The sequence below is a fragment of the Centruroides vittatus genome, unplaced genomic scaffold (assembly GCF_030686945.1).
Source record: "Centruroides vittatus isolate TY-2023 unplaced genomic scaffold, ASM3068694v2 contig_3271, whole genome shotgun sequence".
Lineage (NCBI taxonomy): Eukaryota > Metazoa > Arthropoda > Arachnida > Scorpiones > Buthidae > Centruroides > Centruroides vittatus.
This window is the reverse complement of record NW_027122102.1, coordinates 72,589-216,767: the sequence shown is the minus strand read 5'-3', so window position 1 is coordinate 216,767 and position 144,179 is coordinate 72,589. Positions and strand designations below refer to the sequence as shown.

The window sequence follows — 144,179 nt, the reverse complement described above, 5'->3', positions numbered from 1 at the left end:
TATTGAAGTCGTAATATCACTATAAAAGTGTTAAAAGCACATAAAATCATATTAAAATATGTACCTTTACAGTAAATGTTAATATAATCATCATAAATCCTTGAGAACGAAACATGGAAACTTCTGTGTTGTCTTATTTAGCGGTTTTCCACCGTAGTTTTGACTTATGTCGTAACTACACAAGTAAATTCGACTTACGTCACCTCTCCTAGAACCAATTACCAACGTAAGGCGAGGTATACCTGTATATAAAGTAATCAAAATACTTTATATATTACTTTTGTGGCTGTTATAACAGGGAAAGTATGGTGATCCAGCAAAAAATGACTCCCCCAGACCTTTACATTTTTGGTCTCGGAATCTTGAAATGTTTAGAAATGCAAAAACAAAATAGGGGTTTTTTCTGTATGTTTGAGTGTGTGTGTGGCACAATTTTGTTCAGCCTATTTGAAGCTTAATAACTACTGTGTTTTTTGTCAGAAATTTTGCAGGGAGGTTTGTTTATTAGGGGAATTGATGTTGTTAAATTTTGGTGGTTAAAGATTGAGGTGGAGGGAGATAATGGGGATCGTGTGTATCTCCAGTAGGATCGGACTTAATGAAGATTTTACTTGTTATTACTATTTACAATTTTTTTATAATACCCATCCCTACCCTGAAAATTAAGCTTATTGCCATTTTATAATAGTTAAAAATGTAAAAAGTTTTTTAATGAAATATTATAACAAATGGCACCACCAAAATTTTAAATGTTGCCAGGAAAGTTGAGCAACTCACTGCTGGTTTAGTTTTTGTTGTTACAAATAAGAGTTTTATGATACAGTGAAACCTTGGATTTCAAATGCCTTGCTTTTTGAACAATTCAGTCTATGAATAAAATTTTGAACTTTTCCTTCCTGGTTATCAAACAAGCTACTCAGCAGAGCTGGCCACCTATGGTCAACTTTCTATATTTCCTATGTTAAGAAAGTCGACAGCCTGACCAGTCAATGACAGAATACCAAGTCAGAAGTTTGTGGTGCTGAGATCCTCATGCATTATGATATGAATCACCAATTATGTTGCTATTTAAATTATGCTTCAATGCACATGTGGGAAAGATACTATTTCTATTTTTTGGTACACTCTGCAGTTGAATTTAAATCAAATTAATTAGTAAAAACTATGTTAATTGACATTTATGTAATATAAATGGCATTCTATAGATTCTCACCTAAATGCAAAATTTCCAGCAAAACCTCCAAATTCAATATTCGGATGCTTTCGGCCACTAGTGGCAAGAGCCCACTCAAATTGTATGCAGCTCTCAGATACTAACAATGAGCTAGAATGACTGAAACATATTGCATCCACGCATGGGTACAGCCACTCATTTATCAACAATATAATGTCCACATATCAGGCCAAGTCGATCAATGCCAATATGAACGTTGGCATTGGGTAGTCCTAAGCTACAAACCATCCCTCCATCACATATATAGGAGGATTGCTAAGGATTTAAACATACTCATAGCATACAAAAGAAAACCCACCGTGTTCCGCCTTTTGTCTAATGCGAAAGATGACACCGAGGACGCAAGAGTACCTGGAGTTTACTGCATCCCACCACAGGATGCTAGGTTCAACAGGACACTAACGTACATTGGTTCCATATACAGATCAATACAAGCCTGGTATGCCAGGAATTTCTTTCTTATGGGGCGAGGCTACCCTAATACACATGGTATTCGACAGACAACATATATAAGAAAGAGCATTAGAGGCCACAGAAATCTATGGGGCTGACATAAGAAGAGCATCAACACGGATTACATTTCCATACCAAATGCATGGAAATATTATTTACTCTTAAAGAAATATATGTTGTTTATGATACGTCACAACAGTTTGAACTGATTTAATTAAAAAAAATTTTTTTTTAATTACGTGTAGAGTCTGGTTACATTCTATAAATAACAGTTATTTCGATTGGCATTTTTGAAGAAGGCCGATAAAGAAGTGGCCGAATATGTTCGAATATTGAATTTGGGGGTTTTGCTGGAAATTCCAACAAATCTGTGCCAAAGGATAGCTACTTTAATAATTGTCAGTAGTAACATTCCTTTTTTTTTTCTATTGGCATACCTAATCTTTTCACAATATCATCAGCCTTGTTTGATTTTTGGTAGGGCCCTTGCACCTGTTTCCCAGAATAAATTTTGAAATTAGGAATATAAAAAATGTTGGCATCACAAAGTGCATATATTTTTTATGCTGTGTTTTGAAGAATTAGAAATGTACTGCACAAAATTGCAGCATTCTCTGAAAGGATGAAGTATCTTGTCAATTGTGACAAATTTACTATACTAACACTGTAACTGGTTAGACAATTCTTGACAAATTCTTCATGAAATTCACTAATTGGCACAAGCTTATCAGTTGCTTTTTGTTTTTCCTTAGTATCCAAGTTGTCAAATTGAAGGACACAGCAAAAACTGAAAACATTTGTAACTAAAAAGTTCCCATAAAATAATCATTTCTGTATCATCCAAAGACCAGGTTCCCTATTCTGAGTAGTATCGTTAAGCTAACGAATACGATAAAAACCAGTTCCTATCGGAACCACGTGATTTGCGTTTAATCAACTGTGAAAATGCTATTCCGAGCCATATGTTTTGTTTTCGGTGCCAATAGCCACGTGCGATAACTAAGCTTTTGTTATCGGTCACTCTCGAGCTGCCATTAGGAACGTAACGAAAGTGAAAACAACATGGCGTCTTTTCGGGTAAGAATGATTTTACGGTACTTCACGAGCAATTGAAGAGAGGGGACAGCAGTAACACCGATTAAATTTAATACTCTTTCTTCAACTTCAGTTAATTTTTGATTAACTGAAGGCCCATCTCCTGTTTGAAACGTTGATTTTTTTTTTATTTTTTTTGTGAGGCTTTACTTTTAATGTTTGCTTTCCAGTCACTCCATGTCTATGCAAATAATATTTACATTTAATAAGATGTATTGCATTTGACATTTAATCATAATACTAATTCTAATTTGGTTATAAGGTTTATAGAAGTAGAACTTGTGGCAAAATTAAGTTTGTCATTTTATTCTTAATGAATGAATTAAAAATACATTAATTACATGAAGTTATATAGAAATATACAAAGAAACTTAGACAGACTTTGTATAATTGTAAAATGTTAGCATTATGTAATAATAGAAATCTTTATTTTGTAAATTTTATCTAAGTTTAATGTCAGCTTTAATTCATTAGTTTTAGTATAAAAAAATACATTCTATATACGTAACTTAACAGTAAACTATACACTATACATAAATGACTATCTATCACATAAATTATAATTTTTAAAAACAAATATTTGCTTAACGGATGGGCTGACAAAATAGACCCAGTAATAGACCCAGACATTTTAAAACAAAACAAAACTATATCACTAGCGCTAGTACACGACAATGCTAAGAGCACATGCTTCGCTTAGAAAATGGCAGGTTGCAGTCACGTGACAAAATACAATGTTAACTAAACTGTGATTGGTTAAAGCGTAATAGCTATCGATAGCATGGAACCCAGACGCATCTCGACCGACTACCTGTAGCGAAACCCACTTAACGTGAAGCACAGAATAGCGATTTATCTAAGGTTCTTTAACTGCCTTTTGCTAAGGGGACTTATTGAATGTCCTGTGTATCACTCTCATTCAGTTATCGAAAAAGTTCAGAATAGGTCCCCAGATCTCTCAACAATTAGTGTGACTACCTTTTTTTATATGAATCAAATATAATTCTCCAAAAAAGGCTTTTATTTCTCTTTTAGTTATATCTTTTCAATCTGTCTTCAGTACTTGATATCAGCCTTTATTTTTTGAATATATCTATTGGTATTATTCATGCTTTCACCAATCATTCAATCAGTGATAAACAAATAGAATGTGTCTTCTTAACTTTTGTTTTGGCAGTAGCTTTTGGCCCTGGAAGTATTTTCAAAATGGTTTTTACCTTTGTTTTACCGGAAAAGAAAGATTTATTTATTTATTTACAGAGTTTCTTTGTCTTTTCGTATGAAAAAATGATAATTCTCTTTTTCTTTCTGTCCTCTTTCATTCTTGTCTAATACAAATAAGTCATTGATATCCTTGGCCAATTGTTCAGAGTCACTGTCACAATTGTCTACTTCTTCAATCACCTGCTCTTTTGACTTAGCTTCACTGTCATAATTTGTGTTTTTTGCTCTTCTCTTTCTTCAATCCAACTCTTCCTGAGTCAAAGCTTTATGAGACCTAAAAATATCACAAAAATATAAATGTCCCGAAGACTGCTTGATATATTTTCAAAGGAATATAGTTCTAAAAACTTATTAAGTCCTGTGATATAATTAAATTAAAATATTTGTGCAAAAAATTGAATAAAAAAAGCTACTGTTGCAAATATATTTAAAAAATAAATGAGAGAGTAAATGAAAATTATACTTACATGGCAGGGCATGTAACGTCAAGTACACTGCAGAAGTGATACGACTATTTGAAGCTCATTAACAAGTAAATGGTTAAAGAAAGACTGTTTGAACCATATATGATTACATCTAATGTGAGTAAAGAATACTCAAGTGCACTTCTGCAACACCTGTGTACATCTTAAAAATAACTTTATCTATATTGTACAGCAAAATGCTGCAGGTGCACCCATCGAAGGGTTTTAATAAACACATGCTGCATTTCGTACTTAATTTAGTTTATTAAAATTTACTTAGTATTCATTAATTTCATTAATATTTTGGAATTAAGTGCATTTTTCTTACAGATAAGTTTAAGATTTTTCAGCTCCTAGTAAAATCAAATGGAGGTAACTGGATTTGTTGGATTTGGAGATATACAAGATATATTCTTGAAGAAAAATAAAAAAATCAAATCTTGTGGTGGTTCAATTATTTATGAAATAAATACCAAAAGAGAATTCTTACCTGGTAAATATAATTTGAGTACGTTGCACGATTCAAAAGTGAAAATAGTTCATCATGAAAACATTTCCCCAGAGAAGATAGATGAATATTTAATGAAATCCGATATTGGAAATAATTTCAAAGTACCAAATTATATGAATAGATATGATTGGATGCATGTAAGAAACTGGGGATTTCCCATAGGTTTATTTTCTGATGACGAATCTTCAACTGATGATGATTCTTCAACTGATGATGATTATTCATCAATTGAAGATCCTGACTCATCATTTGACTCTATTGCTAGTACATCAGACCAGGAGTTATCTGATGATTTCTATTACAATATGGATGGATTGAAGAGATTTCTAAAATGTTACACACAGTTTTACAAAGATGATGGAGTTTCGTTTAGCAAAAGACGATTCGAATATTGTTTCTTTGTCAATGAAGAAAATCTCTCAGACAAATTTTACATAGAAGAGGAAAAATTAATAAAAATAAATGATAAAAAAGTTATCGGTTACATTTTCAAGATTGTGGATGATGACGACTGGAACTTTGGTTGTCTTTTTCAAGACAAATCTGGCAAGTATTTTGCCATGGTGTTGCAAGCAATGTATACAAGAAGGATAAAGGAAGAAGATGAAAATATTGAACATATCTGTGAGAATGAAAATTTTGAAGTTAATTTTGATGATTTTCGTATTTAATTGAAATGTCCAATAAATTTGTTTCCAATGACATTATCTAATTACATATACTGTTAAATGCTATGTACCTTTTTCACATAAAGTTTTTAACAAGCTGAAGATATTTTTATTGGACAGCTTTAACATTACATTTGTAACTAATAAAGTTTGACTGCATTAAAGGATTAATGGAATTATAACGTAATTGTATATTCATTGGAATTAAGCACAAATTTGCTACAGAGAACTTATCATACAGGAACACTTTTCTTGATGGAAAAGGTAGATTTTATTTTCTATTTTTTATAAAAGGAAATGCATTTTAGGCCATATGCCCTCTTTAGTCCTTACTACATATACAGTAGAGCATCGATTAACCGACCGCGTTCTAGTGGGCAAATTCAAACGTCCGCTAGTGATGCGGCGCTACAATATTTGGTTATGTCTTGGCTACTTTAATATTATTTTTGTTAAATTTTTGCATGTTTTAGCTGGCAGTACTGGCTTGATCATGAAAGGGAGGCCAGTATTTAAACCGGGCCTAATACACTATACTAATAATGTATTTTTTCATACTTTTCAGTTATCCGACTTTTCAATTATTCGACCTACCCCAGTCCCCAATTAAGTCGGATAATCAATGCTCTGCTGTAATGATAAAATTATATAAGAAAGAAATTAAAGAACATATTTAATAGTTATTTATTTTTAAATATGCATACAACTCATAAAAAAACAAAAAATTACTTGTAATATAACTAATGGTGACAGCTGGATTAACTAAGTGTTAAAAACATAGGGTAAAACTAGTAAAACTGAAAGAAATTTAAAAAATAAATAAATTGGTAAAATGACTAAATACTAATAAAAAGCAATAAAAGGGTATATCTGTAAAATTAAAAAACCTTACTAAAAATATAGAAAAAATTGACAAATAAAAGGAGTAAAAACTTTAAAACCAATAAAAACTAGCTAAAAAACAAGGCAAAAAATGCTTTTCTACTATTATCAGGGAGAATGATTGTTATACAGTACAGTGAATAAAAGAGGAAGGAAGAACATCTTAAAATGGACTCTCCTTGTTTTTGTAGTAATTGTTGCCAGATCTCACTGATGACAATGCCAGTGTTTAAATTCATTCTGTTATTTTCATTTATTTTAATTTTTTAGATGTTCAAAACGTTTTCTTTTTTAAAGAATTTTTATGCTGTTGAGTGAGATCTCACAACTGGCATGATTGCAGTGTGTGGCAACTGCTGAGTTAATGTAATTAATTATACTTCATAGCTCGTATATGCTCTCTTAGTCTGATTTTTGACATTCTTTCAGTCTCATGTACATAATATACTGGTTGACAAGTACAAGTGAAAATATAAACCAAATTATTATTTAACATTACATTTATTTTTCTGCAAAATATGAAACTATGAGCACTATGTTTTGGCTTTATGGAGAACTTATCACACTACGTTGTCAAAGTGATCACACACAAGTAGGTAGACACAGGTTTATTATGACAACAGTATGCATTTTGGACAAATGACCTGTCAACCTTCAGCTATATTTGTTACAATTTGGTGAACATACAGGCATCTACAAAATTCCAAGTGGTTTTTTTTGTTACGGACATTTTGGTTTCAAATTAAAATAGTACAAAATTACATTTTTATACATACATAGAAGAAACATTCTATTTTGTTGCTGATGCATTGATGCCTTCATTTTCAGAATTTTCAGTTGTTCAATTATGTTTTCCATACAAATAGCAATCTGAGGTTAAAATTTTTGCTAATGAAATTAATTGTGAAGTTAAGTACTATGGTAAACAAACACAATACAAAGTTATAATCAAGATTACAGATACAAAAATGAGAGCTGTTTTAAGTAAGGTTACATAAGTTTTAGCAGACAGTTAGCTCATACAATGTTCTCTACTATAGAAGCAATGCCATTATAGGGTGGTATCTGGTATTGGTGATATAAGTATCACCTGCTGGCTAATAGGTTTCAGATGGTATCTAGTACTCGTGTGTTTTTGTTTATTCTTACATTATGGATATCATGGATCCATGATAACATAATATCCATAATATCACTGTTTGAAAAAATCTAGCAACAAGTTAAATTTAATTTTAATTAATTAATTTCAGTTTTTGGTGCAAAAGCCAGAGTTTTAATTATTTTATTCTTGCAATTATATTCTTTAAATTATATTCTTACAATTATTATAATAATTGCAAGAATATAATTTAAAAGTATATTTTTCAAGACTTCCATATTTAAAACTTTTTCGTATCTCCAAAAATTCATTTTTCCAATCAGTGGCAAATATTGGGTTGTTCGGAAAGTTCGTAGCGATTTTTAAGAGAAATAAAAGAAATTGTTTTAATACTAAAAATATACTTTTATTCCATTATGTATGCGCCATTGTTTTTAATGACGTGTTGCCATCTATGGGGCAGCTTCATGATACCCTCTTCGTAGAACTTTCCAGTTTTTTCCGCGAAAAACTGATCCACGTGGTTTTTGCAAGCTTCCAAAGTATCAAAGTTTTTATCATGAAGGGAATTTTGTAGAGAACGGAACAAATGGTAGTCTGACGGGGCAAGGTCGGGTGAGTAAGGGGGGTGGGGTAAAACATCCCAGCCTAGTTCCAATAATTTTTGGCGTGTTCGTAAAGACGTGTGAGGTCTGGCATTATCTTGGTGAAACACAATGCCTTTTCTATTGGCCAGTTGCGGACGTTTTTCTTTAATTGCCATGTTCAGCTTATCCAATTGGGAACAATACTTATCAGAATCAATTGTTTGATTCTGTGGAAGCAGCTCATAGTACAGGATTCCTTTCCAATCCCACCAGACAGTGAGCATGACCTTCTTTGGATGAAGACCGGCCTTTGGAGTTTTTAATGGTGATTCATTTTTCTTACTCCACGATCGTTTTCGGCTGATGTTGTTATAAATGATCCACTTTTCATCACCTGTCACTAAACGCTTCAGAAAAGGGTCATTTTCATTTCGTCTTTCAAGAGAATCACAAATGGAGATGCGATCCAGTAAGTTTTTTTCCGTTAAGTCGTGAGGTATCCAAATGTCATAACGATTCACGTATCCGAGCTTCTTTAGACGTTGAAATACAGTACTGTTTGATGACTTCACTATGTCTGCAATCTCTCGAGTTGTGTAATGAGGGTTTTCATCCAATAATGCTTTGATTTGGTCCTCTTCAATAACAGGAGGTCTTCCTGAGCGAGGAGCATCTTCAAGGCTGAAATTACCCGTTTTAAATTTTGCAAACCACTTTCGAACAGTTGATTCTGATACAGCACTCCCACCATAAACATCACATATCTTTTTTGCTGTTTGTACAGCATTTTTGCGTTTACGAAAAAAGAAAAGAAACAAGTGTCGATAATGCACGTTGTTCGCATCCATTTTTGCAATGAGCCAAATTAAACGCTATTTGAATAATCTTAACGGTTTTTTTGTAACGGACGCGTCTCAAGGTCATTTATCGTAATATTCATTGGTTTGTACAATTCTAATCATTTTTGCGTCAATCGGTGTCTCAACTGTTGGCTATCAAAAATCGCTACGAACTTTCCGAACAACCCAATACTTTTCATCAGCAGAAAAGTTCCACATGTTCACAATTTGTAAAACCAGAAAAATTTTCAGCAAGGACTTCACTGCTGACTCAATATTTGTTGGATTTTCTGCTTTTTTTCAGTAATTTACCCACTATGAACTAAACTTAAGATATGAAAGTTAATTTAAAATCAAAAAAATTAAATATAACAGTAAAATTATACTATTTTTGTTTCATAAATAAAACAGAATGAAGTCATATGATTAAAAAAGTTCCTCTGCAGCAAGTTTAGAAATTACAGTTGAATATAAAATTGGTTTTGATATAAACAACTTCATTTTAAATGGAGTATAAGTCCCTCTCCCAGCTGTGCTCACTCCCACTATCCATCATTTTAAATGCAGTTGTGTGTGAGGGAAGGGATAGCGGTTGTGCGTGAACACCAAAAATGGTGATGCAGTGTGGCATTTTGGCAGCGAAACTTTGAATGGAGAAGAGTTAGGATGTTGAAATTTGTGTCGATTTGTACAGAACTACAGGATCTACAATATTATTTAGCAATAATAACTGATAAAATAGAACTTGTAAAATTTTAAGCCAATAACTGTGTGGGTTGAAGAAAATTTTCGTAATGTCAAAAAAATTTCAATGGAATCAGAAAAGCCCAAAATGACTAATGGTGAACAATGCAGATTGTATAGAGTGTAAGGAATCGAGCGCGTCAACTTTGATGCAAATATTTCAAGTGTGTTGCAGTCCAAATCGATAGATATGGACTTGGAATGTGATTACCGCCAAGACCGTTTGTTTACATCTTATCCTTCCTCTAATAACACAAAGACAGATTCATGCCTTAAACAATTGCAATTGTGTCCCGTACACAACCCTCCCAATTTTTTTGACCCACAAACATCTGATTAATTAAAGTCAGGTTTTCAAAAACACTATTGACAATGATCTGCTTTTCCACCAAAATTTCACCACTCCCACTATAAGTTTCAGGGAGAAGTGGGAACATACGTGATGACCTTGAATGGGTCTGTGTTGGATGAAGGAAAAATAGCACATGATAAGAGATTTCTCTCTTGCACAGGGTACATGATTTCTTCTGTTTAAACTGTTTTGAATTTCCTGCCTCCTCGCTTTAATAAAATTAGATTTTATGATTCAAGTTTTTTTCTCATTTCAATAAAATTTACAAATTAAATTAAATTAAATCATGAATTTTTTTATGATATAGAAATGATGTAGCCAATTGCATAATCAATTTTATGTAATTGTATACAAATGGGCTTAAACTTGGCTGAATATTACATAATGGAAAGAGGAGATGCATAGATGTTAATAAATCAGAGAATAATGTCATAATTGGTCATGAAAAGTCTGGGAATCACAGATGGAATTACCTGTACAGACCCTGAATATTGTAAAACAAAAGATAAATTCCTTCATATTAGTGAGAGAGTACTGTATTGCCAAAGAAAATTATTTCATATGCATTTACAGTAAAACCTAGGCATATCTGAAAAATGACTATCTACAAAACAAAAACCTGAAATAAAAAATAAATTTTGGAATAGAATAATTTTCTATTTTAAAATACAGTAGACCCCCCTATAACACGGTAGATACGTTCCAGGTTATATGAATCTGTTGTACGAGTCACTTAAATACATGAGCCAATCACAGCCTGGACGTGTGCAATTTAGGGGGCTATGGCTGTTTGAAAGGTTTTCTTCCATAAAATTAATCGATTTTAGACTAATTTGACTCAACATTTCCAAATCACATATAATTTTTGGGAATAATCCATATAAAGTATGCTATAAACAAAAAATTGTAGGATTACTTACCGAGTGCGCACCATTCAAAGACGTCATTGCTTAAGCTTGTTTTCATCGCAGAGCAGCTCGTTGAACGGCTGACGCATGTTTCCTGATCAGCAAATTTTTCGCAGAAAAATAACTTAACTTTGGAGACATCATTAATAATAAAATAATTTTTATGGCCATTGAATAACAAATGGTTTTTAGTAGGTCCAGTACTCGTTTAAATGCAACGGTTTGTACAATATCTGCTATTAGTCCAGATTCGACCAGTCCTGTCGCGACACGAGTCGGTGATGACATTTTACTGTGTTATACGAGTCTCTTTTAGTGTGTTATATGAACCCGATTGCAATTTTTTCGCCATGTTATATGAACCCATGTTATAGGGAGGGTTTGCTATATATTGTAATAGGCTGTATGCTTGTCTAGCGCAGATGTGGAAGATTTTTTTTTTTTTTTTTTTTTTAATACTAGTTGTATAACAATTGTAATACTATGGAATTTTTGATGTAATTCAACTGGTCCTTCTGTGATAAGCCCTCTGGTGGTTTTTTTGGTCGCATTTTTTCTGAAATTTTTCAAAAAATTCAAATTCTCCTATTTCTTCAAGCTGCGAAAAATGCAATAAAGAACGTTTTTGTTGCGCGCCGAGTTTACTCAGAAAAAAAGTCGAAAAAGTGCCAGCTTCTAACAGAATCCACGCGACTATTCGGGTAGGAAAAAAACATGCTCACGATAATCACTATCATCAATCATGACCATCGCAAGCATCTTTTTCGCTATCAATTCTTTTCTCTCAATAATTTTTTATTTCAAGAAAAAGATCGATTCTAGCCCGATTTTGAAGCGAGATGTCGCAACTGATTATTAAACTCAGCGAAGTCTCATTATACTCTGCGAGAAATCACGTCGCACACGAGAAATGACAGTGGCAAAAATTTCCAAAATTAATTTCGTGAATACAAATTGTGCTAATTGTACAATTTTTGTTTCTTGCGTAAGAATTTCATTTGGGTATTGTCACAAATGCATTTTTTAATGAAATTTCAAGAATATTTTTAGTTATAAATAAACGAATTTGTGCATTTGACGTCATGTCGTAAATTGCTGAAATTTTGATGGGCCACCCATTATTTTTTTGATTGCTTCATTTTATGCACAGAACATTTATATCTAAACTATCAGCAAAGAATTTTGATGGATTGAATAATAATTTGAGCAATGTCAATTTTTATATTAGGTGATCAAGTTAAGCCTAACACATGACTATATCACACAAAAAATTAAAAATAAAATTCATGTGTAAAAATGTAAAGAAGATATCTTACAACATTCTTATGAGTAAAACAAAATAAAAACTTTGTCAATTTGTGAGATAAGCAGAGGGTCAGGGGAAACCTCGCTGACCACTTACGTTGCACGGGTTGGTAAAACCCGACCTCGTTGTCGTTGGATGGCTAGGAGGGCAAAAAGTGAGTGGGGAGGTGTGTCGGTAAGTCAACAGGCGTCCTTACTTTGACAGGAGACAGGTTTGACAAATAACAATAAAGGTTTATTAACTAACAAAAGTGAACATACAATAAAATACACATAAAATAAAGATATACAGATAATTACTGCTAACATGCGGATAATATATGCTTAGTGCTAACCGCGAGCTAACCAATACAGTGTAGTGGGAGAGAGTTTACAAAGTCAATATACCTTGATAGGTGGTCCGATGACCGTATGCGACGACCTCCTGGACTATGGAAGCCGGAATCAGTCTTATGTCCGGGTGATATAATGGTCCGATGACTGTATGCGACGACCTCCTGGACTATGGAAGCTGGAATCAGTCTTATGTCCGGGACTGGAGACACTGGATTCAGACCTTCCTGGATGATCGCGCTCTTTCCAGAGTCAATCAGGTTTTTATACAATCGTTGTTGGCACTGAGCCAGTCTATTAGTCAATGTTTGATGACTAATTTGCTGACTCGCGATGACTGGGACTTTTGTTTTCTCTTTTTGATCTGATCCCGATGCTTTGGATTTTTGGTTTCTCTTTCTGATCGGATCGGATCTTTCTGCGGGCTCACATAGTTGATTTACAACTCAGAAAGAAGCATTTGAAAATAGGGTCATAAAACAATTAACATTTATTGCCTTCACAGTAGGGGGTAAATCAGGTCTATTGACAAATTTTCTCGCATAGTTCGAAATTTCTACTGACTTCACTTGAATGAGTCATATTTCTTTCCCATTTACAAACAAACCAGATGGCAATTGGTGAAACATGAGATAAATTACAGCGAGTTGAAATTTGATATGTTTATTTTTTGCGTTTTTCGTATCAAATTACATTAAATTCGACACAAATAAAGTATTTATGTCAATATAAAAATATTTTACACTGTTTAAAAGTAGAAAAAATAATGAAAACAAAGATGTAATAATAATTTTTGAAACAAAGCCAAAAATTTTACAATTTTAAGAAAAAAATGGAGTCTGTTGGACTCCTGGCGATCAATAGTCGATCGAAAAATCACGTGACTGCAGAAGGATTATTATTATTATTATTGTAATTTTTGGCTGAATCATGGTTGACTGTTTGGTGACAAGATTTTTATCATTTTACTTTCCCTGATATTATGTATATGTAACAAGAGAAGTATTGGAATTGTGTCAGATCAGACCCTCTGAGTTTTTTGCAAATCTCCACATTTTGAGACCTCCTGAATCCAAAAATGTAAAAAATAAAAAAAAACGGTGAAAATATTCCATGGGTGTGTGTGTGTGTGTGTTGGCGTCTATTTCTCTTAATGTCTCCGGATGGAGTAAAGTTTGAAAGTTGGTTTGGTGGCTTGTACACGAGGTGGTCATTGATGCTATTTAATTTTGGTGGTTAAAGGTCAAGGGATGGAGAGATAAAGGGGATCGTGTGTATGTACATATGATTGTTATTCACAGTAATTTTTGTCTATTCATGTTGTTAGTTTATGGAAAGAATTTATTGATAATGCTAAATAATCATATTTATTAATTGTACTATATTTTATAATGATCATTGGCTGTTTTTAAATAATTATTGCAAATGATTAATTTACTAGACTCTGAATGGAATTCAGATTTTATTGAATTTTAATAGTAAGGATTAGTGCTTACAAAAGAAAATATTATTTCAGTAATATTTCATATAAATCATTTTTAGTTATGAAAAGTAAATTTTAAATACTGTAATAATTGCAAACAGCATAATAATTATTTTAAAATATACATAAAACTAAATATAAATACTTTTTTACAGAATTTATGGGAAACAGTTTGCTGTTCTAAAAATCACTCAGCTTAATCATCAAAGCATATGGAGAACATTTTCTAAAAATATGATAAACAATGTTATTTTAACTTTTCCAAGAAAAGTTACTAATTTTTTTTTCATATGTAATAAGTTGTGTGTTGAAGCAACAATGAGTCAAGATAAAAAGACAAGCATTCTTTTACCACCTGAATCTGTTAGAGGAATGAAGCAATTAAATCGTGATGCTTTCAGAAAAACTGTAGAAGTTCCTTGTTTATCTGTTCCAAAAGAGAGTGCATTAAAAATTCTTAAAATAGTGAAACCATATATTTTAAAATTGTTTAACTTTAAGAGTTTGCATGAAACAAACTGTGAAAATATGAAGTTTATATATATTAATCCTGACTTGATTAAATGTTTTAATGATTTTAAAGATATTGAAAGAACTAAATTGTTAGAAAATAAAATAAAAGAAGAAAATTTAACTTGGAAGAAACTAGATATTGGTTATGAAAATTGGAAACCTGATATTATTCTCAAAGCAATATTGCCTCCTGATCTTCATGTGACATCTTATAGTATAATTGGTCATATTTTACATTTAAATCTAAAAGAACCAGTGCTTGAATACAAAAATTTAATTGGAGAAGTCTTTTTGGATAAACTTCGGAATGTTAAAACAGTAATTAACAAAACCAACAGCATAGATTCTACGTTTAGATTCTTCACAATGGAAATTCTTAGTGGTGAAAATAATATGAATGTTTGCGTTAAAGAAAATGGTTGTATTTATAAATTTGATTTCTCAAAAGTTTATTGGAATCCTAGACTTTGTACAGAACATGAACGAATTATTTCAAAATTGGAATTTGGAAATTTCTTGTTTGATGTTTTTGCTGGTGTTGGTCCATTCGCAATACCTGCTGCAAAAAAAAAGTGTGAAGTATTTGCAAATGATCTTAATGTTCATAGTTTTGAATGGCTTAAAATTAATGTAATAGCTAATAAAGTAGATTCTTGGATAAAAACATATAATATGGATGGAAGAAATTTTATTCATGAGGTAATTAAACCAAAAATAAAAGAAATTTGGAAAAATAATAAATCATCAAAAATACATATTGTGATGAATCTTCCAGCTAGTGCAGCTGAATTTTTAAATGAGTTTACAGGACTCTATAGTGATTTACCAGATGAAGAATATGGTGAAATGCCTTTTATCCATTGTTATTGCTTTATTAAAGATGCTGATAATTACAAAGAAGCAGCAAAACAAAGAATAGAATTTTATTTACAATATCAGTTGAAAACTGATGTAGAAGTGACTTTTGTGAGAAATGTATCTCCAAATAAAGAAATGATGAGAGTATCATTTAAGTTGCCTAAAGAAGTCACATCACAAAGTAAAGATGATGAGCCAGCACAAAAGAAAATGTGTTTTTCAGAAAAATTACAAGAATAAATTTTTTGTTTTTAAAATAAATAAATTGGTTAAATTGTATTGATTTATTTGAAATTATTCTGTTTTTATTAAAAAATAAATCTATAGTTTTGTATAAAGCCAAATGGTTGCTGGATTAAATATATAGCTATTGGGCTTAGGGATGTTTATACATGCTTTGTGTACTAAAATTCTGTAAAAAAAGTATTCTGTAAAGTATTTTGTTACTAAAATCTGATCACATTAATTTCTTAATTATTGTATTTATTATACCTATAAAATAAGTTATATATTTTTTATAATAAATTATAATTTCAATAATTTTCACTTCAAAAAATGTAAAAACATGTTTAATCATGAAGAACTGTTTATTAAAATTTTAATAATTCTCGCTCATATTCTTCTTAAGCAAATAAATTGCTCAGATTAAAAATTTACCACATTTTTTATATTTTGAGATAAATAGTTTTTTTTAAATAGTTTATACTTTAAACATTTTTTTTACTAAAGGATTTAAATCTTAATGAATGGAGCAAAAAACTTGATATTAATTATTCTCTTAACCTGCTTTTATTATTTAATATATTGTTTGCTTAAAATATTGATCTTGATGAACCATAATTCAATCACTGATGTAGTCTTTAAAAGTTATAATACTGAAAATACTTGAGTTTATAAATGCCATGAAACTATCATTTTAGAATGCTTCTTTTAATAGTTTGATTTAACGGATCAGTTTCTAATCTTTTAATGAGAAATGAGGGTTTTTGTTTTCAAGATTAAAAATATTTAGCTTTAATAATAAATTCAATGTAAATGCCACAAAATTTTATTTACTTGTAATTTAATAAATCTGGAATCAATGAATTACCAAAAACATCAAAATTAATAGACTTACTAATATTTATAGTTTAAAAAGTGATTTATTGTAAACATTTGCTAGCCAAACAGATATTTGAAGCTAAAATCAGAGGGGAAAAACAAAGGGACATCCTAGATAAAGGTGTATTGATAGAATTTAACTTTACTTGAGGCTAAAAACTTGTCTGTCAATAGAAGAGTTTGGAGAAAAGTAGTGGTGGTATAAAAGTTTTATTTTTCTTGATCTGGGTATCAGCAGGATTGGCTGATGGTGATAATTTGTTTAATTTTTCTGTAAGGCATTTTATGTAAGCTACACTTGCATAATCCATTTATAATACAGATATAATTCATTTTCTAAAAACAGGTTTAGATAGTTTTTAAAAAATTGGATATAGCCACAAATTATTAAACCAATACAATCTTTATTTAAACATAAAATAATAATGAATAAAAGTCTGAAAAATTTAGAAATTGATAAATTTTATTACTAGTATGTACAGTTTGAGATTTCATATATGGTGAATTTTACATTCTTAAATTGAAAAATAATTCATATGGGAAAATAATTTTCTTAAAAATGAGATACAGTACTTAGATCTTCTATCAAATCAATGTTCAGAATCAAAAATTTAAGTTTCATTTCTGTGTAAAACATGTTGAAATGTCCAGTTTGTCCAACTAACATAAATACAGTAGAGCATCGTTTATCCGAAAACTGATCAACGAAAAGCTTTCCAGTCAGACTGTGTCGTAATGAATCAAATGTTTTTGATACTAGATTAACTTCTAAAGTATAATTTTTATACTTTTCAATATATTTATTTTGTTTGTACAAAATAAAGAAATAATTTTTACAATAACCACGATTATTATTATAAAAATTTTCATAAGCTTAAAATTGACAAAAATTTAACACGAAGCGACACGTAACAGAGAAAAATTTCAACATGGGATAGGTTAATATATTTTTTTGTACATAATCAGTTATCTGAACAACCCATCCCCAATTGATTCGGATAAATGACACTCTACTGTGCAATATATAATGTTAATGTTTTTGATTAATTTTTTAAATATTACAATCTTTATGCCTTCATTTGGTTTATCAGTTTTTAAGATGTGTTAAATATTTTATCACTTACTGAAAAACCTTATTGACAAACATAAGTAATTTCATACTTTACACCTGTAAAACTACTATAATTATATCAGTGCAGATACATAGGATAGATTAATCTCTTTGTTTATTGCTATAAAAGAAAAATATTTTTAAAGTGTTATGTTAATGTAATTACGTAATAATAATAAATGTAATAAATAAACTATGTAATGTAAAATTCAACAATCATTTCCGATCTCATACAAGATTGCATAAGGTCAACAACATTCTAAATTGGAATGCACAGAACCAATTTCAAAACTTTTCTAAATAATTGGAACAAAAAATACAAAGATGTAAAATATAAATTATATATGTAAAGATTTGGTGACATTTTTAGGATGTATAGAAGCTTTAGAAATATACAAGTCTGACCTGACAGGCAGTTGTTTTAACTTTAAGGATGGAAAAAGCATCTCATATGCTTGGCAGTGCTTTTATGAAAAACTGGGAAATACTGCCATGGATTAGATATTATTATTTAATATTTTATGTATATTTATATCTTTTAATTTTCAACATCTTAAAAATGCCACTGAATCTTTGCGTATAATTTATATTTTACATCTTTGTATTTTTTGTTCCAATTATTATTTTCCTTGTCAATATCAGTATTTCATTTTTTATTACAAAAACATATATACAAATGCTTTTTGAAAATAATTTTTAAATTCTGGGAATTGTTTAAAAATTATTTTCAAAAAGCATTTGTATATATGTTTAATATGCATATATGTATAATAACAGTTTTTAATAATAAAATTATATATACAGTCAAACCTGTTTTTATGCGGGGATAGGGACCGCATTAAAAAAAAACGCATTAAAAAAAAATCTCACGAAACTTCACGAATGGCTGTAAATAATAGTTTTCGCAACACAATTAAAAAAATAATTTTTTTATGCGGTCAACAGGGACCGCATAAAAAAAGTCTCACATAGAAAATAACTCAAAACCGTACGAAATAGAATTTATTGACAACAGATGTCAGCACTTGACTGCATCGTCTGGTCTATCGTCTGTTTTACATATTTTTGTCCAGGTGGTGTTTTGTTGACTTAAAAAGTAAATTATTTCATTTTTCGCATATTCATGCAATAATATTACTATAATAAGTGCATTTATGCTATAATAAGTTTATTTAGCTATAATAAGTCAACGTGAGACATGACGAATCGCACGAGACTAGTCGCCAACTATACCGCACAAATTAAAAATTCGCATTAAAAAAATCGCACAAATAAAAATCGCACATAAAAAGAGCGCATATATGTATAATAACAGTTTTTATATAAAATTATATATATATATAATTTTTTTTAATTTTTGGCTTTTAGCATTCAAACATTTCTTTTAATTTCTCAAATTTTCTCATACAGATAATAAATTAATTTGCAAACATGTAAATTATAAAAAAAACTGTAGTTTATTAGTTATTACTTTTATCGTTTTGATATAACATTGTTCAAATTATTTTTGATGCATTTCTTATTATACTGTTTTTCTTCTATTGTGTTAATATTTTATAGACGAGATACTGTACAGTAGATTGATGAATTGTGCAAAAAATTTAACTGCCATACATTATCGAAAAACATTGTTGAAACATTAAGAATGTATTAAAAATATAGTTAATTCAGTTTTTCTCAAAGTGTATTGGTTCAATTCATTGTAATTAATAAAAACCTTAAATTTGAAATGAATATTAATTTATGTTGTTTAATTTAATTGTATTTAAAAACTTATTGCTGCTTTAATAAAGTTAATTCTATAATCTATAAAATGTACAAAATAATAATATCAAAATTGAATTAAATGAATTTGCATTTAACGTTCAGATAACAATGGGTTTTAATTTGAATCTATTTCTGCCTAAAGTTTTTCTAAAAGTTACATTTATGGATTATCAAGATATTAGCATTTAGATTTTAAAACATATTCATCTGTAAAAAAGAAATTTGTACAATAATACTTGTATATAGAAGAAATTATTTTTATGAATCCTGTTTTTGTTTTGTTTTATAAAATTCATCTCTATTAAAAAAGTTAAGCTTTTTGCCATTTTATTATAATAACTAGCTGTTACCTGTGACTTTGCCCGCATGGATTTTGCAAGCAAATGCCATTTATATTCAGTATTTCAACAATTATTGTAATTGTTATAGAACACCTACTGCTGAGAATCAAACAAACTGTTTTCAATTTGATAAATTTTCTGGAACGTTTACAATCGTTCTATAATCAAACCAATATGCAATAACAAATTCGAATTTAAAACAGTACAAACATTTGGTTAAAAAAATCAAAATATATAAAAATATTTATAACAATGTCTGAAATGTTATCAATTTAATATACCTAAGTACTCAATAAAGACTAAACATAGTTGAAAATGAAAAATTGCATCTATAGTAGTACAGTAGAAGCTGTTCTTCCAGTTAAGCCTTAATGCTCTCCCTCTCCTCATGGTTGAATTTCGGAAAATCCCTTCTTAGTGCACATTTCCATGACGTACCCTAACTCAGTGTTCCGCAACCTTTTTCTGCTTGCAGCACACCCATGATTCAACACGGCACACCAAAATGTTATTCCCATCAAAAATATAGAATATGATACTATTGATAGAATTATATAATGCCACTAACCTATTATTGTTATTATTAGACAGACATCAACATCTGCGAGCAAATTTATTTTACATATAATTTCTTAGAATACATAAAAAAATGTGGCTTATAATAAAGAATAAACAAACACCATCTTATTTCATCAGTGCTGTGGCAGAGAATAAAATACAAGCATAAGAAACACAACAACTGTGATAAAAATATATAAATAAAACTTGAAATTAACAGAATATGTAATAGTTCACGTCACACCTTTCACCATATGACAGCACACCAGTTGCGGAACACCGTCCTAACTGTACCAAATTTTACCTCTAGGTTCAGCAGTTTGCTCTGGGCGATGACGAATCAATTAGTCAAGTAAATTTTATATATTTAGATATAAAAGTTATTTCTAAACAAAAGCTTATAACAGATGGTGCCATAGAGAATTTAAATTTTGTGCTTAATATATCTTAGAGTTTTTCACTGAGAAAGTTATGCAACTCATTGCTAGATTTTTTTAAATTTAGACTTTTAGCTCTTAAGAGAAGGCGCAGGTCACCATGACCTGCACTGATTCTATTTTACATTGCCAAATTGTTAATACAGTAGAGAACCGAAAATCGGAATCAATTGGGGACTGGGGTTGTTCAGATTAGTGATTTGTTCCGATTACCGATTATGTATGAATAAATATATTAACCTGTCCGATGTTCAAATTTTTCTCCATTGCGTGTTGCTTCGTGTTGAATTTTTGCCGATTTTAAGCCTAACGAAAATTTTTATAATAATAATCGAGGCTATTGTATCGTTAAAAATTATTTCTGCATTTTGTACAAACAAAATAAATATATTGAAGAATATAAAAACATGAAAGTTATACTTTAGAAGTAAATTTAGTATCCAAAACGTTTGATTCGGCACAACACAGTTTGACTGAAAATCGTTCCGATTACCGGTGGTTCTGATTAACGAGTCTCTACTGTAGTTACATTCAGCCAGCATGACTCACAGTAGCTTCCCAACTTGCTTCTCTCTGCAGGAACATATAGTCATTATTCAGTTTGATTGATCACACTGAGAGAAATCTTCCTTTGAGGGTCACTATGACCCACTGCCATCTTCATCATTTCATGGAAATGGCATGGAAAAACTTTTATTTTTTTTTAATCACAAAGTGAAATGCTTTTTCTGTTTTTTTAATCATGTCTTTATGAGCATTTTTCATTTCATCTTTTTTAAGACATTCGTTTTTTTGACATTCTTGTTGAAATTGTACTAAAATTTAACATGTAATTTCAAATGGTGCTCAGAAGTAAAATGAAGTTGCAAAAGTAAAATACATATAAACATAGTTTGTAGCTTTTTATCAAGTTTACTCAGTGTTTTTGAGTAGTTGTATTTCATATTTATAAAATTACTTAACAGAGTGATAATTAATATCTAACAGGCAAAAGCAGAATAAGGTTAAAATGTTTTTATAAAAAAAAAATAATAATAGTTTGCAGGTCATGGTCACCCACCAAGATCCCAATATATTGTCATTGGTTTATGGCCTCTCCTAGATTATTGTCTGGAAGTTCTTGAGTAGGATTATATGAAATGCAACACATTCTAGAACATCCTTCACGTTTCTATTAGGATTAGATCAGAAGAGTTGACTTGTTCTGTTTATTATAAATTTTCACCATTAAACTATAGAGCACATATGTTAATAAAATGTGCTCTCTTTCATTATCATCTATGAAAATAGAGGAATAGTTAGTAGTGGTTTTAAGCACAGTCTATAACCATGGTCATGCCATTATGTTGTAAAATCAGTAGTATGCCACTTTCTGCCATGTTTGATTGTATTTAGTCCATTTTTCTCTTATCATGCTTTATTAAAAAAGGATTGCATTTGTTTTTCCAGAACAGCAAAAAGAATTATTAATTACAAGACTTTATGAATTATTTTTGTGATTATTTCCTACTGTTTTATTTTGTAGAATAAATGTCAGAATAAAAAATTATTAAAAATAAAAAAATGGCAAAAACTTAACAATAATTAAACAAAATAACAAAACATTATTCTGCACTGACTGGCATGCTCCATTAATACAAGTGTCAATTAACAAAACAAAACAGCAAACAAATAATTATCATTTTTAAACAAAGTAAAAACATTATTTTAAAATAAAGTAACTCAAATGGTATATTACTTAAATGGGGCAGATGTAATATCATTTTATAATCAAGCTTAAATGAGACTACAAGCTGGAGACTAGTGATGGGTTCATATCTAGTAATCGGAGACAAAGAATTTTGGCTGATTACTGTATATCTCGGCGGATAAGACAATAGTTGAACCATAAAAAATAGTCCCGAAAATCTGGGGTCGTCTTATAGGACAGATACAAAAAAAATTAGATTGAAATTTATATAAATTAAAGCCATTATAAAAAGACAGACAAACCGAAATTATTTACTAGAAGAGAGTAGGGTATGTGCACAAAATAGAATAGCCCATAGAATGTTTTTGTAAATAGTCAAGGTCATTACCCGAATGCCCGAATTAGTGCAAATGTTTGCAATAATCGCCAGATGCAAGAAAATAAAATTTGTTCATTTGAAAAATTACAAATAGGACATAATTCCATATACGCTATACTGTATTATTATTCAGATAATGATTGTTGATCTAAACTAAATTCATAGGCCGTTGATAGTTTGGGGGTCGTATTATAGGACACATATATGCTAAAACTATAAAACTTCGACCAAAATTTATACATTGTCTTATCTGAATTACCATATTCTCATTGTCTTATTGTCTTACCATATATCTCGGCAGATTTACCATATATCTCGGCGGATAAGACAGTCATCTTATCCGCCGAGATATATGGTAAATCTTTTTAAAAAATTTATTGGTAATACATTTCAGATTGTGAATCATTCAGTATAGGCCCCACATAGGTTCAGAATTCCTCACTAAATGAGCTTAAGAATGTCTATTATAGAAAGGAGTTTGTTAAATGAAACTTGTCACAATGATATAAAATAAATGAGGTAAGTCTAGATCAAGAATCAAACGTGTTGGAACTAGGAGGTTGAATTTTGATTCTGACTCTCATAGAACTGATAAAATTTGGGAAAAACCAGGGAATAATAATCAATAAATCAGACGAATATTTTGTAACCGTTGGGTCTGTCTCAGTATCCATCAGACCTATGTACGAATTTCCGTCTCTCTTCCATCCTGACTTGGGTTCACAACTTGGCAACCTCACATCTTATAACAGGAAATGTCTTTCCTATTACTCTAAAGAGTAATAGTTCATGTTAGAGTAACGGGAGCACTCTCTTTTCGGAATTAATTTTTTCGTCCTTTTTCCATTTTATACCTCAATTAATGTATTATTACTCAATAAACATACTCACTAAGGGTTGTATGTAGTTTGAGAATTTTTTGCTGATGAATTGCTCTCACATCTGTCCATGCAAGAATCTAATTGCATTTCACATGTGTTTCTGTTTGATGATTCAGTTACTAAAAAATAAAAAAAAAGACTGTACTATAGATTACCACCTATGGAATTTCGGGACTTTGAGTATATATTTGAACTCTGGACTGAGACAAGTTCAACGGTATCCTACTTTTGGACTGGAGACGAAAAATAAGAAAGTTATCATATTTACAATTTCTTTCCGTTCACAATGCATTCTACACCATTTTAGTTTTCCAATAGGTGCGTTTGACTGTTCGTGCTCCCAACGGATCTCCCGGAGGGGAGCCGCTGAGTGTTTAATGTCACTAGTTATTGATTCGCAGTAGTTCTGCGGCAAGCGACACAGATTGGGAGTTGTGTCACTTGCCATTATAATGGCATAAAATGCATTGTAACGGCAAGCAACGCTACTCCTGGGGCCTTAGTCTTGAGTTTTTTGTGTTACAACTCCCAACGTGTTGAATGTGTCACGTGGTACCATCTCACACACTGACGTCAAATCGGTAGTCTCGAGTTATAACTCCCGTGCTTTCCCATCTCACCATGTGAGTTGCTACTCACGTTGAGTCGAGCATGTGAGATCGCTACACGAAAGTGAAAATGACTGACGAATATGCTGTTCTGATCGCAATCGAAGCATTAGAAAGAGCTGAAAGACATTATATAAGAAGGCAAAGAATTTTTCGACCAATTATTTAATATAATTTATATTATTATTATTATTTTTAATAATACAGTAATATAAATTATTAAGAGTCTTCTCTGCATCCATTTAATGTTCACTGATCAAAACTTTATAGTAGTTTGTATAATTTTAAGTATTATAACCTTTTTATATTAATATCAACTGAACAGGAACTATTCCGATAGTCTGAAATGCATTTTGATTATTTCATATTAATTTTTCATCTAATCGAGTTTTAATGTACAGTACACCCTTTTGTTTTATTAAATGTATAGTACTACATTGATACCTGAATATGTGCGCTTATTATCACTGGTGTGATAAGTTCTTATTATATACCCCACATTAGTAGGTATTTAATTAATTTAATTAAATCAAGGGCTAAAACAATTCTTTGTAATAATTGAGCCGTTTATAGGACAAATCGAAAACTCCATTTGTAAATCCTTAATATAATCGTCATTATTTTCAAATTTTTCACGTAACTAATTTTATATATCGTTATATTAAAGCTATGTTTTAATATAACGATATATAAAAATATATTCTGCAATGTTTATTTAAATTGAAAGTTTAAAGGGAATTTTAAAAAATAATTTATATTATCAATTTTTATTCTTTTTGTTTTGTGGAGTTAATCGATTTGGCAAGTGAGCTGCTCAATTCACGTCAATTTGTTTACAACTTGTTACAGTTAAGTTGATTGGTTGAATCATTATAGTCGCAAACCCAGATGGATTGTAAATAATCCCATTGTGCTTAACGACACACGTAAACATGTGAATATGACCTACGTCTGCTCGCCTTTCAAGTTCACTCGAAGGGTCTAACTCGAGACTACCAATTATGTGAGTCATAGTAACACGAATGAGTTCAATGATGTCAGTTCGAGTACAACACGAAAAACTCGAGACTAAGGGCCCTGATCGTGATAGCTGGACACTTAATCCAAGATTTTGAGGATTTACATCCTTGAATATCAAATCCGCTGTAAAAAAATAGAAGACTTAGTGATTCACCCTTTCTGTTCATAACCTAGGTGATGTTTCTCGTGTATTCCGAAGCTGCACTATCACATGGCTGAAGCAGCGACAAGGTGGGCGAGCACCACAGGTGCCGACTACCAAGGAGACACTGCTTCTCACAGCCAAAGCAGCGAGCAAAGCGAGCCGTGAAGCTGCAGCTCCCCATAAGCTTAAACTTATACTTACACTCCAGGCAAATCCTGTTTGAACCACCAATGTATCCAACCTCATAATTCACTGTAGGTCCAGTTATCGATGGTTTTGAGGTAGATGATTTTAAACACGATAGGCATAGCGGTGAGAGCAACACGACTCCCTATCATTGCGCAATCGCTGGAAAAAGTATGATAACTTTCTTATTTTTTGTCTCCAGTCCAAAAGTAGGGTATTGTTGAACTCGTCTCGGTCCCGAGTTCAGATATATACTCAAAGTCCCGAGATTCCATAGCTGGTAATCTATAAAATCATGGGAAAGTTTACCTTTTGTATCAATATGTGGCAATGATTTAGATTTGATTGCTGCTTTTCATGATGATGATAATTCATTTAGTAGGTAATTTTGTAAGAGAGCATATTATGAAATTCAGTGAGAATAGTTTAAGGAGTAAATTCCCACATCCCACAGGAATCTCAACATTACCATCTATTGTGTGCTTAAATGTTTTCAAAAACCTATCAAAATAAAAGTTGCATATACTTCATTTTGTTGTTAATTTTAGATCAAATTGCAGTATGTGATGATTCTATAGATTTACTTGCTTAATCTTTGGCTTTAAAAAAAATCCATTTTTTTAGGTTTTTCATTACCTTTTTATACAGTGTAGCCTGACTTGCAACCAGATACTGCACAAAACATCTTGGCATTATTCTCAATTTCAACTAAAATAAAATATGGATTTACATTATTTGTAGTTTCACATAGAAATATTGTACTTAACCTAGTAATCTGTTCCTCAGTTAAATTACTGTGAAAAATTTAGCAATGAGTTGCTTAACTTTCCCAACAACATTTATTAATAAAACTGTGTGTATGGTGCCATCTGTTACGATATTTTAATATTAAAGACTTTTTAATATATTTTTTTAATTATTATAAAATGTCAAAAAGCTTAACTGTGAAGGTAGGGATGGATTTTATAAAAAATTGTAAATGCTAATAACAAGTAAAATCATCAAGTCTGACCTTACTCAAGTTATAATACATGACCTCCCTTTATTGCCCCTTAACCTTCAATCACCAAAATTTAATACCATCAATCCCCCTAATCAACCTCCCCTCTGCCAAATTTCAGAAAACTTTTGACAAAAAGCACAAAAGTTATTAAGCTTCAAAAAGGATGAACAAAATTGTGCAAACATACAGGAAAAAAAACCCAACTTCTTTTGCATTTCTTGACATTTTAAGGTCCTGAGTCCAAAAATGTAAAAGTCTGGGAGGGGTCATTTTTTGCCAGATCACCATACTTTCCCTCTGTTATATATATAACAGAGGGAAAGTATGGTGATCTGGGAAAGTAAAAATTACTGTGAAAAAATGGCATGAAACCATGCTAAAAACAGATTTAAAAAAATCTATTTTTTCCACATATATGAAACAAAAATTGGGTGATGTGTGATTGGAGTGCTGCTGGCTGCAAAAAGTGACATCTTAACAATTTTAGTAAAGTGAACAAAGGGAGTGGCATGACCTTATGGTTATCTATAGATCATGGGTTTAAGTGTTAATATGTGCATGTCAGTACATCTATTGGACATAGTCTTCTAAGTCACACAACTTAGAAATATATCGTTCTAATGATATCCTATATATATATATATCATTTGATTATTGTCATTAAACTTAGGATGTTGAATTTACATCTCTGTATGACATTTAATAATTTCAACAAATATTGACTTGTTAGCTAATTTGTAGGCCTAATCTGATTGAATTTGTCTCTGTCAAAACTCCTATCTATTAAATTTCTAATATAAAATTGATACAAGTGTGAGTATATTCATGATTCTAGAGGGCTTAGTTTTATTTAGCTCTTTTTATCTTGCCAATTACATTCATCTTCAAATCATAATAATTATTATATTTTAGTAGATTTTAATACAGTGATGCCTCATATTTCAAACTTAATTCATTTAGGAGGCTGTTTAAACTCTGAATTGTTTGAATTCCAAATCAATTTTCCCCATTAGAAATAATGAAAAGTGAATTAATCCATTCACAGACCCTAAACAGTATCCATTTTGATGAATTTTTACAATTTGTTGATGAAAAATGAGTTAATTTTCAGATGTTTGACATTTCTATTTTGTAAAAATATTTTATCCTACGTTTTAACTTTTAATAAATGATGTAGGCAAAAATTAATCTCCAGAATTTTTCCTCGAAGTGATGATTTTTGAACATCTGATTTTAAATTAACATTATTTGACTTACATATAAATTTACTTCAATAGTTCTAATAATTTAACTGAATAAATATTAGAATAATTTTTTTAGAATTGTTTTTTCAGCTTAAAGAAATTTTTTTGATAAGACTTACATTGGACTTTAATTGGCATTTTATTATATTATTATTATTTTCCTTCTAGATGGTTTTATTGCCACTTGTATCATATTGAATAATTGTTATGTTGTAATTATACTAATGCATTGTTTATAAAAGATCTAACTTTGTTGACAAGCTTTATTATAATCAACATATGTGAAAGTTCTCATTAAAAATAAATTATATAATAGAAATTAAATAATAAATCAAGAATAAAATTTTTGTCATTAAGATTTTATTTATTTATTGTAGCAGTATTAAATTTTCACATTCATCGTCAAAAATAACAAAATGGCAAAAGGAGGAAAATCATCAAAGAAAATTAGTTCTCTTTCAAAAAATGTATTCTCTGTTCCAAAAAATCGAATTAGGAAGGCAAAAGAAAAGAAGAGTAAACCTGTTACTACTAATTTAAAATGGGTAAATTAATTTATCATATTTATAATTTTTTTGTATTTTAAATTTATAGATTTAATATTATGTTTCCTTGATTCTAAAATATGTTTTTTTTTTACCCATTTTTACTTCTCCAAGTTTTACAATTGACACATTTGTATTCACAGCAGTGGCGTAGCGTAGTGGGGGCGGCAGGGGTGGCCCGCCCCGGGCAGCACTTATAGGGGGCGGCAAAATTTCACAATAAATAATAATATCTTGTAAAAATACCTAAATAAAGGGGCGGCGAAATTTTCCTCCGCCCCGGGCGGATGACACCCACGCTACGCCGCTGATTCACAGTCGAAAACAATAATCAGAAGTTATAAGTAGATCACATCATAGTATATATTATACATTGATAGCAGATGCTTTTGAATATACCACTGAACAGTCATATTAGTTCAGTTGAATTTTACTGCTAATAAGCATTTAATTTAAATTCCTTTTTAATGATTAAAATGTCTTTGAGATGATGAAGTTGTCCAGTATTATAGAAAAAGTTATTATATATGCAGAAGAGTAAGAAAATAGAACTGCCTAATATTACCTATTTCAATGCATTGTTATTAACTGTTACTCTACTAAAACTTAATAAAATTGATTATAGAATTTTAAAATTTTCCTTCCATAAAAAAATCTCAAAACTCAGTAGTTATAATACTGAAAAACATTTAAATGTATTTAATGATGATAAAGTGTATACTAAAAATTTTACAATCTTTATGAGCACAAAATATTTTGTGGCATCAAACATAAGGTATACATTAGTGTTGCACTGAATATTAAGCATTATTTGATATTCAGGTATGTTTGGCCACAGAGTATTACTAAATATATGTATTGGACTGAATACTTCTTCAAAGCTGAAGTATTTGGCTGAATAATGTCATTTAACTTAGGGGAGCGAGTAAAAAAAGAAGGGAAAAAATAAAAAGAGCAAAAATAACATTTAAAATTTCAGATATTTAAAAATATTGTTATTTATTCCTTTCTGAAACAAATACACCTCTAATAAATAATCTTGAGTGAGTACTATTTATTAACAATCATAATTCAAGACTTATAAATTGAAATGAAGAAATATTAATGCTTCTGCCTTCATAGAAAGTAAGCAATTTTTTTGTTGTTGCCATAACTATTTCCAGCTTTGTTGAACTTACAGTATGTTCAACAAAGCTATGGCTACCAAAAGCAATTGACCTTAATGACAAGATTTATTTTTTTACTTTTCATTATAATAATAATTTTTTTGAATAGCATTCATCCTTCCATCCCCTTTTAACAGCATTAATAAACCTTGTATGTATTTCAAACAGTACTCCATCAAATTATCTGTAATATATTTCAGAAGGATTATTACTAAGGGCTGGACTTATATATGAATTTAAAATCATAGTATATGTGCATATATGTGTACATTAAAATGCCTAAAATATGGATTATGCGTGTTAAAAGCACCAGTAATATACACAAAAATTTATAGGTTGAAATGCGTATGTACAGTACCTTATCTACAAACAAATCTTATTAATGTCTATTATGTCAGTTTTAAGTGGGAGGGTATAAACACATGACAGTAGATCAGTAGATGACACCTCACAAATTAGATGTGTTTGTGTGACAGATGAAACAACTCATTAACAGCACATAAAAAAACTTCAATAAAGTTAGTCTTGAAAAATTTTGTATGAAATTTGTATACAGAATAATAATAATTATTATTCAAGAAAAACAAATTTTAGATATTAATTAGTAATAAATAACTATGAGCTTACTAGCCTTATTATTACGATTACAGATTTATCATAAACCATTCTGATTTCCTTCATTAATGCATGATGTCCCGGAATGCATTTTGGCTTATTCAACAGCCATCTTCAGCCAGATTACATATATACTTTCACCAACATAGTATTATAATTAAAATACATATAAAAGGATCTAATAAATGAAAATATAATGTACTGTACATATAAACCAACATTTATATTACTATATGAATAACCATGTACAACACTATAACAATAATTATAAAAAACATTCATAAAAATTAATGTTAAATTACTAGACACCGTAACAGTGTGTATGAGGTATAGAATTAACTTTAAGTACAGCTATGGTGTCTAGTTAACGTCGATTATAATTATAATACCATGTTGTCAAAAGTATATATGTAGCCCAGCTGAGGAGGACTGTTGAATAAGCCAAAATACATTCTGGGACATCATACATTAATGAACGAAAATCAGAAAGGTGTATGATGAATCTGTAATAATAATAATAAGGCTAGTTGGCTCATAATTATTTACTATTACAGCGATACTTGGTTTTCATCGATAATCTGTCCGAAAACAATCGGTGAAATCTGAAACCGACGAAAACCAAGGCAATTATTTCCATATGAATCAATGTAAATCCAATTAATTCGTTCTAGACACTCAATACATACATACCAGTGGCGTGCCGTGACATTTGATGACAGGGAAGCTGTGTTTCTGTAAGAAGCCGACTTCCAGGGGTAATCAGTTAATTGCGCGTCAGTGATGGTCTAGGGCAGTGGTTCTTAACCTTTTTATACTTGCCGCCCACCAAATATTTCATAATTTTTTTGTGACCCCCATTTTTTAATAATAATTTATATTTGATAATTTGATAAATTATCTATAATAAATTGATTTTTTTATTATTGCTTTATTTTTTATATAATAAATGTAAATCATAACTTTATTATTTCATTATCTATTTAAATAACATTCAAACTCCACAATTAAACATGAAAACTCATTAATTTTTAACAGAAAATAAAATAAGAAACATGTCGATAAATCGATCCAATGTCGATGCTAAAACTAAACTAAAACTAAAACGCCCACTTGTGGTAAGGATTTTGCATAACTTTTGCAAAAATATTTAAATTTTCAAAGCCTACTATTTTTCCTAATTATTTTTAAAATTCCAAGCATTAATAGTTTCTTAAAATTGCTTTGGAATAAAAGAAGTAAATACTGCGGTGTAAGTAGCATATTTACATTTATTTCTTCTGTACTAACAAAGTTGTATGTAGGAAGAAATACAAAATAAATAAATAAAAACTAAATAGGAAAACTTTATCTTTCTTATTTCACTTTTCAATACGATATTCGGATTATACATCAATTTTCTTTTTATTATATTCTGAAGGAAATTTTGCATAATTTGGCGGCCCCGGCAAACTTCTTATGGACCCCCAGGGGCCGCGGCCCCCTGTTAAGAATCACTGGTCTAGGGTCCATTCGTATTCATTTGTTCGATAAGCCAGTAAAAACTGTAGACTTCTCTAAATGTATTTTTAATATCACAATTACATTCTGAATCGCTAGCCACGATATAAGGGCTAAAATTAAAAATAAATTATAAAAACTTACTCGGTGAAATAAAATGTGCGATGGATATACATACCTGGTACAATGTATTGTTCGATTGTATTAATATACTTTTAAAGAAAATTATAATTAAAATATAGCTTTGTAAAGAAACGTACATAAAAATAACATAAAATATTCTTTACTTTTTAAATCTTAAAACAATCCACTTAGTCAAATATCTTGATACGAGTAGCTAATGGATGGAACTAGTGACGGTCCAGGTAGGTGTGTAGTGAGTGTGTGCGTGCCAAATCCCGAGGGTGCCGATACCGGTCAATGTCAAATGCCTCTTTTGTCGCATCACTAGTATATCTCAAAGGACGCCACAGGGCTGTTGTAAATTTTAAACGTTTCTCACCGTAGCTGTAAAAATCTAACTATGTTAAACTTAATAGTCATTCGTTTTCTAACTAATTCGTTTTAATACCAGGTGTACACGGAAATCAGTTTCCCACTGTACTGAGCGAGTGATTGGTTCTGTTAAGCTTTTGTTGAAGTAAAATTCTGGCTCTTTCAACAGGGTTTTATTTATGTCCCCATTCCCTAATCTCTTAATTATTTAGTCACTTCTTAAGTAGAAATAAGTCGAAACCAGTTACTTTGTACCTGAATATCTGTAGTCTTGGGAAAACAGTGGAAAGACAAATTTTTATGACAACGGATATATAAATCGTAAATTTAAGGAAAATAAATTCTAGAGCTTTTTTTTTGTACCATTGTATGTACTGTACGTCTCATTCATTAAATTTGGTTGTAAATGATGCTGCCAAAGTAACAGTTAATTTTTAACACTACTAGAATTGTACACGTTTTTTCTGCATCCCCTTACAGATGGGACGTACTAAATCGTAATATCACCGGTTTAACATTGAAATCCGTAAGTAATATAAGATGGGAGAGCGGAATAAACGCAGAATAAATATATGAAATATTTTAATGGATTTTTTTAAACTCCTGTCAACTATACAGAACTATCATAAAAACATGCCAGTAAACTCCTATCGGTTGGGTTGTTATAAATCTAGTCTAGGGTGGGCAACCCTTTTTATAACATGGGCCAGAATAAATTTTACGTTTTTTTCCGCGCCGTAGTAGTAAATTGACGCCTTCTTGTGACTCGTAATTTTTTTAGTCTGCAAATATGAAATAAATAAATAAAAAGTTAATTACTACATTTATTTTTTTATCGTTTTCGAAAATTACAAAGAATTGGAAAAATAACTAATTAATAGATTATTAAATTGGAAAAATAACTATTAAAGATCTCGCGGGCCGGATAGAAACTTTTCGCCAGCCGTAGCTGGCCCGCGGGTTGCCCGCCGTTGATCTAGTCTGCTCATGATTCACATAATCGGGCGAGGGTGGCCGAATATCTAACAGGCGGCTAACAGCCCAGAACCGCTCCGGGATATAAAGTCGCGTACTCTTTACGCGTGTGTCGCTTCTATCAGCTAAACCATGACGTTGGTGCTCTGTAAAGCGCATGCGCCAATGCCTATAATCTGGCTGCTTGGAAGTTGACAGGCAGGTGGCTAACAGCTCAGAACCGGTCCGGGTTATAAAGTTGGACTCCGTACGCGTGTGTCGCTTCTACCAGCTAAACCGGGTGAGGTTGGTGCTCTGTAAACCGCATGTGCTAATGCATATATAATCTGGCTGATTAGAAACTGACCCGGTTTCGACATTCCTTCCGCCACCGAATTATTCGAATATACAATAGCAATCTTATTGTTTTTTTTTCACATGTAGTATAGAAATTTGTAAAAGATACATAATGCAGTTATAATAAAATATTCATTTTAATTAATTCAAAGTACGTTAAAATATGAAAATTTATATTTTATAAAATACAAGGGAAGGTCATTGGAAGGTGGAATCGGCGCTTCCATCGCTTCCAATGACGGCACGCCACTGATACATACCAAAAACATATTTTATAGAGAATTAATATAGCATTAAATACTAAAAACAATAAGAAATTAATATAAGACTAATTAGAATAAAGATAAAAGCAATGGAATTGTTTGGCTAGACACATGGGGTTAATGTCTTGTCTTGTAGAAGGTAGTTGGACATGAACCTCTAGTCTATATCGCCCTGTGGTGAAGTGTGACGTAATTGTCATGTAATAGTAGTTGTATGCGTTTATGATGGTCATATCGTGGGGAATAATGCCTTCCAGGAGGTCTGTTTAAGGCTAGCTGGCCCCTATTCAGGTGATACAGACGTGGAGAAAACCCAGAAAACTTCACGTGGCCAGCCCGTCCTGATGATGCATGAACCCACAATCGAACTCCCAGTGTTCAGGGAACAGAACCATTGGCCAGTGGTGGGCCATAGTGGAGTAATGCTCACACAACAAGAAATTACGCCATACTGAGTCTGAAAACGTGTGGGTTGCCCGTTGTTTTTGAAAACTTAGCAGTGAGGTCACTTGAGCACGCCGATGAAATCTAAGACAAATTTTTTGTGAAAAATTCAACGAAAACCGAAACCGATGATAACTGAAGTCAACAAAAACTGAGGTATTACTGTAATTAATAGATAATAACGGGTTAGGAATTTATATCGAGAAATTTTAGATAGTGCATAATAATAAGTTACTTTTAATGGTATAGAGGAGGATTCTAGTGAAGACTGAAATGCATCCCACAAATAAGTCCTAATTTCTTGATGTAATATCAATTAGTTTGCTCCATTACAGTTTATTAAGCCTCATATATTCTCTACCAATTGGTTATTTAAGAAAATTATTTAATTTAGTATTTAATGTATTTAATCCAACCCCATCCTTGCCTTTGGCACTCAGCATCAATTTTTTTTATTACATTCTGGTTAAAAAATAAATAAAAAATTAGGTAACTTTTGTAGATATAGATAATGTTTTATACTGAAATATGAAATAATTGAGGTGGAGCATAACAGGGCCTCTTCTATGTGGCTTACAGTATTGTGTTCATTCTCAAAATTTGATCGATTGATTTTGATAAAACTTTGCCATTTTCCATTTATTGCAATCAGGAATCCAAAAATGCTATTAAAAATGGAGGTTCATGACTTTGTGTTCAAGATACAAGGTTGTAGCAAAAGTGCATGTGACAAAGCAATATGATGTGAATTGCACTACTTTGTTAGGTAATGTCCCAAGTTCTTATTTTCTGGTCCTTTACTTGTCCTGAGATTTTGAGAAAAAGTGATCTTTTTCCCTGGATATAATTAATTATTTTTAAGATATGAAATAAATCTTTTTCATTTTTTAAGTAATTTAATACATCCTGTAAATTCCAAAATGATAATATTAATAATGCTGTATAAAATATGTATTAAAAATTACCTTTGAAATAAGTAGAAATTTTTACAACTAGAAAAAGTTTAAAGTTTGTTGGAAACTGCTTACAAAAAAAAATGCCTTTGAATCGAGTTGAAAATTTAAAGAGAAAAATGAACTTAGATCAAACTTCTAACTTAAAAAGTATTTTTGTTTTTTAAATAAAACATAATACAAAATATTATTGTAAATTTTTAAAATAAGATTTTAAAAAGCAAAGATGGTCAATACTTCAATCACTCAATCTGGTTCTGGTTCTTATTTTAATAATGAAAAGTCCTGCTACTGAGAATGCCCTTTCTGATTCAATTGATGTGGGTGGAATCATCTTTAATGCATTTAAGAGAAGACAGATGTTATGTGTTTTTTCACCTGTAGCCTCAAAGATTTCTAGTTTGTTTTTGAGATGCATTTCAGTACTTCTTTTGCTGTCTAGTATTCTTAATTTGCCTACCTTGGCTGCTTTAATAGTGGCATCAGGCGTGTAGCCCAATAATTTGGCAGTTCATTTGGTTATAATAATCAGGTTTATGAAGAAAATCTTCATACTTGCATACTTCAAACTCTTTTGTATCTTTGCCCAATTTGCACGACCTGGCATAATGCAGTTATTGAAGCTACTGGGCATGGTTAAAAATTAGTCCTGCCATAAATAGGCTACATATTGAACATTAACAATCTGTTACATGCCATAACAAGCAAAAATTTAAAAAACTAATAAGCAGGCTTAAAATTAATAAATACAAATGTATTCTGACAGTTTATGAGTTAATTATACTTTCTATTTGCAAAATTTCCTCAATCTTAATACAAAATAAGAAAAAAGTGAACTTTTAAGAAATTTGTGAGATTTCTCAGGTTAAAAAACAGCTGAATCCCATAGGAGATACCCATCCCAAGATCACTAGCATGTCTTCTATGTGCTTATTAAATTTAATACGAGATGGTGTCTGACTCCATCGTTTTAAATAATTTTTTTATATGTGTATTGTAATGTTGACAAGTGTCACCATATATTCTGTTTCTTGTACATCATTCAACTGATAAGGGCCAATAAGGCCGAAATGCATTTTGGTTAAGTTAATTAAATAGGTTAGGTGTGTAGTAAGCCTGTTTGTTAGTCATATAACTAAGTAGTTTTTTGTGATGAAAAACATCTTTGTGAACAAGGATTTTTTTAAATATAATAATTCTTTTAGTATTTCTAGTTATAGCAAATTTTATACTTTCAGAATTGTATCAGAAATCACAGTGTGAATTGACAATTTGTGAATTTTTCATTTTTTGATTCTGCTCTGTGGACACTAAAAGAATCTTTAATGTGTCCATTATGGGTTTAGCCAGGTTCACATTGGGATCTGATACAGACTTAACTCCAAATCCTTTGTAACAACAAGCTGATGCCTCAACTGTCAGATTGACTATCAGATTGTATTTGAAATTAAAAAGTTTTTAAATTAGCAGCCTTGAACAAACAGCTGATGTATGAAATAATAGTAGCACTAATAATTATATGCCTCTCTCTAGATCAGCGTTTTTCAACCTTTTTTGGCTCGCGGACCGATAAAATTTGTGAAAAAGATTTTGCGGACCGGTGGTGTTTTAACAAAACACTTTACTATATATTAAAGAATTACTACAGAAGTAAATTATAAAATTATTATTATCATTTATACATCATAAAATTTTCATTTATTAAATTATCATTATTTTTTTGAATAAGAAAGTTTTTAACGCAGAACAATAAAAATTTTCCGCGGACTGGTGGTTGAGAAATGCTGCTCTACAGTGGCGTGCCGTCATTGGAAGCGATGGAAGCGCCGATTCCACCTTCCAATGACCTTCCCTTAAATTTTATAAAATATAAATTTTCATATTTTAACGTACTTTGAATTAATTAAAATTAATATTTTATTATAACTGCATTATGTATCTTTTACAAATTTCTATACTACATGTGAAAAAAAAACGATAAGATTGCTATTGTATATTCGAATAATTCGGTGGCGGAAGGAATGTCGAAACCGGGTCAGTCTCCAATCAGCCAGATTATATAGGCATTAGCACATGCGGTTTACAGTGCACCAACCTCACCCGGTTTAGCTGGTAGAAGCGACACACTCGTAAAGAGTACAGCTTTATATCCCGGAGCGGTTGTGGGCTGTTAGCCACCTGCCTGTCAACTTCCAAGCAGCCAGATTATAGGCATTGGCGCATGCGCTTTACAGAGCACCAACCTCACCCAGTTTAGCTGGTAGAAGCAACACACACGTAAAGCTTCAAATTTTATATCCCGGACCGGTTGTGGGCTGTTAGCCGCCTGCCTGCTAGATATTCGGCCGCCCTCGCCCGATTATGTGAATCACGAGTAGACTAGATCAACGGCGGACAACCCCCGGCCCGCGGGCCAGCTACGGCTGGTGAAAAGTTTCTATCCGGCCCGCGAGATCTTTAATAGATTATTAAATTGGAAAAATAACTAATTAATAGTTATTTTTCCAATTCTTTGTAATTTTCGAAAATGATAAGAGAAATAAATGTAGTAATTAACTTTTTATTTATTTATTTCATATTTGCAGACTAAAAAAATTACGAGTCACAAGAAGGCGTCAATTAACTACTACGGCGCGGAAAAAAACGTAAAATTTATTCTGGCCCATGCTATAAAAAGGGTTGCCCACCCTAGACTAGATTTATAACAACCCAACCGATAGGAGTTTACTGGCACGTTTTTATGATAGTTCTGTATAGTTGACAGGAGTTTAAAAAAACTCCATTAAAATGTTTGATATATTTATTCTGCGTTTATTCTGCTCTCCCATCTTATATTACTTACGGATTTCAATGTTAAACCGGTGATATTACGATTTAGTATGTCCCATCTGTAAGGGGATGCAGAAAAAACGTGTACAATTTTAGTACAGTGTTAAAAATTAACTGTTACTTTGGCAGCATCATTTACAACCAAATTTAATGAATGAGACATACAATGGTACAAAAAAAAAGCTCTAGAATTTATTTTCCTTAAATTTACGATTTATATATCCGTTGTCATAAAAATTTGTCTTTCCACTGTTTTCCCAAGACTACAGATATTCAGGTACAAAGTAACTGGTTTCGACTTATTTCTACTTAAGAAGTGACTAAATAATTAAGAGATTAGGGAATGGGGACATAAATAAAACCCTGTTGAAAGAGCCAGAATTTTACTTCAACAAAAGCTTAACAGAACCAATCACTCGCTCAGTACAGTGGGAAACTGATTTCCGTGTACACCTGGTATTAAAACGAATTAGTTAGATTTTTACAGCTACGGTGAGAAACGTTTAAAATTTACAACAGCCCTGTGGCGTCCTTTAAGATATACTAGTGATGCGACAAAAGAGGCATTTGACATTGACCGGTATCGGCACCCTCGGGATTTGGCACGCACACACTCACTACACACCTACCTGGACCGTCACTAGTTCCATCCATTAGCTACTCGTATCAAGATATTTGACTAAGTGGATTGTTTTAAGATTTAAAAAGTAAAGAATATTTTATGTTATTTTTATGTACGTTTCTTTACAAAGCTATATTTTAATTATAATTTTCTTTAAAAGTATATATAATACAATCGAACAATACATTGTACCAGGTATGTATATCCACCGCACATTTTATTTCACCGAGTAAGTTTTTATAATTTATTTTTAATTTTAGCCCTTATATCGTGGCTAGCGATTCAGAATGTAATTGTGATATTAAAAATACATTTAGAGAAGTCTACAGTTTTTACTGGCTTATCGAACAAATGAATACGAATGGACCCTAGACCAGTGATTCTTAACAGGGGGGCCGCGGCCCCTGGGGGTCCATAAGAAGTTTGCCGGGGGCCGCCAAATTATGCAAAATTTCCTTCAGAATATAATAAAAAGAAAATTGATGTATAATCCGAATATCGTATTGAAAAGTGAAATAAGAAAGATAAAGTTTTCCTATTTAGTTTTTATTTATTTATTTTGTATTTCTTCCTACATACAACTTTGTTAGTACAGAAGAAATAAATGCAAATATGCTACTTACACCGCAGTATTTACTTCTTTTATTCCAAAGCAATTTTAAGAAACTATTAATGCTTGGAATTTTAAAAATAATTAGGAAAAATAGTAGGCTTTGAAAATTTAAATATTTTTGCAAAAGTTATGCAAAATCCTTACGACAAGTGGGCGTTTTAGTTTTAGTTTAGTTTTAGCATCGACATTGGATCGATTTATCGACATGTTTCTTATTTTATTTTCTGTTAAAAATTAATGAGTTTTCATGTTTAATTGTGAAGTTTGAATGTTATTTAAATAGATAATGAAATAATAAAGTTATGATTTACATTTATTATATAAAAAATAAAGCAATAATAAAAAAATCAATTTATTATAGATAAATTATCAAATATAAATTATTATTAAAAAATGGGGGTCACAAAAAAATTATGAAATATTTGGTGGGCGGCGAGTATAAAAAGGTTAAGAACCACCGCCCTAGACCATCACTGACGCGCAATTAACTGATTGCCCCTGGAAGTCGGCTTCTTACAGAAACACAGCTTCCCTGTCATAAAATGTCACCGGCACGCCACTGCTGCTCTAGATAGCTGTTGTTTATTGCCAAAAGAAATCTGTAATTTTTAATTGTACTGCATATGTAATCAAAACTTCCATAAATTCCTGAATTGTGTCATAGCATTCCAATATTCTGTCTGGCATATCCTTTCATTTTATAAAAATTCATATCATGTTGACTGCACCAAAAATGATAATCTCAACTTTATTTAACTCTATAGTATTAGACAGAGACAAGATTAACTTTTTCAATAATTGTACAGTAATGACACTACACTACAAACTAAACTTACAGTTATGACTAAAATTCATGTTGCAATTATGATACAAATCCATGATAAAAGTCAAAGCAATACCATTGTTAACAGAAGATAACTAATTTATATATTTACAGATTTTGTTATAATGATCACATTCTTGTGTAAAGGACTGAAAGTATATTATATAAAACTGAAATTTTTGTTTTAGTAATATTTATTATACTGAAAAATTTTTACATTAAAGATGCATAATAAATTACTGGGGGATTGGAAATAAATGTATTATGCTGATAATTTCATTGTACTAGCATTTGTTCTTACACTTGCTAAAATTTTGAATAATTAAATCTTATATAAATTTAACTTATATATTAGGTTATCTTGTTAACCTATTAAAATATTATAACATTTCTGATATTTATTGTGATTAAAATAAAAAGCAGGAATACTAAATATCGACTAAAATAAAATAAGATGAACATTAAGGTGTGGACACAGACACTTGGCATAGTGTTTAAGAACTAACAACAACTACCAACGCGGTTTCAAAATACGTCAAACACTAAATTTTTTTTTTTTTTTTTTTTGAGATTTATATGAATTTGATAATTTAAACATTCAAAATTAATTGTACTGAATATTAATTAGTTTTCTTTAATTACTGTTTTTTTTATTATTATAAACTACTTATATACCTGAATTTTACATTATGGAGTAAAAATTTTCATTTGCTTTTTCAAGTTATAATCAATAATAATTAAATCACTTCTCTAAAATTTTAAACATGCTCTATGAAATATTTTAGTATATAAGATTATAAATAAGCAAAATCTCTCTTAATTTAATTTAAAAATTATTGTAAAACTGATATTTTTGAATTGAATTAACTTAAATTTTTTTGATAATATACTTTAGATAAATCTAAAGTGATTTAATTCTAAATATTAAGCTTCTTTTTATTTAATTTGAGGTAATATTTACATAATAAACATTTTATTTAGAAGAACTATCAATGTTCCAGCAGGATTTCCTGTTATCTTTTTTTTTTCTGATTTATTTTTATAAATATTAACAGTAGAAAACTGTTTAGATAAAATATCTTAAATCATATTTTATAATTATTTATACAAACATTTCAGTTTATGAATTCTATAATGCATTTATAAAACTATTTTGTAAATTTTAAATAAAGATAAATATGAAAGTTTTTAAGATTTTATTTTTAAATTATTTCTAATATTATTTGATTTAATAACTGACTTTATTAGAATATAATGGAATCAAAGAACTAAAAATAGAGAAATCAGAATATAAATATCATTTTGAAGCAAAACAGTTTCATTATTTTGATAAATTTCATTGTTGTAAACTAAAATAAACCAAATAAAAATAATATTGAGACTTTTGAAAATCCTAGTTTTAATAGAACTATTAAAAATAAGTGCTCATATCAAGATATTTTTTTGTTTATATTACTACACAAATAATAAATCCACAAACTCAATTTTTAAATCAGGTTTGCAGATTTAAACCAATTTGACTAGAGATGGATTTAAGTCCGCCTGTAGAGAAATTACTTTATATAATTGTTAAATTAGTCTTATTATAATCTAATAATATGGCAGATGATTTGGCATACTCTTTTAATGAAAATACTTTAAAATTGGTAATAAGATACAGAATTGACAGTTTAATTTGTATAAAAATTTTTAAAGGTTTTTTTTTTTAAATTTATTATCTAGTTTTTGGGTGTAAATTTAAAAATTTACATTTCACTATTAATGTATCGGCACAACCTTTGTAAAAAAAAAAGGTAAAGCTGTAAAAAAATCAATAATACAGTAGAGCGTCGATAAGTGGAACCAATTGGGGACTGGTCCTTCCAGTTAATGATTTGTTCCAGTTTCCGACTTTGTACAAAAAAATACATTAACCTGTCCGATGTTCAAATTTTTCTCCGTTGCGTATCGCTTCCTGTTGAATTTTTCTCCGTTGCGTGTCGCTTTGTGTTGAATTTTCGTCGATTTTAAGCCTAACGAAAATTTTTATAATCATCGAGGCTATCGTATCGTTAAAAATTATTTCTGCATTTTGTACAAACAAAATAAATATATTAAAGAATATAAAAAACATGAGAATTATACTTTAGAAGTAAATTTAGTATCAAAAACATTCGATTCAGCACGACACAGTCCGACTGAAAATCGTTCCACTTTCCGGCCATTCCACTTACCGACGTTCCACTTATCGACGCTCTACTGTAGTCTAAGCTGGAACTTATCCAATGTAAGAAGACACTAGACACACCTTATATACAATACTTTTCCAGCAACTAAATTTAGTCAAAATTGATTTAAATTTGTCTGTGAACTGATGAAGGCTTATCAATCAAGCCAAAAATATTTGTTTTGATTAAGTTTAGTTGCTGGAAAAGTGTGTAAGGTGTGTCTAGTGTCTTATGCTGTAAAAAAAAAATGTTCAGGTTAAGTTATTTTGATTTTTAATCTTTACAAATATTTTGAAATTCTGTATATTATCAAATTTCATTCATTTTCAGAGTAACAAATTAACAACATCATTTTTATATTTCATGTTAAACTGATCTTCAACATATATTAAAATACACTAATACCCCAAGTTATGTAACATGCAACTTTCACAGTTACATAAAATGTAAATTTCAAAAATTGGGAAAAAAATCTGAATAGAGTAACATGTAATTTTACAAAGAATTATTCTATTTCAAACATTTATTCAATTATTCTCTTTTTCTCTCTCTCTTCCTTTCTTTCTTTTGCACTGTACCAATTTATTACTTCCTTGCTCTGCTAATCCCTTACTTTTCTGTCAAATTGTAAGCACATACGCAAGTGCACAGGGCACTCTTTCTTGTAAACAAATCTTTTATACAAATAATATATGTACAGTACACATATAATAATATATACAGTATTGAGTTATTAATCATATAGTTACACTTAAGCAATTTACAAATTCAACTTACATAAAATTTGAGTTATGTAAAGGTCTACAGTCTGCATTACTTATGTAACTTGGGGTATTACTGTATACATATTATGGGTATAGAACTGTAAGCAACTGTGACACAATAATTTTCAGAAAATGAGATTTGAAAATTGGACCAACCAAAAATATGCTATTTTATGTATTTTTTTTTTTTTTTAAATATATTCTGCTGTCACATATCTGCTTTTGATTTCAAGTAGAACATGTTGAATATAATAGGAATACTCTATTTCAGTTATTAAACAAACAGCCAAATTCCTTTATCAGGTTGTTAAGGCTAAGTAATTTGGCAGGAGGTATGCAGTTAGCCTTCTAGATAAATGTAATAATTATAAATAAATTACATTTAACAAGAAATGGCAGCCTAACCATCTATCTCCTGCCAAATTATTTAGTAATTATTTAGCCTTAATAATCCAATAAAGGAACCTGGTTATTTGTTTGATATTTGAGGTAATTAATGGGTTGGTTAAATTTATTATACAGTGGAACCCCGGTTAACAAACTTAATCCATTCCGTGAGTCCGCTCGTTAACCAAATCAATTTTTCTTATATAAATTAATGCAAATACAATTAATCCATTCTAATCATCGGTATTTTTGTAATTTTATTTGTAAAATGGGGTTTTTTCTATGAATATATAGGAAAACATAGTATCTATCATTACAGCAACAAATATGTAAACTTTATTTAATAAAGTTGCATTGTATATACCTTCGTTTCTACGGAGCTTAATGCTTGGAAGGGGAATCCTCTTCATAAAAATATCGGGTAGATCTGCATTGGGAGATTCTTCGAGTCTAGGTCTCTTTTGATAAGGAACAAGAAAGTGGTCTACAGTTGATTGTCTTACTTTTTCAATCAAAATTTTTCTAAAATGCGATATTGCAGTGTCGTTCATTAAATTAGACAAAGAAGAAAACAATCGGGAAGTGAGGAATGGGATGCAGGAGCAATCAAAAAGTGAGATTCAAGGAAGAAATACTATAAAAACCCCAAATCTCAAGGTCAAAACGCAGTTCTCCTAGAAATTCTACAGCGAATAATCCGTGTCATCTTCATCTGGATTAAGCCTGAAGTCGTGCCGGCTAAAATTTGTGTTGTGTCTCGCTGACTGCTCCAGTCACTGCAGCTCCATCACCTACAATCGCTTCTGTGACCGAGCAAACCCATCTCGTCCGCTGCAGGGGCTACGACTGATCAGCTTGCACTATCGTAGGATCAGTGATATGCCGCTCCTCATTGCCGAGAGAAAATACTGTAGATAAACCATTTCCAACTACCTGAAATATGTAAGCATCTCCCCGTTCTAACTAATGATTTTCACTGTAAAATACTTGTCATCTTTGTCACCTCCACCACCACCACCGCCAATGTACGAATGGACCCTAGACCATCACTGATGCACTATTAACTGATTTCCCCTAAAAGTTGGCAAGCTTACAAATTTGCCACAAAAAGCCATTAAGTTCGTTATCCGAGACAAAATTTTTGCAAAATAAAAGTTCGTTAACCGAGGCGTTCGTTAACTGGGGTTCCACTGTATATAAATGCTCTATTATTGAAAACTGCAAAATTTAGAATTAGTCACTTATGGTTCTATACGTAATGGACTAAGTGATTAATATGGGCATTATAATAAATTTTATGTTATTTATCATAATTTATCACATTGACTGGTCAATATGAATACTGCTATCATTTGTCAGGCAAAGTGATCTCGATAATGATACTTTGAGAAGTGATCATCTGACAAAATATTGCATTTTTTTTATACCATATACCAAAATGACATTCAAAATGTTTCCTTTAAATTGATTTTTTATGATGAAATTATATAATTTTGTTAATAATACCCTTATTTTCAAAAATATTCCAGTTTGTAAATGAAATTTTTGTAAATTATTTTGTTGAATGCTACATGCAAAGTAATTTCCAAAGTTAACTTTAATAATGATCTATTTATTATATAGTGTATATAGTATGTGTTGATTAATAAAGGGTTTAATGTAATAAATATACCTATATTAATATTAATCGTATAATATGAGCAAGTTTTCTTAAAATACTTTGAAATAATTCTTAAAGAAAAAGTGAACTCTTTTTTTGAAAATCAAATTGCCCAAAGGGAATGTAGCTTTATGCATAATGTCTGATCAATTTACTAAATAATCAATATTTATCAGACTGCATAGCCATTTTAATTATTATTCATAATGCCTAGCTATTATGAATAATGACAATTAATCACTTTGCTCATAACATATACATTATAAGCTAAAGATATGCTTACTGTTATATTCAATTTAATTTTTAAAAAAAGAAAAAGAATGAATTATAGATTATTAACTATTTAATTTTTATGATTCGAAAAATGAAGTCTTTTAAAGATTTTTTTTCTATATTATTCTCAATGTAAGATTGAATAAAATAATGATTTATGCATGTTTCAGTTTTAATATTTCTAAGAGATTCCATAAAATTTTGATAGACTTATAACCAATGTAAAGTGAGAAAAATCTTATGCAATTTTACATTTCATATATGTTTTTATTATAAAATGTAAAATGACAAAAAAAATACTAAAAGTGATTATATTATAATCCAATAGTTTCCAACAATTTTGACATGCTTAAGAAAGAAAAATATTATTTCAAAATATAATAGATTTAGTGTTTACAGGTTTATACAACTTTTTAACAGTTTAATATTATATAGGTTATTGTAAAGGCACTCATTCATAGCATTCAATGTTACATAAAGTTAACAAGTACTGGAAAGACAAAAATCCTTATCAGATCAGAGGAAAAAAGAAATTGATGTTAATTAGAAAATATAGAACTTCAAATTAAAAAATTAACATTGAATAACTGAATCAATCTATAGTAAAATATTGTATAATTTGAGTTATTTAGTAATTATTAGTTTGATCAATAGATTAACAAAAAAAAAGATAATTTTAAATTCTGGTAAGGTAAAGATATTCTCTTTCTATACTAAAAGATCCCAGCTGGCATATGGATTCAAATGAGTCTCAGCTGTTGGCATAAGAGAATGGAGTAGTATAGTTGACATCATACCCCAGCTGCCTTTCCCTCCTCAGCATCACCTGCAGGTATTCTTTTGGGAGATGACTGAGTTGCTTAGAATCTAAATTCAGAACTAATAACAATACATAGCTGTAGATTATATTCAAAATAATAAAAAAATTGAAAACATGCTTTTTTCATTATTTTGTAATTATATTATTTTTAACATATTTTGTTTTCAGTTTTCAATAGTATTCAAAAAAAAAAATATATATATATATAATAGAGTTTTAAAATTTTTTTTAAAAATAAGATTTTTAATTTGGAGCAAATGTGCTTAAATGAATATAAAATAAAATATTTGTTTTGTAATAAAGATGAAACAGAGGTCTCTCGTATAATAACTTCTAATAGTCTTCCCAAATCTTGTAAATCTTTGTCTTTTATTGGAACAGTTGTAAAAAGAACTTTTAAATAAAAAATGAAAGAAAATGCTTTGCAGCAATAAGTCTTCTAATTTAATCATAAAAGGATAAACACAAAAATTTTTAAATTTCTGAAAAACCACTAACATAAAAACAAATACATCTGTAAAAGCAAAAGTGATTTCATTAATTTTATGGTTATTTTCAATGCATAAAAGAATTTTCTAATAACAGCATAGATCAAATAATGAAAATATATTAAAAATTGTTAATTATCATAAGCCAAGAATATACAATTTTTGAATTGAAAATTTTCTTCACTTAAATATTAAGCATTCTTTCAAAAATTATTTTTCACTGATTTTATATAACAAAAATATTTAAAATAACTAAATATAATGTGTCTGAAAAATTTTCAAATTTTGTTTTTCTTGTAATATGATATGGTGAGTATATATGGTATTAAAAAAATTGCACACAAATTTTATAAGTAAAAATTGCAGAACTGTTTTTTAATGTTAATTTTAACACCAAAAGACAGTTCTGTAAATTTTTGTTGAAAATTGCTTAATATATACAGTATAAAGATGGAAAAATATAGAATGTCATTAATTATGCATAGATATCATTAATTTTGTAAGACTGATTGGGATAACCATTTAAAGAATCAAATGTTGGCTATGCACACCTGCAAATTTATTGGAGAACAATGAATACCGAACTATTGACATTCATAATTATGGAGACCCAATTTTCTTAGCATGTAGTGTTCTAAGCATTCTTTTATTTTAGCGTATACTTTTGTTAATAAAATTATTATATATTTCTATCTTAAGATAAAATTATTTTTTGGTTTTAGCAGAAAATTTTTTGTTTTGGTTCTGAATCTAATATGAAAAATTTAAATTGTGCATGTTTCTTAATTTAGTTAAAGCAGAATACAAGAGAAAATGTGAAGCTGTTGGATGAAAATACTATTAATGTCCAAGAAATAAAATCAAAATGTCTTAAAGTAAGTATAAAGTTGTTTTCTATTGTTATGTAATTTTTATAAATCATTTTAAAAATTACAATTATTTATCTTTTCAGGTAAAAGTTCAAAACGTTCCAATGGCAGCAGAAAAGAAACAAGTGGATATTAATTCTGCTATTGAAGATTTACAAAATTTGTAGTTTTTAAAATTGTAAATTTTGATTATGTATATATGTGAAATATATTACGATATATAAAATATTTGTGGTGATGTAAATAAAAAACATACATGCTATAAAAACTATGTGAAATTCTTCATTTAAGAAATCCAAATATTTGCATTTGAGATATTGCTTACTAATAAATTAATCTTCAAGCAATATTTTAAATTTCTAGTATGAGGAAGACATCATAATAGTGTAGTGTAATAGTGGTTTAGAATAGATATATGATGGATATCTTTCATTTTGTGATCTACACAAGAGTTAGTATTAATTGGACTTGATTTATTGATCACTTGCAGTTGATAATTTTTTAAATAATTTATCATTTTTAGATAGATATATGAAACCCATAACACTTTTTAATCAAATAAAATTTTGTATGCTTATTGAATTCATAACAAGCATGGGGATTTAAAATCAAAATTAATTATTATTCTGTATTAATATAAATGTGATTTGACAATACATTACAAATAGTTCTTACATATGTATAGTGCATATACTTGCTATTTTATAACAAATACAAGATAACATCTATTACTTAAATTGGCATTATTTTAGAATATACACTAGAAATGAAAAATTTTTAGCTATATTTTTTTACCAGTTTTTTGATAATGAATAATAAGTTATATAAACAAGTCCAAGTAGACAATATATAAACAGAACTGTAAAACAGTAAGAACATAGATGTAAAAAGAAGTTATATATTGTTTCAGAGTACAGTACATGTTTTACATGAATTAAAATTGGATATGTTTCAGTTAAAATTTTAAGTTTTTAAAGTAACAAGGTTGTTAAATAAGTCTAAAACTCTAAACTAACTTAATGATAAAAAAAAATTTATTAATTATAGTTTGTAGATGTTAAATGGATAAAATTTTTGTTTAAAAATATGATTTTGAATAGAATAAAATTTGAGTGACAATAAAATCCTGAATTTTTAAGACAGAAAATTTAATAGTGACACTTTTTGAATAAAAATTTAAACTAAGGTTTCTGAAAGTTTTGATCATTTCATTTTATGGTCATTCTGTAAACTTAAATGAAACTTGCCATTATACTATCTATTATCAAAAAATTTCATTATTATAAAATTGGAAAATAACTCAAAATTTGTCATTATCAAACATTTTCAAAAATTATTTAATGGATAAAATAATTTATTTTGAAGTGAGAATATATAGACTATTTAGGCAAAATTACATCTTTAATTACACAAAGAAATCAATAGAATTTCCGTATTACATTATTTTAAATTTGAAAATATTAAACAGTTTCATTATATTTTATCTAAGAATTTTAAAACATGGATACTAATAATTGCTATAAAATTAATTCAATACTGCTAAACAAAGATGTAATTTATTATTTCTTATGAATTATAAAACCATAATAATGCATCATAAATAAGTACTGTACATATGAAAAATCTTGCAATTAAGATTATTATTATAATTTACTTTTATAGAAATGTAAAATTTTAGTTTTTTCTCCAGAAATTAATTTATAAATGTGAAGAAAATTTCATAATAAATTAACAAACACCTTTTTAGGCTGCTGGGATTTGCTTTTATTTCACTTTTATATAAGCAAAATAAAAGCAAATCCCAGCAGCCTAAAAAGATGTTTGTTAATTTATTTTGAATTATTCTGCTGAGGTTGAATAAGATGAAAATTTTATATTTATTAACTTTTATTATTTCGTAAGATAGACAAAATTTATGATCAGTCAAAAGTAGAATTATGAGATTTTACAATTAAGCCATTCAAACTATTATATAGTTGTTTTTGCTTGAATGGTCATTTAAGTTTAAAAAGTACAGTACTTCATATTCATTAAAAAAAGGACTAATCAGAAAAGTTTTTACTTTTATTTAACAAAACTGTTTTTGAATCTCAGTTTATCATCTAAGCCACTGAACACTGCTGATTGATTGCAGATTTGTGGCTCACCAACAGGCCAAATTGTTTTTCAGGTTTTCTCATGTCTTAACACCTAAAGAGAAGCCAGTTTCCAATAAAAGTTTATCTGGAAGGTACCTCCCCATGGTAGATCACCCAAGTATTACATTGCTTTATCCCATCAATCCTACCCATCATCATTTACATTCTGAAACAACTTCCAAATTGAAGAAGTTAGAATTTTAAAACTTTACAAATTGTTTAAATTGTAAAAACTTTTAATAATTTTTTCATACTTAACAGACTACTTTTAGACTTCCTTACAGATTGTTAGCTTACATCAGCATAAACAATATTCTTACTATAAACAAAGGAATATTTGTTTTGCCTTATACTAATTTATAAGTGCATTATTAGTTCTAATCTTTTAAAAATTTAAGCTACATTTTAATTTTTAAATATAAAGTATTCAAACTTTATATTTAAAAATTAATTAATTTGTAATAAACAACCAGAAAACTGGAACTGTACATGTAGAGAATCACACCTAAATGCAAAAATTTCCAGCAAAGAAACACCCAAATTCAATATTTGAACATTTTTGGCCACTACTTGAATTTGGATGTTTCTTTGCTGGAAATTTTGCATTTAGGTATGATTCTCTAAATTAGTTTGTAATTAATCAGCACTGTAATTTAGTTTTGTATGCATAATTATATAAAACATTGATATTTTACAATACAGGTATACCTCACCTTACGTCGGTAATTGGTTCCAGGAGAGGCGACTTAAGTCGAATTTACTTGTCACTAGGCTAAACCACAAATAACCATTCCCAGTTCTGTACTTTATTTATTAATGCATTTTTAATAATATATGGTTAATAAGAATCTATTTTAAGCTTACAAAACAAATTACTTTGTACTATATTAAAAACTAAAATTTATCTAAATTTACGAATACAGTACGTACATACTTGTAAATGTACATGTTTACAATTTGGTGATGTTTACAGTACATTGCAGACGCTTTATTTGTTAATGTGGTTTGCTCTAAGACATTATAAAATAAAATGATTTCGTAAGGTTAAATAACAAATACAGTTATTAAAATTATTTTGCGATAGTAGAAAATAAACTAATTTATGTTAAATTTACCAATAAAGACCACTAAATAAGATGACAACACAGAGTCACAGATGTTTTCATATTTCATTCTATAGGATTTATGATGTACAGTATTAACATTTACTGTAATTGTACGTATTTTAATATGATTTTATATACTTTTATTTTTATTTATTGTATAGTAACATGATTTTGTGCGCTTCTGACGCTTTTCTAGTGATATTACGACTTCAATATTTGTGGCGGACAGACATAAAGTCGAATAAAATGAGTTAAACTTTATTTTTATTTTTTCATATATATATACTTTTTTAAAACGATGTGTAATTGAGAACAACGTAACCAGAGGTACACCTGTATACTGTATAACTTTCATCTACAATATATTGGTTTCAATTAAGAATTTCATACATATAGATTTTATAAGAAGCTGATTTAATAATTTTATATTGCACAAATTGTCTGAAAATTATTACTAGTTTCAACTTTCATTTTGCAAGATATTAAGAAAATTTCTGAAATAAATTCAGATATTAAAATTTTTACAAAGTATATTAATACAATAAAAGATCATCTTTGAAGAATTAATATAAATACTGTACAAGCATTGAATATAAATTGTTCATTAATTGCATGTACAATTTTTGATTTACTTTTGACCCTTCCTTATTGTATAGAATCGTGTACTTTGGCAAATCCTTTATGTGTACAATAGTTTATGGACTGACATTGAAGAAATGAAAAATATTTGCAGAAACTTATTTAACTTGATAGTTTATTCACATGACTAGTAAGTGGGATTATATAAGAAGAAATTTGTTTGTCACTAATATTAAAAATAGCTTACATATACAATGCCCCAATCCCCATCAGATATAATGGCATGCTTTTCACATTCCCTCTTCCATTAAACTGTAAACAATTAACAGGTGGGCCCATTAGAAATGAGAAGCTAGTTTACATTGTAGTTCTACAAATAACTCTCTATATCTATTTACTATCAAAGTATTTTCTTACATGACTCACTTGATTAATTACTCCTAAAATACAATTTGTTATATTCATTTGTCTTATCTTTTCTTTCTAAGTATTTTAGAGATTGAATAGTTAATGACTTTAAGATTTAATTTTAAATGCATAATTTATTTAAATTTATTTAAAAATAACTCTCAATAAAGAAAATATAATCAAAATTATTCTGTAGAATTTAAAGTGAAGTGTTTTTACATAAACTTATTTTATGAACCTTTTAGTTGTAAAACAAAGTTTTAATATATAACAATGATTCTTAGTAATTCTTAGAAATACCCTTAGGGTATTCTTCAACTCAGGAACCATACTGTTAGAGATCCTTTCACTTAGTCATACAGTAATTGAGTCATGCCTGATTTAATTTGAACAGACCCATTTTAACACTTAAACTATTTAAACACTTAAACATCTTTAAACTATTATAGACAATAAAATAAATTCTTAGCATGTAAAAAGATGAAAATTATAATTCACTTACAAAATTTATAATTAAAATAAATGTTTTACATAAAACTATCTATTTAATAATAAATATGTATTATTATATTTTACTATTTCTTACAATGTTTTCAATTAAAATTTTTAATTTAAAAAAAAATTCTGTATAAAAATAACAACATTGAATAGAAACTTCTTTAATGTTTACATTCTCTCAGCTGTCAAATTCTAGCACGTGTTAAACCACATGGTTTATAAATATTTAAATTTTGCGCTGAAAGTAGCCAATAAAATTCAACTTAAGGAAGCTAACCAATGAGAGGAAACGATTCTTACCAATCGGCGAAGAGTGGCTTTGACGTCAAACGTTTTTCCTTTCACGCATGCGTAATTATATTCAAGATGGCCATTGATGTAGTTTTCGGATCAGCTGCTCGAAATGATATTGTGACGTCTTGATAATTCAAATAGATCGGAAAATAAATTACAAATACCAATTTGTGTAGGAAGCGAAGCGTTTTCGTTGTAAACGCTAAATAAGGCGCGAAATATAAATTTTAAACGATTTAAAACGTTAATTTTGAGTCGAAACGATCAATGAATGAATGAAAATCAGTAAACGAATTTAAAAAAAAACAAAATAATAATCCTCTCTGAAATTTCCAAATAATTTAAAACAAATGCCGTTATTATTTTATTAAACTGAAGAGATTAGAATTTCAAATTTATCAAAAAATTACAAAAAGGAACGAATAACAAGCAGATGTTAACGGTCGTCGACGACGAACATTTTACCATTTTATCAACCAAATACCGTAAAAAATAGAAGAAAAATTCCGTGTAAAGAATTATATTAATGCAACTAATCGAGAAATAATTTAAAAAATGTCGTTATAAGAAAAAAAAAGAAACAATAAGGTCAGAGAGGTCAACGATATCCAACATTAAAAAACAATTCGAAATATTTAAGAAAATAAATAGAATTATTCAAAAATAAGGATCGTCGTTAAAAGTTAGAATGTCTGAGGGATCGGAACAACGTCATTCATGTTCCAGGGGGGACGGATGAGAAATTTTTGGCGCGGTCGTCTGGTTCCAGTCCGTTCACTTTGGAGCGGAAGGCGAGAAGAGGCACACGCTGAAAACTCTTCTGTTCGTAGGTACGGTCGAGTATATATATAAATATATTGCAAAACTTTACTTTAGTTTATATATTATAAATCCTAGGTTTTAGTACTATTCGGAATACTTGGAGTAAATAAAAATAGATCGGTTAAATATATATCATAACTTTATAAAAAACTTCTACCTTTCGTCTTTATGATGGAAGTTTTGGCGCTTATAAAATAATCGACGGTTATCAGGAGATTTTTTCGCTAGTTATTTTACCATTTAGTTAATTATTAATCGGGTTTTATATATTTTACCATTACGTATTTAGATGTTAGACACTTTCAATTTTTATATCCCGCCAAAATTATGTATTTTACATTTGCAGTTAGGACTTCGAAGTTACCGCGTGTTTGCAGTATGTCGAATAAAATTGGGTAAGTTAAGCTGTTAGACATTATTAAATCTTTAGATTAGTTAAAATATTGTGTATTAATGAAAAAAAATGGATCTGATCTCGACTAGTCCTAACGGGAAGAGTTCAAGAATTTCAGAAGGGAAACCTCACCCAACTATCTTACGAAGGAAAAGGAAAGCAGTTGTTAGTCCAGCGGTAGGTATTTTGGGTTTTGTCTATCATCATATTTTCTTTTATGAATGAAAAGCAACTTTATCAGTTATTTCATTCCTATAATACATGTATAATTTTGATCTGATTGGAATATTTTGAACAAAAGTATGTAAATTATAATTAGATAATTGCTTGTGATGTTAAGATGGCTTACAGAATTTCTAAGCAATTATGACAAATTATCATATTTAATAGAAATAAGTGTCTAGTCAGAATGATAACAATTAATAAAAAAATTTTTGTTAAATATTTCTTGTTTTCTTGTATATTTTATCATGTATTTATGTAATTTTATACACAAATTTCATGAATAAAAATATATCAATTTCTGCCATTGTTATAATATACTGTTTATAGACTTATGATGAATATTATGTATAAGTTTATTTTTAGCACTAATGCAAAAATGAATCTGCAGAGAAGTTTTGATTGCCTAAATCTTTATAAAATTATAATAAATAGTCTTTTAATTTAGGAAGAAAAAAAAGCAAGATTTAATATAAGATTACTTTTATTCTTAATTCTTCATCCTGTCATACAAATGTATATGTATATAAAATGCTTTGTTTCTTTTAATTATATAATTTAATCAAATAATTAAATAGGTTTTATAAATTATATAACAAATATAATTATAATTTAAAGTTTGATTAGAAGATCATATTTCTTCTAAGCATGTGTACTATTATTAAACAATAGATTTTATATTTTCCATTAACTAAATTCATTATTTAAGGTTTGCTTATTCTCTATATAAAAATAAATAGTAAAATTAAATGATTTCATTCTTAGTTCTTATTTCGTTCTTAACTATTTAACAGGCACAATTTTATTTATTTAATCTGAAATAAACGGTATATTATAACTATGATTAAGAAGTTTACACCGTTACTTAATACTTCACAATATATTAAAATATAATTCTCAGTTTTAGTATAAAAATATTTCTTAATTAATTTTTAAATTAATAATTTAAAAATGAATATTAAATTTTTGCAGATTTAGTAATTTAATGAAGATGTTTTATTTAATTTCTTTGTGTTTAAGAAAGATTATAGATTATTTATTATAGTCATAACAGAATCAGAAATTTACTTACAGGTTTTAAAAAATGTTGATGTTAAAGCAAATTTAATATTTTCATTTTATATATATATATGTCATGAATGTCAACAACTTTATTTTAAAAATAAATTAAAATTTGAAGTGTTTGAATTCTAAATAAATTCTATAACTGTACTATAGTATAACTTAACAAAACAGAACAACTATAATGTTTATAAATATTTCTACTTATATCTTCAGGAATTTAGAAATGATTCTGATCAAAAATTTCAGATTTATGAAATACAGAATTTTGCAGGAAAATTTCATTATAACTAAAATTTTATGTGCATAAATTTTGTTATTTAATCTTAAAATATTATGAGAGAATTTTGACCAAAACTAGAAGTTAGTTTGTTCCGTGTCTGAATTTCAAACTATTGATATTTTCTAATAAAGGAATATTAGCTTTTTTGATCAAACTTTGAAATAGTAGTAATTTATTAATAGTTATATTTCAAATATTTTTAATACATTAAAGCCAAAAGATTGCCAGATAATATCAGAACTAGCAGATGAGCCTGACATTACTCAAGCAAAAAGTAGAGATAGCAAAGATTATTAGATTATAGCCAATCTCACCCATTTTCACTGGATGTAAGGATTAGGTCACCCCCTCTCTTCTGAGCTAATAGAATTTTTAGATGGGTCTAAAAATATGTTCAAATTTCTTCTAAAAACACAAAAAACTGCATCTAAAATGGTACGGTAGAAGCCAAGTTCTTTGGGATAATCCTCTCCCTCTCTCCCGCAGGGATGGAATTTCTAAAAATCCCTTCTTAGTGTACTGTACATTCTCTTGACATACTCTGTGTACCAAATTTCAGTTTTCAACTCCTAATCATTTGGGCTCTACACTTATTATTATTATCAATCCATCTCGATTATAAGATATATTACAACCATTATTAGTCTAACTTTTCTGAATGAGTAACTGAGTATGATTATATTAATATGATACGATCTTTCAGATCTAGTGGTCTATTATCCTTTAATTGATGTAAGTAAATGAATCTTTAAAAAAAAAAAAACTTTTATTGTGAAATTTCGGAATTCCTTGTAAAGGAATTGTTTTCCAGGTAAACCCTGCACTGGTAAAACTTTTATTTATACAAGAAATTTTAAAAAGCTTTGTTGTAGGAAGAATATTTGAGGGAAAAATTGGCCCTATGTTGACTGAAGAGGGGCATTGCCCGAAATGTGGTACCATGCATGCAACCTGTATCGACTAAATAAAATGGAATATCGCCTAGTGTTGAAAAAATAACGCACCTTGTGTTTGTGAATTAATGATTATATTAAATTAATAAGTTTCTGGAAGTGAGGACTAGGTGAAGGTCTGGGTATCATAATTGGCAATGCAATTGCACGATAAGCGGACATTTGAGTGCCATTCTGGACCAATTTTCTTTCAGAACCTTCTAAAGTAATTATTAAATTTACCAGGAGATGGCACTTAATGCCTACCTCTGGTGCCAAATTACTTAGCATTTAATTAATAACAACAGTAACGTAATCCTATATAATTTGGCAATCATTTGGCTTCAGGTTTGAATGTTTGTATTTGTTTATTTTTAATATATTTCATTTTAAAAATGTATACTATAATTCAACTATTACACTACAAATTTCATTAATTTGTTTGCCTTATTGTGAAATTCCTCAATTGTTTATAAGATGTAAAATGATTCTTATAATTATAATAATTTATAATTCAGATAGAAGTAATCATTATTTTGTGGTAAAAGCTACTTTGTATCATTTAAAAGAAATTGCTGTTATAGTACAGGTATTCCTTGCCTTACATCAGTAATTGATTCCAGGAGAGGCAACATAAGTCAAAAAATGACGTAAGTCGAAACTATGGTGGAAAACGCCATTAATGAGCACTTAAAGATCGCTAAATAAGACGACAACACAGAAACACAGATGTTTTCATGTTTCGTTCTCTAGGATTTTTGATGATTATATTAACATTTACTGTAAATGTACATATTTTAATATGATTTTATGTGCTTTTAACGCTTTTCTAGTGATATTATGACTTCAAAATATTTGTGGCGAACGGATGTAAAGTCGAGGAAAATGACTTAAACTTGATTTTTATTTTTCCATATACTTTTTTGACAAATGACATATAATCGAGAACGACGTAACTCAAGGTATACCTGTATAATGAAAACTAGTTAGATGGAATTTATAAGTTGATGAAAATTATAACTACTTACACATAATGGCATTAAAGTTATTTTTATTTTTTATGGTTGAATAATAATTTAAAATAGAATCTTAATATCTAGAAAATATTTTGATAAGAAATTTAATAGGAATTTGGTATTAACACTTAAGATTTCAGTAGTTTCAGAAGTGTTTTAAATTTCTATACTAAGTCTAATTTTGTCTGAAATGGTAGAAGACATTACGTATTATTAAATTTCAGATAGATTTTAATCAGTTTGAAAATTAAAAATTGAATTATCGTAAATTGGCTGATATTTTTGAATCTATCAACAAAAAATTTTTAATAGAGCATGTTACAAAATTAAAAAGTTAAATTCCATTCAAAAAAAGTTAGATTGTGATTTTGAAAGAGATACAGTCTAAAATTCAGAAATCATGTTTAATAATCTATCTTAAGTGACTTTCTGATGAGATTTTTTTTGGAAAATTATTGGGATGTTTCAAATATTGAAAGTTATTTAGAATAACTGCATTAAGAATCAAATGCAGAAATGGAATTTTAGTCAAAGTTGTAAGTGAGACTGTTTTGTCATCTAATTTTTTCCTTTGGGAAAATATTTCATCATTGTTAATTCTTAGTCATGTCAAAAGCCATAGTTTATATTTGGACAAATAGTTAAATTTAAATTGTTTTTAAAATATTAGTATGTATGTAATATCAAATTGGATATAAATAACAAAAACCTGATTTATGTGTTATCTAAAAAGTAGTTTTCTTTGTTTAGAATTCATTTCTATAACTGACCCTGAATGTTGGATATTGATGAATTCATAGGAAATTGTCTCATATTGAAAATGCCCGTTTAACACCCAGCGAAAATGTTTGTACTTTGTTTATAATTTTCTCGCTGGTTGTTAAGTTTTTGGAGTGTTTATTATTGTCTAATATTAACCAGTTATAAAGTAGCAGTTATTAACATTGAAAACTTTTATTAACAGTAATTATAATGATGCTAATTACTTTTATGATCATCCAGTATTAAATCAATAAATATTTTATGGATTTTTCAGTTTTATTAAAAATATTAAACAAGATAATTTGCAATTTTAATTATTTTTGTATTGTTCAAGAATTAATTTTATGCTTATGGTTAACTTTAAAAGCATAATAGAATACTAGTGATAGTTTGTATGCTACCATATAATGAGCTATTAAGTTATATATATTATTAATAATTCTGAAAATAGATAATTATTAATAATATATAGGGTTGCCAGATATCTTTTATTTAAGCAAAATGATCCTTGTCCTCTTGAAACAAGAAAGGATACAATTTTCATGTCAATGCCCATGTTTCATAATGGCAGTAACAGATTTCTGTACAGAAGTTTATCTAGTCTTATATACCATTCCATAACCTTCTCCTGTAGAAAGCTATTATTTACCATTAAATATTTCAAATTCTAAATTAAACTAAAATTTGCAAATATTTATAGTAATATGAAAACTATAATTTTTAAATCAAAATCTAAAAACTATAAACAGAAGGTTTAGTTATTAAGTAAAAAATCAATTTTACTTTTTTAGAATGGTACAGGATGGAGTAAAAAAATTGGAAAATAGTAGCATTAAACACTTTTTAGTGTTCTTTAATCCATTCATAGAAATTTGTCAACTTCAAGAAAAAGATACAAGAATAAGCATTGGTACAAGGTACAACCATACCAAGCAATAACCATACCTTCTGTACTCTTTCCAGCAAAAAAATTTTATTGTGACATATTTTCGGCTTCTTTAAGGGATCTGTGTCAGGTTTTCAAATTATTTTAAAATTTGCTGGAAAGAGTATGGAAGTTGTAGAGTTGCTTATTGTTAGAGTTCCATCTTCTCGAATATAGAAAGATACAAAAATGTGTTCTAGGAATTATGAGTACATTTTCTAAAAGAAATTTGAAATAATTGTTATCTTCAGAGAAAAGAAACAATAGATAAATGAAACTGCATAATGAATTTAGATGTATTAATGATATATTTAACTATTGATGGGCATAAGAATGTTTTAGGCCAATGCCAGATGACTTATAAATAATTAAGATATGTAATGTATAAACAGTATTTCACTATAAAAAGTTTTCTAAGAAATAGTTGAATTTGAATGGTTTAAAGCATGTGAATTAAAGAAAAGTAAAAATAAATTAAGTGAAATATACAATCTAACATTTAAAAAAAATTATTGCATGAATTTTGAGTTGTGTGCAATTTTATGCTCTTTTTAGCATGCTCCACTATAGTGAGGAAGTGCTTATGTTAGGACTTTTGTCCATCTGTCAGATTTCCTTGCATGTGCAATGACTTCATCTGTAAAAACTCTCCAGACTTGTATTTCTAGTTAGAATTGAAATAAGTCAATTGAAGTCTTTGTACAAATGATAACATTTCTTCACATTCAATTCTTTTATTTCATATTGAGCTTTATTGTAAATTAAAGACAAAAAGACTATTTCAGCAACTATTTTTTATTATATCTAATGCTTTTGACTATCTGTGTAGCCATCATCAGGATTGAACACTTTGAATAGAATTCTTTAACATATAAATATTATGTTTTAAACTAATAGTTTACTTTAGAATGTAATATTTAAATGTTTGCATCTATAAACCACATCCCTTACTGTATATTCAGTGAAAAATTCTGAACAACTACTTGATTCCAAGAATTTATAAAATTTATTTTGTGAGAATTCGATTTGTGGAAACAAAAAAAAATCACAGCTAATGTGTTTGATAAACACTACAAACGATATGCCAAATTCTTGGTTATGTAAATACTATAATTAAATATTAGAAATTAATTAATTTGACTAGAGGTGGCAGTTACGTTTCCATCTCGTATTAAATTTAATAATTGTAAGTAGTTAATTTTTAATTCAAACATTTCTAAAATTTAATTTGGAATTGGTCATTAAATTTAATGACCCAAGAATTTGGCATATCATTTGGCGTGTTTATTATATAACTGGCTATGATTGTTGATGTTTATAAGTAAAATGTGTGAACACAATTGACACTAAGATGCTAGTGGAAGAAGTGCTAAACACAGACTGGAGCAGGCCGCATGCGCACAATTTGGGACTTCCCCTCTCCTCATCGCTCGTTATGCAAAATACTCGTGCAAAGTGCTCATTAAGCAAGGTTCCACTGTAATTTTTATTTATATTGAACCTGATAAATGAATTTGATACAAAAAAAAATAATGCAATAATAAGTGATTAAATATGATAGTTTGTAAAATTAATATTAAAATTTAAAATATGTCAGAAACTTAATAACTCATCATAATTTTTACATAAATATAAAATAATATTTTATATCTGAATCTCTATATGAAACATTTTTTATTAAGATTAAATTTATGGGGTAAACTATTACATAAATACTACTTTTGAGATACTGAAATTCAAGCTAGAATCCAAAGTACTGAATCAGTAGCAAAAGCCCAACTGATCTCTAAACAAATAAAAACAAAAACAATGAATTACAGTGATATTACCAATTTGGCACTCATATAGAAAACTGGCCTCTAGGTTGTTCTCTAGGAAAGCAAAATTTTTTTATTTACATGAAAATAAAATAATCAATTGCTTTCTTTACAAGTAAAAATGCAGCTATTTGTTTTTTAATAACACAGGGTATTCTTCCAGCTAGGAAGCAATGTAATTTATCATGCCAAGGGGATCAAAGTATGACTTTAAAAGTAGATTTAAATTCTTATCAACTTCCATATTTCAGGTGTGATAGTAAAAGTTTCAGAAAAAGCACTCTGTTTTCTGCAACAGTTTTTTAAAGATATGAAACTGGAATTACAAGGAATTTTTATATTTAATTTTCATGTTTGTTCTCAATGAAAAAAATTCTGGTAAATGTTGACATGTCCATGAAATACTAGGGTCGATTTTTACATGGGATTGACTATTACTCAAGTAGTATACAATAGAATAAATGTTAAATTTATAATAATTGAGTTTTAATTTACTTACATTCAAGAAGAAAAATTATTTCATTTGCTATGGCCCAGCTTAAAATTGACAGAAGATTTATTTTTTGAAATTCTCATCAATTAATTAGATCATGAGTAAGATATCAGCAAAATTAACTTTTTGTAAATTACTGTATTTCTGCACAAATAAGAGCATGTGCCATCTTTTGTTTATAAGAGCACAGCACTGCTGTGCCAAAGATCAAGTCACAATTTTTTTTATTTATATGGTAAGGAGAAGCCTTTTGTATTTGTGTGTATGCTAGTGACATGGTTGCCAATTTAGGGAATTTTACCATAAATCTAGGGATTTTTTACCATTTTCAGAGTTGGATTTTTTGAATTAAAGTTTAGGGTATGTTTTAAAGATTTCCCTGCAGTAAATAAAGCGATCCAAGAAAATTTAGTAAACATTATTATATATTGCTTGGAAAATATCTTATTTCTTTGTTTTTAAAATCAATCTTGCTTGTAAGTTAATTTGTTTTACTTTTTGCTAAATTTTGATTAACACTTGTATAAAATCTTATTGGAGTTACTGTAAAATCAGTTTTACAGCTTGATGGAAAGTACTGAAATAAAAATATAAAAACATTTGATAAAAATAAGTGTTTTGTGGTTTAAAAGATTATCTTCTGTTTTACTTTATTTTTTCTTTTCATAAAAACCAAATAGTTAACTAATCATTTATAACTGTGTTTTTTGTATTAATTTCATTGAATCAATATAATTACATAGAGCATATATAAAAATATCAAGAATTGAATAACAAACAAGTTATTAAGTAAATAAATAAATAGTGAGAATACAGAAATGATGAAAGAGATAGAAATGTGATTGCTTAAGGAATGGGAAAAAAAGTATAACTTATTCAAGTATATTGGTTTAGGATTCAGATAGTGAGCCTCTAACAATACATTTTAATGTTAAAACTTTCCATTGACTAAATAAAAAAGAATTTTTAATGATCCACTTACAACACACTAGTTGATAAATCCTAGTTTAAGGTAATTCTTTGACTCTTAGAGTAATTATAAAGAAGTTTTCTGGTAACACTGAGTAGTGATACAATCAGATTACTACAAAAATGTGTAAAAACTACACAATGGAGTTCAAAAAGATGCATTGGACAATGTTGAAAACATTAGTAAAACTGCTAGAAGACATGATGTATTAAGGGTCATGGTTCCAGTATCCACCAATACTGGAACCATGACCCTTAATACATCATGTCTTCTAGCAGTTTTACCAATGGTACTGCTTAATACATCTTTAAGCAGAGGTGGGCTGTTTTAAAGGTAAATGGTAATTTTGTCAAAGGAATGCTTTATTCCTGGACATTAGAGAGAATAATCTCATCTTCTGTGATCCTAGTGGATATTGTAGCTGGGCATTCAGCCCAGTCTCAATATTCCAAACTCAAACAAACATTGTTAATTTGGATTCACGAAACTTGTGAAAAAGGAACAAAACATTTTAGGTTCAAAATTTAATTTGATAAGAAAATTTTGCATTTTATTTAAACATAATATTTTAATAATTTACTTATTGAAATTTTAAATTGCTTTCATATAATTTTAATATTTTATTTTGAGTTGTTTCCCAGTTGAGAAACACTGCTGTAGGCAATTGCCTAGATTGCTCACAATACAAGATCTGATCAAAAGTATTTGACCTGAGGTCATAAAAAAATAAATGCCTTAATATCTATTTGGTTCAATCACTAGTCTCCTTAATAATAGGCCTTTCTGAGTTCACACACTTCTCCCAGCAATTTGTTGGAATTGTCTCCATTGTTGGAAACATTTTTCAAAGTCATTTATCAGGATCTCCATCAGGTGCTTCATTGCATTAGTATTAATCTTTTTGTGGTTGTAACAGCATCTCATAGGTACAGTGGCATAGCTACATATTCAGCGCCCTGGAGCAAGTGCGCCCCTTTGTTGCTCAGAAGATGTCTTGCAAAATTTATTTTGAACATTTAATTTAAAAACATATATCCAACTATTTCGATTTAAAACCTTATTTAATAACAATTTATTTGAGATTCAAGGCATTTCAACAATAAGATATTTAATTTAATAAATACAAATATAATAAAACAAAATATAATTCTTTAAGATTTTGTATTTTATATAATTCTTTAAGAGTTTATATAATATAAACCGTATTGACAAAATGTATGCAAGTTTAGTTTTGTAACAAATACATAATAATACATATTTAAAAAAAACTTCAAAATGGTTGTATTTTCACTTTTTCGTTTGCAAATTGATCAATCACTTTCTCCAGATCAAGTTGACAAACTATTGTCTTTTCAATTAATATAGTAGCCAGAGCTAAAATGGCATTGTGACATACTGCTTCTTAAATGGATTTTGATTAATTTTAGTTTTGAAAAACTTTGTTATGCTATAGCTGTCGTCGCTGGTAAAATTTTAAAAAATGAAGCATGCTACAATAATATTGGAGAAGCTACTTGAGGCTGCACTGTGAATTAAAAGTAGTTCAGCAACTTCATGTATAGAAGTAATGTTTTTACCTAAGTATAAAAACACATTTTAAATCAAAGCAGTTGAGATCCAAAACTAGGCGAGATGTCAGAGGCATATGCCGATTGTAACAATTCTGATCCTTCCAGAATATTTTTATCGGATGATGCGACAAGATATGCTGGTGATAAGCACTTAAAGAGTGTACATAATTGTCAAACAGATTCAAATCTAATAGTTAATTGATTAATTATTAAATCCAAATTTTTTTTACAAGTTTTTATTTCGTCCTTTCTAACTTGGTGCCCTCACGATTCGTGTGCCTGGAGCAGTTTGCTCCAACTGCTCCACTGTAGCTATGCCTCTGCATAGGTGACAAAAAAAAGCAGGTAGTACTCCTTTGTCACAGTTCAACCTTGAGAGCATATGACAAACTAGACCCTGGTGGTTGAAAAACAGTCATCATGTCCTTTATGTTGCTGCAGATTGTCATGCCTTCTTTGGCTGTGGAGACCATGGCATTTTCCACTAGGATGATTGTGCCTTTGTCTCAAAGTCATACCTGCAGACCCAGGTCTCATCTCTGACATGAAATCAGGATCCGTCATGTTCTACCAAATTACTAATGTGACAGTGACTGCAGGATAGAACAAGTTTGCCAAAATTCACACACATGGAGTAGAGTTCTAGGTCACATGACAACATAGTCTCCCCAGCTTGCAAAGAAAAAAAAATTAAGGTTGATACTTTTTGATCAGATCTTGTATCACAAAAGACACATATAGTAAATACTTCAATTAAAAATATTTAATTCAAATCAGAATTTTTTTGATAAATAGAATATTGAAGATAAATATTAAATTAGGCAAAAATAAATAACAATAAAAATGAAATCTCTTATAAAACTTTGAAAAATATTAAATTGTGGTAGAGGTGATTGCATTGTGTTTAAAAGACTGTGCTTAGAATTATTTTTAAAAAAATTATAACAAGATTCAAAACAAGAACTAAGAAAAGTGTTTTTTGTGTAAAGAAAAAATCTAGCTATAAAAATAGAAATGTTTAGATCTTTTTTCCATCCTTGAACTAGCATAGTTCCTATGTCAGTATATTGCAACAAATTACCAGAAGATTTGATTTCAAAATTAATTTTGTAACCTTGCTTAGTGTGGTGTGTTTTTACATTTTATAAGATTTGATTAATATGACATTCTAAGAACATTCAGTATGCAAAAAGAGTTGTTCATTAGGTAATACTGAGGATAATTAAATGTAAAGTCAAAAATGTTTTGTAAATAAAAATAAGCACGTAAAAATTTACAAGAAGATTATTTAAAAATGTTCACAATAAGTTAACAGAAGAAGAAAAAAAAATTTATGTTTTACATATTGAGGCAGATAAAATCCTGTAATAAAAGGTCAACTCCACTAAAAGATTGTTTGTTCAGGGAGTGTGAAAAAGGACATAGGATGAAAGGAAAATGAAGAAGCCTTGTGTTTTCTTCTATTAACCTATTATCAAAATTTTTTTAAAGAATTTTCTTGTAAATTTTCAATGTAATTATTGTCCTGGTTATTTACTAGTTTTACTAATAAAAATAAGCAGTTCCTGAATTAAGAGTGGTTACTTGTAAATTTCTATCTTCTATTGTCTGTTAGATATAATATAATAACCTGTATCTGTACATTTTAACTATATGGGCAGTTTATGATGATTATAAATACAGTATGTACTACATTTTATTACTATTAGTTCTACCATATACTTTTATTGTTTAATTCTATACATAATATGTAGCATAATAAATTAATAAAATTACCTAATAAGGACAGATGGTAAACTGACTTCTAAATTAATTTTTGTTTTTGACTTTAAATTATAAAAATTTAAATGACTACATTTATTTTTGTATTAATTTAATTTTATATTATGTATTTAATTAGTAATCATTCAGTAGTATTTCCTTCTTCTCAAAACTAATTCTCCATGTTTGTTTTGTCAGGCAGTTATTTTTTTAATTTTAATCAGGCAATTTACAGGTTTTTAATAAGATAAATAAAAAAACTAAGTAATGATATAGATATTTTAATTATGATTTCTAACTGTTTTAAAGTTACTCAAACTTTGTTCTAAATAGAAAATTTACTTTTTCTTGTGTATTTAATGAAAGATCAAAAAGCTTGTATTTGTTTTTTACAAGAATTAGAAATTCATTGAAAATTGCAGTGTAATGGAATTTCAGCCCAAAAAAATGCAATTGTAATACTTCTTAGGCATTCCATGGTCTGCAAGATAATTTTAAATATTTGTTTTTCACCAAATAGACGATGAGAAATCTTTAATTATTATTCTTTATTTTTTATTGGTTTAAATTAATTGAAAAGTTATGAATTCTAATGCTATAATTCTTACATGTAATGTATTCATTTCATCACATTTTAAATCTAGACATTTCAAATATTAAATATATGAAATTTTTTAAAGATATTTTTAATTTTTCAAAAATTTATTAGACTGAAAAAATTTGATTTAAATTATCATATACATGTAAAGTAGTTTGTGATGGATTAAACATCCGGGGAGGTTAACATAATAAAATTACTTTTCTTTAATTGTAGCTTCACAAATCATTGTAGCTATAAAATACTTTTGTAAATAAGAGTTCTTGTTAAAAATTGATGTGTGTGACTAGCTGTCCAAAAGGAAAATTTGGGCCTGCTATTCAGCAAACAAGAAAATTTTTCAATAAAATTTGGATTAAGAGTGATTAGACCATCTTCCTTGGCCAAAAAGTACAATATATAATAATACATTCAAATAGAAGTGAAATTTTACAGCATTCTTTAATATATTCAAGATTTATTATTGTAATATTAATAACTCGAGCATATAAATATCTTATGTTTAAATGTAAATCCATTATATAGAATATTGAATAAGATAATGTTCAAACTATATATACATATATATATATATATTATTTTTTTTTTCTGCATACCTTGTGTGCTTCCTTTCTTTGTTAATTTTTTATTGAAGTAGAAATAACTAAAGATAGAGAAATTGATATTGGAGAAGAGGAAGTTGCAGATGGTAAAAGTAGTTAAAAGGCCACCACTAAAACAGTAAGGTGTTGTATATATTTGTGTGTATCTTATCTGATATTCTAACCATTCTACATTAACTGTAATTAATGCATAATGAACAATTTACAATTTTGACTATAAGCTTCTTTATAATAGCAACTTTTCATATATGATTTTAAAAATTATATGGTATGCTGATATGTTTCAGCAACACAGTTTTATGACATTACAAATGATAATCCATTTCCTGTATCTATTTTCACAACATCACATTTATAAAAGCAATTGTAGTGACAATGACTGGAATCAGTAGGATGAATGGGCTTGGTTGATGATAATGGAAAAGCTATAAATCAATATTTGACAGTAATAAATAAAATATTTTTTTGAATCCATTCAATAATGAATATATGTATATTAATTTAAAAAAATAACATTTGAAGAAAATCCAAACACTTGAAAAAGTTTGGTGTTTGAGTTTTCATGACATTTTTTAAGAGTAAAATATTTAGCTAGTGTTAAGTAAATTTTTTCTTATAACAATAATAATCTATATTTGTGTTATTTATGATGTTATCATTGTAAACTATTTTTTAAAATTTAATTATTTTAGATTCTGTTAATTTGATGATAATTTTTTGGTTTTGGAAGATTCGTTGAATTATTGATAAATATATTTCAATTGTAAAAGAATAGCATGCAGCAGAATATAGTGTAATGCTGCAGTAGAATGTAAAATGCATAATATTTCATTTTTATTATTTTATTATATAAATATTTGACAATTGTTTTATGTGATTTATTTTCATCATCAAATTTATTAAATAGATGTAATTTCAGTAGCAAGTAATAATAATTGCCTGATAATTTTATATTACAGTAACCAGATGAAATAATTATATATTACTGGATTTTTTTGTTTTACTTTAATTTTAAAGATTGATTTAATTAACAGTTTGGCCTAGAAGTAGACTATGTTAAAGTATATTTTGTACAAATTTGAATTAATTTTTAATTAAATAATTTTAGAAGTGTCTAGAGAAAAGATTGAACTAGAATTTAAGCCAGAAATCCTTACAAATTGAATAGATACTTTATCATCTATTTTATGTAGCCATACAGGTTTCATTCTTGTTTTGCTAACTACAACATTTTTATCTTCATAATATCTATGACAATAAGATCCTAGTTCTTTGTTCTCATTCTACCAATAACAGTAAGATTAACTATTCTTTCATTATTAATGAATAGTGGGATCAGGATATAACGACAAATTTTATCCAGTGTAGGTAAAATGGTAATCATCAAATATTAATAATTACACAAAAATTTCAAGTTATAATTGGTTAATTAAATTGCAAGTGTATAAATATGGACTATAGATATGTTGCTATCTGTTGATATTAATAGTAATTATTATTATTATTAACAGATGTCAATACATTACTTATGAACTAAATCTGCAAATCGTTAATTAATTTAATTAGTTCAGTTCTAGTCTATGGAATTTTGGCAAAATATATTTAGAATTTAATTTTATCTTTAAAGATACTAACTTTCAGGCTTCTAAAAAAAGTAAAAAGAAAAAAATATTAAATGAAATTTTATTTAATTAGAAAGTTTTGAACAAATAGGATATTTTCAGAAGATTAATATTTTCTTCCTTAATGTTTTATAATATATGTTAAATGTAAATGTAGAATATTTAAAAAGAAGCTAAGTCTCTGCTATGTTCTTTTCTATCATGAGAATTGTTATAAAAATTTAGACATGAAATTAATTGTTTTTAATCATTTAAAAGTATTGTCAAAGGATTCAGTAGCATTGACACTTTTGTAATAATTTGAAATCAGATATTTATTAATCATTTCATTTGAGAAAAAATGCAAATAAGAAGCATTTATGTTAAGTAATTAAATCTGAAAAGGATTGAAGATTTCTTTTTTCTAGTCACTCACTCTAATGATTTGTGTTGATTATGAAGATACATAAGACTTGAATGATAAATATTAATTAATATATATCCTGCTTAATTTTAAGAATATATTCCATCATAGAAGAATGATGTATATAATGTAAAAAAATTTTAGAAAGAGAATTCATATAGAAAAATGGAATAGTGACAATGGCAAAAAAATTTACAAAATAAGATGAGAATACATGAAAGATACAAGATTAAGACATAGTACTGGTATAATAGATATATGATTGGCAAATGTTTTAGTTGAAATAATTCTACATTTCTTAATGAAATGATGAAACAATATGAACAATATAAGAACAGTTGAAAAGTTAATTATAGTTTTTAGACAGTAATAGAAGAAATATGCTTATTTTAAGAGTATTTTGGAACCATTCCTGGAATGCTTGCCTCACTGCATTGTTTGATCCGAACTTTTTTTTTAGTGGCCCAAACATGATAGTTGCGCATTGCCAGGTCAGGAAGGAGTATGGAGGACATTCCATTATTCCAATGGAATTATAGAAGCTTGTCTTGCACCACTCATGCAACATGGGGACATTCATTGTCTTGCAAGAGGACAATGCCCCTTTACTCAGTTCATCATTGTGGAATGCTTTGATTTGACAGGCATGCATATCCAAATACTTCATACATTGTGAATGACTTGGTTGTTGGACATCTTTCTTCAGCAAGGAAGTTAATGATGGCATATTGATCATACTTGGACAGATTTTGTATAGATGCTGCCATTTCTTTTTAAAATGTAATTGATACTAACAAAAATTGTTACGTTAATCCAAAAAAGACAGTCTGTCCAAAATATTTTTTGAAAAACCACCATTTATTCTAACGTGTTCCAGAACACCTTGGCAACTGGACCTTTCTTAGAGGCTACTGGGCCGTCAGGTTAAAACATTCCTTAAAATACACACAAAAATATCCAATTAAAACAATACAGTAAAAAATCGGAACTGGCAGGTCTTACAGACATCTTGAGTTTTCATCCTGTCTACGTAGGGAATTTCAGATCTTTATATCCACTTAGGAATTTGTAAAAGGCATTAGAAAGAAAATTTTAGTTTTTATCAAAAATAATTGCAATCATACTATAATAATTGCATATCCAAGTCTAAAGTGTTCTAGAAATTGATTTGAATATCAAGAATATGGACGTCAAGAAATTTTTTCATTATTTCATATGAGAAAATTTTGACTAATTTCTCCAAATGACACTAGTATGTTGCAAAATATCAACTTGCAATTTTAGCATGATGATAAACATTACAAACTCCAATTTAATGACCTCATTAACTGTTTGTTAGTAAAGAACATGTTTGAAAGCACTAACATAACAAATAAGTTTACATAATACCTCTAATAGGAATTGTATATGAACTGTATTTTACATTAAAATATTTTTATCTGTAAAAACAGAGCAGCAGTGAAAATAAACAAATAAGTTAATGAACTTCTGTAATGAATTATTAAGAATAAACTTGAAAGATTACAGTGAGATTTTAAGATAAAAATCACTAAACAGTACCACCATGGGAGAATACAGATGCACCATCACCAAAAACAAATAAAAACATGCTTGGAATGAAATCATTATATATATTCTACCTTTTTTACTAGTGTGGCTTTTAAATGTTTTACATATTACAAATTTATTTGAAGTACAGTATATACAGTGGGTGATCAGTTAACAAACAAATCGGATAACGAACACTTTCGCAAAAGATTTTTATGTTTGGACAATGAACACATGTTGGGATAACAACGTAAAAAGAAGCAACGTAAAATAATGAATACCAATTGGTCTTCCCTTGTCTTCGTACAACAATTCAAAACTTTTCAGAGCGCAGGAGACGTTGACATCAACACTCAACCCAGTGTATACTGATCGGATGGTATTCCTCCGAACTTTGAAACTCTCCCTTGTAATTCCAGCCTTTTATTTTTCTGACAAACATTCTTTTATAAAATTCACGAGACTGTCAGGTGGGCATTCGTAAAGTTTTGTGTTGGTTTTTATTTTCGAAAGGTGAGAGTATAATAGCAAAGGTAAAGAGTGAGCAGATGTCTGATATTGCTGGGCAGTATGGCTTGAACAGGTCTACAGTATGCCACAGTACAGTAGATTCTTTAACCCCCACATATGGAAAAAACATGATTAATAAAAATGCAAGACTGTATATATGTATTTTTATTATTACATATAAATAAACATAGTAAGAAAGTATATATTTTATTTTTTGGGGTTTCCAGGATGAATTAATCAAATTCCCATAAAAACTTATGGTAAATCGGTAATTGGTTAATGAACAATTTGGATAGTGAACAAAGTCTTGGAACGGATTATGTTTGTTAACTGATCACCCACTGTATAAGATATCAGGATTATTTGATTTGAATATTACAGTGGTTACTAAAGAATATTTGTAATGGGAATTTGGATACTGAGGTATGGCTGTATTTAATTTAAATATTGCAATGAAGGTTCAGATTTTTTTTGGATTTAAACAGAAAATGCTTCTCTTTATTTTCATTTTCAGTAATACAAATAAATATAGCATTAATTATTTTGTGATCAGTGGGTTGAATTTAATTTGTTTCCATTAAACTTGTAATGTTAGTGTGACTGTGGATAGGTGTAAGAAAAGATTATGCACAATAGCAATGCCAAAAGGAATTTGGCAACAATAAAAAAAGGGTGGGAATGACTATTAATTTCAAATAAAAATCATATAATGTCTCTTTCCATGGCCAACAAGAAATTTAAATTATTCAATAATCAAGAGACAAGCAAGAAATAATTTAGTCTGCTATATTCAGGATAAGGTAGCCATTGGATTTTATTTAAAGAATCTATTTTGAGACAGTAGCAAATACTGCATCTTATGTTATACTGTATTTTGAAAAAAAAAGATGCATATAAATTTATAAAATACTAACTATATCACTTAAAGCAGTGATTTTCAAAACTGGGTACCAAATGGATGCCAAAATGAAACTTCATGGGTACTGTGAAATAGTGTTTCATAATAAGTCACAACATTTACTAAAAGTAGGAAAAGCTCAATAACTTTATATTGATAAAGAAGTAGGAGTGCTGCAAGAAAAAATTATGAAGTTTAATAGTGTGCCACTATTACAAAAAAAAGCAGAAAAACACTGACACAATGTTTGGAAAACTTGTACGTTGCAATGACTGTTTATTTTATGCATTAAATTAGTTAAATTTCAAATAATTCATGAGTTATTAAACCAGTTTTAATGTTGTTGATCATTAGTTATTTTCTTTACTAGTGTTTTATAATAAATTCTGTCATTTTTCTTTACATAAATGTAAGTTACTGTTTGCTAAGTTTTGGAAACAGAAACATTTATTCTGTTTATATTTTTACATATTTAATTATAAATTGTTTATAAGAGAATAAAATATATTCTGTCAAAATATTTTAATATCTCAAAAATATTAGAAATCTAAATTAACTGCTAAGTATTTACAGTTTAAGAAGTAAGGATTTTACTGGAAGAAAGAAACTTATTATTTTGCATAATAAGTAATAATATCAAAGTTAAAATTAAAAGAAATTACTCAGTTTCTGTTGTTAATTTACTAAAACTTAATACAATTTTAAGAGAATCTTTTTGTTATTGTGCAAAATAATTTTGTGTTTTACATAGAAAAGGTACATTTGGAGAAAGTACTTAACCACTAAGATTTTTCTTCTATTAATATCTTCTTTCAATTCATTTTTATATTTCTGGAAAAATTAATTTCGTTGTGAGAAAATGAATTCTTTTGTTCTAATTATTTCTCATAGCCAGATAATATTCTGTTAATACTATTGAAAGTAATGTTAAATATATAAAAAGTTTGATATAAATTAAATATTAATTCTCATAACAAAAAGATTTTAGTATATATATGCTAATTATATATGTAATTAATTGATTTACTTAATAGTTTGTATATACAGTATATACATACACACACTATTATCTACGTACACTTTATTGATTTTTTTAAATCAGGAAGTTTGATAAATAAACTTATCAGTATTAAATATCAAGAAACTTTCCAGTTTTAATATCTTGGGAATTAGTTCAAATATTCCATGTGTTGTTTATCTAACTTTTATAATCAGTTGCAGATGTTAAGTTTACATTTCTTCTTAAATTGTAAGATGATAATTTACATATATTAAAAAAACAATTAAATTTAAAAAAGTTTGAGTTTTTATTTTGTTACCTAATATACAGTAAGGATATTATTTATTTTAAAATTTAATATTATTATTATTATTATATTAATTTTTAGAAAGAAACAAAACTAAAAAGGATATCTGAAAATGGAAATAACAACAAGGAATCATGCTCAATTATTTATGAAGAAATTAATAAAGAAGAGAACAATTCTGGAAATAAAACTCCAGTGGATTTAGTTTCATTTAGTAATTTCAGGAGCTTAACTTGTTTGTTTACACCTGAGTCTTCGCATTCTTCGCAGTCACCTTTGCCTTATTTCAATTGGGCAAATTCTCAGGATGTTTGGGATGTACTAGTGAAGAAAGATATAACTTATACTAGAAATCATAACATGTTAAGTCAGCATCCGGCACTAAATTCAAGAATGCGAGCAATCTTACTTGATTGGCTAATTGAGGTAAGTTTAAAATTTAAAAAAATTATGTGTTAGCTTATCATAATTACCTTTTAGATGTATTATTGTGAAAATAAATTTTTTAAATTATAGGTGTGTGATTCATATCGGTTACATAGAGAAACATTATACTTATCTCAGGACTTTGTTGACCGCTACCTCAATGTACAGGAAGATATACCTAAAGAACAACTCCAACTAGTTGGGGTTACTGCCCTATTTATTGCTTCTAAAATTGAGGTAAATTTTTAAAATGATTTCCTTGTAATTATTTTATTTCCTAGATTTGTTTTAGTTTCTTAATTTTTATAATTTAATATACTCAGATGTAATATATATCGCCTTGCCAATAGAAAACAAATAATAGTATTACAATTTTGGTATTTTCAAAGTTTATTAAATTTGTGGGAAAAATTATAATCACAAATAAATATGAATATTTAACTAAACCTGATTTATATTATTTAAACAAATTCAATTAATAATAATATGCTTTAGAATTTAAACTGTTTAAACTTTGTTATTTTATATGATTTAAAATGTTCTCTTCTAGGAAATTTATCCTCCAAAAATAAGTGATTTTGCAGACATTACAGATGGATCTTGTAGAGAAGATGAAATTTTAGATAAAGAAATGGTTATTCTTAAAGTAATTTTTTGTTTGTATTTTTATTGAATTGTCTTTTTAAAATACTTTATAATAAAACTATATCCATATTTTTAATTTCAGGCATTAAACTGGGACCTTATGCCAATTACAGTGAACAATTGGCTAAATATATATTTGCAATTGGCTACAATTAAAGAAGGAAACAATGATAAAGAAAATTTTCTGCTACCTGATTTTTCAAGTCATCAATTTTTGAAGCTGTCACAAGTATGGATATTTTAACATACATATATCTTCCATTTAATGTCATATTTTAGTCAAACGTCTGTTTAAAATATTATGTCACATTTTTATAATCCAATTTTAGATATAATCAATAATTTAAATAATACTTTAAGAAAGTAAGTTTAAAAATTAATTGAGATACTGTTCTATTTCCTTTATGAAATAATTTGTTCCTTGAATTGTAATACTAAAAATGTATAAATATAATTGTGTTCAAATGAAATTTATTAAAATTAAATACTCAGTCACATAGTTTATAGTTAATTTTTTAATAAATAAACCTGCATTATTTTATTCGTGATAATCAAATTTTGGAGTATATAAACAATTACGTTAATCATACAAAATATTTTGATATGATTATATTATTTTCTAATAGAATTTTTTCTTTTACAGCTGATTGATCTCTGTATGCTGGATATTGATTGTTTACAGTTTTCCTATAGAACATTAGCAGCATCTGCAGTATATTTAATGATGTCTGAGAGAATTGCAACTGCTGTTTCAGGTGGATATTTATTAATTTAAAAAAATTCTGTTTGATGATGTGATGGTGGTGATAACCTTAATTGTGTTATTTATAGGTCTGAGGAAGTCTGATATAGCTGCATGCATAGATTGGATGTTACCATTTGCTCTTACTGTTCAGGAATGTGGAGAAAGTTATATTAATTTACCAAATGTAGATCTGCAAGAACATAAATATAATATTCAGCATCACAATGTTAATTTGGAATTACTGGTAAATTTAATTAAAAGCTTAAATTTGTTTATAAATTTTATCTGTTTTTAAAATAAATTTTTATTCCTAGGATAAAGCAAAACTTCGACAAAGTGAAATTCTAACACAGAAGCCTGCAGAAATAAGTGCAAACGAACTCACCCCACCAAGTAGTGACAAAAAGAAAGGACGATCAAATGCATACTAGTAAAATCATCATCCACTTGAATTTTACTAGTTTTTTAAATGTGATCTAATGGTTTTCTAGTACAATAATAGTTGCTGAACAAAACTGTAATATTTGCAGTTGAAGATAAATATGCAACTGAACAAACAATGACTTCTAGTCATTACACTGCCGTTAAGTACAGAATGAATAAAATGAATTTACCCACCCATTTTAAATCATTAATAAATAAGCCAAGGTTGTGGGAATTAAAAAAAATAATCTAATTTGGGAAATTTTTTACAATTTTTTAATCATAAAATTTTGTCCTTGTGGTTGTTTATATATAAAATTGTTGTAACTTGTATACAGTTGAGTATTGTACATTTTAAATTTTTTACAAAATTTGTACAGTTTTAAAACTGATGCATAAAATATCTAGAAAATAATATCTCGTATCATCATTTTACCATTTCATGTATTATATAAATCACTGCCATGTGCATTTAACATGTCAATGCTCATATAAGAAGTCAGTATTGGGTGCAATTTATTTAACTTTTTGTTCAATTTGGCTTATTAACATTAAGGTCATCTTGCACATTTTTGATTTGATCGTAATTAGATGATTAGGAGCAGCTCGAGAGGATTGACAGTTAATGCAGGACAATGAAACTTATGTAACTCCATTTGTGGAGAATTTGTTGATATTTGAATCTATAAAAGTCTTGAAAGCACAATTAGTAAAATTTTTGAAAAATGTTGTTCTAACATATATTTATTTATTTTTTGAAATCATTTAACATGTTGCAAATTTATCACTTAATTAAAATCAAATTATATAGAATGCACACAGACACAGATTTAATAAATACTGCAAATATATTAAATTTTTAAATGAAAATTTGATAAATTGTATTTCTGTAAAATTTTAAAAATGGTTTGAAAAATAAATTTTAAATATGTAGATGTATTTTATGTTTCTTTCAATTATATACTTTTAATTCTTTATTATATTACAGTCTTTATTACACCATAGTTGTTTGAATTTAATTTAATCTAATGATAAAATTCAGTATGAAATATTTCAGACAATACCAGCTGTCTAAAAAGTAACTAGATGGAATATTTATAGTGACCAGCACTTGTGCCAAGCAGAATATAAATCTGCTAGTATTGTCACTTTGCTATGTACATAATTTATTTCATATTACAAGAATGTGTGATTGTCAAGCAATACATTAATGATCGACAAAGCATTAATGTAATTTTCCTGCGTCATCAATCTTGCAATGTGGTAGCAACTAAGTTTTGTTTGAAACTTGGCAAAATAAAAGTCCTGGGCTGACTTGAACTTGCGTGTCAAGCCAGACCTGTATCAGAAGAATGACTTTCCCATGCATTCGGTTGGAATTGTCATCCAAGTTCCTTGCTTATGTGCAAATCCAAGTACTTTCCTCCCCTCTACATTTGGCCCCTGTAGATTTTTTCCTCTTTCTTAAGATAAAAGTTCACATGAAGGTATCGGTATAATGATTTAAGACACTCGAGCAAGTGTGACAAGAGAACGAGGGCATCACAGAAAAGGTCTATTAGCAGTTTTGTTGTATAAACATTTTAAGTTCATTGCCACTGTAGAACTAAATGAATAATAATATATATAGTTGTATCTCAATTTGTGCATTTTTTCTGGAACCAGTTTAGTTACTTTTTTAGATGGACAATGTATTTATTCATACATTATACATAGCCAAAGATTAATTTTTATTAACTAATCAATAACTACAGTATAATTTGTTTGCTAAACCTGAAGATGATTCTTTAAAAGAATGAAAGTACATACTTGTTTGAAAAACAATGAATGCTGGAATTGAATGTGGATTATTTATTGTATAACCTATAAAAGAAATTTTCAAACCAGCGGCTATGTGAAAATTATTGATTGTAGGAAAATTCTTCTGAAGATTAAGGAAAGATAGATGACAGTAGGAATTTATAGGTCTACAATTTTTTCAAATTGCAGCCCAAAAAAGAAATGAAAATTCTTTAATATTTTGATGGACCTCCTTTGGACTAATGACAGCTTTAATACAGAATGGCGTGGATTTAACAAGTTCTGAGCAATAGTCATTATTGATTTCCTTCCAGCTCCGCAACAAAGCAGCTTTCAGTTATTCCTTTGTGGTAGGTCATTTTTCACCCACTAACATTTTCCATGTAGCCTAGAAATTTTCAAAAACATTTAAATCAGAGCTGTTTGGTGTTCAAAGTAAAGATTTAATGTTTTTCTCCTTCAAAACTTTTTTACATTTTTTGTACAATGACAACTTGCATTATCATCCTGGAAAACAGCTTCCTCACCCCCAGATTGATTTTCCACTACAGGAATCAGAAGTCTGTCAAAAATTTTTGTCGACTTTGCCATTTATGGTTTCTTTTAGAAAACAGTTCACCTTTGCCTTTTGCTTACATGCAGTTCCATATCTAAGACCAACCATAATTTCTAATGCAAAAGACATTCTTGTCAAAACTTTCATCTGCTCTTCACCATACAAACTGTCCAAGCATTGTCTCCACATCAAGCACAGAGTCTGCTTTCATAAAAAAAAAAACTTTTTCCCAATCATTACTCATACACTTCTGGTTAATGCCTGCCCATTCCATTCATTTTTTTATGTGTTGTTTCATCCTGAATGGATTCTGGATTGACTATAAAATTTAGTCTCCATTTCATTTAACTGGTTTCAAACTGTACAATTGCAAACATTGGTATGGTGAACTTCCCACTTAAACATTTAATTCTTTTGATGTGGCTTTCTGATTTTGTAGGCAGATGCATCTTAAGGCATGATCTTGATTCTTGCTTGCTGCTCTTGATCAGCCAGTTCTCTTCAATGTTTTTACACTTTCACATCTTTATGTGTAATTTACTGTTGAAACAGCATGACCAAACTATTGAAAAACTTTAGAGTTTTTCCTTCCAAAATCAAAGTTTCAATTTGGTTTCAAAAATCCTCTGTATTCTTTAACAGGACCCATTTTAGATCAATGTAAAGGCAACAATAATGGTAATACATGCAGATTGTACTTTCAGACAACTAATTTGCAAAAATTAATGTGATTATCATTACAGAAAGTGCTTTAACATTTTTTCTATGTTCAAAAACTTTTTCCAGACTAGGATTTGGACAAGATTTTCTTTATATTCCAAACTACTTTGTGCAGTGTGGTATTTTGCATAATAAAAAACTCATTATTAGACATAAACTCCAGAATTTTTGTTACTCTGGGATTACTTGTTAACCAACGAAAAACTTCCTGTAATCAATAACTTTCGCACAGCTGTTGCTGTTCGAAAAGTCTCCACAGGTTGTAAATATTCCAGTCAATTTGATTATTTATAGTTTAAGCTTCATATTCCAAAATTTCCCGAATTTAAGATCAAAATTACAGATTAAATGATGCTTATTGGTAGTTTGTTTAACTACTGTTTTGAATACACATCAATTATTAAGAAATTCAGTATTGATGCTGACCATTTTAGTAAAACATGGTGTGAATATTATCTTCCATTATATATATTAAAATTATTATGCAAGATATGTTTTCTAGATCAAATATTTAGTCTCTAATTACAAAAATTTACTTTTCTTAAAACATTTAAGATAATTATTAAGTATATATATAACTAAAATTTTAATTCCAATTTTCTTCAATTTACTTAGTTTGGACACAGTCAAAATTATTTACGGTTTGTTAGTTATAATCTCTTGATGCAGGAAAGTTTTGTAATAGAACTTGTTTTATCAAATTTCAATTAACTGAATTCACATGAAGATGAGGAAATCAAGGTAGATTATTTGTCAAATGTGGGACTGCAAATATTGGAGTATGGTTGCAATATCTAAGGGACAATGTCATCAGCTCAAATTTCTTAGTATTGCTAAGGCTAGTTAAAAATAAAATATTTATTCTACAACTTGCAAATGGCAAATATAAAGTAAATATTTAAGTGACATCATCAATTTAATGAAAGCATCAGATGTTAGAATTTATCAATTTTATGAAGTATTTAACATTTTCTTTATATTCTTATGTAATAATGCTATTTTCTGGTATTAAATATTGTTTAAAAAATAATTTATAAAAGTTTTAATAACAGTAGGTTTTATTTAAAATTAATCTAGAAATTGTATTATTTGAGTTTGTGTTTAGACTCAATTTGTTACTTAATGAAACAACTCAGAAGCTTAAATTGAATATTTTACTCACTTCTTATTAAAGAAAATTAATTAATTAAAAGGTTCATTGGAGTCATTTCTGGCTTCATGTAGATATTTTTTTTAAATGAACATTGATTAAAACTGGTTTTGTGCTTTATGGTCTGACAGTCTGCTGAACTTCAGGCACATTTGTGTACATACATATGAAATTGCTATGTCTCCAGCATGGGTGGAAGAGGATAGACCACCTCAAAGGATTTCCAGGATTTTTTTGACTGCTCAGATTCGATCCTGGGTCACCCAGAGCAGTTGACTGATGCCTTAACTGCCTCAGCCATCTAGTTATCACACTTTGAATTATTAACAAGATCTTGTAGTAAAATTATTTTTTAATCAATAGTAGAAAATTTTATTTCTTATGCATTCTTCAACAAGACATTTTGTGTGTTTAATCATCTCTTCAGTATTTTGTTGTATACCATGTAATGCAGTAGACCCCCCATATAACACGGGTTCACATAAGACGGATTTGTATAACACGGCGGAAAAATGCGATCCTGTTTGTATAACACGGTAAAAGAATGAGTCAGATTGTCATGGCCAACTCGTGTCTCGACAGGATTGGTTGAATTTGGACCAATAGTGGACACTGCACAAACCATTGAGTTTAAACAAGCAGCGAACCTACTAAAAAAACATTTATTATTCAACGGCGATAAAAATTACATTTCTATTAATGACATCTCCAAAGTTCAGCAAATTTTTTGCAGAAAGAATAACTTATCAGGAAACACGCATCCGCCATTTGATAAGCCGCTCCATGACGAAAACAAGCTTAAGCAATGGTGTCTTCAAACGCTGCGCACTCGGGTAAGTATTCCTATAATTTTTTGTTTATAGCATAGTTTATATTGATTATTCCCAAAAAATTATACATATTTTGGAAATGTTTGAGTCAAATTAGTCTAGAATCGAGTAATTTTATGGATGAAAACCTTTCAAACAGCCGTACCCACTAAACTGCACAAATGCCCGGCTCATGTATTTGTAAAATCTAAGTGACTTGTACAACACAGAATTCATATAACATGGAACATATCTACCATGTTACACGGGGGTCTACTTTACATAGAAACAATTACTTCCCATAAAAAACAAATGTCCCTTTAAAATACAAACAATTTTTTTTGTTTCTTTACAGATTTCAAATTTCTTTAATCATGAAAACAATTACATGATTTTGGTTTTATTGAAATCAAATAAGAATCTCTTTAATATGATTGCATACCATATAGCAGGGGTGGCCAACAAGTCAATCACTCGCAATGTCTTGACTTAATGTATTATATTTGTAACAGAACGCAACAGTATGCATGCAGTTATGACTTGACTCATAAGCAGTGCACCTCATACTAAAACACAGCGTATAAACATAGTATGTATTTCACACTTCCCTCTCCCCACTTAGACTATACCTATGACAAGTCAATCGCAACACATTTTTAAGATAAAAAGTAGATCTTATGTACACAAAAGTTGGCCACCCCTGCCATATAGCATAATAGGATTTGTTATTCTCTTAAATGTAGATCTAAAAATTATTTCAAAAAATAATTATGAAAATATTTTTTTCATTATTTTGTATCAGATAAGTGTTTCTAAATGAGACAGTAAAATCATTACTCAACATGTCCACCTTGAAGGCTGATTGGAACCCTTAAAATGTGTTTTGCTGTTTTGCAACATGTAAAAATCATCAAAATCTGATAAGAACAATTAATAATTCTTATAAGGAATATCACTTAATATATAATGTAAATTCTAAATTAAAAAGTCTTTCAAATTTTAATAACAAAATGAACTTTCTTATTCCAATGTATTCTATAGAAGAAAGTTTTTATATTATTAAATAACTGATTTAAGAAAGTTGCAATCAGGACCAAATAAAGTTGAGTTCATTCCTACTTCAGGTATTTTTTTAATTATATGAAAATTATACAATGTTAAGTTCAATAAGCAAATGCATTTTGAAAATAATTTTATTTACATACATTTAAAAATATAATAATCTTGTTTAGTATCACTTTTTCATGTTCATTCGTTGAGATTTAAATTTCGATACCCTGGGTCGCGAAACTGCCATAGTTTCTCCCAAACCTGTTTCTCGTTCTTGAATTTCTCCACTAAAAGCCTTTAAAACAAGATTTTTATTTTAAAAATATTAATTAAATGCATTTGATTGATAATAAAACAAAAATATACTCACTGTCTGATAATTGCTTTTAATTTTAGAAATTTCAGTATTTTTAAATCCAACAGATTTTGACTGTTTAGGAAGAGGATAAATTTCTTTATCATTTACTATTTCAACAGATTCTGTTTTATCAAATAAAGGCACAGTTTCTGTATTTTCTTTACTCTTGGTTGTTTTTAATATTGATTTTAGTTCATTTGGTTTAATTATATTTGCAAATTCTTTATAAATATCAGAGGGACTTTGGATACGAGGTGCTCCACTTTCAGATGTTTTCGGTTCCTAAATTTTGGCATAATAATTAGAAAATCATTTTTAGTAACATGCCATTATTATATTTTCAGGAAATTTCTGCTTAATATAATTATGTATTTCTTGCTAGTAGTTAATTAAAATAATAAAAAGTTATATATATATTATGGTTATTATTATTCTAATTCTATGTGTTTACAGTTATTTTATTGGTACATATCAAATATATTATTTATAGAAAATGAACAGTCTTGAAGGAAATTGCTTCAGTTATTTATAAAGAATTTTGAACAATTAAATCATTGAATTACACAATGCTAGTTATTAGTTAGTTGTAGAATGTATATTTTTATATTTTTTTACATTTAGTCTATTAAAACAAGAAATATTAATTTCTCTCACCTCCATTCATTTCTGTTTACTACTTATGTACTTTTACAAATATTTTTAAAATAATACAAAGGCAAGTCAAAACAAATTGAGACTGATTATCAAGTGAGGGAAAAAAATTACACTAGGATAGCAACTGTGGTCTTTGGACCACAGTTGCTATCCTAGTGTAATCTTTTTTTTTTTCATCTTCAGAATCACCTCCAATGCTTTGATCATTGATATCCTACTTTGCTTTGTAACACACCATGATAAAGTAAGTTTTATCTGTAGCTTAACTAAATCCCAAAAAATTATTGTTATGAGCTGTAATTTTCTTTTAAATTCAATAGCCATAGTATAAACAATATATCATTTGAATATGAGCATTTATTTTTTAAATTTTGGTTAAATACTACAGATTGTAGAATTACAAAAATGCTTTAGCTTATGGTAAGGTATTTCTGAAAGAGATATATCATATTTTAAATAAATCAACCCTTCATATTTCAAATTGATGATTTCTGTTTGGTAATTTTTAATTTCTAACAATTTTTCTTGCCAATGATATATCATCAACTTAACACATCTTAAATGATACCAATTGTTTGCTAATGTAATATCTTTACATTCATTATTTATTGATTCTAAAATCTAGCAATAATAATAACTATTCCAGAAAACAGTTTAAATAAAATATCAGATCTATAGAAATTTCTTCCTAAAGAAGTATTAACTGTGTAAAGTATTATTATATTTGTTTAAAAATCCAAAAAATAAACATGATCGTGACGATCATGTTTATTTTTTGGATTTTTAAGCAAATCTAATAAATATATAGAGAAGAAAGTTTGTTGGTTAATTTGTTCTTTATACATTTCAACATGGTTTGAGTAAATGCAGTAAAACTTTTCAGAAGCCATCCTCTCATCCAAGAGGAGGTCAATGACCATTTTTGGTCGAATTAACTTCAACTCCCTGCCTGAAACAAGCCCCTTTTCTATCTGACCAGTGAATGTTCAAATAGGAAAATTACTTAATACAAAATTACCAGTGAGCACAAAATATTTTTATGTTTTCAAGTGTGTCAAGTTCAAATATTTGGTTCATTTTTCATGAAATTTGACTGGTTGGCCAATTACCATTTTACATTTGGCTATGAATGATATATTAGAGTTAACATTAAAAAAAATTTGATGTCTTGAATTATCTTCTCATACAGGCAGTCAATAACTATTTTTTGTTGAGAAACATCAATTTCTGTTTACTTAATCAATGAAATTGTGCCATTCCATACCATCTGAGTATTAGCAAGCACAAAATATACTCAGTGGTTTTCCAAGGTGCTGAGTTTGAATCTATATATATAACCCATTCAACAGGTGTCCGTCCGTCCCGTAACCGTTTGATAACCGACACTAGAGGCATCCCTATCGTGTGTCATATTTCAAACATTCAAATTAAATTAACAATTTTAATTATTATTTAAATTAACAATATAAATTATTATTATTCATTTGGCCAATACATTATTATTTGGTCAATATAACAATATAAATAATTCAGTATATTTGTAATAGGAATTTATTACTGTCACGGAATGCCTGTAATGTTAACTAGGGGACGAATAACGAAAACCGGATAGATTTGAACCGCTACGATAAAACAATAAGTGAAATAGTTAAGCTAATATTTTAATATAATAATAGAAACCTTTCATGGCACGAACAGACGGACGGACACCTGTTGAATGGGTTATATATATAGAAGATTAAGTGCATCAAACTTTTAAAAATTAAGCGCGCACAACTTTCATATATTAAGTGCATTAAACATGCCTCATAGAAATTTGTAATACTGCTAAAACGCCCACTAGGGGGCGTCCCGGGCTACTAGTCATATATAAACATCTCAAAACCCAATATCATTAGTTAATGCCAAATGATACCGTAATGCATTAGCCTATTTTTTTGGCTACATTAATAATTAAATTTTTAAACAATTTGTTCTAGAGGTAGACATTAGACACTATCTCTTATTGAATTTAATAATTATAATAAATTAATATTTAATAAATAATTTAGAATATTTTGGAAGAAACGAATCGGCCTGGAGCAGGACTTGAACCTGAAACTGGCTTTGAGTCCTGTTCTGGGCAGCAAACCTATGTAGTGTAACTGGCAATGCATCCACATGGTAAGTTGCAGGTTCAAGTCCCCTCTGGGCAGATTCTTTTCTTCCAGAATATTCTAAATTATTTATTAAATATTAATTTATTCTAATTATTAAATTTATAGGGTTATTTTTTGGCTACATTAATAATTAAATTTTTAAACAGTTACTAGAGGAAGAAATTAGATGCCATCAATGAGACGGCACCTAATTTCTACCTCTAGTAACTGTTTAAAAATTTAATTATTAATGTAGCCAAAAAATAACCCTATGCATTACAATATCATTTGGCATTGAGTGTGAATCTTTGGTCCATCTGTCTTGAAATTTGTTTGTTCATTTGATTTTATTTTAGTTATTTGAATTTAAATAAGATCTCTTTTTTTCTTCTTCAAAGGATAAAATCCAAAAATATTTCATAGTATTTATCAAAGGAATAAGCAATACAGTATATCTTATCCTAATAATTAAAACTTCTAAATTTAAATTTGATAATAGAGAAGTTAATAATTTAAAACATTTAGTTACTTTAATTGTAGTTATTAAATTTACCAAATCATCTGTTGCTTCTTGTTTGCCTTCTTCAAATTTAGTATGGGTAAAAGTAATAACATTGTATTTTGCATGGATTTGATCTTTCCAAGTTATTCTTTTACCAATTTCTTTTCCTTCTTCCTTTTCTTCCTCTTCTTCAGATTCAGCAGTTTCTGTACTAGAATTTTCTGATAAACTAATATCAAATACTTAATTACTGTTTCAAAGTATTCATCAGGACTTAAAAAATGTTAATGAAAATAAAATTAATAATGAACAAATAAGTATACTTACTTAGCAAATTCATCATTTTCTTTCTCTTTTATTTCAAGATCTTTAAATCTCAATTGTAATTCTTCATCTGTTAATACTTTCACATTTAACAGTGCTTTTCTCTTTTCATGTAATTCCTTATTTTCAGCTAGTTTAATCTCCTCTGCTAATTGTTTTCGAAAAGCTTGAATATTTTTTCTGTGTTGTTCTATAAAAAATTTGAATTTATCTACACATCTATTTCAAAATAACAAAAATTATTTAAAGAATAAATTTATGCATCATAACTAATTCACACTTTTATCAAATTTCTGAGATTATTATTTAATATTTATCATATCACATTAGGAAATATTTAAATTTTGTTGCTATAACAATAACATTTAAAAATTAAATATTTTTATTAAAAATTTTAATAAAATTAAAATAAATATATTTTTCTGTGAAAGCTTTACATTTATAAAAATGTAATAAAAATTTATGTTAAGATTAAGATTATAATATCTATTCAATTTGATATAATAATGATTGTTTCTACATTATACAAGTTGCTTTTTATTCCTCACTTTATTTTGGTTATCTATATAATCAGAAATAGAAATTAAAATTTGAGCTATATTTTACTGTACTAATATGTAAATGTAGTTTAAATGCTCAATTTAAATTTAGAATATATATATATATATAACAAATTCTGGTTAATGTTACCTTAGGTAGCCAAGATGGCAGCTCGTCTCTAATTCCAGCAAGGAAACAGTGGGACGCATGTTCTAACCTAACCTATTCTAATAAATTACCATAATTATTAGCAGCCAAATTATTAGAATAAGTTAGGTTAGGTTAGAATGTGCGTCCCAGTGTTTCCTTGCTGGAATTAGAGACGAGCCGCCATCTTGGCTACCTATGATAACATTAACCCAAATTCCTTGTGACCTCAAACACATCAATAAGTAATCTGAATATGAATTATACTTAGAACACGTGATATAACATTAAGAGGAAATTAATATTCTTCCATGTGAGTTCTTTCTCTCAAAAGACTATATGCACAGAAATTGTTATAAAATTTCTGAATTAAATTTTTAATAATAGTTTAATCTCACCATGACTTTCACAGAAACAAACTGTTCTATTATATGAAGGTACAGTTTAAACCCTTAATTTTTATTTACAAACCCATAAATCTTAATCTGAAGAGCAGATAATTTCCTTAAATTAAGATTTGGAAAGTAGATAAACATTCTTGAACTGAAAGAATTTAAAGGAAAATCTATGTCAAAAAATGTTTTTCACAATATCACATTTGTTTTATAATTTTTTACTATTATATGTTGTTATATAAATTTTTCAATACTGCTAATTTAGTTCAACTATTAACTCCATTTTCTTATCACTATTATTCCTAAATTTTATTTAAAAAACAAAAGATAGTTAAAATAACATGTTAAATAGAAAATATCATTCTAGAATTTCATACATTTTGCTAATTACATTTGCTAATTAATCAAGAAATAGTAAATTGAATCTAATGTGACTAACTTTATATAACCAAAAAATTTTAAAAATAGATGCAAGTAAATGAAAATCGATTAAATTAAAGAAGAAATTTTAAAATATTTGAAAAGGAAAATAATGAAGAGAGAGTGAATCATAACATATGAAAAATATTATGATTCACTCCATCATAATGTAATATCATGAAATTAAACAGGTGTAGTAAAAATAAAATCTGATTTCACATTCATATAGATGGCATTACAATAGTCATTATACTAATTAGTGGCATAAGATTTATTTTTCCAAATACATAATTTAAGACAAATTAAATGAAGTTGGATTCTTCTATTTATCTGTAATCATATGAATTAATGGTAATTTTCCAAACTTACTAGTTTTTCAGCAAATTGACTTACTCAGCTCTACTTTGTGAAATCCTCATGCTACATGCTACCTATCTGTGTAAAAATTTTGGTCAATAAAATATTTTCTGTTTATCACAGGCCTTCAAAAAAACCACTGCAGAAAATAACTGCTTTATGCATGTCATTACATACAATTTTTCTTTATTATCACAATTTCATGCATAAGATGACAATTTTCATTTTGGAACCAAAATAAAATGAATTTCTTAAATGTTAATGTTGATGAATATGGTTTCATTGAAGTAATATAAACTGTAGTGTAACAAAATTATAATATTTTGATATAATTCATTGTTAATATAACATATGTTTGATTTGAACATATAATCATTGCTTTAAAAGTTTAATGCTATTTAGAAAATTTTTATGAAGAAAACAATCTCTATCATCTTACCAAAAAAGAAACAAAAAACAAACTTATATTACTTTTAAGAAATTGTATTACTGAAATAATACCTTTCCAAAGTTTTTCTTTAACTGGATCATATTCTTCTCTTATTTCAACTAAATCTTCTTCCTGGAAAAAAAATGTTGTTATTAGGCAATCATAAATACAAATTATACATATTATATTCTACTTATATAAGTTCTTATATAATTAGAAATTTGAAATTGGTTATTAAATAATGACAAGATATCCATTGATCTTAATTGAGGCAGAGCATTAGCAAAGCCTTTCCTATGTGGCTTACAAAATTGTGTTCATTCTCAAAATCCATTTGATCATTTTTGATTAAACTTTGACATTTTCCATTAATTGTAATCAGGAATCCAAAAACATTATTAAAAAAAATGAGGACCCATGACTTTGTTTTCAAGATACAAGGCCATAGTATGAGTGTGTGTGACAAAGTGATATCACATAAATTGCACTACTTTCTTAAGTAATGTCCCAAGGTCACTAGCATGTCTTCTATGTGCTTATTAAATTTAATACAAGATTCCCTAATGCCTCCCTCTAGAGTCAAAGTAATCAGTAATTCATAATTATTATCTCTGATATATAGCCCGATATTATACAACAGTTTGTCTAATATCCTTTTCTTTTTCTTTTAAGTAAATGATACTTTAGACTTTTTAAAAATCAACTTTTAATTTTTACTTATTTATTTTAATAACATTAATATTATCCTAATTTTACTATAAACTGCTCAATCCTAAGAAATAACTTTTATGAAAACTATAGCTTATTAGTAAATAATTATTTCAAATGTAAAAATAATTTAATTTATATCCATTAGTATCATAGTGAAGAATATCAATATTTTTCTAATTTATGATATTCAATATCATAAATTAAGTAATAAAGTAAAGAAATTATTCTTTGGGAGTAACCACAAAATTGCTATGAGAACTTATCACACAGGAACATTTTTCAATGAATAATATAGACTTTATTTTGTACAACGAAAATGCATTTTAAACTGAAAGGCTAAGAACCGAAGAAAGTTAAACAGCCCAAACTGCATTTCCGTTGTACAAAATGAAATCTATATTCATCAAAAAGTGTTTCTGCATGATAAGTTCTACATAGCAATTTTGTGCTTACTCCCAAAGAACAAAAGAAAGAAGAAGCAATGGGTATTAAATAAATTATTTTTTAAAGTAAAATTTACATAAAAATCTAAAGTTATAATTGATACTTACTAACAAGTTTAAAAAAATAAATCTGATATTTACTTACATGTGCTTGTTCTGTATATTTAATCCAACTTTCAAACTGTTCTTTTTGTTTAGCTAATTTATCTAACATTGAATCACATTCTACAAAGAAATAAATTTATTTTATATTATTACAGTCATTTATTATTTGTAAATAAAAAATCATCATACGTTTAATTCTTCTTTTAACAATTTCAGTAGCTTGTTTGGAAGACCTGTCAACAAACCAATTATCTCCTAACAATACTGTAATTTCATTAGTATGTACTAACTTTCCAGGCATAAATGCTAAAGGTCCAAGTGGAACCTATGTAATAATTTTATGTAGATTAATCTATGACACATTTTGCTGCTATTATCAAAAATTAATTTATATAGAAAATTTTTGAACTTTTAAATCTTTTCTATAATAATAAATTATCATTATAACTAAGATTATGAATGAGAAAAGTTTTTAACTCCCATATATAAATAAAATAATTAATCTTTAACTCAAACATTAAGAATATGTGATAAGTCTTGAATATAATGATGTATTCTACTACTTACGTGTAATAACACAAGGCTACAATGTTTCAGCAATCCATAATTTGTGTGTTTTCAATTTAAAATAAGTATTCATTGATAAAATTTAAAAGTTGAAGCAATTTAGTCAAAAAAGAAATTTTAGCAGAAATATGATACAAATATAATAATTCTAAGCATCAAGTACAGTGCCAAATTTCTCTCTTATTACAGATTTTAAGATTATAGAAAAGGAGAATTTTTCCTTTTAAAACATTTATTTATATAGTATTATAAATTGTACTGAACCTACTATCTGAATTTTAAGTGGAAATAATTGATCTATTGAAGAACAAATACATAGGGAAATGGAAAGATCTATAAATGATGTCCAATTGATTTTTATGTTTATTTAAAAATTTTGCTCATGGATTCCTTTCAATGTTTAGCACTACCTACTATTTGTATAAAAAGACATTTTCAAAGATGAAGTAAATGAAATCTAGTTAAAGATCAACATTTGCAATCATTTTAGATGGCACTAACTTTGAATTTGTATGCTGTATTCTGGTCATATATGTATATACATAGACTACTTAATTTTATCATGACACTTCCATACCGTGAGCTAACAAGATCTACTACCTGAACCTTATTCAAAAGTTTAAAACATCCTAATCTAAATAAGAAATGACTTTTGCATCAATGTTCAAACCAATTCATAAAGCACACTCATGTTCAAGTGTTAAACACTTTTTTTTGGAATTAATATACTTATGGTGCCATTAATCAAGAACGAAAACTTATAATAAATTAAACAGTAGACGTTTATTTTATATCATTTTATTCCTAATCATTAACCAATAGAACTAATAAAATATAAAAAATAAGCAAAACTTTAATTCTCCAAATAATTTTAGTATATCTATATTTTCAGAAAATTTTACAACCTCTCTAATTAAATTAAGATATAACTTAGGATCCAAATGTATGTGTATATTTTTAATATTTAAATAATATACAAAATTCTACATAAAAGAAATGCATATAGTTTATAGCTATTTTAAATATTATAAAAGGGGTGAGCAAGCAAGAGTTCAGTGGGAGCCGAAATGTAGGTTTTGCAAAATGCACGGGAGCCGCAGTTCTGTACTGTCGTGTTGGATAGTATGGTAAGGTGCGCAATTTTATTATATAATATAAATATAATATAAAACAAATATTGGATTTTTTTAATAAACATATTTTCACAAAATTGTAAAAATAATAATAAAAAGCAGAAATTAACACTTTCAGCAAGAGCCGCATTTGCCCATAACATTCTTATAATAGAAGTAGCATCTTATTTTTATTTATCCACTTGGACAAAAATTATTGAAGAAAAAAGTTGCCGAAAATTTCTAGACAATAAAATTAGCTTAAGAAATATATAATCTTTTATTGTTTTTTATTGCTTTAAGTTGGAATAATCAAAGAAATAAATCACTTCAACAGAAATAAAGAAAATTATCTTAACAGAGCATTACTTTTAATTAATATTATTGTCTAAGAGAAATTCAAATATTGGTATCTTTGATGTGTAATTATACATAAAATTAAAATAATTATATAGTTATTTTGTATCAGATTCTGACGTTTTTAAATGACAAAATATAAAATTTCACCCTTAAAAAGGTTTAAAGTAAATTTTAAAAATAATTAATGTATAAAAATTGTTATATATTAATATAACAATTTTTAAATCTTACCATAACATCATATGATATTTTGTCAGCTAACGTTTCTAAGCGATTTTTCAAATTTTCATAATCACTTTTAAACTTTTTCCTGAAATATTCATTTCAATCAAAATGATCATCTATATTCACATTTTAAACATTAGTTAAATAGAAAAATACTAAAAGAACATTTGAATTTTTTACAAATGTACATTTTTAGAAATTTTAAATATTAAATTCAATAAAACGAGTAATTGTGATTCTTACCATTGTTCTATTTGTTGAAAACATGCAGCCAATCCCTGAAATAATAAAAATTTGAACGTGTTTATTATTAATAAAGATATTTAAATACCATACAAGATATCTAGATAGCATTTCTATTATCATTATATCAATATTATAGATCTATTTTATCATTCAAATTGGCACTAAAATAATTAAATAATAAAGATTTTTAAAAAATCTACGTGTAGGCAAGGGCGTCGCCAGGGAGAGGGGCAGAGGGGCAGTTGCCTTCCCCTAGAAATTCAAACAAGTTATTTAAATGCTAAGTTTTAATTAAAATAATCTACTTAGGCTTCTTGTAAGTTAAAGAAAATGTTTTATTTGAGATATTTCTTTTCCGGTACATAGTGAATGATTAAAACTTTATGAATTGTTTCTATTTTACCTACATACAATTCATATCCTCTATCAATTTACATCATCTTGCCCCCCCTTACCCATTGGCTGGCGTCGTCCTTGCGTGTAGGATAAAATATTTTTGAGCACAGTGTCTAATATTAAATTAATTTTGATCACAAATAAACAATTATTCTCAGAATAATTAATTATTTTCAAAAAAGAAAAGAGAAATTTAATCTAAAATAATATAAACATTTTGATTGTGGAACTGATTTTCTTTAAATTATTTATGTCTATCTAATTATACCATTTCTTGAATTCAAAAAATGATTTCATAATTATTCAATATCTATTCTTTTGAGAATTTTATGTTTCTCAATTTTTATATAAAAAAAATTACTTTGTATAATATGTTTTTCTTTTTATTAATTTTTATTACAAAAAAAAATTTACATGAACTATTCCTGGAAGTTTTTGAACATGCCTTGTAAATTATCTATTAACATAGCAATTACATAATTTTCTAACTAACAAGTTTTCATATTTAGATAATTTAAACAAAATATCATCCCAACACAAAAATTAAAATTGTACTATAAATTATCATCATGATATTATCAATGATTTATTGATATAAAAACTAATCTTAGTATAATTCTGATGATAATTAGTAATAAATAACAAAGTTATATAAGTTTTAATAAAATTACAAATGTATAAATTATTAAAATATCATATAAACACTACTAGGTCCAAAACCATTGTATTGATGATGATATGCAACTTTGGCTACTGTTAACTATTTCTAAATAAATTAGTTATTAAGATATTAACTTGGAATATTACATAGATTACTCCCTATGGAATTTCGGGACTTTGTATATATCTGAACTCAGGGGACAGAGACGAGTTCAACGATACCCTACTTTTGGACCAAAGACCAAACTAACCTAACCTAATAGAAAAAAGAAAATTAAGCTGCATTGTACACAGAAGACATAGTAGTTGCTAGTAGTGTCATCTGGCAGTGAAAATGTGCAAACTACTCAAAAAACACTGTGAAAAGCAAGAATTTGATAACTTGATAATCTGGTAACATTCTTATTTTTGGTCTCCGGTCCAAAAGTAGGGTATCATTGAACTCGTCTTGGTCCCGAGTTCAAATATAGTGGAACCTTGCTTAATGAGCACCTCGCATAACGAGCAAAACAAATTGTAACAAAAATGATTCGCTTAACAAGTGATACTTTGCATGATGAGTGATGAGGAGAGGGAAAGTCCAAATTGTGCACATGCTCCATCAGTCTGTGTTTAGCACTTGTTCCGCTAGCATCTTACTGTCGCTTGTGATCAAACATTTTTCCAAACTTATGTTCACACATATTACCTATAAACATCAACAACCATAGTCCATTATATAATAAACACATCAAACGATATGCCAAATTCTTGGGCTATGTAAAGGCTATAATTAAATTGTAAAAATTAATTAATTTGACTAGAGGTAGACAGTTATTCTACCATCTTGTAATAAATTTAATGACCAATTCCAAATTAATTTTTAGAAATGTCTAAATTAAAAATTAATTATTTATACGAGATGGAAGCATAACTGCATACTTCTAGTTGAATTAATTGATTTCTAATATTTAATTATTGCCTTTACATAGCCCAAGAATTTGGCATATTGTTTGGCATGTTTATCAGACATATAGGCCTATGTGATATTTTGTGTCTTCTGAAAATCAAATTTGCATTTCAGGTTGGTTCATTCTGCGCTAGAAGAAATGAAGATGATTCATGCTCCTTAACAATATATATTGTATAATTTTCTTTGAATAAACATTATAAATAAAATATTTGAGTATTTTTTTCGGCATGGAATGCATTATTATATTTTACATTAATTTATATGGGAAAAATTGTCTCACTTAAAGAGTGTTTCACATTATGAGTAAGATTCTGGAATGAATTATGTTCATTAAGCGAGGTTCCACTGTATATACTCAAAGTCCTGAAATTCCATAGGGAGTAATCTATATAACAGCCTTAACTTGTCAAATAAAGGCATTATTATATTCTTCAGAGAAATTATGATGTTTAAATTGTAATGTTAAGTTTTGATTATGACATTTTATTTTAAATTTTAATTTAAAGATAAATTTTAAATTTAACTTATGCAAGTAAATTATGTAAGTTGTACTGTTATATCTATCAACAAATAAAAGAACTGACATAACAGTAACTAAAAATGTATTAAATATTCTATTTGAAAGTCATATTTACAAAACACACTGATATTGTTTTTCAAATAAATTTATAAAATATATATTTATTATATATACAATATATCTAAACACATTTATTTATTCACAGTACACAGTATATTAATACAAAAACTCATTAGAAAACTATAAACAAAAAAATATAATTAACATGTTTAAAGATTCAGATTACAATGTATCTATAATTAATAATAAGCAATTGATTTCAGTCTAGAGGAATTTAAGCAAAGAGTTTTAGAAAACTTGTGAAATTTTATATACAAAGGCAAAGTATCTCTGCTGGAGGCAATTGTTCCCTGCAATGGTTCTATTCTGGTCCATAGATATTATGGACTAGAATAGAATTATTCAGGTAGAATGATTTATTGTATAAAACCTAATCTAGAAAAAATTTTTCATATATCGTTGGTGCACAAGAATAGTGACACAACTCAAAAATTTCCAATTTCGAGTTTATTGTAGAAATGTATAGCAAATTCCCCATATTTTTATGTGGAAGAACGAACACTAATATTTATTTCCAAAATAGATTTGAAAATTTTCAAAATCCAACATCATGACTAAGCCTTAACAAAGAAACAAGAAACTTTTAAGTGGCTGTTCTGGAAGATCTATTTTTTTGAGTTGTGTCACTATTCTTGTGCACCAACAATATACTTGTCTGTCAATGATTTGATACACTAATACTAACATGATAAAAATACATTTCCTCATACAATTTGTTTCATAAGAAATTTCATAAAGTTGCATAAAAACAGTTTATTAAATAAGGATTCAGTAAAACAATGAATTCATGGTTGTGAAATTCAAAATAAAACAAATAAATTGGTGTTTTCATTGAAAATCCAATCATTTTCTGTTTGTTACTGAAAAACAGTATGTAAAAAAGTATCTTTTTAACATTTCCATTGCTTCATAAATAGAATAACAAATAGTAATGTTAATATACTTCACTTTATAAACTGATCATTTGTTTTTTATGTGTTATTAATAAATCAAATACTAAATGAATACTTTTTAAAGCTAGTTGATTCCTGCAATGAACGGTGCATATATAATTTCATTGCAGGGGACATGTGCTCAATGTTGTAAACTAAATGTAAAAAAATGAAAACAAAGTAATGTCTATTAATGATAGTTAACAAAGCAAGAAAAGATCATCTAACCAAACAAATTGCTTTGAATTCAAAAGATTCGACGTTCTGAAATTTATGTTAAACATTTAATAATAATGAAATATAACAGCAGTAATATCATCCTGCAATTACAGAATACATTTCCCGCGAAACTTCGCGTGATAAAGAGATAAAATATAAGAAAAACTTATTGTACCTTTTGTTGATGTTCTAGAAGAGTATCTAAGTCCTTTTGATTCATTTTAAGGATTTTTTCGTAATATTTACTTAAATTGAAATCTGTCAGAATATGGTAGATCCACGTCGTTTCTCGATTCCTTTATATATATATATATATCTTCTGGATCAAAGTAGTCAAATATACACTTTATAAAATCACAGATTTCAATTAAAGTAGTCTTTTTTTATCGTTAAAGGTATTCATTTATCTAATAAAGTAATCGCGTTAACGCAGCCATCTAACAATAGAAAAGCATGAAAATAACCGTAACATCACTTGACTTGGCCGCCCTCTATCGGGATGGTTGGGCGTTAGCTTCACTGGCTATTTCGCCCCGTGTATACGTCTTATTGGCTATTAGTGTGCGGGGTCGGGAAGTGACCACTAGTTTTGGTAATTTTTTATATTCGTTGAAAAATGCTGTTAGGGCTGCTACGCATATAATCATTGGCTTTAGGTTAAGGCAAGTCGCTACAGAAGCACACTACTAAAAGTGTTGCCAGATGAAAAAAGTTTTTCCAAATTTTTTTTTTTTAATTAAATTTTCCATGACAGCGTTTATCAACCTTTTTTAACCCAAGGATCAATAAAATGTCTGAAAAAATTTTACAGACCACTAAATTATTAGGTCCAATATTTTTTAAACCTACGTAAGACTTTTTTTTTAACTCTCCGTCCTATTGGCACTAACGTAAGAGGGCCTCTTTTCGCAAGCTCATTATGGGTTCGGCCAAGCCCACAATGCGGCGGCCGGGTGGTGAGGGACGGGGTTTGACATATCCGGACGGACCACCACCTGAGAAATTCCTGGGGATTTATCGACCCGTCCGGATTCGAACCCGGGTTCCCCAGAGCGGTAGATGGCCATCAGGCTGTCTGTCTATTTGGGTATTACCTCATTGGGACGTACTGTGCCATTTATAATAATAAATCTAAAAGCACGTTTTGAATACATATGGAAACAATTAAATTTGAAGTAACTGTTAAAAGTGAATTATTATTGAACAAAGATTTAATTCAAGTCTGCCTGCGGACTACAGATTGAGAAACGCTGTCCCATGACAATATAGAAGTTGAGATAATTCATGATTTGTTACAATTCTTTTAATATAAAGAACATTTTGCAAGCTTAAAAGAAATATGGTTAAAGAATTTTTATTAATGATACAATATTCATATTCAAAAGATATCGCATATAAAAAAATAAAATTAATTAAATTATTCGTAGAATAAATTGGTTTGAAAGTAATGGAAGATCAAAGGCGAAAAAAATAATAATTTTTACTGCTTTTTGATTTTGATTGCATCTCTTCGCAAATGTCATTACTCAAGACAGTATCCAGGATTTACTTTTTAAGCCTCATTTACTCATTTATCTTTTTTTTTTTTTGTGTGTGTGTGTTTAATTGTTTGACTCTTTTGGGTAGTAAGAGAGTCTTTTTCCATACCCACATACCCATAATGAATTCTGCATATTCACAATGAGACGGCTGGGTGTTGAGGGACTTAACCCAATGTATCCAGGATAGACCATCCACAAAATATTCCTGGACAGTGTTCTTCCAGATTCTATTCTGGGTCCTAAGGAGCAGTTAACCGGCTCGACCATCTGACTGTCAAAAAGTCACGTACCTGTTTTGTGACAATGTTTATAAGCGAATTTTTGATAACCGATAAGCAAAAGTATTGCAATGTTATTTAATTTATAATTTTATAGGTTTCGGGACATGCTAATTCTGATAATATTCACAGTTTCAATAAGTGGCATTACTATACATATTTCATAGTCTTGAATGCAAACAAGATTGAAAATACATTGTTACACTCATACATGACACCTCGCAATGTCTCAACTTCTGCCTTTGAACTAACGGCAACTCTAAATATGACAATCTTTATATACCATGCTGCTGTTTGTGCTTGTGTTGTGTCAGTAAAATAAACGATTACTTGTTAACGTACATAATTAACTTTATTATAATAGAAACGTAACTGTGTGATAATACAACGTAACGTTGTGCTTCCAGGTCTAAGTGCTACTACAGCTAACGCACGACAGACCGAAGACAAAGGTCAGAGATGCGGGATCGCCTAACTAGGTCAAAGGGCAATTCGGTGTGGGTTATCCCCTGGAGGTTTACATACAGGAGGGTCTAATGATGTGTTCACTTGTTTATAATCGATCAGCGCCGCCGTAACTTATCCGTTACAATTCCCAGACACGCACCTGTTATCAAAGAGTTGACCGTTACGATTTGACCGTTACGAGATTGACGGTTGCGATTTGCGCTGATCGATTATAAACAAGTGAACACATCATTAGACCCTCCTGTACATAACAGCTTGCATCATCATACATTCCTAATGATCCTTCTGGAACGTCCAGAGACTATTCCTGGATTCGCATCTTTCACAGGAACGAATGCGCTGCGACGAACACGGTGAAAGATTCCATCGGGAATTAGAAAGCCATTATCAAGACAGAATGAGTTTAAGTATGCTGACTGACTAATGTTGGACTCTGAAAAGTTTGAAAAGGAAATCCACAAGAGATACATATTAGGTGAGTACACAATCATTACCGTACTAGTGTTTTCATTACATTTTTTTTGTTTTTGTTTTTTGGCATCAGAAAGAGATGTTTACTACTCGAAAACTGAGCCAGATAGAAAGAAATGAAAAATAGATTTGAAATCAGTGGAAAAATTCCTACTTGAATCACCTGTAATTTCCTTATAACAGATTTGTTTTAGTTTGTTCCTCAGTATAATTTATTCACGAGTAGTAAGCAGAAGACAGACGTATGGTCGAGTAACCTACCTTTCTGGTTGATCCAGGATCGAATCTGGAAGAATCAAAAAGGCTGAAAAATTTTGGGGTAGTCCGTTCGGACTCCGTTTCTTACAGCCGAACCCATAATGTTCTTGTTAAATAAAAGCCCATAGAATGCGGAGAGGCTTAAAAAGACTAATAAGCAGGTTTATAATAACGAATTCGTACGTATTAAATACACATTTTGTTAAATCCGGGGTAAGAAGATAAAACACACAGGAACGAGTCAAAATAGCCTTTATTTCGTCGATAGCACGAGCATACAACAACGGGTCAGACTAACCGAAAAGTGTCGAAAAGTTACCCAATTACGTTATATCTTACTAACGCCCTTGGCCGCGACCCCCTCCCTCCGATGTATTGCGCTGTATCTACTTTTCAAACTCCTCCCCATATACGTAATTAATGACGTGCCCTATCAAAATCATTTTTTGAAAAAACAGACAATTTTATATATCAACAAATATTAAATATTTAATTGTGGTCATATAGTTGTAATGTAACATATATTATTTTATCTCAGGTATAGAAGAAAATTTAAAACGTTAGCAATTTCAAAATCTCGGTATCAGTGTTCAAAATCAAATCACGTGACATCCACATCCATATCCGGCGAGAAATTGGAAGCGATTCACTATGTTCTGATCGCGTAACGCAACGTGGTATGTCTATCTTCTTCCCGCGATCGATTTCAGTTATGTGGGTTACGACGCTAGGAATCGTAATACACATAATATTTTTATCATCTGTATTCGATATATATTTTAAATCACCAATTATTCATGGATTGAGCCCTCATTACATACCGTTGCCACCTCCCGCGAAAAGAGTTGTTTTGTTTGTTGCTGATGGACTGAGAGCAGACAAATTGCTAGAACTTAATGAGAAAGAAGAAAGTAGAGCGCCTTATTTGAGGTAAAATTATGATATTTTCAATGTTTAGCAATGAAAATAATAGCAAATAACGTTATTTATAATGTGTTGTTTTGTTTAATAGTTTGCTTAGTAATGCTAACATAACTAATATCCTTTGACAAATCATAAATTAAGGAAATTCACATTTAGTTACTAATTATTCTGAACAAATTATACTTTATGTTAAGTTTGTATAACAGAAAATACATTGCCTGTCATAAAACAAATAAAATGACCATTTGTAAGGTGATGCTTATACATAAAATAGATTTGTTATATAAAATGTTTAATTTTAAAGATAGATTAGTTTTCTGTATTATAATGTACAAAAAATAGAAATAATCTCTGTTTTTCTTCTTTTTTCTGTGTATTTCATACAGTAGTACTGTACAGTACAATAGTATAAAATTAAATGTCTTTGTTGCTGTATTTTATGGACTATAAGACTCACCTTAATTTTGGAGGCAATTTTTCAAAGAAAAAAGTGCGTCTTATAGTCCATAAAATACGGTATATAATACTTAATAAAGATATGTTAAGACTGAAATAGGATAAAAGTATTGTTCATAGTAAAAAATTTCCTGGAATCTGAGATCTGCTGAGACATGGCAATTTTTCTAATCTCTCATGTCATGTCATGTCAAGTAAAATTGGTTATTTAGTTGTTTAATCATGTGTTAACATGTTAATGATTTAACTATTTCTCATGTTTTGTTAAAAAATATGAATTTTTAAAAATAATATTAGATAAAATTATTGTTTAAAATTTTTTTACATATTCAATACATGTGACTATTTAAAATGCAAACGAATTGATATAACCTACATATTTCAAAAAATCTATCTCTAAAACGAAATATGTAGGTTATATTCAAGTTCGTTTGCAATTTTTTATAGTATAGTCACATTACTGGTATTTATTAATTGCAGCAATTTCATAATTAGATAATTAAAGTAAAATCTCACTATGTGGAGTATTTATTTATTTAAAATCTTGTAACTGGAAACAAAAATCACAGGTTAAATTGTTACCATAAAATCATTTAAACATTTTGCATATGAATTCCATGATTTACATGAAATGCATTTCAAATGTCATAATTATCTTGACATGCCTCTTTGAAGTGGAATTATGACATTTGATATGCATTTTACATAGATCATATTCAAAATATCTGGTTTATCAGTCCAGAAGGAATTAATTGGCAAGAATGTAAGTAATTTTATGATAATAATTAATCTGTGATTTCTTGTTTTTAGTCAAAAGATTTTCAATAAATAAATATTCCATATAGTGAGATTTTATTTTAATTGTATAGTCAGTTTAAACAATATGCCATCTGTTGTATTCAGCAGTTAAAATTGCTAAATATCTTCCAAAGATTAAAATAATAGCTTACTTTCATTTTCATTTTTTAGTAATTAATATAAAAGTTTTATTAAATGATTTCTTTCAATGATTAAGATTGCCAATGATAGCCTTTCATAATAGAATCTGTATTCTGTTTAGAAATTACTCTCTGCCATAAAAGTTAAGTGGCATTCTGTCATACAGGATCCAATAGAAAAATGTCAATTATAAACAGATATTTATTAACAAATTTTTGTATATGAGATTTCAAAAGCATAGTTTGCAATTTATTTTTGAAGATGATATTACACAAGTGATCCTTGTTCAAACAAACACTTCACATCTTTGAAGAATGTCATGCATACACTGGTGCAACATATTCTTAGGCATGATATTGATTGCATGATGAATCTGCTTTTGAGAGTTTCAATATTTTGTGGATGCTCTTCATATATCACACTCTTTGTCCACAAAATATTCAAACTCTCAATATCAAAATTTCTCATGCAGTCAATTATATATCCAAGAATAGGTTGCACTATTCTATGCATGACATCCTTCAAAGGTGAGAATAATGTTTGTTCACGAAGAGTCGTTTGGGCAAGATCATCTTCAAAAATAAATTGCAAACTATGTTGTTTGAAATCTCGTGTATGAAAATTTGTTAATAAATATTTAAAAGTTAACAAACATCTAATTATAATTGCTCATGTTTCTACTAGACTCTGCATACTTTTGTAATTCGTTCTATTGATGCAAATTCTACTGTTTACATTTTTAGAGCATAGTTTTAAGCATAACTTCAAGATTTTGATAATTGCCATTTAAAACTTGCTTTTACAGCAGAGTAATTTCTAAACATTAAACAAATTCTATTCTGAAAGGTTATCATTGGCAATTCTAATTATTAGAAAAAATTCATTTAATGAAACTTTTGTGTTAATTAATCGAAAAAATAAAAAAAATGACAATGAAATACAGAAGGTAGTGAATAGGTTAGTTTTGAAATAACTACATTTATAAATTCTTCATGTATATTTAAATAGAAATTATATGTTAGGCTATATCCCTCATCATCTGGCTATTTTATGGGCCTGATCAAACCTACAATATTCTAAGCCCATGCCAGGCCCCTGGCCTGGTATGGGCTTAGATAAAAGACCCTCTTAGAGCCCATAGGGCAAAAAAAATTATAAAATGAATAAGTATTTAATATTGTATCAGTTTTACTTTTGCATATCATTTAAAATATGATATTAATATTATTAGATGGGATAAATACTTGCTTAATAGCTGCAACTTTTGATGATAAAATATATCAGTATCACTTTTATGGTTTTTTAAATATAACTTGCCATTTTATTATGCAGTAATAATCTTTTCAATTCACTAATTATTTAAAATGTAAAGAATTTAAAATAAAGAAATTATATTTCTAAGCCTTTGAAAATTTTAAAAATATTTTTATTATAAAAAATTTTACTGAATTCTCTGATTGTTAATTATGCAAAGTAAGCAAATTATGCTGTACATCAAGTTTATTTTATTTTGATAAATTTTAATAATATAGATTATCTATTTTTTTAGCTTATCTCTGAAGATGAATCATTAAATCTTAGAACATTAGTATAAAAAAAAAAAAAAAGCATTTTCTTTTATTTCTTTGGATTTAATTATTATTGACAATTTTATTACTATATTTTTTAAATAATTTAATTTTATTGATTCATTAAAGTTTTCCTTCAGAATACATTTGTAAATAATTATATAAATACATCAGATATAAACATAGAAACTACTACATTTAAAATATCATTACTTCATATAATAGTTATGTGTTTCTTATGTCATGAAATGTATTTTATGAAATACACTACTGAATAAAACTGTTAAATCTCTTGAATTTTATTCACATTTAATCATTTACGCTGTTTTTATGATAATTAAAACATGTAACTAATTATTTTTATATAAATCTAAATCATAATCAATATTTGAAAGTAAATACCTGTATTCAGTAAGATTTTATTTGAAAGAAATATCAATTAAATAATTTTTCTGATAAAATGGATTCTAATTGCTGCATAATCATATTTGATAGATAAATTATTCAACTCGTATAATATATACTAATGTTAAGATTTTTATAGCTGATAAAATTATATATTAAAAAATATATTAATATTTTAAATAGGGATATTTTGAGCAGTAAAGGTGCCTGGGGAATTTCTCATACTCGAGTCCCTACTGAATCAAGACCAGGACATGTTGCAATTGCTGCAGGATTTTATGAGGATGTAAGTGCAGTTTTCAAAGGTTGGAAAGAAAATCCTGTGGAATTTGATTCAGTTTTCAATGAAAGTAGATACACTTGGGCATGGGGTAGTCCAGATATTCTTCCAATGTTTGCTAAAGGTAATAGTAAATATATATAATTACTTTGAATTTTTTAAATTAAAAACAATTATATACTACTTTCTTATCTTTAAATTTAGAAATATTTATGAAATTATTGTGGAAATTGATTGACATTATTTTAAACAGTTCACCAGATAAACACTTTCAAATTACTGAGCTTTTTAAAAATAATTATTTAAATAGTGTGATGTCTTTTCTATTAATACACTCAAACCTGTTTTTGTGCGGTCTTTTTTTGTGCGATTTTTTATATGTGCAATGTGTTTTGTGCAATTATTTTTGTGCAGTATATCAATTTGATTGAAATTCATATACCGCACACAAAAAATCGCACAAATAAAAAATTGCACAAAAAAAGACCGCACAAAAACAGGTTTGAGTGTACTAGAATTGCCAACTAGTATATGTTACCTAAAATGTCTGTTGCTGATAGTAAGTGCTAAGATTTTCATTCTGGAAGGGCAGAGGTGGAGCAGAACATTGTATTAGTGGAGTGGGTATTATCTGTACATTTTATCTTCAAACAAATTAATTTTTAAAATTTAGTAATAAACTTTTCAGTGACATATAGCAGAAAAAGTTTAATGAGAATATCTAATTACTTGATGAACATCAATTCATATTTAAAGAATATAATGCTCCAATAGATAGACTTGAATAAATTTATTTTAAGGTGGGTGAGGAAAATGGCTGCCTATCATTTGTACTAGTTCTCATAAACATTCCGAAAAAAACTAATACAAGACGGTTTCTTTATGAAAATATCTTATTTACATTAACTTTAATGAAAATATAACATAAAAAAGTAATAATAATTTTAATTTCAATCATTGTTTTTACAAATAATATAGTGTATAATGTTTTTATATTGATAAGTATTTTCTTGTATACAAAGTTTTTTTTATACTGATTACATGTATAAAAATGTTACGTATTTTGCCATTAACATGTTTGTCTTTTGTAACAGTCTGAGTTACTTGTATTATTTCAGTTTTCTGATATTTCTAATATACAGGGTGAATCAAAAGTAGATGGACAGTAGGTGGAATAGGGTTTGTGTTATATATTTAACTTGGTTATGGTTGAAAAATTACATCAGAAATGCATTTCAAGAAATTTATACACAAGGATACTTGTGCAAAATTGTTTTTTGAAGCATGAAATGGTGAAATGTAGACTTCAAAGCTGTGTAAATTGTGATGGACAGCAGTTTGAGCACTTGCATTGATAAAATTGTATTGTATTGTATTGTATTAGTAAATATAATCATATATGTCCACCTACTTTTGGTTCACTCTGTATAAACTGGCCGGCCATCTTGAATTTTAGTTGGTTTTTCTCACTGTTTGATCTAAGACTTTTTTTTTTATATAAAATAATATTTCAAATCTCTTTTTTTTATATTTATGCATGGCTGTAAAACTTTCAATAGTCAGGAAGTTCTTGGCTATTTGACTACATGAAACTTTAGCTATGTCAGTTCAAAAAGGCTTTACTAGTAATGAGCATTTAATTTAACTACTATTTAATGTTTAAAATGTTTTTAAGACATTAGGATACAGATTAAAATGAATAGTTGTTATATATGCTGTTATATATCAGGTTTAGTGACACAGAATTTGCTGTCTTGTTATGCTGTAATCCTGGACTCATTTCTAATCAATTCCCAGCTTCACTCACTTCTAGAAGTCTAATTAATCCAGTCAGCATACTTTTTGTATATCAAGGTCTTCTAGTGATATCATCTTTTCTGTTGCATCATTCCTGTTGGTACTACTAATTTAATAGCCAGCCATATAAATATATATAGTCAATTCTTGATAAGATGAACTTGTTTGTTTTAAACAGAAAGTTTACTTTTTGTATATTCAGGGGAAATATTTGGTTTTGAAAATATTTTACATCACTCTTAGTTGGGAATATTTATATTAAACTGATCTGATAGTTTTGGACACATATTTTAATAAGAAAATTTTAAAACAAATTTCATTTACATTTATTAACAACAAATTTACTATAAATGTTGTTTCTTTTAAATTTTAAATTTATAAAAAAAATAAAAACCTGAATAAAGTGGAAACCTATCTAAATTCTTGGAAAGGAGCAGTTTTCTATGTTTAATTTTACTATGAGCTGGTAACTGTGGACTTGAAAGAAGCTTTAGGGTATGAAGAATGTAAATTAACCTGAATAAAGTGGAAAATTAAAATCTCACTTATAAGTAAATTCATCTCCATGTATAATGACCATTGCAGAACGTGACAAATTGTATTCCAAAAACAATTTCGAATTTTGTCAGAGAAACAAAGGGTATGTGCTACAGGGACATACAAACACAGGATCTTTGTTAATATGTTATTAGTCTTTATTAGAATTAATCAGGAATAGAATTGAAGACCAATTCTATTCGTGATTAATATTTATAGTAATCTTTTAAGAATTGGAATGCATTTTTGAGAATTGAGTTCTTGAGAACAAGCAACAAACACAATTCACAATCAGAATAAGATAACACAGTACTGCCAATTTGCCTTGTGTGAATTAGTTGGTAACTAACTACTAGGACAAAACTAGGTACTTGAAAACAAGTTTTCTTTTTTTTTTTTAACTCTTCTGCCCTGTGGGCACTAAGAGGGCCTCTTTTATCAAGTCCATTATGGGTTCAGCCAGGCCCATAATGGAGCAGCTGGCAAAGGATAGAGCTCAACATGTCCGAATGGACCACCCCTGAAAAATTCCTGGGGATTTTTCAATTTGTCTGGATTCGATCCCATGTCCCCTAGAATGGTAGGCTGCCACCTTGTCCTCTTGGCCATCCTGCCGTCTTGAAAACAAGTTGATTAATATGTTGATAATAACAGAGATTGAAATAAATGATTAATTTGATTTAGAGTATTAAAGTTAGTAGTAAGAAAGAATATTAGAGTATTAAAATTCCTCAAGAAGCCAGATTACAGAATAACTTGGTCTCTGTATTATTGTAATGCAGTTAGAATCTTTGATGGCAGGGTGATACACTAATCCTTAGTACTCAGATTGGTTTATTTGCATCTGACAAGCATTTGAATTCCTAGCACAAATTCTTGGGAATGAGAACTTTTTAGAATCAAGTAGTTCTCAATTCTTGTGTTTGAATATTATAGATGGAATCACTTTGAATTAAACCTAATAATAAAAATGTTTTATGTATATTAAAATTATTTTACTATAAAAACTGAATGTAACTGTATGACATTTATCTGATTTAGTTTAAAGATAAAAAGATTTAAAAAAAACTAAAACCTGTTCAAAGCAGAAATTTGTCAAAATAGAATAAAAATAATTTGGCACCATGTGATTCTGGTTTACACAGGTTTCATTGTAATGAGAAAAATTAACCATTAATTTACACACAACATTACAGTGAAACCTTGCTTAACCAGCACTTTGCATAACGAGCAAAACAAATTGTAAAAATCGACTTGCTTAACGAGCGGTATTTCACATAACGAGTGACAAGGAGAGGGGAAGCCCTGGATTGTGCGCAAGCTCCATCAATCTGTGTTTAGCATTTGTTCTGCTAGCATCTTAGTGTCACTTATGATCACACATATTATTATGTGTAAATATCAACAACCATAGCCCATCATATAATAAACATGCCAAACGATATGCCAAATTCTTGGGCTATGTAAAGGCTATAATTAAACATCAGAAATTAATTAAGTTGAATAGAGTTAGGCAGTTATGCTCATATAATATTAAATTTAATGACCAATTCCAAATTAAATTTTAGAAATGTCTAAATTAAAAATTATATATAATTATTAAATTTAATATGAGATGGAAGCATAACTGCTTACCTCTAGTCAAATTAATTAATTTCTAATATTTAATTATAGCCTTTACATAGCCCAAGAATTTGATATATCATTTGGCATGTTTATCAGACATATCTGTAATGTTTTTTGTTTTTGCAAATCGAATTTGCATTCCAGGTTGGTTCATTCCGTGCTAGAAGAAAAGATGAAGATAATTCACACTCCTTAATTAGCAATGTATATTGTATAATTTTTTTTGAATAAACATTACACATAAAATATTTGAGTATTTTTTTTCAGCATGGAATGCATTATCATATTTTACATTAATTTATATGGGAAAAATTGTTTTGCTTAATGAATGTTTTGCATTATGAGTAAGATTCTGGAATGAATTATGCTCATTAAGTGAGGTTCTACTGTATTTTATTAAATACAAATTCTGTCAGTAAATTGATTTTAATAAATTTTTTTGAAAAATGTTAATATGTTTGCATTAATTATTGAAAACTATTTTTGTTAATTTTAGGTTCCAAAGGAAATCATATATTTATTAATACTTATGATGCTAAAGAAGAGGATTTTGCAGGAGCTGATTCATCTAAACTTGATACTTGGGTTTTTGATAAGTTTCATGTTAGAATTTATTTTTTTATTATGTTTTTATATAAAGTTTTATTATTAAACTAATTTATGTCATAAAATTTAATTTTATATTTAAAGTAATTTTATAAAGTGAAATTTCAGGATTTTCTAAAGCATGCAGAGCAAAATAAAACATTGAAGCATCTTCTTTCTGATGATCAAATAATATTTTTTTTACACCTTCTTGGTTTGGATACAAATGGACATTCTCATAAACCAGGATCACAGTAAGCAGATCAGAGGCAAGAATATGCTCATAACTTAACAATTAAATTTTTAAAATACTTCTTTATTGACATTAAATATAATAAAAACCAATATATTGTTGTTAATTAATCTTTGAACATAGGGAATATCTACAAAATATTAATATAGTAGATAAAGGAGTCCAGCAATGTGTAAAACTTATTGAAGATTTCTATGATGATGATAAACAGACTGCTTTTATTTTTACTTCTGATCATGGAATGACTGAATGGGGTTAGATTTTACACACATTTATTTATTTTATTTACAATTTTATTATTTGTGTTTTTTAAAAAATGATGCACATTATATAGTTATAAAAAATACAAGTTATTTTGTTGTTTTTCATTTTTAGGATCACATGGAGCAGGACATCCCCACGAAACACTTACTCCTTTAATTGCTTGGGGTGCAGGTATAAGAGGTCCTCTAGGAACAGGAAAAGACGTTTATCATGATGGTTTATCTGAAGGTTTGTGATTAATTTTACAGTTAAGAATAATATAATAAATAATTTCAAGATAGTTTTTATCTCTATTTTTGACTGAACTATTGTGAATTTATCAAATTTTAGGTTAACAGTAAATTAACATTATATTATTTATCATTATGGTATTGATGAATTATATCCTGTTCTTAAAATAAAGAAATTACTTTTAGCCTTGGTATAATTAAATTAATTAAAAATCTACTAATTTGAGGTAGATAATAAGGACTTGTCACATCAGTGATAATAAGCACAAACACCCAGGTATCAATGGAGTACATTTGATAAAAACAAAAAGGGGTGTAGTATTTTAGTAGAGTAATTAACATCAATTTTATGTTAATTACTCATGTAATCGATTTTAATGTACACCCCTTTTTTGTTTCTATTAAATATACCCCATTGATACCTGGGTGTTTGTGCTTATTATCACTGAAGGGATAAGTCCTTGTCATTTATCTCACATCAGTAGATTTGTTATTAATTTAAATGTCCTATTTTGTTAATACTAATGCTTAATGCTATGTCAGATCAAGTTTAAAAGCATAGCTATATAAAACTATTACGTACACAAACAGCACATAATCAGAGTTATTTTTCTGACTATGTGTTCTGTGTTTTGTATGGACACTTTCAATCATAGATAAAAAATAACTAGTTAAGACACTTTCATAGACTCAGTGGTATCCTATGAAAAGCTTTTGACATCCCTAAGCACAATGGATAATTTACCATAAGACAATATGCACATGTGCAAACTTTTATGTTATTACTGTTTAATGCATTTAAACATTTTCAAATCATAGAAAATGTTTTTAGCAGTATTTAAAATTTTTATGATGTTGGTAAATAATTTTAATAAAAAATCTTATATTTGATGCTGCTAAATAATAAAAATACAACTTCATAACTTTACAGTGAATTAAAATTAATCACAAGTTAAACATGGTGTTGGTATGCTGAATTAAATTATATTGTAAATGTCACATGCTCAGCTGATAATGGTGCCAAGTTCTATGCCAGACTAAAGTCAAGGCATAGTTACCCAAACAAGTGTAACATTAAACTGTGTTATTGGTATATTGTGTCAAAATTTAGAAACTTTCTAACAATGTGACATGTGTTCAATATTGCTGCTTTCTGTAGTGTCATGTATATGTTTTTAACATTTTTTAGACTTTTGTGTAGGGTATGTGTTATGACACAAGTGGAAGAGGGGACAATAGACACAATAAATATCCTATCCATCCTCCACAGGTGCCTTATTTCTTGGGCAAGTGGAGTGTACTTGTTGATTTTTTCACTGTGAACATTATTCATGTTATGAATGATTGGAATGGAGATCTTAGTGATCTTATTGCATTCATCAATAAAAGTGATGTCAGGTCTATTGTGATGAATTGTTTTATTTGTGATTATGGCTCAGTCATAGTTTATTTTGTATGTCATTACCTAATACTAACTGTGGAGTATATTTATAGTATGGTATCTGGATGTTTAATAATCTGTGTTTGGGTGCAAGCTCTTGGTGTTTTATATCTGCTATTTGATTATGCCTATGTAAATAGTCTGTTTGTGCTAAGATCTTTCAATCAGAGGTTATAAGTTGTATTGTTTCTGGCAGAAAGTAGCATTTTCTGCAAGAGTCATTTGTGAGGAATGTATCCTTCAGAATGTATTTTCTGAAGTTTTTAGTGTTTATGATCTAATCTTGAATGGCAACTATAAACCCCTTCTGCTTCTCCATATTATTATTATTATTATTTTTTTTTTTATTATTCATATATAGCTTAAAAATTTCAAATTGAAGTTTTTCTAAATTTGTATGTAGAATGGAAATTAACATATGTACGCAGGGTTGATGTAAGTCAAGCTGACATTGCACCTCTCATATCAATTTTAATTGGTGCACCTATTCCTATTAATTCTGTGGTAAGTATAGTTATTTGTTCAATTTTTAATTTTAAATATTTTACTTAATTTTTTTTTAATATTAATTTTGCAATTAGGGAGTATTACCTGTAGAATATCTGTCAACAGATTGGTATTATAAAGCTACGGCTATTATAACAAATGTTAAACAGATATTATCTCAATATGAATTCAAAGTATGGGAAAAGAAATACACTTCATTACCTATATTTTATCGTCACTTTAGGTTTGTATTTTATAATTTGTTTTTTTCATTGATATAGTTTCAATCTTAAATTTTGAAATTTTCTAGGGATTTGTCATCTCAAAGACAAGTAAGTTACAATTTTATATATTTTAAAATTAAGACATTATTTTAATATTTATTGTTTTCTTTTAATTTAGGATGAGCTTTTAAAAATGATAGATACATTAATGAAACAGTCAAGATATAAAGATGCAGTAAGATAAGTTTTATGTCAAGATTTTAAAAAAGTTTTATAAAATAATTAAAACTTTTTTCCTTTAGATACAAGTTGGGTTAAAACTTATTGAACTTTCATTAAAAGGAATTAATTACTATCAAAAGTATGATAGATTTGCATTAAAGTAAGTATGAATAAAATCAAATAATTTATTTTACATCATTTTTATTATATATTTTAATGTTAATGAAAATTGTACTAGATATAAATTTATTTATTTATTGACTTCTAATTAGATTTAGAAATTAACATCTATTCATAAATTAATATTCATTATTTTAAGTTTTAAATGTTTGTTTAATTATTTAATTGATTTGTACATATGTAAACATCTCAAAACCTGATGTTATTAGTTAATGTCAAATGATACCATAATGCATCAGGTTATTTTTCAGACTACATAATTTATAATTATTAAATTTAATAAGAGATGGCACTTCATGTCTACTTCTAGTAACAAATTACTTAAAAGTTAATTATTGATGTAGCTGACAAATAGCCCAATGCATTACGATATCATTTGGCATTAACTGATTTGTATGCAGTCATTAGTTATTTTACTCATTTATAAGTTTTAGTATATTGAATAGTAATGGATTTATCTTTATACATAAAAATATATTTTTCTTATTATTGGATTATCTAAACGTCAATGGAGCAGTAACAGTAACTCTCTAGAAAGTTTATTCAGTTCAAAAACTTCATGTAACACACACAGTCAAATGTCCAAAAATCTGTATTTATTAAATTTAGATGGAAAATGTTGTTGAGGAACCATATTTTATCACATTTGATATTGCAATGTGATAAAAAGAAATTTTTAATTATTTAAATTATCAATCAGACTACTATCCTAGAAGTTTTAAGATATTACTTTTAACCTCCCATCTGAAGTAATGCAGCATCTGCCTTACAACCTTGTGACTTCCATGTTTTCAGACCTTTAAAAAAATTTATCAAAGATCACAGATTCGAGTCTGACAGCAAAGTCTGAGAACTTATAACTGAATGGTTCATCCAGCAGATTTATTTTTTCTATGTAGATGGTATATACAAACTTGTACCAGATTGAGACGTGTCTTAACATAGGAGGTAGTAGCTAATGTCTTTCATTATGTTGTATATACTGTAATCTTGCTGTGGTGACCAGTGACACCATGTGTTTTTTATACAATCCAGTCTATGTTTCATTTGAACACACTTATGATACTGAAATGATGATTAGCTATTAATTTTGTTAAATATATCTCATATAAATGATGCTATTGAACAACATATTCTTTCTCATTACATTGGCTAACTACAATTTTTTTTTTTTAAACTACAGAGTGCAATTTAAAAAAAAAATAATTTTCAAGAAAAACAATAAAATAGTTCAGCTGAAAACAAACAGTTATTCATAATTTTTTTTGTTATTATTTGTGTAATATGCTGTTAAAATATAGTGTAAAGTGTTATCATTTTGAACCATTGCAAAATACTTAGTGTAATTAGAAAAAATACTGTAAAATGCATATAAAATAATTTGTATATATTTATTTAAAATGAACTACTACTAGTCAGAACATTCTTATGTAATTAAAAATTCTCATATTTATACTGTTCCATAGAAACAGTGTTCAGGGTCTGACCTGGGCCCCCCTTACACCATAAGCCCATAAGTGTCACTTAACCACACTTCATAGTTATGCCACTTCTACTGCTAGAATATCCTGCACTACATCTGCTGATAAAACTGACTTTTGTCTGACAAGATTCTTATCTAAAAGACCAAATTTATTTTAAGAAACTTTAACAACTTCCCAATTGTACTTTTTACTATTGTTCCAATGTTCTGGTCTAACTAAATAATGTTAATTGTTGAATCAATAAATTTAAATGTTTGTTACTTGATAATTAAATTGTGATAGAAGTTTTTATTTTTAATATCTATAATTGTAATGTAGATTGTCTTCTCCGGAAAAAATGTAATTTTGTTTTAAATGTGGTATGAAATAATCCATTTTATAATAATTTTTTCCATTTTTATAGTGTTCTTTATTAGAATGGAAATAATTTTACATTATTATTGGTATTATTAAAATATATTTCTAAACAGGATTAATTGGACATGGAAAAGTTTTTGAATTAAAACAAATTGATTTATTATCAAATGTAAATGCATTAAGAAGTTTAAAATTCTTTTTGAAATTATATATATTTTTAATGTATAAAGAACACTATCAAATAAAAAATTGTTCACAAGTATTATTTATGAAAAGTATGCCCTGATCTATAATGAATTCTTGAAATACTATCTTTTATTGCATAAGAACAATAATATTATTAGGGATAAAATGAGAAAAAAAGATTATAAATATAAGATAAAAAGGTTGTATATTTAAAAAAGATAAATGTTAAAAACTTTAAAACTTCTGAAAAACTTCTCAAAAAAAGATTATGAAATTTTACATTTAAGAAACTATTTTTTTGAAAGTCCTATAAATGTTCATTAAATTTTATAATTTATTAATAAAATAGTTACACATTTTGTAGCATTGAAAGACTTTCTTTATGTACATTATATATCAATCTTAATTTTGAATTCAGCATGACTGTACTAAAATTATAGTTTAATATATCATAATATTTATTTAATGTCAGAAAACAGCCTTGCTGACTAATTAATCCTGAATGTGAAATTATTTTAAATCTAATTTGTACAATTAAAACATAGCATAGCTATTGAAATTAATAAATATAACATTGTACGTACATGTGTGTTAAGTATATCTATTTTTTATTTTAGTGTCAGCATATTTCTTGCATTCATTGGTTGGATTAATTATGTGATTTTATTAATAATTAAAAATCATACTGCTATTATTCATATATCTTTGGAGCAACAACAATCAGTATTATTAGCTGGCGAATATCCAAAATTAAAAATTACATTATTGTTTTTATTTATTGGTTCAATTGTCGCATGGTTACTATATGGTAAGTTTTATAATTTGAAAACTATTAATTATAAAAATAATACTTTTTATAATTTTAATAATTAAAAGTTGCATACAAAAATATTTAATACTGTTTTTACAGTAAAATATAATTACATATAAACAAAGTTTGATATATAGTAGTAAAGAATAATACTGCTGGATTTTTAATTGGGCTATAATCATCAAATGACATAATATCTTCTAAGTTAATTTGTCTTGAAGCAAACATTGGATGGAAGTCTGGATAGTATAATTGGCAATGCATCTGCACTGTAAGCAGCAGTTGTAGGCTTGAGCATTGCTCTGAATCACTCTTTATTCCAGAGTATTCTAAATTGATTCATTTATTTCTACTTGTTAAATTTAATACAAGATGGCCACTAATTTGAATTCTATCTTTAGGCCAAATTATGTAATATATTTATAATTAATTAGCCATATTATAGCTGGATTTTAAAAATCTGGTGGTATTTATCTATTAGTAAAATCTGATTACGAAATTATAAAAGACTTAAAACTAATATATATGTAATATTCCAGCTGAAAACTTTTATACTTTGAAATTCATATATTGATTTATAATACTGTATTTATGTATGTATAGGCTACACTCTTACCCTAAATTTTTTTACCAAAATTAAGGTGTGGGATATACTCAAGATAATGAATAATTTTAAAACAATTTAATATCTTTAATTGTCTTTACATACTACTTTGAGCAATTCTTTGCACTTCAAACTGGATCATTTCAACAGACACAGAAAATCTATTTGCCCAAATTTCACGGATATATCTCAGCAGATTTGCTTCCAGGTTGGGATATTTTGCTGTCTTTCTGCAAAATGGTTGGAAATTTTGTGATGTTTTCTCAAGAGCATCCTTTGTTTGAATCCATTGCTGCACATTTTTTTTCATCTATATCAAATTTTCTTCCTGCTTCTAGATTTCCATTTTCTTGTGAATAATTCATCACTTGCTATGTAAACTCACCCTCACTTGACCCATGTTTAACACTCACTGAGCAGGCACTCAACAATAAGCATTAACCATCATTTCATTTCTTTGCTTGGAATTTGCAGTGTTGTCATATTTCTGTATACTTGCATCTCTACTCTTGTACCAGTCAGTACTTTGAAATAATTTTTTTATTTTTTTCCAAGCATGCGGTCTATACATGCATAAATATGGTATATGGAAATTAAATTATCAAGTTTAATGACTATAATTCAAAATCAAAATGGTAATTTTTCCTAAAAGTAATTTTTACACATTATATATGAATCAGTTGTTTCAGGAAATAATTTAAAAATTTTAATTTATAAATTACATGCATTTGAATACATTTAATATTTCATATTAATTTCAATTTGTTGATTAAAATTTTAAAACATGTAACAATAAAATAATTTAAACAATATAACATTTTATCATCATTTTAGCTATGCCCTAAAACTGTGGTACCCAACCTTTAGTCTATCTCAAGCAAATTAAGAATTAAAAAATTTTTGTGAGCCACACATAGAATGATGACCTTATTTTTGAAGAAATCAGCAACAATAGGTAAAAGAAAAGACAGTAATATTACACTACTACTGTTTATTACTACTAGTAATCTACTACAATTTAAATACAATACAGAACAAACAAAACTTATTAATAATCAATGTGAAAATTGATATTGCATGTTTTCAGCTGGTTTATTGTACTCTAGTACATAAAGTGTTATAGCAAGAGTCATACAATCATTCAGATGTTCATTTGTTATTCTAAATCTGAACTTTGATTTTAAAAATTTCATTGTCAAAAAGCCACTTTCACAAAGGAAAGTTGATCCAAAGCAAGAGTCCATTCAAAAAGACTTCTTTGTTTCCCCTGAAGTTCAAGACTGAGTTTATTCATTTTAGTTGTTATATCAGTAAGAAAGGATAAATCTGAAAACCAGTCAAGATCATTAAGTTCTTCATAAGCTTCGTTTCTGGATTCTACAAACAGTTTTATCTCTGGAAGAAAACTCTACAAATCATTGTAGGACTTTTCCTTTACTAAGCCATCTAACTTTAATGTTACATTCTGAAGTTCCATACTCATCAAGTTTATCAGTCAGTATTTTGAATAATCTGCTCTGAAGTGGTTTGGCTCAAATAGAATTTAAAATTTTTATAACAAATTTCATGACATGTTCATAACGCATTTTTCTGCATAATGCCTGTTGATGAATGATGCAGTGATAATGAAAAAATTTTGGAATATCAACATCATAATGTGATGAAGCCAACACTACAACCAATCATGGCAGATGCTCCGTCGGTTGTTATGGACACAAGATTTTAAAGGGGCAGCGCAATTTTTTTAATGTAATTTTTAATAACCTTGGTATATGTCCTTTCCATGTGTATTTCCTTGTAGTGACAAAACTGAGAGTATATCTTCTTTTACTGAGTGATCATTAAAGACCATCCTTATAAAAATATTTATTTGAGTGATATTGCAGATGTCTGTTGATTCATCACATTGTAAACTTTAAAAAACACATTTATCTAAATCTTTTTTCTTTTTAATTTGATATTTTCAAACATTGCTTCTATTCTATGAGTGAGTGAATTTCTTGATAACTGAACATCTTCAATAACTGATAAAATCTCCTCCTTATTTTTAAATTCTTGAAACAATGTTTCTGATGCAGCAAGCATTGCTTCTTTAATTATGTTGTTGTCATCAAAGGTTTTTAGTGCATTGCAAGTATATATGCAATCTTAACGCAATTGTAGCAGCTCTTGATTTAGTCATGGACTTAGTAAATATAGATTGTTGGGCAACTGATATGGTTTCCAAGTCTTTCACTTTAGATTTTCTTAAACTGATGTTAATAAATAGGATATGTATACTTTTTAAAACTATTTTATTATTAATAAAAGTAATGAATCTGAATAACTGAGCCGTGAGCCACAATAAAACAGTATGCAAGCTACATGTTGCTCGCAAGCTATGAATTGGGCACTATGGCCCTAGAACATTAATAAAGTTTTCTTTTGATTATTATTTCTTTTCAATCTGAATATGATGGAATGATTATGTTTTAGATAAAAACTAAAATAAAGTTAGTGTTATTAATAACTTATTACAGTTTAAATTTTTATAAACTACACCATAAATATGTAATTATATTACTTGAATATATTCAGTTTTATTTATTCTATATTAATGCAATTTAAAATACAGATAAATTTTTTATTTGACATAAAAAATTACAATATGTAGTAAAATTTTAAACAGCTATATATATATAATTTTTATATTTAAAATGTTTAAAAAATTATATTTATTTTATTCAGAGCAAAACTCACCAGCAATGTATTATATATATTTTTTAACACCAGTTTTTCTTTGGAATTTAATTTTTTGCAGGTAATAAATTATTACATATTAATATAAAAATTAAACATTAATTTACTAGTTTTAGTTTAAAAGATTTTAATAATGATAATTTATAATATTATAGATGGGATTTAATACAGCAGGCTCAGATTTATATGGAAAGGAGAAATTATACTTTAAAATTTATTGGAATTATTATTATTTGTATTGTTGGATTAGAACTTCTTGTGGGTATAAAAATAATGTTTTGAATTTTTTGGAAATTTTTTTTTTTGTATTTTTAACTTTATCAGATATTACTTATTAAATAGGTTGCATCATTTTTTCGAAGAGGTTTACTTTCTCTGGGTTTAATATTTATATCACTGTGGCCATTAACCACATCCATAAGATATACTCATAAGGTAAGAAGAATATTTATATAACTTGAACAATATAAAATTGAAATAAATTTGGTTTTTATAGTTTATTGCAGGATTATGGTTCTTGACTTGCATTATTATGGCAATTTTTCCTTTTTTACCAGTTGTAGGAAGACAATCAAATTACACATTAGTGTAAGTAATAAAACAGGTTTACATTTTTAAACAGAAATTATTTAATATTTAAATAATCAAGATTTATTTAAATTATTCTTAGAACATTTACTGGTTGGATTTATGCTCTTTTAGCAGCTTACTGTGCAAGAAGGTGAGTTTACTATATTATAAGAACTATTTAAAATTGCATTAAATTATTAAAAATAATAAATATTTAAAAAAGTATAACATTCTATCAATGATATTAGATTATGTCTTTTCATTTATTATTATTACTGTTGTTGTTCATTTTTTTGTTTTTCAAGACCTGAATTAGGCTTAATCAGAAACAGTCGCCAGAAGAAAAAGGAATCACAACAAGTCACTGTTATCACTGGGATTCAAGTAAGTTTTTAAATTTATTTATAGCGTGTAATTTTAATTTAATAATAATAAATTTTAAATAAAAATTACAAAACAATATTATTTTTAACATAATTGAGTTTATGGAAATAAAGTGATTTTGAAATTGATAAATTTTATTAAAATAAAGAAGAAAAGATTTAAATAATAAACTTTTTTCCCTCCTCTTAACATAATGTAAAATATAAATACTCAAAATAAAAAATATATTAAAATACATTAAAAAAATAAATTTATGTTAAACATCTTGGTCAAACTGACTCTTGTGCCAGTAAAAGTTAATCACCCAACTTCAAATATTAGGGCAACCGGAAAGTAATGTTGTTTTTTTACATTAAAATCAAACAAATAAATTTTTAACTTGTTTTTATTTTTAATCAATGATGTAATCACCCTGGTTATCAACAACCTTTTGCCATTTAGTGTACAAATTTTCAATGCCGGATCGATAAAAATGAATTGGTTTTTGAGCAAAATATATGGAGATGGCATTTCAGATGTCATCCAAATTTTCAAATTTTTTGTCACATAGAAAGTGTTGTAGCAATCAGAATAAATGGAAATCCAATGGTGCAATGTCAAGCAAGTATGGTGGGTGAGGCAATACCTTCCACCCCAATTTATTAATTTTTTCCAGGGTTTGTCTTGCACAGTATGGTCTTGCATTATCATGTTGCAGAATAATGCCTTTTCTGTTGACAATCGCTGGACACTTTTCAATTAAACATTGATTTACTCGATCCAATTGTTCACAGTAAAGGTTTGCATTCACAGTTTTTCCAGCTTTCAGCACTTCAAAATGAACGATTCTATGAATACTCCACCAAACACACAAAAGCGCCTTTTTGGGATGTAAACCTGGCTTAGCAGTACTTTGTGGCGATTCATTCGGAGAGAGCCACTGCCTGTTGCATTTTGGATTATCACAGAGGACCCATTTTTCATCTCCAGTGATCAAGCAATCAAAAAACACTTTGGTATTGTGCTGTTGAAGCAATAAGTTGCATGTGGTGGATCGGTTAGCTTTGTTTTCTTTGGACAGATTATGCAGGACCCAAACACCTGCTCTGTATACTTTACCAATCTGCTGCAAATGTTCTTGGATGGTCGAGCAAGGTTGCTTAAGAGTGTTTGACAGTTCCTTGATTGTCTGATACAGATTTGCTTCCACTTCTGCCCTTAACACGTCATTGTCTAAAGTTGTTGGTCTTCCTGATCAATACAAGTCAGAAAGATCAAAATTACCAGATCTGAACTTAGAAAACCACCTTTGGCATTTATGAATGTCTAATGCATTTGGATAAACATCGCAAATGTTTTTAGTAGCAACTGTTGTGTCACTACCCTTGTGAAACTCAAAAAGCATACAATGCCGGATATGTACCTCTTCTGGTATTTGGCTGGCCATTTCACCCAAAATTGCAAAAAAAAATTTAAGATTTAATTATTTACAAGTAAACAAGTCACTTTAACCTTAAAATGTCTTTCACACAGATTTGAAGTACCCAATGAGATGATAAATGATAAACAAGTATTGACATGTGCAGAAACGACATTACTTTCCGGTTTACCTAATAATTACAAAATAATTAATAGTTAACATTAAAGAAGTTGTTATATTTAAATTCAGCCTTTTTTTATTTGCTTCTTTACTGAAATGCAAATTTAAAATTTAATTTTTATTTTTTAGGTGATTATACTCTTCATCTCTATCTACATAATGAAAAGCACATCAGACAGTATTGAAAATAAAACAGGTTTACCTTTGTTAAATCAGATGTTATCTTGGCTTATTTTAGGTAATTATTTTTTTTATAATTAAAATTCTTATTTATAAAACTAATTTTTTATATAGTACACAAACAAAATTGTATGTGACCAAATATAATGTTTTATTATTTTTAAGGTTTGTCATTTATTCTACCAATTTGGGGATCAACATCCATATTGACAAGATTATTAAATGTGGCCATTTCATTTTTATCTCTCTATCTGTTGATGTCCATAACGTATCCTTTGTTGTGTGAAACGTTGTTTTACAGGGTGTTTCACGAAGAAGTGGCAATATTTTTAGTGTGTTCTGGAGGCCTAGGGATTCAAAAATGTCTTATAAACAGCCCTTCAAGTGCATTGTTCCAGTACTAGAAGGCATTAAAGTTTAGACTAGCTACCTCTTAAGATTGAGTTTTTCTGCAGCACTTAGCAGTGCTGCAGAAAAACTCAATCTTGCTACCCTTCAGCTTCTAGACTCCAACCAAATGCCAAATTCTATTGGGCCAGATAGCCATATCTAGCCAATAGAATTCAGCATTTGGTTGGAGTCTAGCTTTATAGTATATCAGATCTAGCAATGTTATTTATACCCTTCAGCTTCTTTCCACTTTAGAAAAAAATAAGTGAACTTTATGTTTTTGCTAAAGTGTAAGATTCTGAAGGTAAGAAACTGAAAAGTAGTGAGATTGAGATTATTCCTTAGCACTTAAAATGCTGCTCTGCAACACTGCTAAGGTGTAGCTAGTCTAAACTTTAATGCCTTCTAGTGCTAAAACAATGCATTTTGTTGCATGTGTTTATCAGACACTTTTGATTCCCTTAGACCTCTAGAAGAATACCCATGAGGAAGTAGAAATTCAAGAAAAAAATTTCAAAATATCAAAATTTCTTAGCATTTAAATAGTTATGATGCATTATTTTGTTTAGGATTATGTGTCACAATGTTTTTGTGGTTATATATAGAACATTTATTGTCAGGAAAACATTACAGGGTAAATATTTAAATTATGTTAAATTATTTGCTTATTTTTATGCCATTAAAAAAATTAAAACTTAAATTTTTTTATTTTAGCTTCAAGATGTGTCATTTGAAGTACCAGCTATAAATTTTCAAACAGAATCTTTATTTTATAGGATGGGAATAGATGATATTAGAAGATCTTATTTTTTTGTATCTTTTTGTTTTTATATAATTTAGTTTATATTTAAATTAATGTATATATTTCAATAAGAAAATTTGTTGAAAAAATTATAATTAAATACATTTGTTTTTATTAGAAGTATTGTTTTCATTGATTATTATATAAATATTTTCATTTTAGTTTTAAAATTTCAAACTTAACATATTTTTAGATATTTTTTATTATTCTTGCATTTTTTGGTACTGGGAATATAGCTAGCATCAACAGGTAAATAATTATTATATTATTACTACATATGTTATTTAGTTACTAAATCAAGCTACAAGAAACCCCAATTACAGGTCTGTTTATATAATAAGAATACAAAAGAGTATAACGTAATAAAAACAGTAAAAATTAGAACAACATTAAGCATCACTCCTCCACATAACACTGGAGATCTCTTACAGAAAAAAATTAAAACATAAAAATTGAAAAATGTTAATACACAATTCTCTCATTAATTTTAATGTTGAGTATTAAACAACTTCAGTTTCAGTATTCAACTTAATAACAAAACTGTTGCATAGAAATCTATAATCTATAGTAGAAAATTATAAGCTTACATTAACCTTAACATAACATATACATTACATATACATTCATATATTGATTTTAACTTTAAAATGATTACTTCATATTTGCTTTGCTGCATTTTTTACAGGAAATAATAGTTGTATTAAAATCCTCATTTATTTTCTAATTTATGTAAATTATTCTGATGCTGATTTAAACAAAACAGAAGTTACATTCTGATATAAATACATTAGGTAATTGAAAATTTTCAATGCTATGATTTTAAATATTGTTTACTAGCAGATAAGCCTGGCATTGCTCAGGCAAAAAGTAATGATGGCGAAGATTAAGATTATTACATTATAGCCAATCTTATCCGTTTTCACAGAATGCAAGAATTAGGTCCTCCTGTTTCTAGACTGACTAGAGAATTTTTAGTTGGGTCTAAAATATGTTCAATTTGCCGCAAAAACCCACATCTGCACCTGTAAATCTTGCATATTGCTTTCTCTTAACACTTCCATTGTTAACACTCTCATTCTTAACAAATACACTTTTTTCATTCCCACTTGGTACCCTACTAAAATGCAGTTAAAAACAAAAAAATTGCATCTAAAATAGTATAGTAGAAGCTAAGTTCTTTAGGATAAGCCTTAATCCTTTCCTTCTCCCCCTCAGGGAGAAGTTTGAAAATTATCTTCTTAGTGTATGTTCTCATGACATACCCTAATTGTGTACCAAATTTCAACTTTCAACTCTTAACCGTTTAGGCTCTGCACTGATTATTATTATTATTATTAAAATAAACCCTTCTAACCTTTTATCCGGTGTCATTCTATTTTTAGAATCATTCTATTTACAGAAACGCAAACGTTTTCACAGCCCCTCCTGGGCTCTTCTTCAGGCTTCGTCGAATAGGCCGTTTGCGTTTCTGTAAATAGAACGATTCTAAAAATAGAACGACACCGGATAAAAGGTTAGAAGGGTTTATTTTATTATTACAAGTTCCAGTGCATAGAGAGATTATTTATTATTATTATTATTATTATTATTATTATCATCATCATCATCATCATCATCATCATCATCATTATCATTATCAACCCATCTCAATTAATATATAGATTGGACTACAGTTTGAAAAAATTGTAGACCTATAAATTCCTGCTGTCCTTCCTTAATCTCAAGAATGTAGTTAAATAGATGAAAAGCAGGACCAAATATGGAAAGCTTAGGGACAGGAGGCCCTGATTAACTATATATGAACTTCAGGTTTGCACTGAAAGTTGTATTTCAATTTTAAAACCTTGAAATGAATTAGATAGATGAGCAGCACAACTCTATTGTAAAAGGAAAAATATGATATACAGGGGCAAGATACTACTAATTTGAGTTGGAGAGCATATAATTTAAATTAAATAAATTAAAAATATGATTAAAAATTGCAGCCCAGCATTGTGACTATGTCACAATAAATAATAATTATTTTTATATGATTTAATTTATTGTAAGTTCTTAACCTTTTTTGTTTTGTTTTGTATAATTACTACTATGAATACTTAACTAATGTCTTGGCATATTTTTTCAATCTATATATAGGTATCCCTTGTACAACACAGTACTTGTATGTATCTAAAATACAATACATAAAATGTATTGTATTTTAGATTTATATAATGAAAAAAATCTTAAAATATTCTTTTTATTTACTTTATTAATTACTATTTTATAATATAACATTTTATTTTTAAAAGGTAGAAATTATATATTTGTATAGTTTCAAATAATTTTATGATGACACACTTCCAATTCAATTTATCAAATCAGAATCTAAAAATGTATTTTTATTTATTAGTCTATAGCAGTGATTCCAAACTTTTTTTGAGCCACCACCCCATTGGTTCCATAAAGTTATATCAAATATCCCTAACCCATTTTCCCTTGCATGAGAAAGGCTTGGAAATATTCTTAGAAAAATTTTTATTTGAACCTCACACTTTGTGTCCTTACCATACATTGTTCTCCACATCTGGAAACTGTTAAAAGCACTGTTTCTTCTTACCTATCTTAAAAGAGTAAAAGGAAAGGTTGTCAAACCTTTCCTTTTACTCTTTTAAGATATTTGCCTTTGCCTATGGTCATAGTCCAGTGCTCCTCTGCCACCCACTTACTTCTTTTCACCTCCCCCTAGATTTACTCACCACCCATGGGACAGTAGTGCCTACTTTGGGAACCACTGGTCCATAGTGTTAGGATCAATTTAAATATATTTAATTTATACATAATAATATACTTAATATGTATATTTATATACAAATTGAAAATATGTTTTATTCAAATTTCAGTTTTGAACCAAGCAGTGTGTATTGTTTTCTGACTGTATTCAGTCCATTCATTATGGGAATTTTACTTTTAATAAAGGTAATTTTAATTGCTATATAATAGTGAATTATATAGAAATTAAATCATTGAAAAATATTATTATTTTTACTAGTATAAATAGTAGAGAGATAAATTAAATATATTTTTTTTTCTGTTCAAATATTAAATAGCATTAAATTCTTCTTAATATTTCATGATCTATCAGTTTACATGTACAATAATGTTTTATTTAATTCATTTTAGCAGCATTAATTAAAATCAAACATTTATCTATAAAGTTTGAAAACAGATGTTTTTCTTATCCAAGTATAGAAATAACAATATGATTCTAAATCTTATCATTTTTTATGAGTATGCCTGAAAAATAGACATTTTGATATCATTTGAGTTTCTTAGGATTGATTTAAAACTCCAAGTATTAAAAAAATGCTCTGAACTGACTGGTATAGAATTCTTATGTATATATTATGTATTACAAATTAACATAAAAACAAGATATTCTGCTAATTTGTAATAAGAGTAAAAATAAATTTAATTAACTCTAAAATGAATGAAAGATATTTTTAAAACTACATGCTTAAAAGTATGAATATAACATTTTCAAGTGAGAAACACCTATTTTCAGGAACATCGTAGAAACAGATTCTTATTTAAAAAATTAATTGTGAACTATTAATATTTAAAATATGAATTTTAAACAAATGTTTAAATGAAAAAAAATTCCATAACTTAATTTAAAATAAAATAAAAAATAAATATTCTAAATACACTCACAACGGCCGTAAATGAATGGGTTAAATTTGGTACAAGAGCATGAGTATTTACTTATATTATTGGGTTTTGTTGATGTATATTTGTAAATATTCTAAACAAAGCATCAGAAAAGTTATATAGAATTTTAAAAGCCATTTGCAGGATCACATTTACTAATAATATTTTTAATAGTAGATATAAGAGTAATCTTTGCATTGTTTAATTTTGTTAATATTTTTAAAAAGTCAAAACATTAATTTGAAGATATTGAAGTAGTTTCTTCCCAAATTACTTTAATAGCGGAGTGAAAGGCTTTTTCAGTTAGAAATGTAGAATTTCATTATGAAATCATAGACAATTTACATTCATTCAAATTGACTTTTAGTTACAGATAATCTGCAAGTTATATACTGGAAATTATGATGGTTTAGAAAGAAACTAAGCTAATTGGGCTGAAATTTGAAAAAAATTGTAGACCTGTAAATTCCCACTGTTGTCTGTTTGTCCGTCTGTCTTTCCTTAATCTCAAGAATGGAGTTACAGATGAAAGACGACTAGATATGGAAACCTTAGGGGCAGGAGGCCCTGATTAACTATATACAAACTTCTGATACAAACCAAGGGCTGTATTCTGGTCACTTATCTCTCATCTCTTCTTTCAGAGATGAATGATGTCAAAACGAGAGATGAGATTTTTCTCTCACAAACATCCAGAATCGCAGCTGTCTCCAATGTTCTCATTTTTGTTGTCAATGTCATGATTCTATTAGGTTGATTATACATGTTTGGGTTATCTGCACAATAACATGGTATAGAATTTTCAAAAATGCAGAGTATATAATTACTAGCAGATAGGCCCCGGTGTTGCTCAGGCAAAAGTAACGATAGCGAAGATTAAAATTATTATGTTATAGTCACAGAAGAAAAAGAGTAATTTCATCAACAAACTAAATATCTCTAAAGAAAGGTCGAATTTGAGAATCGAATATTCTAATATTGTTCGATTTTCATCGAATGTTCTAAAGAAGAAAAGTCGAAAAAAACCAAAGTAATCCGTTTAAATTTGAAAATCGAATATGTTCTAACATATTACTCTTTTCTTTTTTTTTCCTCCAGTGCCCGTAAATCTTGCACGTCGCTTTCTCTTGTTCTCCATTGTTACTTAACACTTCTATTGTTGATGAAAGTGTTAAGCCTTAATCCTGTCCCTCTCCCCGTGGGGAGGAATTTCGAAAAATCCTTCTTAGTGTGCGTTTTCGTGACATACCCTAACTGCGTACCAAATTTCAACATTCAACTCCTAACCGTTTGGGCTCTGCACTGATTATTATTATTATTATCAACTCGTCTCGATTATATATATAGATAGATCACATTTTAAGGAAAGCACGTAATTTTGACGAAGATGTTTTTTGTTTTATAATGTTTTTACAGATTGTAATGTCAAATTGTCTCTTAGTCTTAGGTTATTAAAATTTTTATTTGTTAAGTTAGAAAAGCATGTGTACTTAGTTAAGGATAAATTAGATGGTAATGTTTTGAAAAATACTTAGAGAGATGGATAAGATTAACATCATATTCAGTAGTTTAGTAATTAATGTAGGATAATTAAAAATGATGGAATCAGTGGTGTTCCTAAATAGGAACTGGAAAAAATCGGAAGCATTTTCTCTCTTGAAATAGAGAACGTTCTCTAATACGATTGTACAGCACAAGTAGCAGTTGTCCTTGTTGGATATAACAAAATCGAGGCAACATCTGAAAGATCGGTCGGAAGATAACTATCTGCTCGTCTCTGGGAGACGAGAGAATCTTCTAGAGAAAAAGTTGTCCAGAATCACATTTGGAGAGATAGGATGGTCTCTCGAGACAAACAAATTATTAGCCAATCAGCAACTAGTTTGTGATGTAGATGCTGTCTCTTAGAGTTGAGAAATGATAACATGATTTCTGGGCCATATTCTGGTCATTTCGTCGATTCAAAAATTTCTCCTGAAAGGTGTTATATAGATGACTGGCATGACTCTATTGTTAAAAGAAATGTGTAATGTACAGAGGCAAGCCACTACTAATTTGAGGTGGAGAGCATATTAAATTAAATAAAAAAAATGTGATTAAAAATTGCAGCCTGGCATTGTTTTGATGTCACAATAAATAATTGCTCATTAATCTTAGTTTCTTTCCAACATTAACAACCTAAATATATTTCCAATTAAATTTTGTACTTCTGAAGACAATTTACATGAATAAAGTATTTAAAGTAAAGAATTAATAAAAATTCGTGGCCGGCGTTAATTACATTTAGTAAATATAAAATATAATTATGACATACAAAGATAAAAAAAAAACTTTGCTTTTGTCTTTCTTTTTCGCCGTTCACTCCATCGGCAGTCCTTAGACGATTCACATAATCTCGGAGACGACCTTTCCTTTGAGGCTACAGCCTCCGCAGAACAAATGTAAAATCAGGTAACAGCGTCATCTGGTGTTATCGCCACATTCATAATATAACACTTTTAAAGTAAAGAATTAATAAAAATTCGGATATAAATAATAATTCTTAATAATATAAATAATAATTCGGATATAAATATTAATTCTTTACTTTAAAAGTGTTATATTATGAATGTGGCGATAACACCAGATGACGCTGTTACCTGATTTTACATTTGTTCTGCGGAGGTTGTAGCCTCAAAGGAAAGGTCGTCTCCGAGATTATGTGAATCGTCTAAGGACTGCCGATGGAGTGAACGGCGAAAAAGAAAGACAAAAGCAAAGTTTTTTTTAATCTTTGTATGTCATAATTATATTTTATATTTACTAAATGAATAAAGTATTTTACTGATTTCTATTTCCAAACTGTGTCTGTTTTAAATATTATTTATTACTTATGGTTATTACAGAGTACAAGAAGAAAGTTATTTTATTTGTATATAATTTATTTTAACAAACTTTTTCAGATTCTTATTCCTTTTCTTATTGTAAGCTGTGTCTTCAGAGCAATATTAGTTTCTGTTAAAGTTCCACCTAAAGCACTTTTGATGGTTATTCTTGTCATGACAGATTTTATGGGATTGGTATGTTATGCTTATGAAATTTAATACAAAAGTATTTTATATATTAAAATATAAAAACATTAATTACAGTATACATTATTATCAAATTTTCATTGATGATAATTTGTTTTGTATATTTATTGCAGCACTTCTTTTTTCTTGTTCAAGATAGTGGAAGTTGGTTAGATATTGGAATTTCTATCAGTCATTATGTCATTATGATGTCCACTACAATTTTTGTTATGATATTGTATGGAGTTTCCTGGTTGCTCACTTCTTGCTCATTTGCATTTTCTATACCATTATTGAAGCGACATCTACAATAATTTATAATTCTTTTGAATAAATGTCTTCCAACAAAATTATACTGATTTGTTGTTCTGTGTCTAATATATGGGATGTTATTTTTTTTTCTTTAAGATATATTTATTTAAGTTTTCTAATATGCTGTTTTTTATTTTACAGATTTTTATTATATGGTTTTGTGACATAATTGATTTTATTGAGCTTCTTTTTTTAAATAAATTTTTTGATATCTCTTGACTGATAATTTATTTAAACATTTTTATTGAATCAATGACATCAAAAAAATTATATAAAAAATAATAATTGAATTTAAAAAAATATTAAAAATTTTTGAATTAAAATTTTTTCTAAATTTTTTTCTTTTTTGGTCAGTTAGTTGACAGAAGTATCATTTTGTAAAGGAAAAGCTAAGGTTAGCAAATTATTTAGGTGCCAAAAGCAAGAAAGATGAGAATAAGAATAATTGATAGTATTGGAATGCAATAAGACATTACAAATATCCAGATGAAGTAGATTTGTCATAAGAGGTTGCAATAAACATCAATTGATATCAGCTGAATAGAATTAATTAATTTCAAAATAGATCAGATACAAAAGAAAGTACATTCTTTTGAATGGCTATCTAATCAAAATAAAACAGGTAGGTTTTAAGTTTAAAATTTTCTTAAAAACTATAATATGAAATTTTACTTAGGAAACAAATTATATACTTGGAGCTACTTTATTAACAACAAAAACTGATCATATTTCTTACAAAACACAGGGTAACCAGAAAGTCAAGAAACTACATAAAAATTTTAAATTATTTTTTCATTTGTTTTATTTAATACTGAGAGTTCTATTATATTAAGATAGTGATAATTATTTCAAAAAACAGTTAAATTATGAAAACTAATATTTAAATGTGATATACAGTAATAACATTTATTTGAAGTCAACTATTTTAATGAATATTCCTATCTTCTAAAAAAAATTTATTAGCCAGATAGCTAATTTTTTAATATTAAAAAGCTTTCAATATTGAAAAAATTGAAAGCTTTTTGTCTACCATAATCTGAATTATGTTTTACTGAATTCACATAACACAAGTTAATCAAGCTATATTTTTACATAAATAAATAAAATGAAAAGAAATTGGGTATAATTATTATAATTTTCACATTGAAATAAATGCATACAAAGGTTTAAAAATATAAAATATGTACCTCTAGTTTCTTAATTCATTTTATTCAGCACTATTTACAGTATATTCATTGATGTTTAAATTTCTAAATCATTTTAATCAGCTTCTTTTTAAAGATTCTAATAAAGATGTTAAATTTTGAATTTTTAATGTCTACAAATTTTTTGATGAACTTTTATTTTTCTCCTATACTTTTTATTTAAATCATTTGCTCTCTCTAACTTTAGAAAAAGTTTCTCAGTTTGTGAATACAATATGAGATTATGAAGCTAGTAATGAAGTAATCTCAATTTTTACTGAGCTTGCTTCATTACTGGCTTCAGTTTCTGTCTGTCTATTTCAGTACTCAAAGATATGCGGCAATTAAGAGGAGATTTTCTTTTATGTACAGTACAGTACCTGCAAATATATTCTCAGATTTAACCCTAGCAAATTTCTGGATAAATACATTTACTTATTTGACAAATCCTTAATAATTTGTTATATTTATTGTGGTGGATCTTTACTGCAAATAAGAAATTAAATAATTTTAATATTGGTAAATATGATACAATTAAAAATTATAAAATACTCATTGTTTGCAGATAAGATGAGAATGAACTAAAAATATAAGGCCCAATGTTTTCTCTTCATCTTACACAGATTACTACGTTCTGTCAATCTGATCTTCACTAAAATGAGCAGAACAAAGTTTTGAATATTGCTAGATGTCCAATTTTCTCTACTGATTGCTTTAATCCATAACAATCTTTGTACTTCATTGTGTGGGAACCTAACAAAATTATCATTTTCATAAGTCTATAAATCAGTTAATACAGTATCTTAGTAAATATTTTCTATACGGCTCTATCATTCGTATTATATTTTACTGATACTCATACATTTCAACTGAATGTTAAGTATATAACAGGAATATAGTGTGCTTATAAAGTGTATAATAGGAATATATAAAAAATATTAAAATTGTTAAAAAGTTTCCTGTTAAACAAAGTGTCTACAATTACTAATTAAATAAAATTTCTAATAAATAAATTATTTGCAATTAGAATGAAAAATTAACTTTTATCAAATGAGCACACGTTGCAAGGGCATGCGACATCCAAATTGTTAAGTGCCGCGGGATGGAGAAAGTAAAGCCAGAAGTAGTTTTATTATATAACAAATTTATGGGGGGAGTTGATACCCACGATATGATGCTATATACGTATTTGGATGAAAGGCGGAGCAGGAAAAGTTGGAAGAAAGTAGCTTTGATCATCATGGCCAGGATGATGTTGAATGCATAAATTCTGTACAAAGAAAATTCTGGAAGCTGGATGATGCACTAACGTTTCATCCAAGAGGTAATGGCAAGCCTGAAGAGAGAATAGAGGGAGAAGGAGACTGTGCCTATATGCCCCACCTCCTCAGATTCCAGAGGACAAATAGGACTCTGGAAATTGCCTGGCAGGAAACAATACTGCTGCGTCGTGTGCAGCACACCAAACAAGAAAAGAACATCCACGAGTCTGCATAAGGTGTGTGAAAGGCGTTTTTTTTTTTTTGGTTTAAGGCCCTTTACCACTCAATAGAGAGCATAAAAAGGCCCCAGAGTGTTATGTGTGAGGTAGGTTTGCATGTGTTAGTAGATGGTGTCCCTAGGTGGGCTCATAAGTGTCCCGTATAGGGCTCATAAGAAAAAACTAGTCCCTTGTGAGGGCTCATAATTTGTGTGATATGTTATGTTTTATCTTTATTCTGCATGTTATATTTTGTTTGTGCTATAATACTCACCAAGATTTTTTGAAGTCAAGGAGAAAGAAAGTTCGATAGGAAAGTTGCAGTATGCAGTTTTAACCAAACCAGACCTAACCTGTATTTTGGATGACTCAAAGCAGCTGAGGAAAGAAAGCAGCAGTGAGCAGTCCAGTGATAACAGTGCCCAACAAAATTTGGAAGAAAACTGTGATAGGGGAGAAATGCAACACCCTATGAGAGTTGTTATAGCAGCCTTCCGGGAGGACTTTCGGGGGAGCTGCCTCCCATTTGGGGGAAGAGTGGAGGAAACCCGGAAAACTCCACAAAGCCAGCTAGGGAAAATCAAAAAGAATATTAAGAGGCAGGGGAGAAAATAAAACAAGGGGATGTTGGACAAAATTACCACAAGAGGAGGATAGTTTTAGTTTATAGATAAAAGACAAGTAGCCACCACACAGTCTCCATCAGGTGTATAGTCCTGTGTGATGAATAGTTGAGTTTATTCAGAGGTTTCTTCTATTTATTCCTATCTTCATAGTTGAGTATTTCCAAGGTAAAATTTATAAGTCCGCATTACTCATTCGGTTACATTTCATGCGGTTAAGTTTACAATCCGTTGTTTTACAGTTTATTGTTTCATATTAATTAATGATAGCATTGGAATATTCAATAGTTAATTAGTAGTTATATACTCACACAAAATCTACTAGAAGATCGTGCAGATTTTTCGGTAATTCCGCTCTGCAGAGCTCATATAGTATTAGAACAGGCCAAGCTGTATCAAACACAGAAGAGATATCTAACGAGATCACTATACATATTTTTTTATTGCTTAGTGCATTTTTCATTCGGTCGCGTACCTTAATAAGTGCTTCAGTTGTACTTCGCTGCGGGGTAAAGCCAAATTGGTTTTTGTTTAGAAATTTCTTTTCGTTTAAATGGTTAGCTATCCGATTTACAAGTAGGCGTTCGAGAATTTTTCCTAATACCAGGAGGAGAGAAATAGGCCAAAATGATTTAAGATTGTCTAGAATTTTGCCTGGTTTCGAGATGATTTTAACTATGGCTTGCTTCCAGGCGGCCGGAAAGCACCCAGAAGAAAGGCAAGAATTATAGATATGTAATAAGACGTTAGGGGATAGGCTATAGGCTTTTTTTATGATTTCTGCGTTTAATCCATCTCGGCCTGGGGACTTTTTGTTCTTCTGTGCTGAAACATCATCTCTTATTTCCGAAAGCTCGAAGGGTAAGTTGTCGTTCATGGAGTAAGGCTCATCAATAGAGACCCAGATTTCCTTATGGTAGGAATTATCTGAGTGGATATTGTCCGATCGGAAGAAAGCATCTAAAAATAGATTAGCAATTTCTGTATCATTATACATGGTTTGGCCAGAAGAGTTTTTGATTACACTACTTAAATTCAAAAATTGTCAATCATTTCTTAGTAACTTATATACTCTGCCGAATGGATCCGAGTTACCCTCGATAGTGCAAAATTTTTTCCATGATTCTGTTTTTGAGTTTCTTATTAATTTTTGGTAGTCCCTTTTGGCAATTAGGTATCTATTTCTAAAAACCGCACGATCTGGATCATCATGTCTTTGATATCGGCGTCTTAAACAATTAACTTTTCTCCTGAGGGCCGTCAACTCTTGACTCCACCAAGGAACAATACGTTTGTAATTTCTTTTAATAGGTATAGAATTATCAGCAGAGGATTGGACAGCTTTGGTGTAACTGTTAACTAAATAATCGACTGAGCAATTTTTATTTGTTAGTAAAGAGTCCAATCTCTCTATTTTGTTGGAAAATACATTGCTAAAGTTATCCCATTTTGCTTTACTTAGATTATAATTTTTTGTAAGATGATTTTTGGGTAATAGAGGGTGCGAATCAATTTCTATATCAAAAGTTAGGTATCTGTGTCCTGACAGGGTTTCTTCTAGTTGGACTTCCCAGTTTAGAATCATATTCCCTATTTCCCCTTTAGTTAAAGTCAGGTCGATATAGCTTTCTCCTTGGTGGGAATGAAACGTTGGCACCCTTTACTATTTGCTATGCTTAAATCTAATTCATAAATAAATTCTAAAAGGCGTTCGCCTCTTTTGTTAAGTAGTCTGTCAAACCACACGGGAGACCTTCCATTTCCATCTATGCCTATTAGAACGGGTGATTTAATGACCAAAAAAAGCGGTTTTAGAGTTAAAAGCTGTTCCTCGATACAACCAGAGAGAGCAAGATAAGTGGAATTAATTATGAATTGATAATTTTTAAAGCCAATGAGTACGGAGGTGGAGTAGTCGTTTGACAGTTCCTCAACAATCGAGGCTGAAAGACGCTTGTTAAACACTAAAACCGCTGAATTGGTACCTAAACTTAGACAACACTCTGCGGTATGCCAAGAATTCTATTAGTGACATAAGGCTCTAGAATTAATGCTATGTCAACATGATGATCAATCGCGTATTTAATAAAATGGTCGGTAGCGGCGGAGCCTCTATCTAAATTAATTTGTATTACTTTTAAAGCCATTTTGAATGTTAATCCTGAGGCTACAGATTTGCTTAATATTGCTTCGTAGAAGCATAACTAAGTTTGATATGATATTTAAGTACAGGGCAATGCCTGCTCCTGGCGCTATGACCAGGGTCAACACGATCCTTTGGTGACTTGCATGTTTTGTTATATTTTAGGCAATTGATGCAGGTATGATCCTCTTCTGCTTCTTGGCAGTCTTTGGAGGGATGAGTATCCGACGCACAGTCGGAACAGATCCGTTGCTCTTTGCAGTGAGCACTAGTATGTGAGTACGACCAACAGTTCATACATCTCCTGTAGTAATGGAAGTCGAATAATTTTTTTGTCATCCATCCTACGTAAATCTTGTCGTAAATCATTATTAGATGAGTTTGTGTCTTGTCTGAGGACGCATGCTCTCACGTCCTGCTCAGACAAATCCCAATGTAGGTTGGGGATGATCACTCTAGGGTCCTGTAAGGTTGGAGATTTAACCTTAATGTCATCCCTTTTTTTTTAGAACTTCGGTTAGTTTGGTGGCACCATCCGGGTCGTTACAGCTGACTGCAAATCCCTTTCTAATTCTCCGAATATTCTCAATACCTACTCCAATAGAGAAGGGATTAATGTCATCTGCTACTTTATCCATAACCTCTTTGACTTTCTCCTCTTCATTAGGATAGATTAAAATAACCCTATCATTAGAGGGAGGAGGAGGACGCTTGACAACATCCGCACAGGTGGCTTCTTGTGGGGTTGGGTGGCTCGCAGAAGCCAAAGTCCCAGTTTTGTTTTGTAGTTTTTCTTTTAAATCTTTGTTTTCTTCGGCTATTGTGATAAAGGAATCCTTTAAATGGTTAAACAGGAAAGTAGCTTCTCCTAGATTATACCACATGTTATCTTTCAGCTCTCTGCTGAAATTTTTCGATTTGTCGACCTAGGCTTTAGCGTGGTCTATTTTCTCTTGAAACAACTGTATTATAGACGCGAGAGTCAGAGGACGTGAGGACGACATGCTAAGACTGCTGGCCAAGAATTCACTAAGATCTTCTCTAAATGAGAGACACACTGGAATTGTGTGAAAGGCGTTTATGCAGATTGCCTCATACGACATCAGTGCTAGCATGAAAGGTATCTTTCATGTCACAGGCTCTAAATTCAGCAATGGGAACTATAATGTGCATTACTGATGTCATTCAGTTAAAAATAGTTGCGAATGCTGTAATGTATAATCAGTGATTTATGATGAGGTAACATTAAACTATGTATAAATTATAAATATTACTCTACTCCTTGGTTGTTCACATATTTAACTAATGTAAAATTATGTATTTTGTTTAAAGTTTGCTTTAAAGCAATGAAATAGCAATAGAAATATTTATACAAAAGATGTTCCCTGTATTTTGTTGGTTATTTGCATTTGCTTTCATAAGAATTCCATGATGTGAAAAGTATTCATATTGAACTTTTAATTTTTTAAATTTTGTTTTTGTACAGATTATTTGCTGTTCATCGCTGTCTGTAATGTTCCAAATTTTATTCAATTTTGTTGATTTATCTGCAAAATAGGAAAGAAAATAATGTTAACAAATCTCATTTAAGTTTAAACAAACAAAAGTTTTTTAAAGGAAACAGAATACATACATACGTGGTATATCTAACTAATATATATATCAAATTAATTAGATGTTTTATAATACCATTTTTTCGTCTAAAATATAACATTTAATAAATTTTTTAAACCTTGATGATATTTTAAATTAAAGATTTGTAAATTAAACAATTTGTGATATAAAACAATTCGAACATCACACGATTTTTAAGCAAGATATTGCGGTTTAAAAAATCCTAAAATTAGCATAACACAAAAATATTCTGCAGATACACAGATCTTTAATCAATCTAGTACAGTGATTCTTAACAGGGCAGCCGCAGTCCCTGGGGGTCCATAAGTTTGCCGAGAGACTGCCAAACTATGCAAAATTTCCTTCAGAATATAATAAAAAGAAAATTGATGTATAACCGAATATTGTATTGAAAAGTGAAAAAAGAAAGACAAAAAAAACAATAGGAAAACTTTACTTTTTATTTCTTCCTACATACAAATTTGTTAGTACAGAAGAAATAAATGCAAATATGCTACTTACACCACAGTATTTACTTCTTTTATTCCAAAGTAATTCTAAGAAACTATTAATGCTTGGAATTTTAAAATAATTAGGAAAAATAATAGGCTTTGAAAATATAAATATGAAATATAAAAATAACACCCACAACTTCTAAAGATTCAGCAAAGATATGCAAAATCTTTACAAGTTGTGGGTGTTTTAGTTTAGTTTTAGCATCGAGTTTGGATCGATTATCCACGTTTCTTATCTTGTTTTTTGTTAAAAATTAATGAGTTTTCATGTTAAATAACATTCAAACTTCACAATTAAAATAGATAATGAAATAATAAAGTTATGATTTACATTTATTATATAAAAAAATAAAGCAATAATAAAAAAAATCAATTTATTATAGATAAGATAATTTAACAAATATAAATTATTAAAAAAATGGGGATCACAAAAAATTATTAAATATTTGGTGGGCTGTGAGTATAAAAAGGTTAATTAAGAACCACTGATCTAGTAGGCTAAAAGGAGCACCATTTAGAGCTTTTGTTCCTATTTTTCTTGATAACCTCTTGAGATCCACTACTAAAAAAAATTTTTTTTTATTGAAGTTTTGTTATATTATTGACCTTTGGGTGTCACTTGTTAGTAAATTATCATTTTTTTCAATTTTTTTGTATTCGGTCATTAAAAAATGGTATGTGTCATATATGACACAATGGATCTCTACCTGTACAAAATGCAAACTGTTCTGTTTATGTAAAAATGGTTTATTTGACTGTTTTTATACAATAATTGACATTTTATATTTACATATGACATGCTTTGAAGCACTTTTTATTTGTCACAAGGCACAGATGGATTTTGCATTTGATACAGTACACTGTAGCTCATACACTTTTATATCAGTGCATTTGGCTGCAGTGATTTTTGCCATTTGCAATGATTTCTGGCATGTGTTTTGCTCCACTTTTGCATTGTATTTTTCTGGGATGTAAAGTTGGAGTATTTTTTTATTATTTTCCTTTTCTTCGTCATCTTCACTATTCATTTTTTTTATTTTCTGTACTATCTGAATGTAATAGCCATTTTGACACTTTTACTTTAATTTCAAATATTGAAGTGGGTTATTCTTCTCTTTTTTATTGCTCTGCTATCTCTTCTGTAGACTATCCAAAAATTGTTTTCATTTCATCAGCAGTAAAGTTCAAAAGTTTTTCCAGGTGAATCAGTGATATTTGATTTGTGCATGTCATCATCAAGCACTGACATCAAAGAGATTTTCAGGAATATAATTCAAGAAATATTCTTCAGACTCACACTCCTTACCCTTTCAGGGTTCTTCCTGAAATGCAGGAGCTGGTAGCAAGGGCTTAAATCTATTTGTATGGTGCCATGGTGGAGTCTGTTACTGCACTGATGTCAAGAAATCTTCCTCTATTTACATAGCTGAAGCATCATTTTCATCATCGTCAAATGTATCATCTAATGACTTACATTCTTCAGGACAATTTGGTTGATAAATGTTCTGACTGGTTTAAATGTTTGGTCACTGTCTTCATCACTGGACCTGCCTTCCAGTCCACACAAATTTCTATCAATATCAAGTGTCCTATCATGTTCCTTCCTTATTTCATCTGTTGACACTGAAAAATTTATAATAAATGTCAATGATTTAGTTTTAATATATGATTTATCATATTAATAATTTATAAATTCTTAACAAACAAAATCCTGCAGACCAGATAAATAACTATACAAAAACAAATCACAGAAATTAATTTATTAATAAAAATAATTATTTATTTTTATTAATAAATTAATTTAATAAAAAATGAAAATAAATAATAGAATACATATTGCTGACTAAATGACAAAATAACTATAAAAGTAAATAACTTCCCAATATGAAAACAGTTCATAGGCTGTAATGTAATTATTGTAACATTAAGAACCAACAAAAGTTCAAAAGTTAGCTCATCTCATGAAATACTGTTATTAATATAGTTTTTAAAAAATACTTTTATATAATCTTAGAAGTCTCCTGAACAAAATCACGTTTAAATTATAAAAAAATAATCAATAGGAATAGAGAAAAATGAATACTTACATGAAACAGTCATACTTGTGATCACTTCCAAAAACATGTGCTCAGACAATCATTCATATTTTCCTTTCTTTCTATCACAGTGGGATGCATGTAGTCTAATAAGCTTCACTAAACTCTACTGATGAAATTAATAACTAATATAATTGTTTAGAAAGCAAAAAACAAAAGCTGCTTCTCATTTATTGGAAGGAAAATTGTGTGGCATATACGACACACGGCATCCCAAGAGGATAAAAAGAAATTCGTTTAACATTACCTGTCAATAATTTACTTGTAATTCCTTGGAAAAAAAGCATGTAAACAATTGGAAAATGGATTATTTTATTTCAAATTCAATTTTAGTAAATGGATATGAGAGTATGTAAGGCAATGTAATTATTTCGGATATGTGATGGAAGACTCGGACATTGTGTCAACATGTTTGTAGACAAAATTCATTAGTGATTAAAGATAAAAGACAATGAATATTGCGTAAACAAACATGCTTATATAAACATAAATTTGAATCTGGCATAAGTAAATAGTTAAGTATGTAAGATAACTTACCAATAAAATAAAAAATCCCTTTAAAATATTTATCACTTCTTCCTAGCGTTGAGGTCCTGCTTTTATGCAGGGTCCACTTTCTTGCATGCCCTTCTCCATTTGGTATGGTCCAATGCGTCTTCTGGAGTGACGTTCACCCTCCTCATGTCATCTTGTAAAATATTTATCACTATTAAGTGAAATTAGTAATACAGTCAAACCTGTTTTTATGCGGTCTTTTTTTGTGCGATTTTTTATCCGAATTTTTAATTTGTGCGGTATAGTTGGCGACTAGTCTCGTGCGATTCGTCATGTCTCACGTTGACTTATTATAGCTAAATAAACTTATTATAGCATAAATGCACTTATTATAGTAATATTATTGCATGAATATGCGAAAAATGAAATAATTTACTTTTTAAGTCAACAAAACACCACCTGGACAAAAATATGTAAAACAGACGATAGATCAGACGATGCAGTCAAGTGCTGACATCTGTTGTCAATAAATTCTATTTCGTACGGTTTTGAGTTATTTTCTATGTGAGACTTTTTTTATGCGGTCCCTGTTGACCGCATAAAAAATATTTTTTTAAATTGTGTTGCGAAAACTATTTTTTACAGCCATTCGTGAAGTTTCGTGCAATTTTTTTATGCGTTTTTTTTATGCGGTCCCTATCCACCGCATAAAAACAGGTTTGACTGTATATGAAACTGATTACTCTCTTGTTCGTAGAGTACACAGAAAATAATCCTGTTTAAAACTGACAACATTAATTTTCTTTCTGTTACGGGGTTTATATGGAGCTTGCAACTGTGTCTCGGCTTTTCCGACAACGAGCGCCGCCTGGTGACTAGGCGAAACATCCTGTGCTATGTATGTACTGTACTTTTCCCAGTGGCGTGCAGTCATTGGAAGCGATGGAAGCGCCGATTCCACCTTCCAATGACCTTCCCTTGTATTTTATAAAATATAAATTTTCATATTTTAACGTACTTTGCATTAATTAAAATTAATATTTTATTATAACTGCATTATGTATCTTTTACAAATTTCTATACTACATGTGAAAAAAAAAACGATAAGATTGCTATTGTATATTCGAATGATTCGGTGGCGGAAGGAGTGTCGAAACCGGGTCAGTTTCCAATCAGCCAGATTATATAGGCATTGTCACATGCGGTTTACAGAGCACCAACCTCACCCGGTTTAACACGCGTAAAGCGTCCGACTTTATATCCCGGAGCGGTTGTGGGCTGTTAGCCGCCTGCTAGATATTCGGCCACCCTCGCCTGATTATGTGAATCATGAGCAGACTAGATCAACGGCGGACAACCCCGGCCCGCGGGCCAGCTATGGCTGGCGAAAAGTTTCTATCCGGCCCGCGAGATCTTTAATAGATTATTAAATCGGAAAAATAACTAATTAATACTTATTTTTCCAATTCTTTGTAATTTTCGAAAACGATAAGAGAAATAAATGTAGTAATTAACTTTTTATTTATTTATTTCATATTTGCAGACTAAAAAAATTACGAGTCACAAGAAGGCGTCAATTGACTACTACGGCCCGCGGAAAAAAACGTAAAATTTATTCTGGCCCACGTTATAAAAAAGGTTGCCCACCGTAGACTAGATTTATAACTTAACCCAACCGATAGGAATTTACTGGCATGTTTTTATGATAGTTCTGTATAGTTGACAGGAGTTTTAAAAAATCCATTAAAATATTTGATACGTTTATTCCGCGTTTATTCTGCTCTCCCATCTTATATTACTTACGGATTTCAATGTTAAATCGGTGATATTACGATTTAGTATGTCCCATCTGTAAGGGGATGCAGAAAAAACGTGTACAATTCTAGTACAGTGATAAAAAATTAACTGTTACTTTGGCTGCATCATTTACAACCAAATTTAATGAATGAGACGTACAATGGTACAAAAAAAGCTCTAGAATTTCTTTTCCTTAAATTTACGATTTATGTATCGGTTGTCATAAAAATTTCTTTCCACTTCTTTCCCAAGACTACAGATATTCGAGTACAAAGTAACCGGTTTCGACTTATTTCTATTTAAGAAGTAATTAAATAATTAAGCGATTAGGGAATTAGAAACATAAATAAAACCCCGATGAAAGAGCCGAAATTTTACTTAACGAACCAATCTCTTGCCGAGTACAGTGGGGTCTGATCTCTTCGTAATATTAGATGTAATAAAGACAGAAATTTTCTCCAGTTCAATGAGAGTGACCGAAAAGTTGTAAATTTTGGAAATTTCCGTGAACACTCGATCCTAAAACGAATTAGTTAGAAAACGAACGACGGACAATCTGTTAAGTTTAACATATTTAGATTTTTACAGCTATCGTGAGAAACGTTTAAAATCTACAACAACCCCGTCGCGTCCTTTGATATATACTAGTGACGCGACAAAAGAGGCATTTGACATTGACCGGTATCGGCACCCTCGGGATTTGGCACGGACACACCTATCTGGACCGTCTCTGATTCCATTCATTAGCCACTCGTAGGGAGCTATTTCACTAAGTGGATTGTTTTAAGATTTAAAAAGTAAAGAATATTTTGTTATTTTTATGTACGTTTCTTCACAAAGTTATATTTAATTATAAGTTTCATTAAAAGTATATTCATACAATTGAAGAATTTTTTGTACTAGGTATGTATATTCGTCACATATTTCGTTTTACCAAGTAAGTTTTTTTTAATAATTTTAATTTTAGCCCTTATATCGTGGCTAGTGATTCAAAAATTTATTTTTAAAAAGTTTTGGCTCAAGACCATATAATGAAAAGGAAAACATTATTAAAAGAGAAAGACCAATGCCTAAATTAAATATAAATACGTCAACAAAAAATTTCGACATTTTGTCGATAAAATTTATGACGAATGACGATTCTTTCGAAAAATGAAGCAATTTGGAAATCAAAGAGGAATAGAATTTAACATTGGTAGACAATATAAAATAAATATTGAAAATTATAACAAGATAATTACGATTAATAGATATATCTAAATTAATAGATGTTATATGTTTTTTCTCAAAGCGAGAATTGGCATTTAGAGGGCGTAGGGAATTTATTGAATCTAATAAGAAAGTTCAGTATAATTACCTCTGTTATTCATTAAGTACGTCAGATAATCTATTAAAAATACATTTAAAGAAGTATACGGTTTTTACTGGCTTATCGAACAAACGAATACGAACGGGCCCTGACGCGCAATTAATTGATTGCCCCTGAAAGTCGGCTTCTTACAGAAACACAGCTTCCCTATCATCAAATGTCACGGCACGCCACTGACTTTTCCAGAAGTGAGATGTGGGTGCGAGGGTGGATCCCCATGTTCGGCCAGTATATTTGGTCCAAAGTACTGTACATACTAGATTCAGGTCTAATGAAAGGGTGTGGCCCAAGTCCCTGCGAATGCTGGGCATTCCAGCCAAAAGTGGTCGGTAGTTTCCTCCGCACCACAGTGTTGGCAGTCCAGTGATTGGCATAGGTTTCGAGAATGAAGAAAGACGTTTAATGGGGCCATGTTTGTTCTCAGCCTGGCCAACAGTGACTCCGTGCTTCGCAAAGAAGCAAGGTAGTATGTCCAGGGAGCGAAGGGTCGCATGTATTCTCTCCCCTTGATCCTATGGGATTCCGACCAGGCTTCCGGGAAGGTATGAATTAGTTTATCCCGATAGAGGTGATGAATCTCTTTCGGCGTTAAGTAACGTCTCCATGAGCCTGTTAGTTGAGTATGACTTGCAGCCATACTTGTCGGCCTCCTCATTAATCGGAATGCTCGAATGACCTGGGTCCAAATGAGTTCCAGGGGGGCAGGGAAAGTGCTAACCGCCGCCGCTAAGTCCAAGATGATCGCCAATGAAGTGAGCGACACGTTGGCAATGGCCAGCAACACTGCTCGACTATCCGTAAAAATAGCAGTTGGCTGGCCTTTTGGGGCGCCGAGATTGATCGCTCTGTATCAACGTTAATTTTAGTTAAAGTAATCATTTTTGAACGATTAAAAACCTACATATTACGTGCTAAACCAGGAAGCACCATTTTCTTTTCAATTCAGCGCGCCAGCTAAAGGAAAAAGTTTGTTTGCATATTTAAGTTTTTTTTCTATTTTTAAAATTATTTAAAATATTTTCCTTTAATTTTATTTTATTATTAAGTTTTAATTAATATTAATTTAAAAACATAACTCACGAATTTTTCTATATTTAATTATAATACGCTTATTAATAATTAAGATTTAAAATTCATTAATAAGGGTGACGCTATATCGAGATGCACATATAGAATGATTGCACGATAATTGCACATAGAATGGTGTATATGTTAGGCTCAAAGAAGGAAAACGCTCATTGAGCGAAAAAAATGTGCACAACGCGTTGTGGCACTTGCAAAAACAGTCACAACGCGTTGTGACGAATTAAAAAAGACCACAAAGCGAAATTCGCGTCGTCGCTTTCATATTTGACTACTACGCGTTGTGGTGATTAAGAAAACCCCTAACACGTTCTGAATGTTAGCTGATGCAACCAGGATAGAGGGTGATGCGAGACCCACAGTAGTTTTTACTTTAAGTGCTTAAATTACCTTTAAATAGCGAGGTTGAGGCCGAAGTTTTAAACGCGAAAACATGTACGTCAGACGTTCAGCGCCGCTTTCCCGTAAGCCTAGAAGTTTGACAATGGTGTTTGGAAAGACATTCCAAAAGCCATTGTCAAACTTCTAGGCTTACAGGAAAGCGGCGCTGAACGCCTGATGTACATGTTTTCGCGTTTAAAACTTCGGCCTTAACCTTGCTATTGTTGAAATTTTTTAAGCGCCGAGTTGGCATTGCTGTTTAGCTGATAGAAGATTTTAACAAGTAATGCATAGTACTGGGAGCCAGTTATGGCATCGTCCTATTGCTCTGGAAAACCCGGATCGAATAGGGATGTCGAAAACCAGAAATATTGGGGATAGTCTGTGCTTGATATGTCTGACCCCGTCTCTCACTACTCAGTTATTCCAATTGCGGGCCTAGTCGAATGTATGTTGAGTGTGATTTAAAGGCTCTCTTAGTACCTGTAGAGTGGAAAGAGAAAAACAAAATAAAAATAAACATACTATATCAGGCAACGTGATTACCATGATCGTTCACCTTCCGTCGGTCGGATGTCCGAGCAGTTAAAGTGTCAGCCTAGATTTTTTTAACTCTTCGTCCCATGGGCACTAAGAGAGCCTCTTTTAGCAAGCCCATTATGGATTCAGTCAGGACCATAACAGGGCGGCGAGGTGGTGAGGGATGGGGTCCGACATATCTGGACGGACCACTCCCCGAAAAATTCCTGAGGATTTTTCGACTCGTCCGGATTCGACTTCATCCGGACTCGTCCCGAGTCTCTCAGAGCGGTAGGCTATCACCTTGACTGCTCGGCCATCCGGCCGTCTAAATGTCAGCCTAGTGGACTCGGTTCGAAAGGGCCAAAATCCGAGGAATTTTTTGGGGTAATCTTTCCTGATATGTTGGGGTCCATTCTACTCTATCCAGTTGTCCCATTGTGGACCCCAGTTTCAAATTTCTAAGGATTTTCGACTCGTCCGGATTATTTCTGCCCTGTGGGCACTAAGAGGAGATCCATTTATTAGAATCAAGTCTCTCATGGGTTCGGCCAAGCATACAATGTGCGACCGGTAACCCTACATACCCAGGGTAAACCACTTCAAAAAATTCCTGGAGTTTTTTGACCCTTTTCTATCCCGAGTCCACTAAAGTGGTAGATTTTAAAGGCCGGATGGCCGAGCGGTCAAGGTGGCAGTCTACCGCTCTGGGGGACCGGGTTCGAATCCGGACGAGTCGATAAATCCCCAGGAATTTTTCGGGGTGGTCTGACCAGATATGTCGATCCCCGTCTCTCATCACCCAGGCATTGTGGACCTGGCCGAACCCATAATGGGTTTGCGATAAGAAGCTCTCTTAGTGCCCACAGGGCGGAGAGTTAAAAAAAAAAAAAAAAAACTGAAGCGGTAGACTACACCTTAACCGCTCGGCCATCCGGCCGTCG

The 144,179-nt window shown here is 28.9% G+C and overlaps 5 protein-coding genes across 6 annotated transcripts; 4 read left to right on the top strand and 1 right to left on the bottom strand.

Moving 5' to 3' along the window:
* Positions 1-2,065: 2,065 nt before the first annotated feature.
* Positions 2,066-5,884, top strand: LOC136973702 (uncharacterized). The gene is made up of 2 exons (XM_067268444.1): positions 2,066-2,538; positions 3,736-5,884. Exon 2 carries the CDS (start codon positions 4,837-4,839, stop codon positions 5,650-5,652), a length of 816 nt encoding a protein of 271 aa, XP_067124545.1. The 5' UTR covers positions 2,066-2,538; positions 3,736-4,836; the 3' UTR covers positions 5,653-5,884.
* An 8,447-nt stretch (positions 5,885-14,331) lies between these two features.
* Positions 14,332-15,926, top strand: LOC136973701 (tRNA (guanine(37)-N1)-methyltransferase-like). Its single transcript, XM_067268443.1, has one exon. The coding sequence runs from the start codon at positions 14,416-14,418 to the stop codon at positions 15,790-15,792; it is 1,377 nt and encodes a 458-aa protein (XP_067124544.1). The 5' UTR covers positions 14,332-14,415; the 3' UTR covers positions 15,793-15,926.
* Positions 15,927-52,744: 36,818 nt separating this feature from the next.
* CycE (cyclin E) lies at positions 52,745-76,380 on the top strand. The gene is made up of 10 exons (XM_067268438.1): positions 52,745-53,520; positions 53,859-53,907; positions 53,996-54,083; positions 73,290-73,634; positions 73,725-73,871; positions 74,185-74,280; positions 74,362-74,508; positions 74,923-75,034; positions 75,111-75,268; positions 75,339-76,380. Exons 2-10 carry the CDS (start codon positions 53,891-53,893, stop codon positions 75,453-75,455), a joined length of 1,227 nt encoding a protein of 408 aa, XP_067124539.1. The 5' UTR covers positions 52,745-53,520; positions 53,859-53,890; the 3' UTR covers positions 75,456-76,380.
* Positions 76,381-81,657: 5,277 nt separating this feature from the next.
* On the bottom strand, positions 81,658-95,860 carry LOC136973700 (unconventional prefoldin RPB5 interactor 1-like). 2 transcript variants are annotated; one of them, XM_067268440.1, is made up of 10 exons: positions 95,541-95,860; positions 91,564-91,598; positions 91,327-91,405; positions 89,246-89,381; positions 89,097-89,176; positions 87,869-87,929; positions 85,512-85,698; positions 85,236-85,413; positions 81,903-82,172; positions 81,658-81,827 (listed from the first exon to the last, which is right to left on the bottom strand). In XM_067268440.1, exons 1-10 carry the CDS (start codon positions 95,583-95,585, stop codon positions 81,717-81,719), a joined length of 1,182 nt encoding a protein of 393 aa, XP_067124541.1. In that variant the 5' UTR covers positions 95,586-95,860; the 3' UTR covers positions 81,658-81,716. The 2 variants fall into 2 exon arrangements, with proteins under 2 accessions (XP_067124541.1, XP_067124543.1); XM_067268442.1 differs by lacking the exon at positions 91,327-91,405.
* A 3,049-nt stretch (positions 95,861-98,909) lies between these two features.
* On the top strand, positions 98,910-127,977 carry LOC136973695 (GPI ethanolamine phosphate transferase 1-like). The gene is made up of 26 exons (XM_067268435.1): positions 98,910-99,311; positions 102,857-103,077; positions 107,410-107,516; positions 107,628-107,752; positions 107,875-108,005; positions 108,127-108,243; positions 110,090-110,190; positions 110,268-110,416; positions 110,483-110,504; positions 110,575-110,631; positions 110,699-110,778; positions 113,443-113,633; positions 116,968-117,040; positions 117,135-117,237; positions 117,322-117,414; positions 117,476-117,567; positions 117,650-117,700; positions 117,855-117,933; positions 119,642-119,750; positions 119,858-119,960; positions 120,629-120,716; positions 120,797-120,895; positions 121,078-121,133; positions 123,767-123,842; positions 127,517-127,633; positions 127,759-127,977. Exons 1-26 carry the CDS (start codon positions 99,061-99,063, stop codon positions 127,936-127,938), a joined length of 2,871 nt encoding a protein of 956 aa, XP_067124536.1. The 5' UTR covers positions 98,910-99,060; the 3' UTR covers positions 127,939-127,977.
* Positions 127,978-144,179: the final 16,202 nt, after the last annotated feature.

Bases quoted from the DNA above. Each gene is read 5' to 3' on its own strand.
- LOC136973695 (XM_067268435.1), top strand. From the start codon at position 99,061: ATGTCTATCTTCTTCCCGCGATCGATTTCAGTTATGTGGGTTACGACG. The intron at 110,779-113,442 runs GTAAGTATGAAT...TTTTTATTTTAG, and splicing joins TATGATAGATTTGCATTAAA to TGTCAGCATATTTCTTGCAT. The intron at 120,717-120,796 runs GTAAATATTTAA...TTTTTATTTTAG, and splicing joins TGTCAGGAAAACATTACAGG to CTTCAAGATGTGTCATTTGA.
- LOC136973700 (XM_067268440.1), bottom strand. From the start codon at position 95,585: ATGAATCAAAAGGACTTAGATACTCTTCTAGAACATCAACAAAAG. The intron at 91,599-95,540 runs GTACAATAAGTT...TTATTATTTCAG, and splicing joins TTCTAGAACATCAACAAAAG to GGATTGGCTGCATGTTTTCA. The intron at 85,699-87,868 runs GTATTATTTCAG...AATTTTTTATAG, and splicing joins TAAAGAAAAACTTTGGAAAG to AACAACACAGAAAAAATATT.
- LOC136973702 (XM_067268444.1), top strand. From the start codon at position 4,837: ATGGAGGTAACTGGATTTGTTGGATTTGGAGATATACAAGATATATTC.
- LOC136973701 (XM_067268443.1), top strand. From the start codon at position 14,416: ATGATAAACAATGTTATTTTAACTTTTCCAAGAAAAGTTACTAATTTT.
- CycE (XM_067268438.1), top strand. The intron at 54,084-73,289 runs GTAGGTATTTTG...ATTAATTTTTAG, and splicing joins AAGCAGTTGTTAGTCCAGCG to AAAGAAACAAAACTAAAAAG. The intron at 73,872-74,184 runs GTAAATTTTTAA...GTTCTCTTCTAG, and splicing joins TTATTGCTTCTAAAATTGAG to GAAATTTATCCTCCAAAAAT.